The sequence below is a fragment of the Martes martes genome (assembly GCF_963455335.1).
Source record: "Martes martes genome assembly, chromosome: 12".
Classification (NCBI taxonomy): domain Eukaryota; kingdom Metazoa; phylum Chordata; class Mammalia; order Carnivora; family Mustelidae; genus Martes; species Martes martes.
In genome coordinates this window covers 5,853,434-5,996,195 of record NC_137900.1, presented here as the reverse complement: position 1 = coordinate 5,996,195, position 142,762 = coordinate 5,853,434, and the positions used below count along the sequence as shown (strand labels likewise).

General features: G+C 44.1%; 3 protein-coding genes across 11 annotated transcripts in view; 2 read left to right on the top strand and 1 right to left on the bottom strand.

The window, feature by feature from the left end:
* CDC37L1 (cell division cycle 37 like 1, HSP90 cochaperone) overlaps positions 1-24,378 on the top strand; it is a 27,149-nt gene extending 2,771 nt beyond the window's left edge. Inside the window, exons 2-7 of the mRNA XM_080819584.1 lie at positions 1,675-1,956; positions 4,579-4,672; positions 12,432-12,547; positions 12,913-13,035; positions 17,058-17,222; positions 22,011-24,378. Coding sequence (XP_080675710.1) covers positions 1,675-1,956; positions 4,579-4,672; positions 12,432-12,547; positions 12,913-13,035; positions 17,058-17,222; positions 22,011-22,112 — 882 coding nt within the window. The 3' untranslated portion in view covers positions 22,113-24,378. The remainder of the gene's footprint in view (positions 1-1,674; positions 1,957-4,578; positions 4,673-12,431; positions 12,548-12,912; positions 13,036-17,057; positions 17,223-22,010) is intronic.
* A 2,686-nt stretch (positions 24,379-27,064) lies between these two features.
* Positions 27,065-45,101, bottom strand: AK3 (adenylate kinase 3). The gene is made up of 5 exons (XM_080820798.1): positions 44,789-45,101; positions 35,069-35,188; positions 33,925-34,097; positions 33,274-33,392; positions 27,065-28,698 (listed from the first exon to the last, which is right to left on the bottom strand). Exons 1-5 carry the CDS (start codon positions 44,937-44,939, stop codon positions 28,578-28,580), a joined length of 684 nt encoding a protein of 227 aa, XP_080676924.1. The 5' UTR covers positions 44,940-45,101; the 3' UTR covers positions 27,065-28,577.
* A 1,156-nt stretch (positions 45,102-46,257) lies between these two features.
* Positions 46,258-142,427, top strand: RCL1 (RNA terminal phosphate cyclase like 1). Of its 9 annotated transcripts, none has more exons than XM_080819578.1 (10): positions 81,096-81,245; positions 99,809-99,880; positions 103,134-103,309; positions 108,256-108,385; positions 110,149-110,223; positions 111,343-111,467; positions 123,069-123,194; positions 127,167-127,323; positions 131,864-131,967; positions 141,683-142,427. In XM_080819578.1, the coding sequence occupies exons 6-10, from the start codon at positions 111,358-111,360 to the stop codon at positions 141,831-141,833; spliced, it is 648 nt and encodes a 215-aa protein (XP_080675704.1). In that variant the 5' UTR covers positions 81,096-81,245; positions 99,809-99,880; positions 103,134-103,309; positions 108,256-108,385; positions 110,149-110,223; positions 111,343-111,357; the 3' UTR covers positions 141,834-142,427. The 9 variants fall into 9 exon arrangements, 8 of the variants coding, with proteins under 8 accessions (XP_080675701.1, XP_080675699.1, XP_080675700.1 ...); XM_080819580.1 differs by having other exon boundaries at positions 81,110-81,245; positions 111,343-111,817; XM_080819575.1 differs by lacking the exons at positions 81,096-81,245; positions 108,256-108,385 and adding an exon at positions 46,258-46,273.
* The last annotated feature ends 335 nt before the right edge of the window (positions 142,428-142,762 follow it).

Here is a 142,762-nt window from a genome sequence, read left to right as displayed (position 1 = left end):
AAAATAAATATTTTACTTGGTTGGTTAGGGCCTTGTGGTACCTGGGCTCCAGACCTGCTAAACTAATAAGTCACCTGAATAGCAACAATGTCCACATTTGCCACAACATAAATCTAGGATTCCTCTGAAAAGTAGAGGCCTTGCATGCTACTTGCCTCAGAATTCTTTGCCACCACTGGTTTGTTCCAAGAAGTGGAGAATAATTTATGCATCTAAGATTTATGGAATTCTAGCCCCTCGAGAAGCTGCTGGTTGAGTAAACAAATAAGCACAACATTTTGTGAAAACGCCATTAAGAAGTATGTAAACCTGGGGTGGGAAGGAAAGGACTTGGAGGAAACTTAATGGAAGTGATGCCAGAGTCTGGAATGGAGATCGGAGTTAGGGGACGAGGGGTTGTCACATTGAAGAGTAACTAGAACTGACTCTAGAGAAATAATGGAAATGAGATCATAAAGAACCATGCCATGACACAGAATTTGTGCTTTATCCCAAGACACTTAGAGTGTGTAAAATTATCAGATTTGTTTTTTGGAGAAATTACTCAAAGTCTAGTGGAGTGGAGAATGGCTTCAGATGAGAAAGGCTATATTTCCATAGCTGAGGTATGAAATTATAAAGGCTTGAGTAGTGACGCAGAGTAGGGAACAAATCAAAGTAAAATTGTTCCGAATACTTAGTTTGAAATTGATACATTTTGGCTGAGAAGTCATAAAGAATGTGCCTTCAGGGGCGCCTGGGTGGCTCCGTGGGTTAAGCCTCTTCGGGTCATGTCGCCTGGGGTCATGATCTCAGGGTCCTGGGATCGAGTGTCGGGCTCTCTGCTCAGCGGGGAGCCTGCTTCCTCATCTCTCTCTGCCTGCCTCTCTGCCTACTTGTGCTCTCTGTCTGTCAAATAAATAAGTAAAATCTTTAAAAAAAAAATGTGCCCTCAGCTTTTGTTTTATGGAGTTGAAGAATATAAGAAATTAAAGACCCATCACAGTGCTGTCAGCGTAGTGGTTCAGTAAATATTAAAACTAATTACTGTTGCTTCTGAATGGAACAGAGTCAGTCAGGAGAATGGTCCAGTTTTTGGTTTTGTTTTGCTTTTTTAAATAATTTCGCCTATTTTGATTAGGATTAAGTTAAAGAATGTCTGTCTGACAGAGTCAGTTATGAACAGAAACTCCACATATAAGAACTTCTCAGGTCACCAGGGATTGGGATAATAAAGAAAATAGAAACCAAGAAGTAATTACCTCCAAATAAAAGATTCTTTGCAGTGAGGAACTTCCAAAACGAAACTCTAAAGATCTGGTTTTCAGCATGTTCAGTTTTAAGGTGGTGGACTAGATTGAAGCTTTTGTTTTCATTATTCTGCTGTTTCAGGGCTAAGAAGCTATAAATCAAATGTTCCTTGAGCACCAGCTATAGGCAGAACATTGTGCTAATTATCAGGCTTTTTGCTGCTGTTAGTTGTCAGGAGAGCGGCGTAGGTTAACAAAGAAGCTTTTAGAGTCTAGTTGATGAAAGAAGACCTATAATACAAAAGTATAACTGCATACACAGAAGGCAGAACACGTGTGTGCCACGAATACTGTACAGCTGTCCTTGACTAAAAGAAAACTGAGTTGTCCTGCATAAACATACGCATTGCCTTCTTCATTTCTTCCAATATTGTTTTTTATACAGATGTATAGCCATGGAATTGAACTGGCTTGTCAGAAGCAGAAGGAGTTTGTGAAGACCTCTGTGGCATGCAAATGGAATCTCGCCGAAGCTCAGCAAAAACTTGGTAGCTTAGCCCTGCATAACTCCGAGTCCCTGGATCAGGAACATGCCAAAGCACAAACAGCAGTGTCAGAGCTAAGGCAACGTGAGGAAGAATGGCGGCAGAAAGAGGAGGCCCTGGTACAAAGAGAGAGGATGTGTCTGTGGAACATGGATGCCATTAGCAAGGACGTTTTTAACAAGGTACGACTTTTTATGGGATTATAATGAAAGAAGAGAAAACGGAAGTGTTTGTACAAACCAGTTGTGCATATTTGGTAACAAAGCAACAGAACCTGTGAACAGTATTCAGTTTTGACAGTTTTTGAAAAGTGTTTGTTACAGAAACCTGTCTCCCCGGTAGTGCCAATGTGGGTAGTCGTTACTATAAATCTGTGGCTGTAGCATAGCACGCTGAATGTAAGGGTGGACTCTGGACTCACACTCAGCTTTGTCACATGCTGCTGGCTTTGTCACCCTGGGCAAGTCACTTAACATCTCTAAGCCTCAGTTTCTTCAACAACATAGGGTGAGTATAAAGACTGAGCTAACTCCTTAAAAGCCCACAGGATAGGGCCAGGCACGTGGTGAAGCTTAGATGTTACAAGAGCTTTCGGATGTTGCTGCCAGCTTGCTGTCAGTTCCGTGACACTAATGTGTAGGTACTGGATTTATTAGAGTCTTATACCCTTGCTTACCAGTATGTATTTCGTAAACCTCAGGTAATAGTCCAGATTGGGCATTACCAACACTACCAACATTACAGCTCTTTTGCCAACTTAGTAGTTACTAAGAGTAGTTTCCAATTTCTCACTGGATTATGTCAGCTTTATTCTTTGACTGTTGTATCTGAAGAAGAACTGGGCAGTGAAATTCATTTTTACTAATGTTTGAAATAGCACTTCTTTCTATCTGTACTAAATTCTCGAAGCTGCAGGGATAGACTGCTCCTTCCAATCTAAGTCCACATTCATTTTATCTTTAACCATCATTACTCTCTAGACTTCTCGGTCCATAACATTATTTGTTTCTGTCCTAGCATCTGCTGTTAACCCATCCTCTTAAGGGCTTTCAATTTCCTTTCCCTGGACCAGCCCTCGTTCGGCTACAGCAACAAGGAATACACATAGGTTAAATGTACAACAGCACTAGCTCCATCAGTGCTTTATTAAATTGAGAAAAATTATGAGTACAGCATGCTTACCAAAAAAAAAACAAGTATGTAAAATAGAATTGAAAGCCTTCCTTCACTTCCAGTTTCATTCCGAGAGATAACCACTGTTAACAGTTCGTTATATCTTTCTAGACTTTTTAATGTGCCTGTGCCAGTTTGTATTATTTCTGCGCGGCGCACGCACACACACCAAGATCATTCTTTATCTGAATGATTCACTGTATCTATATATATTGTTCCAAGGGGGCGTGTCTTCTTGGCACTTATTTCTGGTTTGTGTTTTTACACCATAACTACTTAAAATAACTTTTTTTTTTCTTCCAGAGGGAATGGTCAAAGTAGCGTTTCTTTGTTTTATAAAGTTAATGTCTCTTAACACAATGGTCACAAAGGAAACATTTTCATTTGTCTGCTTTTAATTATTTTTATGTGTGTTTTTTTTTTTAACTTAGGTTCTAACCTAGCCTACATTTATACCACAAATTAATTAGGATTATCTTTATGTTCCAGTCATTTGCTCAAAATCGTACATTGATTTTGTCTGGGAGCTTGAGACTTGAGAGGACTGGTCTAGATCTGCGCTGTCCAACTCGATAGCCACTAGTCACATGTACTATTGAGCGCTTGAAATGTGGCTAGTCCGAATTGAGATGTGCTGTAAGTGTAAAATACACACCAGATTCTGATAACTTAATACCAAAAAAAGTAAAATATTTCATAATTTTTTTTGTCTTACGCATTGAAATGATCATATGTTGGATATGTTGGGTTAAATAAACGTGTTACCGATTTCATCTGTTTCTTTTTGCTTTTTAATGTGGCTAATACAAAACTTTATATTTGTGACTTGGATTATGTTTCTATTGGACAGTGCTGGTCTAGATAGCAGGATATATAAAGGAAATGTTTCTATTTTGAAATATTTAAACTTGTGTGCTTTTGAGTTGTAAACTGGCAGAGAGCTAGTTTGTGATTTTTGTTTTTGGCAGTGATGATCACAAGGTTTAAATGCAATCACAGAATGTTCTGAGAAACTGTCCTGCCAGTTTTTCTGGCTAGATAAAAACTTCATCTTGGTCTGCTTTATGGCTTCTTTGCTGAAAATAAGCATCTACTTAATAGAAATCTGTACCTGATTTCAGAATCAAACTGACCTCTCCTAAGAAAAGTTTACGATAAAGGTCCATTTTAGTTTTATGTCTTAGCGAAGAAGTTATAATAAATACATTTTACACACTTTTGAATGTCTAAGTTTATTTCCAGAGAGAACTCCAAAGATTAGGCTAGAGTTGAAAATATTTAAAGGAAGTGAATAATGTAAAATATGTATTATGCATGTAAAGGATCTTTCTATATACTTTGGTAGGGAAATCCCATTTAAGAAAAAGGTTAATTAGCACTTGGATTTTTTGGTATGATTTCTAAAATAATTCTATAATTTTCACATGTACCATTTTAAAAAATAATGAAACTAATACAAGAAAGTTTCTATTTTTTTTAAAAGAGTTTAACAGATGAATTTAATGATATAATATCAGTATAATACTATACCACCTTTTTATAGTGTCTATAAGGAAGCATTTCTCAGTATCTGAGAAAGAATATTTGGTGAATATAAAATCTAATTTTAACTTCAAGAATTTTTTTCTTAGAGTTTTATTAATCAAGATAAAAGAAAAGAAATAGAAGATGAAGATAAATCAAAATCATTTATGCAGAAATATGAACAAAAAATCAGACATTTTGGTAAGTCTTCTGCTTAGTTCCCTTCTTTTATAAAGTGTTTGATATCAGGGCGCCTGGGTGGCTCATTCGGTGAGAGTCGTCTAGTGATTTCGCCTCATGTCATGATGTTGGGGTCGTAAGATTGAGCCCTGGGTAGGGCTCCGTGCTCAGCAGGAAATCTGCTTAAGATTCTCTCCTGCTCTCCCTCTGTCCTCCTGCTTGCTTGTGCTCTCACTGTGTCTCTGTCAAATAAATAAATCTTAAAAAAAAATAAAGTGTTTGACATCATAAATATGTGTACAAAAAGTGTATTTATAAAATGGGGGGTCAAAAAGAAGATAAGTGGCAAAACTCCAGTTTTGTGGTACTTCTGGCACAGTTGTGCAGCTCTTGCTGCAGACTGGTTTTGGTCACAAATACATTGACAGTAAACTTAATTGAGAAGAGAAGCAAAATTTAATCTATTATTATATAATGCTGCCGTCTTAAGACACAGTCTTTGCTTACTCCATAGCCTTTTTCCGTTCCCCAACTAGTCTTTGCTTTTGTCATTTTTCACTCTTTGCTTCCATGGTATCTGATTATTTTATGGTTATAAGATTAGCATTCATTATTTTCAGGGTTTGGATGTGTTCCTATATAATTCCTGCAGAGCCTTCAACTGCAACTCAGATAAACGTAGTTAACAGACAGACATATGCAAAGTACTGAGAAATAGTTTTCTCTATGGGGGAAAGATAGTGGGCTGAGGGTTGATGTGGTGAAGACTTTCCATAAGAGAGAACATCTGGGGCGCCTGGGTGGCTCAGTGGGTTAAAGCCTCTGCCTTTGGTTCAGGTCATGATTCCAGGGTCCTGGGATTGAGCCCTGCATCGGGCTCACTGCTCAGCGGGGAACCTGCTTCCCCCTCTCTCTCTGCGTGCTTGTGGTTTCTGTCTGTCAAATAAGTAAATGAAATTTTTAAAAGAGAGAGAGAGAGAGAACATCTTAGCTAGATTATGAAGAACACGTAGGAGTTCAACCTGTAGATAAGGGAATAACAGCATCGTGTGCAAAGGCAGAGTCAGGAAACAACATGCTGTGATGGGTAAGCAGTGTGGTGCCACTGGGGTCAGAAATGGCACTGGAAAATGTTAGGGGTTTAAGGCTCAAGGCATAAGTTTTTTTTAGCCCAAGTAATATGTTAATTTCATAAACATAGTTTTTATTTGTAATATGTTAATAAGCTTCTTAAGTGGCATTTTGAAATACACTTCCAATGGTGTTTTCCCCCCTAAGTATTTAGAATTTTGTTCATCCTTCAGTTTTAGTAAGACAGTGGATAGTACTTCAGATTTTTCCCCCTTTTTATGTAGTTTATCCATAAAGGATTTATTTTTCTCATATTTCTTGTTTTAAAAAAAAAGCAGGCTATGTATTCAGGTTAATTCAAGGATAGAACCTGAAGAAATGAACAAAGTTTACTTTTTTATTTTTAAAAGATTTTATTTATTTATTTATTTGTCAGAGAGTGAGAGAGAGAGAGTGCACGCACGCACAAGCAGGCAGAGGCAGAGAGAGAAGCAGGCTCCCCACCAAGCAAGGAGCCTGATGTGGGATTTGATCCCAGGACCCTGGGACCATGACCTGAGCCGAAGGCAGCAGCCCAACCAACTGAGCCACCCAGGCGTTCCAAAAAAGTTTACTTTTAAAAAGTCTTTAAGGAGTCTTGGTTGTGATAATGTGATTTGCCCCTCCCACCGGTAGCCCTTCCTTCCTAGACGTATGTGTTCCACTGCCTCTAGGGAATAGCATCCTGTAGGTTGTCATCATCAGCCGGCATTCTGTAAGCTCGTTGCTTTGGAGCCATGGGAAACCTAGCAGGTGCAAAACAGTTCCCTCATTTTTGCTGTAAACTGAATGCCTCAGTAAGAAACAATTTTGTGTGGGGAAAAGAACCCAATCTCAACAAGGTGTTGTAACCCACCTGGCAGTGTAACTGTATTTAAGTCTTCAATAAAACATTTAGCCATTCCATAAAATCTGCTTCTGGGTAATGATGTTTATAAGACCATTGAATTTCGTGAACATGTTGTCATGTCTTTTGCTGTAAAATGAATTTCTGGGTCAAGAACTAATGTGGTATGGTACTGAATAATTCATTCAGTAAGACCACGGATGTATTACTTGTAGAAGCATGGCAAGCAGGGAGGGCAATACCAGATCTAGAATGGGTTTGTTCAAGTGAGGAATCACTGCTTTCTACGGGATGAAATGGGACCAAGATAATCAGTCTGTTACTTGATGGCTGACTGGTCCATCCAGCATATAGTGCCATATTTAGTTTTCAGCACTGGTTTTTGCTACTGGCACGTTAGGTATTCAGAGGCTATACTGGAATCTCTTAATGGGGAGATTCCATGCCGTTGAATCTCTACATAATCTCAAGTCTGGCACCATGACCCCTGAGCTTATATTTTGCAAGCAGGGAGATGGCTGAGGAAAAGGCTGACTTGACATCCACAAGTGACTAAGAAACAGTGGTTTTGCCATTGCGTGTTGGGGCCTTCCAGAGTCTCATCTGTAATGCTAACCAGAGCCTACTGTCTTCAAAGCCAACCAGACCTGACAGCTACTCCCAGATTCACGTTGTGCCTATTTCTTAATGGAAATGTACACTGGCTTTGTACTTTGGAGGAGATATCCTACTTGCCACAGCTTCTTGCATCCCCAGAAATTTCACTAAAGTAGGAGGCTCCCAAATTTTCATGTGTATTTTTTCCCCCACTTTCTGGCATGAGTGTATCTTACCAGGACACCTGGATACCTGCTACTTCCTGCTCACCAAGTTCCATCAGTATGAAGTGGGCCCACTGGTAATCACGTGGGATGATGAGATGATAAAAGTCTTTGTGGACTCAATTGTGGCATGGAACTGACAGACCTTAGGCAAGATAGTGGAAGTTCAATGCTGTTCTTGCTGGGTGGAAGCAGATGTTTCTGGTATTATATGCTTATTATGGTAAAGGGGAAAAAGCATTTGTCAGAATTATGACTACAATAATATACTTTGAATTAAACACATCTGGAATAGCAACTGTAATTAAAACTTCCAACTGGAGGCTATCCAAACTTAGATTGCATTCCAGACTCTTGGAAGACAAGGGCCTGATAGATGGGGGGCTGTAAAGGCCTCCAGGGGCTCAATACCGGTACTTCTCTGTGGTTTCAAGTGTACTTAACATTAACATTTCTATTATGGTATTTGTTGACTATTTTATGTTACTTATGCTCTTACAATTAGGTGGACTTTACCACTTAATGATAAATGATATGACCATACTTTGGAGTATTTTGAAGCAGTGATGTCTTGATTTTCCCCCTTATATTTGTATTTATTACTTTATTTAATTCATGTTTTATAAACATACCAATTTAGCAACAAAGTCTGTTTTCTTTTAAATTTCACAAGAGTTTTATTCAATGTCATATATATCTTTGACATCCTTGCTTTGTGATCATGTGAGTGGGTTTTTGATGATCTAGCATAGTTTTTCATGGTACATCATCTGTTCACTTCCAGCCAAAGTTAGCTATGATTTTACATTTTGAGTCTGTAGGGTGCTGTCACTGGAAATTTTATCAAAAGCTGTAAATGTGGGACGCCTGGTGGCTCAGTCGGTTAGGCTGCTGCCTTTGGCTCGGGTCATGATCCCAGAGTCCTCGGATCAGTCCCCCATGGGGCTCCTTGTCCAGCAGGGAGTCTGCTTCTCTCTCTGCCTCTGCCTGCCATTCTGCCAGCTTGTGCTCTCTCTCTCTGACAAATAAGTAAATAAAATCTTAAAAAAAAAAAAAAAAGCTGTAAATGTTTACATAAATACTATGATGGATCTTTCTCATTTGTATGGAAAGTGGATATTTAGTCTCCTCAGTGTAAGCACATACATACTGCGTTTCAAAAACACATTAATGTACTGTTTTTGAAAAACATTTACTATAAAGTACTCCTGAATAGAATGTGGAGTGACATGAATAGAAAATTCATATGTATGATAGGATTCTAGTTTTTAAGTCATTAAAAAATAAACCCAGAAATAAATACAATTCAAGTGTTAACATTAATTTTCTCTTATATGATTGCAGATGATTTTTCTGAATTTTTTCAAATTCTCCACAATGAATATACATTATTTTTATAATAGGAAGAAAATATTTTAAAGGGGTTTATCCTAAGAATTCAAGGATGGCTTAACATTGGAAAATTTACTAATGTGATTTACTTTATTAACAGTTTATGATAGTATAACCACAAGACTTGGTGATCAGTTTGATGTGGGAGGAATGGAAATGTCTAGAGGAATTTCTAGAATTTTTGAGTGGGTGACATGGAGCCTAGGAAGCACCATAGATGGCAGGGAGAGAAAAATGGGCTTAGTTTCAGATAGATGAATTTTTGTGCAAGTCTGTTTAGAAATAGTCGGCTGGTGGTAGGTAATTGAAAATACAGGAGCCCTGGGACTTAGGAAATACAGAAAAAGGCGTCATTTATCTTTCATTAAGAAATTTACAACCTGGGGCGCCTGGGTGGCTCAGTGGGTTAATATGCCTCTGCCTTTGGCCCAGGTCATGATCTCAGGGTCCTGGGATTGAGCCCTTCATTGGGCTCTCTGCTCATCGGGGAGTCTGCTGCTCCCTCTCCCTCTGCCTGCCTCTCTGTCTACTTGTGATCTCTTTCTCTGTGTCAAATAAATAAATAAAATTAAAAAAAAAGAAAAATTTACAACCTTTTGGGGAGATTTTTTGCAGATAGAGACATTAAAGTGAGTAGTATAATTTAAAAGATTCAAATCTATTACTCCGTAATTATAACGCAAAGAAGAAAGGGAAATCAGTAACAATGTGTATTGGAGGACCATTTCAGGAATTAGATGAAGTACTGAGAGTCGATGGATGGATTGGGATTTAGATGTTGAGGAAAATACATAGGTGAAAGCACATAATTGAAATATTTTAATTTGTCAAAGTAAGGTTTTTCAAGCATTCAGAGATTGGTTGGCTAGTTGGAATGGCTAGATTAATCTTAACCAAAGTATTTGCTATTTAATGAAAGAATGAATTGTTCCCTTTTGTGTTGATACTACCTAATGTTTACTCTGCATCAGCCACTGTCCCAAGTGCTTTATATGTATTCACTCATTTAATTCTCACAGAAACCCTGAGTGAGATACATTTTTTGCCTTATTTTATAGAAGAGAGGGAGGCATAGCGATGCCTATCTCTATGGTAAGTGGTAAGGCCTGTTTTCAGACCTAAGCCGTTGATTTCCAGGGTTGACTTGCTTAGTCACCATGCTAGATTGTGCTACCCTCTATTTGTTTATAAGTTTGTTTGCAAATTCCAAAATAACATTAGTAGTTTCAGCTATGTTCTGTTCCACTAAAGCCATTGATTATCTTTAAGTGTTTTGTTCATAAGATTCCACACTCTTTTCACAAAGGAGTGTATGGACTACCTGTTAATCTAACCTCAGTTTCATAATTATCGATACACATTTTTGAAATCAAGTGATGACAGGTATTTCTCAGATAATGAAAAGCTGTGGTCAGCCTCAAGTATTAATTTTGTCTTGGGTATCAAATGGATAGCTTAAAAATTGTAACATTTAATGATGCCCTTCCTCATGATCCCTATAAGTGTCATTAACCATTTCATACTATCCTTCCTATAAAAGAAACCAAAATGGATAGGATTTTGGTGCCTCAGTAAGTGATGATGCTGCCGTGGAGAAGTAAAGAGAAGCAATGCTCTCTCTCTTTGATGGTGGATAGAGTTGAAAATACTGCCTCTTCAGGAGTATAACAAAAGCTAATGCAAAATTGCTTCATGGGATTTATTTTATGGCTTCAGGTATAAGAAAGAAAGAGTATGCCTTCTTTAGATCTTAGCCCCAGAAGTTACTAGACTCTTTTAAGTATACCTTGAGAAGTAGTTTTAAGTAACTTTCAAAATCATTGTTTCTCAGTATTTGAAGTGCCTTAATCGCTGTATCTAAAGTGTTGGGGAAATACTTTATTAAAGCTCGTAAAACTCTTCATGTGAAAATGCTAAAATGATTACTCTCTTGTTTTTTTGAATGAGGAAATCATTTACTTTCAGTTGATGACCATGTGTTGCACTAAATGTGTATATCTCAGTAAGACATTTGTTCTCAGTTTTGTTCTTGTGTTCTAATGTGGAACTTTAATATATAGGAGTTCAGTTTGTGTGTAGAGGAAAGCCAAACTGTTGAGACCACCTTGCGAAATCTCCGTAATGATTCAGTGACATACAGACTTCTTTGGATGACTCTTTTTTTTTTTCTTAATATTTTATTTCTCTATTTGAGAGAGGGAGAGCATAAGCAGGGGCAGAGACAGAGGGAGAAGCGGACTCCTCACTAAGCAGGGAGCCTGATGCAGGGCTTGATCCCAGGACCCCAGGCTCATGACTTGTGCCGGAGGCAGACACTTAACCAGCTGAACCACCCTGGAGTCCCTGGATGAGTCTTAAGAATCTAAAGCTAACATAGTTTAATTGGTTCAAGTGTAAGTCTTACTGAACAAAATTTAAAGCTGAATACTTTGCTGGTTCCATGATGTCATTGAACTTTCCACCAAATTTCTTACTAATTTGGATAAAGATGAAGATACACCTTAAGTAATATTTGGATTAGCCTGATATTTTGAAGCAAAATGGTATCTGCTTTCAAGTGTATGTAACCGATTTCTTTTCTATATGTTATAAATATGACTAAATGATTAACATGACTGAAATGGTTAAAGTATATTTACTATTATAATACCTACTGGATTGGTTTTCCATGCTGTTAGTGTCTGACCATATCACCTTAGACATTTTATTTACTTTGTTTTTTTGAAGATTTTATTTATTTATTTGACAGAGAGAGATCACAAGTAGGCAGAGAGGCAGGCAGAGAGAGGGAAGCAGGCTCCCCGCTGAGCAGAGAGCCCGATGCGGGGCTCGATCCCAGGACCCTGAGATCGTGACCTGAGCCGAAGGCAGTGGCTTAACCCACTGAGCCACCCAGATGCCTCTTTCTTAGACATTTTAAGTAAGTTAGAGATAATACAGTTTTTCTGTTTTAGTGAGTGTTTACTAAATACAGTTTCTTGAGGTTTTGCTTTCTTTGCCATCTTTCTAGTAGAAAAATTTGTATTCTGTGGATAAATAATACTGAGTTTCTTTAAATAGTCTGTACTCAATTTAGCTGAGGATGACTAGTCATCTCAGTTTGCCTGGAACATCAGGCCTTTCCCAGATGGAGGGGTTTTTGGCTTTAAACCCGTCACCCTACTTTAACCTGACTAATTATCTGAAATAAAACTTAATTTGTGAACTTGGGAAGCTCTTTCCAATATATTGGGCATTGCTTTAAAAGAGTTATCACCGCGCCTGGGTGGCTCAGTTGGTTAAGTATCTGCCTTTGGCTCAGGTCATGATCCTACAGCCCCGCATTGGGCTCCCTGCTCAGCAGGGAGTCTGCTTCTACCTCTGCCTCTCACCCTGCTCGTGTGTGGGCACGCTCCCGCTCACTCTCTCTCTCTCTCTCTCAAATAAATAAGTAAAATCTTTAAAAAAATATAAATAAAGGAGTTTTATCCCTCTTATTTGCTCTTTTACCATTAACAAATTGCTGTGGTTATACGAATTGTCTTTAAAGAGAATCATTTAAAATACCAGTTTCTTTGTTTATAAGAGTATTTGACAATTGTGGTTTAATTCTTTTTTTTTTTTCTTTTAGGTATGTTGAATCGATGGGATGATAGTCAGAGATTTTTATCTGACCATCCATATCTTGTATGTGAAGAGACTGCTAAATATCTTATTTTATGGTGTTTTCATCTAGAAGCTGAACAGGTATTGTGTGAATCTTGAGTTTCTGGAACCTTAGTGGAATTCTGATTTGCTCTTTTGGTTTTTTGTTTTGTCTTTTATGTTATTTTAAATGAAAGCAGAAAGGTTATTAAATGGAAATAATAATTTTTTTGTTTTTAGATCTACTGGAGTTTACTGTGGGCATATTTTTAGTTGTTTTAGTTAGCATATGGAAACTTTTTTCCAGTGTACTTTCTTTGCCACCTCATTTCTCTTGTTCCCACATACTATAAACCCTTATCTTTTTTAACCTGTTGGAAAATCATGTTTTAAAATCCAAATAGTAATCACAATATTAAATACATTGTCAGAGGTATTTCTCATAATTTTAATCTCTCTGTTTTCAGAAAGGGGCTCTAATGGAACAAATAGCACATCAGGCTGTTGTAATGCAGTTTATTATGGAAATGGCCAAAAACTGTAATGTGGATCCAAGAGGATGTTTTCGTTTATTTTTCCAGAAAGCCAAAGTAAGTAACTATTTAATATTTTTAAATGGGAAGCTTAAGCCTTAGCTGAGACCTCTTTGGTCCATATATATCAAAGACAGCCATCCAACCAGAATGCCACAGACTAAACTCTACATAGATACTATAGTGGGAAAAATTATATTGCTGGTTTCATGCTAATTTAAAGTTAAGGGAGCTCTGTAAGAGGCTGTACTGTAGCATGAAATTGAGGCTTGTTTAAATGAATGTGTTCAGGAAAGTTAAGAGTGTTGCATCATTTATTCAGCCAATAAGTCTTGACTGTCCACTGTTTTCTGCAAGGACTGTTTTCAAGATGCTGAGGATACAGTATTGAACAAAACAAATAGTGTATCCTCCATGTATAGAACTCACAGTTTAATGAGAAATGACTTTTGTAATGAAATAATAGGAAATAACCTAAAATTTCAACAACCAGAAGAATGGTTAAAAACAACATGTGGTACAAAGAATATTATGACAACCATTAAAATTACATTTAAGAAAAAAAATTTTTTTAAGATTTTATTTATTTATTTGACAGAGAGAGATATCACAAGTAGGCAGAGAGGCAGGCAGAGAGAGAGGGGGAAGCAGGCTCCCTGCTGAGCAGAGAACCCGATGGATGCGGGGCTCGATCCCAGGACCCTGAGATCCTGACCTGAGCCGAAGGCAGAGGCTTAACCCACTGAGCCACTCAGGTACCCCTAAGAAAAATTTTTAATGATCTGAGAAAATGCTTTGCTGAAAGTTGAAAGAAGTGATATATAAATAGGATGATGTTGGCCATATTAAAGAAAAATAGACACATCTGGATTAAATACCATTTCACACTCACTAGATTAGTAATAATTGAAGAGTTATACAAGAAGTAGAGCAGTAAGATTTCACATTCACTGCTTATAGGGATATAAATTGATACAACCACTTTGGGAAATTTCCTAGCGAAGCTGAACAAATGTTTGCACCCAGAAATTCTCCTAGGTATATGTACTAGAGAATAGATTTCTCAGCATGTGGTCCAGGGACACCCAACGGTCTTCAAGACCTGGTTTCAGGAAGCCTTGAGTCAAAACTGTTTTCATAATAACACGAAGATGTTACTTGTTACAGAAAGCAAATGTGTGAATCCAGCTGTCTCCTGTTGAGCCAGACTTGTCACTAAATATTTTTTGTTTCAGAAATAGAGTTTTTTTAAAAATAAAAATGTTATAAATGTTAACATGTAATGAGTTTGTTGTTAGATAATATTTTTCAAATTCCTGGGTTTTAATTTCTAACACAGTAAACATTGACAAATAATAGCCCACATAATCAGGAGCTCTTTAGTTTCCTCAGTAATTTTCAACAGTGTGAAGGGAGTCCTGAGACCACCAAGTTTGAAAAGAACTGCTGCCTTTGAGAAGCTGTTATACACGTGCACCACATACCATAATGTTCATAGTAGAATTATTCATAATTGCAAAAAGGCTGGGAGCAACCCAAGTGTCTGTTGACAGTGGGATGAATGGGATATTCATTTGGGTAAATATTAACCAGCATTACTATGGATGAAAAAACGGAGTGTGGGGGAAAAAACAAGTCACAGAATGATTTATCTAGTATCTTTTAAAAAGTATTCTATATTCTTGGGGCACCTGGGTGGCTCAGTGGGTTAAGCTTCCTTCGGTTCAGGTCATGATCCTGGGATCTAGCCCCACATCAGGCTCTCCGCTCAGCGGGAGCCTGCTTCCCCCTCTTTCTCTGCCTGCCTCTCTGCCTACTTGTGATCTCTCTCTCTCTGTCAAATAAATAAAATCTTTAAAAAAAATTCTATATTCTTTACGAAGTTGCAAAACAAGCAGAACTAAATAATATATAGTTGAAGGGTACATAAGTAAGCAGTAAAACCAAAGAGGCAAAAGAGTAACTTTTTAAGAAGAAAGTAACCTCAGAGAAGGGAGAAGAAATGCTCTTGGGAATTGATTTGTAAGACGCTAGTAATGATCCATTCCCTAATTTTTTATGGGTACATAGTGCGGTTTTGCCTAGTAAAGTACATATGTGTTTTACATTTTTTTGCATATAATACATTTTGGCATACACAATTAGACATTAGAAGGAAATTTACCAAAAGTTTAACTTTGATTATTCTTGGGTGGTAGAATTACATGTGATACTCTATTTTATAAAGAGGAAAAAATGTATGAAGTTAAATGTATTTTAAATTTTTAAAAATGGGAGCGCCTGGGTGGCTCAGTGGGTTAAGCCTCTGCCTTCGGTTCAGGTCATGATCTCAGGGTCCTGGGATCGAGCCTCGCATTGGGCTCTTTGCTCAGCCGGTAGCCTACTTCCCTCTCTCTCTCCGCCTACCTCTCTGCCTACTTGTGATCTCTCTCTCTCTGTCAAATAAATAGTAGCTCTACCTTAAATGTTGTAAATGCTTCTAAAGTGCAGCCTAAATACAAAAGTTTCCCAAAACAGTAAGAGTTTTAATGAGTAAATGATTGACTTGGTATTTTATTAGTTAGGCTTCTAATGACTATTTTAAATGTTCACTTGACACAGGCGTAATAAAAACCATTCTTGGTTCTTCACCTTACATGATTGGATATGTTTGAACTAGTGCTTATTAATAGGATAATAGAACATAGCCAACCTATGTCTAGGATTTGAAATTTACTTTGTCAAAATAGAACTGAGAAGTCTTTAATCTTAGCATTCTGTTCTTAACAATTTTTTAAAATTAAGGAATAATTAACTTTCATGGTACTTATTACTTTGTGCCCGGTACTATTCTAGGCACTTTACATGGATTAAGTCATTAAATCCTCATATGATTTTATGAGGGTTATTATTTCTATTTTACAAGTTAGGAAATTAGCATAGAAAATAGGTTACTTAAAGCAAAAATTAGTCAGGTCTCTCTAGATGTAAATCCCCAGGCCTTCAGCATGCAGTAAAGCCGGCAGCTGTGCCCCTTGGCTCCTTTCATAGTTTGTTGCATAACCATTTGAGAAGGATTACTTGTGGATTTGAAGGCTAATATCCTGTATGTCTATACAAGTACCATATATTGATTAAAGTGAAATGCTATAATATAATTAAGGAAACTATTGCTAAATTCATAAAAGGTAGAATGCAGCACAGAATACTGTCTGTGTGATTTGTATAGATACTGATGTTAATAACCAACTCACAGGTTTTAATTGATTACATAATCTAAACTACATTAAAGAAAAAAATAGCATTCCACACAAATGGGCCCAGTGATATTATGGAATGAGATTTTGGCAAAAATCTCTTCCATCAACTGAACTTAAAGCCTGAAGTCCTATTAGTGTAGAGTAAGTGTTGTATCATTCCTTATCTGCAGAGGAAACTAAGTGGAGGCTACTTCCAATTAGGTGTTTTACATCAAGAATCTTGATTGTGTTATACATCATTGGAGGGAGATCCCTTCCTGCAACATAATACTCATTATACCTTTTTCTCTCCATAATGCTGAAAAGGTATTTGTTTCACTAAAACACTAAGGTTCTTCCAGAATGGAATCAAATGTTAAATTTTATTTGGTTTTCATGGTTTTACAAATAGGGAGTATAGAGCTGGAGATTTATAGAAACAGCTAATAGTGCCCTATCATTATTTGATGGAGAATTAGAAAGTTTTAAGAATATCCTGTGGTTGTTGTTTGACAATGTGAGAGGTTAAATGAGAACTGTTTTGGATCCTCTCAAGAATCAAGAGAAACTCGGAGAATTCCTACTTTTGTTGTATTTGTGTGTATACATATGTATTTGTGTGTGTGTGTATATATATTTGTTTTATCTTACTGGAGCAGAGGGAAGTGGAGCAAACCAATAATTTTCCTATAAAACAGGTAGTATTCACAAATCTAACGGGGATCTTGGTCGTGTCTACGGAGGTGTAAACTATTCATCTTATCTTTACTTTCTCCACTTCAGATCTGATACGTTTGTTAGAATTTACTGTGCGGTCTGGAAGTCTTGAAAAACAGAGTCTTTGTCTTGTGTGTTTTCCAGGCAGAGGAAGAAGGATATTTTGAAGCATTCAAAAATGAACTTGAAGCTTTCAAGTCAAGAGTCCGACTTTATTCTCGATCACCAAGTTTTCAACCTATGACAGTTCAGAATCACGTGCCCCATTCTAATGTGGGATCTATAGGTTTGTTAGAATCCTTACCACAGGTAAGTTGAAAGAGTAAATACTTGTTTTGTTTTGTTTTTAAAGATTTATTTATTTATCTGTCAGAGAAAAAGCTAGCGACATGCACAAGCAGGGGTGCAGCAGGCAGAGGGAGAAGCAGGCTCCCTGCCAATCAAGAGCCTGATGTGGGACTCAATGCCAGGACTCTGGGATCACGACCCGAGCCCTAGGCGGACGCTTAACCAACTGGGCCACCCAGGTGCCCCTATTATTTGTTCATAAATTTATTCACATAATTTTTGTTCTTTTATACTACTCTTTGTTCTTACACGTGATGTATATGGGATCGTTCTAGATATTCTTGCCTCAGAAGAAAACTCTTTCATTTCATGCCCTGTTTTGGCACTAAGTCTCTTGCATCTTTTGGGTATTTAGAGAGGCACCAGATTCCACTCATGTAAATACAGAAGAGATGAGTTGTACCTAAGCACTCTCAAAGGCAGGTGTTACCTCTTGATCATCTCAATCATGAACTTTTTAAGATGGCTCCTGGAGAACATCTCATTCTTAGCAAACTATACTGTTAAGTATTTCCTGGGTTGGGGGTGCCTGGGTGAGGCAGTCAGATGAGTGCCCAACTCTTGGTTTTGGCTTGGGTCATAATCTTGGGGTCATGGGATGGAGCTGGATGTCAGTGTGGAGTCTGCTGAAGTTACTCTCTCTCTCTCTGCCCCACCCCCTAACCCACTATACACTTGCACAGGCTCTCAGTCTTAAATAAAAAATTTTGTGTATAATAATAAAAAATATAAAAAATAAAAAATAAATAAATAAATAATTAAACAAAAAACAAATAAAAAATCCAATTTCGGAATCCAAAAAATTAGAGGGAAAAAAAATTTCTTAGGATGAATTAGCTTCAGAGCATATATCCAAGTGGGAACCAAGGTAATTTGTTCCATGAGTTTATTTAGTATTACCTTATGAAATGTTGGTGTTGCCTGGCAGAGGTAACATTTTTAATACATTAATGCACCTTCTGCTAAGCTGCTCTTGCTAGTAATGTCCACCAACCATTTGAGCCTCTGCTGCGAGATCTAGATAAAATTGTGTTTCTAGCATGACAGGGGTTTTGTCAGAAGATTTAAATTACCACTAGAAAGTTGCTTCCCATGTTGATTTTAGTAGTGTTTTAATTGAGCCCAGTCATCCTTCATTTCCAGACACCAAGATTCTAAGACTAGCTTTAGCCAGTTCAGTCTGTTGCCTACACAGTGAAAAGGGTAGACTCAATCAGGAGACAGTGTGAGGAGAACCCTGTAGTTTTAAACTCATAAAATGGTAGGATTGAGATTTTCAATATCTACAGCTTACGTCTCTATAATTTCACCATTTGCGTTACAAATGTCATAGGCCAAAGCGACAATTAAGAAAGGCAATTGATAATATTCAACTCAGCCAAAAATCCTAATTCTCAAGAATAGAAATAGTCAAGGTCTTGATTTTTACATAATTAGTAGTACTTCCCCTCAGTTACATATATTAGTGGTATTCCCCCTCCATTTATCCTACAGGGTATCTCTTTTTTTTTTTTTTTTTTTTAAGATTTTATTTATTTATTTATTTGACAGAGATCACAAGTAGGCAGAGAGGCAGGCAGAAAGAGGGGGGGAAGCAGGCTCCCTGCTGAGCAGAGAGCCCGATGTGGGGCTAGATCCCAGGACCCTGGGATCATGACCTGAGCCGAAGGCAAAGGCTTTAACCCACTGAGCCACCCAGGCGCCCCTCTACAGGGTATCTCTTAATGCTCTTTAAATATAGTAATGATTTTCTTTTCCATTCTTTGAGAAATAACCCATATATAACTCATCTTTCCAAGGGAATTTTATGACTGTAGGACAGTGTCAAGTCCAATATATAAACCTATAATTAAGATATCACGGAATGAATACAAAGGAAAAAAGAGACTTTGAAGGATGTTACTGGTTCTAAACATAAGAGGGAAAAGATACCCATTAAAATATCCCAAGTGGCCTGTATTATCAACAAATTGCTTCTGGTTTGAGAGAAATAAGTTCTTACTGTACATGTCAGATAGCTGCCAAGTCTGCTGCTTGGTTTCCCTTGGCGAAACAGGGTTGGGGCTATACAGTTTTGATGCTTTAAAGTTGCTGGTATTTTCAAGATTGTTCAGACTTAATTGATTTGGGCTAATTCCTCGTGGTTGGAGAAGTTGAGCATCCTGGTCTAGCCCTTCTGAGGGAGAGAAGGGCTGGATAAAATTGCAGCTAGATGAACAGAAGGACTAGACTGGGTGATGGGAGGCTTTTGGGAGAAAAGCTTTACCATAATTATATCCCATTTTTATTAAATCACTTTATAGATTGTAAAACACTTTCATATGTTGTTTCATTTCATCTTCTCAAAAGCCCTGTGATTCATTTTCATTCATTTTTATGGGTGAATAAACTGCAGCTCAGGGAGGTTAAGTAGTTTGCCTGAATGATGAGGCTAATACTCCAGTCCTGGATTTCTGTCCTCCTTCACTGCTCATTCACCTGCACTAAGATTATTGCTGAATCATGTGCTAGGAACGGGACAGGAGACACAGTCATGTGCTCTTACAGAGAACTAGGGACTGGGATGAGAAATGTGTTGAGAATGCTACTAGATGAAAATATGGGGTAATTAGTGGCATTTAAGTGTAGACTAGGTTAGGCATGTTGATTGCTTTTTGCTTTTTTAGGTCTCCATGTTGAGGTCTTACAGTTCTCAGGGAGATGGATGATAGTTCTGGAGGACTCCAGTCCAGTCTTGGCAGAGTAATTGTGAGCTCTGTTCTGAAGGCCTTTGGAATTGGGCTTTCATTGTCAGAAAAGGTCTTAGCCCTGTTTCTTTGGAGAATGGGATAATGTAATGAGAGCTTAGTAATTTTTTATAAAACTTAAATTGGTGTAACACTTCAGCTTTTTTTTTTTTTTTCAGTTGACAAAAATCTTATGAAATAAGCAAATACCATCATTCTTAGTTTGAGAGAACCAAACCAAGGCCTCTTGGACAGAGGTGTTCTAACAGTTACCTTAGGTTTATCCTATAGACCAGCTTTCAATTTTATTAAATTGTGATGAGGAGGGGCACCTAGGTGGCTCATTTGTTAAGCAGCTGCCTTCAGCTCGGGTCATGACCCTGGAGTCCTGGGATCTAGTCCCTTCCTGCTAAGCCAGAAGCCTGCTTCTCCCTCTCCCTCCCTCCCCCCTCCAGCCTGTGTTCCTGTTCTCTGTGTCTCTGTCAAATAAATGAAATCATTAAAAAAAAATCTTGGGGCGCCTGGGTGGCTCAGTGGGTTAAGCCACTGCCTTCGACTCAGGTCATGGTCTCTGTCCTGGGATGGAGCCCTGCATCGGGCTCTCTGCTCATCGGGGAGCCTGCTTCTCCCTCTCTCTCTGCCTGCTGCTCTGCCTACTTGTGATCTCTCTCTCTCTGTCCAATAAATTTTTTTAAAAAAATCTTTAAAGAAAAAAAATCTTGAGTAGTTTTCTCTGTAGGGACTGCATTACATTGGTGGTAGAGGTAGGGTTAGAACTGAGGTCCAGGGGTGCCTGGGTGGCTCAGTGGGTTAGGCCTCTGCCTTCGCCTCAGGTCATGATCTCAGGGTCCTGGGATCAAGCCCTGCATCACGTTCTCTGCTCAGCAGAGAGCCTGCTTCTCCCTGCCCCTCTGCCTGCTTGTGATCTCTCTCTCTTTCAAATAAATAAATAGAATCTTTAAAAAAGAAAGAGCTGAGGTCCAGCATTGCTGTAGTATTCTGGACCTCAGTCATTGGGACCACTGCCTTCATCAGGACTTGATGGGAAATAATCTGGCTTCTCGTTAGCTTCTGGACTTTTACAAATAATGGAATCACAACGTATTGTACTTGATTAAAAGAGAATCTCTTGAAAACTGTGCCTCCCTTTGGGATGGGAAAGTTTAAGACATCCATCCCGTTTGGACTGCTTTCCTCATTGGTGTTCATTAAATACAATAAACAAATGAAAACAGGTGATAATGGTGGTAAAACTGAGTAGCTAGCAGATATTCGGAACAACTGAATAGATAAAATTGAAGGTCCTGGGTCTTAAGGGTTTATGTCCCTGGTCGTGGTGCTTTAGTAAATAATAGTTTTATTCCTAGCTTTAGAAATATACAGATAAGGTATTTATGAGTTTAAAAAAAAATCCAAATTAAAATGTTCTTTTATTCTCAGTTTTTAAAATATAGATCTAAGTACCTCTCAAAAGATTAATTTCTCACTTGAGTTTGTTTTTAACCTTTGAAAAACCAAAATAGACTCTGAAGGTAGCTGTAATTTTTACTTGGTAAATGCATTTTTTTCCTTATTTTTCAAGTGTTTTGCATTTTTTATATTTACTGTGGTAATTAGATAGTAATTTTCAAAATGCATTGCCACCTTAAAGCCATATTTATCTTTTAAATTGTCAGTTGCTTTGTACATATAATTATGTGGAAGATGTACCCTTATATGATTAAATAATTTAAATTGCAAGCTTTGTTAAAAGGAAGAAAAAGTGTTTATCCCAGTTTCATTTTTTACATATATCTTTCTGTTTTTGTCACATCCTCTTTGATCAAGTGGTCTAGTCTGTTTTCTTTATACTTGGGTTTCAACCCAACTTTGTCTTCGGGGTCCATTTTCTTTCCCTCCTACTTTACTTTTGCCATACTGCCGAGACAGAGACTGTGTGAAACTGAGTATGTAGTTGTGTACAGTGGCATAAAACTATTATCCATTGTTTCTTCCTTAAATACTCTTTTTTTTTTCTTTCCAGAATCCAGATTATCTTCAGTATTCTGTCAATACAGCTCTTTGCAGTTTAAACTCAGTGGTACATAAAGAAGATGATGAATCCAAAATGATGGACACTGTATGATTTGGTTAAGACTGCTGAGGCCAAGTGCTATTTTGTTACAAGAAAGGAAGAACTTGGCTATTTTCTTGACACTTTCATGGGTGCTGCACTTTATTTTTGTTCGGTTTTGATGGGAGGGGAAAAAAGAGTACTGAAAAGTTTTGTAAAATTTTTTTATGTGCTGCTAGGTTTTTTTTTGTTTGTTTGTTTGGGTTTTTTTGGGAGGAGAGGAGTGGTCCCGTATGTTGCAGGAAGTCAAACTGGACTTTTTTTTTTTTTTTTTTTTTGGCTACTAAATTTGCCTTTAATCTTATTGTTCTCAGTTTTGGAATCAAAGTATGAAAATCTGCACAAATGCAATGTTTACAAGAACTGGTTGATTCTAGGAGGCATCTGCTACAGTCTCTTTTTATGTGGATATGTACATGTCCTACTCTACAAAAATGATTAAAGATAAAAATGTACTTGTATCCTACTGCAAATTTCGCTGTCAGGTCTGGTGTTGCATTATAGTAAAAGCAATAAATCAGTAGTTGATAATCTACTTTACTAAATAAGCTGGGTGGTAAAAATTAAAACAAAGTCTTTTCCCTTTAAAATAATACATTTGTATTTTCGACACCATCAGTTAAATCCTTGACTATAATATCATTTTTATATGGATACTGACTTTATCCCGTGTATTCTCAAAACTGTATTACTTAGAAGTTAATTTTACTCTGTTGACTTTTTAATATTAAGGGTTATAGTAATATAAAAAGTGATAAAGCTAATACAGATTTTTTTAAATAAGATCAAGTTCAAGCTCACTCTTAATTTCTTTACTTGACATAGTCTGGGATCTCTCAGGGAACAAGTTTTAAAAAGAATACTAATGGCCTGTAAGAACAAATAGGAAGCATAATCTGATTTTTAAAATCGTGGTGGTTTCATTCTGATGTAGCCCAATGACTTTTTTAAAAGGCAGGAGAAATCTTGAAGACCCAACTGCCTCGAGCTGCCAACTCCTTACTTCTAAGAATTTGGTGATTGTTGTCAGGAATGATGGCTTTTACTACATTTGTCATTTCTGTCATTAGATCAGTTACCATAGAATGCTTCTGAGCTTTACTACTTCCCATAGAATTCATTTCAGATGTGCCAGGGTGTTTGAGGATTCATTTGGAGTTAGATGACAGTGCTAATTATGCTATTATCCTTATTACTGAGGGTTCATCTTCTGACTTAGGGGAACATGGGCTTTGGTATGTATTGAGTATAGTCTTTGGCTCAGTCCCATTGAGAGTAGCAGCACACATTTGGAAGACAGCTCACTGGGATTGGGAGTACATGTCTCAATTTGAGAAACCAAATAATGCTAAGGGACCCATACGGTGATCAGACCTGTGACCGTGGCCTCATTTGCACCTTGTGTTCACTGAGGTGATACGGCACGTGATACCCATAGATTTGGACTGGAATTATTGAATCAGACTTCTGTAACATCACAATCTTCCTGGTTTTCAGAATAAAACTTTTTGTGCTTTTGATAAAAATATATACTCTATAATAAAATGTTTGACTAATTTATATGGTAGTATTCATCAGCCTGTACTTTTTTTTTTAACTAATAACCTAGTTATAAAAGGCTTGTTTTTGCTTTATTTTCCTGTTCTGGAGTAAGCTCTTGTTTTTCCCTTCCTGTCAAATAGAGATTGGACACAGGAGTGAAATCCCTGATTTCACAGAAATGTTACTGGAGACATTACTTTCCATTCCTTAATTTCACCTTTCCCCAGGATCTTCCTGGAAGCACCGAAATTGTTTTGAATCTCTTTTGCCTTCTCTAAGTTAGAGGTATTAATGACTAAGTACTGGGAGGAAAGAAATGACCAACAAATTGAGTAAATTACTCCTGAAGGGTTTTTTGGTTGTGTTCTCTGAAACAGGAATTACTGAAGAGCTGTTTAAGATGTGGTTATGTTTTTTTACTTTCAAAGGGAAGTGTTCTGTGTTGTGTATGTACGTGCAATTGCGTTTACTCTGGGAGCCCCGGACTAATGCCATGATTTGCACTTAGAGACTCTGACGTATTTAGCAGTACTTTAGCACTGAGAACAGTAAATTGACATCCTTTTTATTTGTGTTTATTTTTCTTTAGTACTAAGAACTACCCCTTTTAGAAAAATGTCCTCTTTTCTGTTTTTTTTTTTTTTTAAGATTTTATTTATTTATTTCACAGACAGAGATCACAAGTAGGCAGAGAGGCAGGCAGAGAGAGAGGGGAGGAAATCAGGCTCCCTGCTGAGCAGAGAGCCCGATGTGGGGCTCGATCCCAGGACGCGGGGATCATGACCCAAGCCGAGGCCAGAGGCTTTAACCCACTGAGCCACCCAGGCGCCCTGTCTCTTTTCTGTTTCTTAACAAATAATAAGAATCTTACACTAAGCAAAGGGATAATTCATATTTCAGATTGAATTTTGCTGGGCTGTCCAGACAGATGAAATGTCCCAACAGATGAATGAAACATCTTTGACATCAGAGTAGCCATCAAAGATTCCTATTTCTTTTGATAAAATTAACCTTCTAATAAAAGGTTTTTTAAAAAATTAAGTAGCTACCACTTCATCTATTGCCTGTTAACTCGGTGTCATTTTATCCGTGAGAGTGGAGACAATTCTGATCTAAAAATCGGGGCGTCTGGGTGGCTCAGTCGTTGGGCGTCTGCCTCTGGCTCAGGTCATGATCCCGGGGTCCTGGGAGCGAGCCCCACATCGGGCTCCCTGCTCAGCGGAAAGACTCCTTCTCCCTCTCCCCCTGCTTGTGTTCCCTCTCTCTCTGTGTCTCCCTGTGTCAAATAAATAAAATCTTAAAATACTGATCTAAAATTAGTCTCTAGGAGTTAGATGGGCAACATTCTCATCCAGTTATACCATTAATGGGCTCTTACCAGTTTTGCATAAGCTCATAATGTCCCTAACTTCTCTTCAGGAAAATTGGGTGTTCTTTTAGATTAACATACCTGTTCCCATTTTAAAAGTGAATTAACATGCTGTCCAAAGAACATGAGTCTGGCTTAATAAGTGGATTTACTTACAGGATGAAAAAATTGATTCTGGTTTTAGGCAGAGTGATCCTGTATTTAACCTTGGGCCATTTTCAGAGAAAAAGAAGATGTGAATATACTGTTCTCAAGATCTGTCATGTATTTCAGTTCTTAAATTGATGTGGGACGGAGATGTATTTGTCAGATTTAAGGTCAGACTGTTCGTTTCAGCTTTATCACTGTATCATATGCATTTTAAAAATTCCTAAAATCCTTTGCATCCATTTCCCATCTCTAATTGATACTGTGTACCATTTCACAGGTCTCCAAGAAGCGGACTCATGGAATAAGTATTTGCTTGCTTACTCCGTAAGGTGATGGGGGCATGGTTACAAAAATGAATAAACGTTGATTATGAATTGCTTAGCATCTAATAATGAAGTCAAAACCATTCTCATAAGCCTTGAAGAATTAGACTTGAAGTTTTTTCTGAGTATGAAAATGATAAAAAAATTCTTGCATCTTTCCCCTGGTTTCTTAAAACAGCATGGTTCTTTTCAAACACTTAAGAGTCCTTTGGTAAAATACGAAACATCACCAAATTGATTTACTTTGGTAAATCAATTTGATTCTGCCAAAGTGCAATTTGGCGTTAACAGTTTAACTTTACTCAGTGCTAGATCTATGGAAAAACTGTTGATCATTAGTGAGTTAAAAAACCAAACCAAACCAAACCAAACACCAAACAGAGTGGGGTATGCACTCTACAAAGCATATTGGCTTTTACTGTGTATTAAAATTTTTAAACTAATAACTTCCAAAACCAAAATCTTGAGCCACAAAACTAAGAAAGCTATTTCTTTTGTTGATGAGAAGACACAACTTACATGTTTTGTTTTGTTTTGGAAGATTTTATTTATTTACTTGACAGAGCACAAGTAGAGCGGCAGGCAGATGGAGAGGGAGAAGCAGGCTTTCTGCTGAGCAGAGCGCCTGATGTGGGGCTCAATCCCAGGACTCTAGGATCATGACCTGAGCCAAGGGCAGCCGCTCAACCAACTGAGCCACCCAGGTGCCCTACAACTTAACATGTTTTAAAATACAAATTTATTCTTGCTGTTGGTTGCAGGTATTACAGCAATTTAACCTTCGGTCTATAATTACCATGATTTGTTAACATAGGTAAGTTTTGTCACAAACTATGAGAGTGTCCAAAATAGTTTGCTGGGTGTGCCATTGTTAAGTACCTGGGGGAGAAGTAGCTGTGGGCTGAGGCTCAGAACCTTCAGCATCTTATCTCTCTCAAATTAAGAAAATTTGTGGACGGTACTGCTAGTTTGCATTTCCCACAGCACCTTCTGTTTATGGAAAGTAACTGTGGTGTTCTGGAAGGTAGGAAAGGGTTAAGGAACTGTCCTTAGCCTTCCAGGATGGTGGCTGCACCGAGCCATGGCATTCAGCTCTAGCAGATTTCCAAGTGGCACCTAAATCATCACGATGGCGTTGAGCAGGATGAGCCCCCAGCAATGACAGCCTTCATCAGAATGGTCTGAGAACAGCTCAGTCAAGCATAAAACAAGTTTTCATTTGCTTTAATAAAGGAAAAAATAGTGCAGGCATTACCCAAAGTAATAGGTGTATGTGCATAACTTTGGGTGAAGTGTTTTGGGGGTAGGGAGGGAACGGTCACAGAGAAGAAGTCTTTAATTTTCAAAGCCATGTTCTTCGACCCCTCTTGTTGATTTTCAGATCTGCGTGTGTTAAGGCCAGTGTGCCAGCAATCTTACAGCAGGAGATACAGCTTTGAATGAAACCAGCCTGTGTGCTGCTGGACGACAGTTAGTAGAGAGCAGCCACCAGTTCAGAAGTCAGGGAGACATCAGGGCATTAGAGCAGAGGGTGGGATGGAATGGGCCCTGTGGAATACTAGAGACAGAATAACACCCACAATTCTCAAGGGTAGTTTTATTGTAGTACATTAATATTCATGTATGCCTGGTAACCCAGTGATAATTCATGAGCTTACTAGTTTACAACAGTTTTAGAAAGCACATTAACGTTCAAGTAAGGCATTACAGAAAGTTTTGTAAAGAATTAAATGTGTCCTATAATCCTTTTTTAAAGCCTTGGTCCTTTCTGAAAGATCAACATTAATATTTTTAAAAATCAAAAGAAAAGCTTTTCCCCCCACAAAATACATAACCACTTGCTGGCATTTCATTTTAAGTGCCCGTGATAACGTGGGCCAGACGTTCAAAGGCAGCTATTAACAGCTTGTACGAGGATTTGTTGCGCTGGATTTAGCACCAAGTAAAGGAAGAGTAAATAGGCCAGTGAAGATGTAGTTGCGTTTCTCCTCCACCTCTCCTTGCCCCACTCTTATCAGGCCACAGGACAGAAGCCTGCATCCTGGTTGCCCCACTAAGAGAGCAAATCATCTTCACTTTTAAATGGCTCCTAACGTACCACACAGGCAGAGGTCTCTCCCTGCCGGAAGTTGAGGTGGTGGGGACACGAGCAGGTGTCCACTGCTTTGATCAGCAATGGGATTAGTAAATCCTTTTAACTGCTACTAATTTGATTAGTTTACTAATTCTGATTGTTTACTAATTGGTTGTTACCTGTCAAGGGAATTCTCCCCAGGCGTACCTGATTCTACTTCTGAGGACCAAGAATGCTTACTTTACTTAGGACCATGGGTAATTTCTTTTCTTTTCATACTTTGTTACTCATCACTCATGAGATCTTACACAGTGATCAAAAAGAGAAATGGGCAAGTAGATCCTAAAGCACATATTTCTTAACCTGAGAATTTTCCTATATGCTGATTTAATATAATTTTATAGCAGACTGAAAATTCTGAGTAAACTGAAGGTTTAACAACATAATAAATACAGTATATGGCCAAGCTTACAAGTTTCTTGGTATAAAGGCAGCAGTGAATTTGGATCCTGAAACTAATCTGCATATCTAGTTGCTTGTTTTCTAGAATTTGAAAGACATAGTTCTCACAAAACCATGTACCACAGTGCTAACGATGCTGGGTTTTTTGGCATCAGTCTACACACATTTCTCTAATAAGATGCTTTACCAAGTGACGTGAAGTTTTTTTTAGCTTTTCCAGAAAAATAAAAATTTTATCAACCACTTTTCTGAACAAAAGTTACACTACTACCAATTGCTCTTTTAATTATGCTCTAGAAGATTTTTCCAAAGTTAAGACATCTGATGCTTTTTTAATTGCACGCCGATAGAAGATATCTGGGTAAAACACACTAGACCAAAAGAAGAATCTTAGCATCAGACTCATTTGACACATCCTTAGTTTCCGGAATAAAATCAGTGGAAGTGAAACTAGTATAATTGTCAAAGAATTCATACATGCCAGTCTCAGAACAAGGAGCTTCTAGATGCACAGGCGAGGAATCCCTGCTCGTTTTACTGGTCGTGTGAACTTCTCCTCATGGAGTAACTGATGCTTTCTGGTTCATCTGTGGAACTTTTGTTTGTAGGAAAGCATAGACATAGGGCCAGATCTTGTCAGTTTCTGTTCCAGAGAAGGTTTCCAACACCCCCTTTTTCCTAAAGATGACAAAAAACAAAACAAAAACAAAAACCACAAAAACAAACAAACAAAAAAACCAGGTCTGACTTTGTCTGATGAGCTCTTTCAAAGTGATCCCCCCCCCACCTGCCCGGAGAAACTACTCAAATCTTGGGTCGTATTAGAATACTTCCAAAATCAGAGTATTAGTCAAATGTTTAACTAGACAGACAAGGCAAAAATGTCAGAAACAAAACAAAAAACTTGAAGGTGTTATTGCTAACAAAGCCATGCCCCTAAGCAGCATTGTATTATATACTTGTCATAAACCCATACTTTTCTATTTTAATTTTTTTTAAAGAGTGCTAATTTTTATTTTTTATTTATTTTTTTAAAGATCTTATTTATTTGACAGAGAGCACAAGTAAGCAGAGCATCAGGGAGAAGGAGAGGGAGAAGCAGGCTCTGCTGAGCAGGGAGCCTGATGCAGAGCTCCATCCCAGGACCCTGGGATCACGACCTGAGCCAAAACCGAGAGTCAAATGCTTAACTGACTGAGTCACCCAGACACCCCAACAGTGGGAGTTACTTAAAATTAAGTCTTAATTAATTAATCTCTTAATTAATCTCTCCAGATTTTATAAGGTATCATAGAGGAATGCTTTTGTCCTCAGGGAAGCCTCTGAAAATTAAGTGAAAGGTTGCAGAGCAAAGACTGATTCTGTTTGTGGAAAGAAACCAGAGTTCCTCGGGTGCTCTTGGGCACACTTAAAGACACTGTGTATGAGTTGGGGGAGGATGGCAAGCAGGAGGAGAAATGCCAGAACCTCTGGAGGGAATGTGTGTGTTCTGAAAAGCAGCCCTGGGATTCTGATTCTGTTCACCACTTTACCCCCAGGGGTAGAGACATTGGCAGCTGGTGTGTCAGCAACCCATACCAGTCTGCCTTGGGGAAAAATGGAGAAACACAACAGGAGACACCATAAAAACAGTTTTTATTGCCATTTCCCTCAAAATACAAAAGAGGGAAAAAATAAAGCTAAGTAAAAAGCAGGAAGCATAATCTAGTGTTAGGAAGTGGTCTTGCAAGTGGGTAAGCAGACAAAGCCTAGGGTGTCTGACGGGCTCCGTGTTTGGAAGCCTACTACCAGTTTGGAGATCCGGGCTGTTACTTTACTTTCAAACACACAGTGTTATCAATAAAATAAGGAATCAGCTTTAGAAAGGATTACGTGAGCTATTATATTTAAAACACTGAGCACACACTCAATAAGTGGTCCTATTTTGCAAGTGACCATTTCCGTAAGCCATGGGACACAAGTGAAACTAAAATTTAGGTTTACCATTGCAAGCCAATGCCTTTCTCTACTGATCACAGACTGTGCTTACTAGACCCCTAAATCCACAGCATCATTTTTTTAAAAAACTCTCCTCCCCCACCCGCTGAGTGGGATTTGAACTCAGGACCCTGAGATCAAGAGTGGTGTATGCTCCACCCACTGAGCCAGTGAGGCGCCCCTCACATCATCATCTTCTGTTAAGAATCACTTTGAGGGGGACGCCTGGGTGGCTCAGTTGGTTAAGCCACTGCCTTCGACTCGGGTCATGATCCCAGGGTCCTGGGATCAAGTCCCGCATCGGGTTCCTTGATCGGCAGGGAGCCTGCTTCTCTCACTGCCTCTGCCTGCCTCTCTCACCCAGACTGACAGAGCATTTGAGCAAGTCGAGAGCATGGAATCACAAGAAGCTGTTGTTTTTGAGAACTTCGATATGCACTGAAAACAAAATAGATCTCAGGGAAACTATGCGATGTATTTATAGGGCTGCTGCTGTATATGTGGACCCGGGATCTTTCTTCTCCCTCTAAATGTGTAATGTTCCTTATCAGGAGGATTTATTTTGCTAAACAATTAGCTAACATATTACTCAGATTACAAAAAAAAAAACCCAAACCAAAAAACCCAAATTTTAATTAATTAATTAATTAGAGAACGCGAGAGAGCACAAGCAGACAGAGCAGCAGTGGGAGAGGGAGAAGCAGGCTCCCCATTGAGCAGGGAGCCCGATGCGGGGCTTGATCCCAGGACTCTGGGATCATGACCTGAGCCGAAGGCAGACGCTTAACAACTGAGCCACCCAGGTGCCCCACTGCTGAAAAAGTTTTAAAAAAACAGTACAACTGTCAGTATTTGAAACTAACAATGCTGATTACCACCGAAATTGTTGCAAATACCACTTTTCAGTTTTTGGTTAAGCCCAGCCCTAGTTCTACATGCTGGAGTTTAAAAGGAAAAGTTCAATTCATGGCAAGAGGGAGCAAAAGCTGGAAGGCTGGAAAGACTAGGGTTTCTCCTGGGGCCTGGTTAAGCGTCGGCCTTCAGTTCAGGTCATGATCCCAGAGTCCTGGGATCGAGTCCTGCCGTCAGGCTCCCTGCTCACCAGGGAGTCTGCTTCTCCCTCTGCCCTTCCCTCCCCCTGCTCGTGTTCTTTCTCTCTCAAATAAAATCTTAACAAACAAACAAACAAAAAAACCTAGGGTATCTCCTAAGATAGGGACCTGGATCATAATGCTTCCTCTTGGCAGCCTTCCCAACTCCCCTCCCCACTCCTGAAGAGAAATCACCCCCATTTCTGCTGGTGTGAGCTGGCTACCTCCAAGAATAGCCTTGCACTGTTCAGATCAGCCCAGCAACAATGCACTCTCCCTTCTGATTCCTTTCGAGTGGGTAACAAAACCGTGTTTGAGAAACAACACCTTCACCGAAATCGATCCGTGAGATAGTGTGGAACTCTCCCCAATCCCCAGCTTCCAGGATGGATGTGATCAGAGGGAATGGGTGCCGACTCCAAACTCTTCCTGGCAAACAGGCCCTCTTTTCTGCTCAGCAGCTGAAGTGGTAGGAGACAAGCTGGGATGCTGGGGGGCTCACACAGGGACAGCCCAACCGAGATCGAAGCCAACACGGAAAAGGAGCTGACCGTGACCAAGGCCGGAGGGCACCCTCTGAACACTTGGACCCAGGGTCTATCTTTGGACTTTGTAGTTAGAATTAATTCCCCTTCGCTGAGGTTAGTGTGAATGAGGCTCCTGACTGATAGAAGCACATAGCCCATGGTATGGAAACTACGATTTACCCAGCTCTCTGCCTCACCCTGGGGCGTGAGGTGCAATTTCCTGGGGCCTGGCCTTGACCCGTGTGGACCCGTGTCCGCAGAGTAAATAAGAACAGCAACCACCACTGAGTGATTTATTGGTACCGGGGCTGCGGTAAGCCTTTATGTGGATTCTCTCAATCCCCTTTACAGCCCTATACAGAAGGAACTGTTTAATACTGCTCTGGACTTCACACATGACGAAACTGTGGCCCAAAGGTTGAATGAAGACTGTGCCCAGGGCCACACACACAGCTGGTCACCTGCAGAGCCAAGCTCGTTACAGAAACCACAGACTCATAGTAACAACCACTGGAGAAAGTGAATTGCCAACTCCCTTGTGATTTCACTGTCCAGAAAGTACTACTCTAGAACAGTTTGGAGACGATGGCTTCAGAGGTCACGGCATGTGTACCCATCACACCACCGCCAGTAGCAGCCAACATGACACAGCGTTCACAATGCGTCAGACCCAGTTCCAGGAGTCACTCCCAGGAACACACTCTTCCGACCCTCTATCCTTACCCCCCGTTAAGCAAGAGGTTAAGACCGAGTTAACCAACACTGAACTGGGATTTGAACTTGGGCAGTCAGGATCCAAGACCTGCTCCAGCCACAGCACTAGGCCGTCTTGACACGGAATCACTGTTCAGTTAGTGAATGTTATGAAGGGAAAGGGGGATGCAGTCCCTCCTCCGTGAGCAGAGGTCAAGAGTGAGCAGGCAGACTGCACTGAGCCAAAGAATTATTCACCATCATTTCCATATTTGTTGTGGGAAACAAATTTCCTAACAAGCAGACAAAATTGTGTTCAAATACAAGTTCTAAAGACTATTAGCCAAATAAAGGATCTGAGGCTAGGCTGCCATTTGAGGCTTCTGTGCCTCTAATGGCACAGGTGGCGGGCATAAGCCGACTCGCCTCCCCACCATCCACAGCAGCCCTCCCTCTACCCAACAGCAGACTCTGGGGGGACTCCCCACTCCAGAGGGTGACCAACCAGCCTATTCCCTCCCAACCAGGAGCTGGTTCCAGAACGGGCAGTAACCTAGGCCTACAACAGTCAGTTCAAGGCATTCCCCGCCCATAGGGGCTGGTTTATGTCGGCGCCACCTTTGTGACATGTGGGGCTTTGTTCACTTGGGGGAATGCTGACCCCTCAGCCCCCCCCACCATGAAAAACAGCCCCCGCGTATTCCTGGCAGCTGTGTGCAACCCGGCAGGGAGTCTTAGGACATAGCCAGTGCAAAGCTCAAAGTATGGCAAAACTCTGACCAAACCTAGTGGTGACTGAAGCCCCATCAACCTTCTGGAATTCTCTGTTACATAAGCTAACACGCTTCCCATACTGTTTAAACCAATTTGAATTGGATCTTCTGGTGTTTCGCATTTCAGCTTTAATCGAAACCTAACTTAGTGCTTCATCATGCAAGAGAAGCGCTGAAAAGTGACAAACTCACTGGTAATATTCCAGGACCGGCTGAGTTTGGACTTCATAAGCCTTCAGTCTCTTGACAACTGTCTCTGGCTTGTCATCGTCACGCTGAATGAGAGGCTCCCCAGTCAGGTCATCGATGCCCTAAACAGGAGTTACAAGAGGCTGGAATCAAACATCTCATCTTCCAAGCGTGTTTTTAGACATCCCTCTGCAGGCACCAAGCACACAAGTGTGCTTCTAAGTAAACAGAACCAAATCCGAACACAGACCATCACGACGTAGAGCCCTGAGAGCCTAGGTCTTTGCCGGTATCGGTCCTTAGAGTTAAAAGGTTTCCTAAAAGCAGCCTCTCAATAATCTCAATGTATACAAGATGACTCAGCGAAAGCCTGGGAATCCCAACTGTAACCCCTAAATGAGCCACAGCCGTCACTAATCCTTCTCACCCCAAATCCTAACACACTTCCCGGCATGGAGTAGGAAGTCCGTAAATGCTTCCGAATGAGTAACAAACCCCCCTTGTTCCTGCAGATTCCTGGACCAACAAACCGAGTGCCCCGGACTGGTCCACCGCACCACGTGACCTGAGAACATTCCCCGAGGAGCAGATGTCCTAACACGTCCGCGAGGACAAGAGGAGTCGGAGGCCGTCTGTGCCAACACAGTGACTCACCACAGCTTTGGGAGGGTTGAATTCGATGTTGTAGACGCGGCCGCTGGCTGGATGAATCCAGCGCGCGGTGAGACGCTGTTTAATGACCTCAAAGGGCACGTTCAGATTAATCACTGTGTCTATCTGATAAGCTCTATCCAGGGCTTCTGCCTGTGGAAGTGTCCTTGGAAAACCTTTATAAATTAAAAAAAAAAAAAAAAAAGAAGAAGAAGAAGAAGAAGAAAGGAAGGTTGGGAGGGGGGAGAAGGAAGAGGATTAATGAATGATGAACAATCCGAAAAAAAGCAGGAATACGGGGCAGGCGGATCAGAGCTGTAGGGCAGCTATGATGGTGGTTAATTTTATGCGTCGACTTGACTGGACCCGTGGGATGCCTGGATCCTGGTCAGACATTATTTGGGGTCTGTCCGTGAGGCTGTTTTTAGGTGAGAGTGACATTTAAATCAGGAGACTGAGTAAAGCAGATTGTTCTCCATGATGTGGGTGGGCCTCCCCTAATCCGGGGAAGGCCTGGACAGACCAGAAGGGCTGACCCTGCCCCCATAAGGGAGAGTTCCTCTGCCCAACTGCCCTGAGCTGAGATTCCCAAAAGTCTGAGGCTTTTCCCACCTCAGACTCAAACGGAAGCCAGCTCCGCCTGGGTCTCAAGCCCGCTGGCTTTCAGACTGGAGCCTGACTGACCACCCAGCGGTTTTCTGGGTCTCCGGCTTGTACACTCATCCTGAAGATGTCGGGATCTGTCAGCCTCCATCATCCTGTGAGCCAATTCCTTAAATACCTCTCTCTCCAAAAACTAAAAATCAACCTCTCCTCAAGGATCCCACCACAGCTCTGGCTGGGGAACGTTTACAGCTGACTGCAAATTACTTTCCACCCTTCCTTCTCCGTCCTCATAAAATATTCTCCGAGGAGGGGGAAGGAACGAGTCACAGCTGGAGGGAGTGTAGGAATCATGCGGTCCACGGCTGCCTTTTGCTTCGGAGGAAGAAGCAGGCCCAGAGAAGGCGACTGGCCCGAGGCCTCAGGGTGGTGAATGGTGGCACTCAGGCCCCCCACCCACCAGATGTGTGTCTGTAGCCACGAGATGCCCTTGCTCTGCCCACACGCATCATCCCACCGGCTGAAATGCTCTGACACCACTTACCATCCAACAGCCAGCTGTGCTGAGTGAGTCTCTTCAGCTCATGAAGGGCCAGCCGAGTCATGACATCATCTGGGATGAGCTTCCCTTGGTCAATGAAAGTCTTGGCTAACACACCAATTTCTACAGCAGAAGAGGGAGGGAAACACCTATCAGCAAGCGTACTCGTCTCACCCCATTCCAGTCCCCTAGCAAACCACCAGCCTGGAGAGGACCTCTGGACGGCACCGTCATACAAAAATGTGCACTGCCAACTTTTATGATAAAAACAGAAGTTATGAAACAATCTATACCTATTTCAAATTCCCAATTTGTAAAAATATGTAAATGCAAATGTAAAGACAGAAAAAATAATAGAAAGCTACTGACACCGGGTTAACAGCCATCACCTCTGTGTGACAGAAGTGATTTTTTTAATCTATCTGCACTTTTCTGTATTTTGGTAAATTTTCTAATCAGAAAAAATGTACAGGATACTAGAAATTATTTTCTTTTTAAGTAAGGACCTGAAATAGTCATTATTTATAAGTGGCTCAGTGTAAGTGCTGGTTATCATGTTACTGTAGAGATTCTTCTAATCCTCTAAGACAGACGCAGCTGTCACAATTCAGTTTTTGGCCAGATTAGCACAGTGTTCATAGTACGTTTTACTGAACGCCCTGGAAAAGATTTAATGGACAGTTTAAAAGTATTACCCACAATCTGATGTCAATCTTACCCAACAATATTTTGATTTGTTCATCAGTTTTCACCAAGCTATTTAAACTGTATACATTAGGAATTGTGATACTATTGTAATCTATGTGCATTTAGGGTTGTTGGTTGTTTTTGTTTTTTTTTTTTTTGTTTTTTAAGTAAGCTCCACACCCAATGTGGGGCTTGAACTCACAGGTCAGAAGTCGTACGCTCTACCAACTGAGCCAGCCTGGCGCTCCTGGTGTATGTATAGTTTTATGTCCTTTTTTCACTTAGCATTATTTTGTAAATATTTTTCAGTGACTTTATAGTCATTTTTGGTTAACTATATAACACTCCATCAATATATACCCACGTTTGATATATAAAATACTATCACAGCGGGACTGTTGGACATTTAAATTATCTAAATTGGTCTTGGTTTTGCCCTACTACTGCTACTTTTGAAGATCTTAACACTCTTTCTTCTGTTTTTTGAATTATTTCTGATGGATAACTTCCTAGGAGTCAGAAATGGTCAAAGTATATGACTGTTTTCATAATTCTTGGTATAAACTGCCACACTGACTTCAGAACAAATACTAAATTGTCATATACATGAAACTTTGGGTTTTCACTAAGCAGATTAACTGTCTGGAATTGACAGGCGTGTGGCCAGGGGTCACAGACTGAATCAGGAAGAGGGCCTGGTTCCTGGGACAGCACTCAGGAACCTTTCAATACAATACCCCACTGTAAAGGGGCACATACTTAGTATGGGTGCATGTCTCTGTCGCTTTGACCAGGCTCTGACCACTGCTCTGGGGAAGCAGAGGTCAGCCTCATCACCAGTGTTTGGGGAAAAAAATGTAAAAACTTGCACTGCTTCAGGGCTGAGTCCCTAAAATGGGGATCGGCCCCTTTGCTCACCTCTCACTCTTTAGGCCAAGCCCTCGTGTAAGCCCTCAACTAATGACATCAAAGGGCTTGAGAGGACAGGGCTTATTTAAAAAGTTCTGAATTTCATCAGTATAAGAAGAACATTAAGGGGCACCTGGGTGGCTCAGTGGGTTAAAGCCTCTGCTTTCAGCTCAGGTCATGATCCCAGGGTCCTGGGATCGAGTCCCACATCGGGCTCTCTGCTCAGCGGGGAGCCTGCTTCCCCCCTCTCTCTCTGCCTGCCTCTCTGCCTACTTGTGATCTCTCTCTGTTGGATAAATAAATAAAATCTTTAAAAAAAAAAAAAAGAAGAGCATTAAGAAAAGACCATCTGATCTTGCCACTTCTGCTCAACATTGTATCAGGAGATTCTCATGGGGCACCTGGGTGCTTCAGTAGGTTAAGCCTCTGCCTTCAGCTCAGGTCATGATCCCAAGGTCTTGGGATCGAGCCCCGCATCAGGCTCTCTGCCCAGCAGGGAGCCTGCTTCCCCCACCTCTCTCACTGCCTGCCTCTCTACCTACTTGCAGTCTCTGTCTGTCAGATAAATAAATTAAATCTTTAAAAAAAAAAAAGAGAGAGAGAGAGAGATTCTCGCCAGGGCCCTTAGTCCAGAGAAAGAAATTAAAGGCATCCAGAAACAAAGAAGTGAAACTATCCCTATTTGCAGAAGAGACGATCTTCTGTACAGAAAATCCCAACGCACTGAGAGAACTGCCAGAACTCATGAGTTCCACAAAGTTGTAGGACACAAGATCAATATACAAAAAATTTAGCCTTGAACAATCTGAAAAATAAAATTAAGAAAACAATTCCATTCACAATTACATCGGAATATAAAAATAAAAATCTTAGCAATATATTTTTAAAAAGAAGTGTAAAATGGGCCATCTGAAAACTCCAACATTGTTGAAAGAAATTAAAGGCCTAACTACATGGAGAAATATCTCATATTCATGGATTAGAAAAGTTAATATTAAAATGGAAGTAGTCAGGGTGCCTGGGTGGCTCAGTGGGTTAAATCCTCTGCCTTCAGCTCAGGTCATGATCTCGGGGTCCTAGAATCTCTGCTCATTAGGGAGCCTGCTTCCCCCACTCTCTCTGCCTGCCTCTCTGCTCACTTGTGATCTATGTCAAATAAATCAATCTTTTTTTTTTTTAAAGATTTTTATTTATTCATTTGACAGACAGAGATCACAAGTAGGCAGAGAGGCAGGCAAAGAGAGAGGAGGAAGCAGGCTCCCCCCAGAGCAGAGAGCCCGATGCAGGGCTCGATCCCAGGACCCTGGGATCATGACCTGAGCTGAAGGCAGAGGCTTTAACCCTCTGAGCCACCCAGGCGCCCCCAAATAAATAAATCTTAAAAAAAAAAAAAAAAGAAAGAAAGAAAGATGGAAGTAGTTTCGGGACACCTGGGTGGCTCAGTCATTTAAGCATCTGCGTTCAGCTCAGGTCCTGATCCCAGGGTCCTGGGATCCAGTCCCTGCATGGGGCTCCTTGCTCAGTGGGGAGTGTGCTTCTTCCTCTGCCTCTACCTGCTGCTCCCCCTGCTTGTGCACTCTCCCTCTCTCTCTCTGACAAATAAATAAATAAATAAATAAATAATAAGATGGAAATAGTCTCCAAAAATTACTAACAGATTTAAAGCAATCCTATCAAAATCCCAGCTGGTGTCTTTGCAGAAACTGAGAAACTGATCCTAAAAGTCATATGAAAAAGCAAGGGACCCAGAACAGCTGAAACAATCTTGAAAAAGAACAAAGTTGGAGGACACATGCTTTGGATTTCAAAACATCAATCAAGAACGTGCAGTACTGGGATAACAGTAGAAATACAGATTAATGAACAGAATTGAAACTCCAGAAACAACCCCTTACATTTACCATCAGTTGGTTTTCAACGAGGATACCAAGACAATTCAGTGGGGGAAAGAACACTCTTTTCAAGAAGTAGTGCTGGGACAGCTGGATATCCAGACCAGAGAAAATAAAGCTGGACCTCAACCTCACACTGTATGTAAAAATTAATATCAATCACAGATCTTAGGGTAAGAGCTAAAACTACAAAACTCTTAAAAGAGAACATAGGCATAAATCCTCATGACTATTCATCAGGCAATGGTTTCTTAGACATGAGGCCAAAAGCACAATCAACAAAAGAAAAAAACAGATGAACTGCATTCATTAAAATTAAAAACCACAAAGAACATGTGAAATGGTGAGTGCTGTGAAGTGTGTAAGCCTGACGATTCACAGACCTGTAACCCTGGGGCAAATAATACATTATATGTTAATAAAAATAATTTAAAAAAAAACAACACAAAGAACACCACAAAAGTGAAAAGACAATCCACTGAATGGAAGAAAATGTTTGTAAATTCTTTATCCGATAAGGAACTTTTATTTAGAGTATCTAAAGAATTCTTACAACAATAAAAGACATAACCCTTACACAATAAAAACCCATTTTTAAAAACAGGCAAAGGATCTGAATGCAAAAAGCAGATATACCAAAGGCCAATAAGCCCATGGAAAGATGCTCAACCTGACTAGTCATTAAGGAAATACAAATGGAAACCACAATGAGATACCATTTCACACTCACCAGGATGACTATAATCAAAGAGACAGATAATAACAAGAATAGGCAGGAATGTTAAGAAATGGAAACTCCTCTCTATTGCTGGTAGGGTTTTCAATGCTGGAGCCAAATTGGAAAAATACCGTGGCAGTTTTCAAAAATGTTAAAAAGAGTTACCACCTTACTCAGCAATTGCATGTCATGCCAAGGTGTACGTACACACACACACATGCACATCCAAGACAAATTAAAAGACAGGTACACAAAAACTTGTACATAAGAGCCAAAAAGTGGAAACTCAAATGTCTGCCAAGTGAGGAATGTATAAATAAAATGTGAAGTATCTAGACAAAATTATACCACTCAGCCATACAAAGAAATGAAGTACTGACATGTTACAAAGTGTATGAACTTGAAAACAAGTCCACCAACTCATGAATGGATAAATAAAATCTGCTACATCCATTTGATGAAATACTACTCAGCAATAAAATGGATGGAGAACCAACACACACTACAACATGGGTGAACCTTGAAAACGTCAAGCTAAGTGAAAAGAAGCAGACACAGAAGACCACATACTGCATGAGTCCATTCGTCTGAAATGTTCAGAAGAGGCAAATCAATAGAGGCAGAAAGTAGACTGGGGTTGCCAGGGGCTCAGATTGGGGAGTGGAAGGGAGACAGGAGTGACTACTAATGGGTATGAGGTTTCTTTAAGGGGTAATGAAAATGTTCTAAAATTGACCATGGTAATGGTTCCACAACTCTGGGCATATATTAAAGTCCAATAAATTGTAAACTTCAAATGGGTAAAATAGATGGTATATGAATTAGATCTCAATGAACCTATTAAAAATGAGGCAATCCTTACAAAAAGCACTATTATGACAGGAACAGTACAGTATGATAGTTTGCTGTCATTTATGTAAGAGAAAAACAGGAAAGAAGAGGTAACATTTGGTTGTATACACATGAAATAGCTCTAGAAGGATTTTTCACTAAATGCCCTTTTAAACTTGGAATTCCAAACCATGTAAATACACTGCCTCTTATAAATTAGGCTTTTGGGGTTTTTTGCCTTTACAAAAATTATTGGCCATACTGTCAAAACCATTAGGGGTGCCTATGCTGCACAGGTGTATATAATAAAAGTTTTGTTAGGGAATCCTGGGAGCTGACAGAGACTTAGACTATCATCTACTGAGTTCAACTTCCCCAACGTAAAGATGAGCACAAAGGACATTTGAAAGGATCAGCTATCTAGTGCAGGGTTCCGTCTCTGAGAAGTGCTCAACCACAAGGCAGTTTCTCAAACTTTGGGCAATCCCACAGCAACCTCATGATTTCTGCCACAGCCAGACCATTACCAGACCAAAAGTGACCCAGCTTTTCAAATTCACAAATTCTGATGTTCATGAAATGAAGGTTTGGTGTTTTCACTGCTTTTCAAATAGCCTTTGAAATAAAGAGATTAAATGGTTGTGCCCACCAAAAATGATCTCCTGACTGTCAACATTGCATCAGCGAAGTGTCTAACTGGTGCTGGAGGGGACCCAGGTGTTCTCCGGGTAACTGCTGTTCACAACAGAACGAGTTCTTAAACCCCTCCTGCGCTCAGTTGCTCATCTTAAACCAGCGGGCTGGCCTAACGTCTTAAGAGTCAGGCTCCAGCCTCTTGACTCCGGGTTCATGCCCGTCACCATGACTCCACGTCTGGTCCTGCCAACAGGTGGTCCCGTGTATCCAGTGTCTTTGTCACATCCTCTGGGTTGATTTTAAACTTTAGCTCTAAAATATAGCTCTAGGTTATAAAACACAGCACCGTCATGAAATAGAGGCTGGAGAGTAAGCTAGTGCCCTCCTTCTTCAACCCTATTTGACGGGACCACGTTTACAGAAACGCCACACTCAGGATTTCATATTGGAAGGAATGCTGTCAAGTGTTGATGAATAAAGACGGTCATAACAGTATTTATTATAGCAAAGAATGGTTAACAACATAAATGTCCAATGACAGGAAAAGGTTAAAATTAAGTATCATTTTTGGGGTGCCTGGGTGACTCAGTCGGTGAAGCTTCTGCCTTCGGGTCAGATCACGATCCCGGGGTTCTGGGATCCAGCCCCACATCAGGCTCCCTGCTCAGCGGGAAATCTGCTTCTCCATCTCCCTCTGCCTGTGCCTTCCCCGCCCTTGTGCCAATGCTTGCTCTTTCTGTCAAATAAATAAATAAAATCTTTAAAAAATATATAAACAAAAAAATTAAATATCATTTTTACGACTGCCTCATGGCATGTGGCCATGCTCACAATAAGTGACAAAAAAGGTATATGAGCAATCATTTAGAATGCAGCAGTTTTGCAAATACATACAAATGCAACAGAGAAAAAGGCAAAGAAAAAAGCATCTAAGGCACTAAAGGGTTAATTGTTACTGTCTCCCAGTGGTGGAATTATGAGGATTTTAATTCTCATGACATGTTTTTCTACCTTTATAATAAATATACTTTACTTTTAGTATCAAAAAACATGAGGGGCACCTGGGTGGCTCAATGGTTTGAGCCTCTGCCTTCGGCTCAGGTCATGATCTCAGGGTCCTGGGATGGAGCCCGGCATCGGGCTCTCTGCTCAGCGGGGAGCCTGTTCCCTCCTCTCTCTCTCTCTCTCTCTGCCTGCCTCTCTGCATACTTGTGATCTCTCTCTGTCAAATAAATAAAATATTTTAAAAAACAAAACAAAACATGAAACAGTATTTTTTAATAAAAGACTACAATGCTTTTTCGGCTCTGATCCTGTGGGAAATATCCAATTTTATTAAAAAACAAAACAAAAGAACAAAAACAACAACAACAACAAAAAAAAAAAAACAAGAGAAAAATGTTAGAAGAGAAAAATATTTATTGAGAATATATTCTTAGTCCTGAGATACAGAACATCTGTAATAACAATCTTCTGATATCTCCCTAAACTCTACTTTGTTTTCTTTGTTAAAGAACTGCTGTTTTTAAAGACCTTTTAGAGAAGGAGCAGGCGCCTGAGGCTGAGGCGAGCTGGACTTCTTGCCAAGGGATGCTCCCCTCCCGCCCCCCCCCCCCAGCCTCCCTTTCTCCACGTGGAATCAGAAAGAGAACAGTGGGCCTGTCTGGGGATATTAAGGATGAACAAGGCATTGTTTCTTAATTTTGAAAGAAGTTTACTTCATTGGCTTTCAATTTAATTTCTAAAAACGCTTGGGTGAGCCTGGTGGTGGGTATTAAGGAGGGCAGGTATCGCGTGGAGCACTGGGTGTGGTGCATAAACAATGAATCTTGGAACACTGAAAAAATAAAATTAAGAAAAAAATGCTTTATGTTTTCACAAATCACTTCCTGCTAAAAGTGTTCGTTAGGGGCGCCTGGGTGGCTCAGTGGGTTAAGCCTCTGGCTCCGGCGCAGGTCCTGATCTCAGGGTCCTGGGATCAAGTCCCACATCGGGCTCTCTGCTCAGCAGGGAGCCTGCTTCCCCCCACAACCCCTGCCTGCCTCTCTGCCTACTTGTGATTCCTCTCTGTCAAATAAATAAATAAAACCTAAAAAAAAAATAAAATAAAAGTGTTCTTTAACCACACAGTGATACCTCACTGCTCAGTTATTTTTCAGAGAATCTCTTAGGCATTCTTTAAGCCTTCCCACTTTGGATAAACTTACCCCCACCAGGTGCCGGGTTGGAGGCTGTTTACTGTTACCAAACTACTTAAGAATGTTGCATCAAGAACATTTAGCAAGCAGGCCAAACAATTTAACCTTCTGCAGAAGTGTTAACTGACCACAGAATACCTTATACACTGTATGTTTCTTAAAAGATCAATGTTAGAAGAGAAAAATAAAAGAACTCATTTGCTAGACTCCATGCCCTGCCATGCGGATTGAAAGAACTCCAAGAGACAAACTAAAACCACCGAGGTGGTTCTTTTTCTCGCCTGTATTTTAAAACAGACAAAAACCCCACCTAGAAATGATCTAGATTCAGCAAACAGATGCCTATACAACCATGAACAGGATGCAATGGATTTTTATGTTCTGCTGTGGAAAAATATCCTAGATACAAAGTGAAAATACGCTGGCACAGAATACATACATAGTATGAATGCATATTGCATAAAATAAGGGCGAGATACATGTGTGTTTGTATACAAATATACATTTCTAAAAGGACACGCAAGGTCCTGTTCCCCTGTGAAGAACTGGACTGAGTGAGGCAGGGAATGAGAGAGGGCTTTCGTTTTCATTTCAAGTACTTTTGTCCTTTTTCCAATCCCTTTTTCACCTTGTGCAGGCATTACTTCTAAAATTTTTTAAAAGGAGGTTCAACATGAGTTCTGTTTTGGAAAATAAAGGTCAATACCTTTGAGGAAAAATGCCTCATCTTACTGTTGACTTCTTAAAAACAGCTTTTTGGGGGCCTTGGTTGGCTCAGAGGTTAAGTGTGAGACTCTTGATCTCAGATCTCCCCGTTGTTAGTTCAAGCCCCACGCTGGGTGTAAGAATTACTTTAAAAACATATTTTAAAATCATTATTAGGAAATTTTTAAAAAATAAAAACAGCTTTCTTAACATATAATTTGCTTAACGTAAAATTCATCCATTGTATAGAGTTTGTTGACTGGATTTGGTGCTGAGTTTTAAGAATTTATTTGGCATGAGAAACGAAACAGTCAGGGGCCCAGGTGGCTCAGCTGGTTGAGCGACTGCCTTTAGCTCAGGTCATGATCCTGGAGTCCAAGGATCGAGTCCCGCATCGGGCTCCCTGCTCGTGTCCCCTCTCATGAGTCCAAGGATCGAGTCCCGCATCGGGCTCCCTGCTCGTGTCCCCTCTCATGCTCGCTCTCTCTCAAACAAATAAATAAAATCTTAAAAAAAAAAAAAATTAAAGAAAAGAAACAAAACAGTCTTTCAGATAACTATGCACAAGAATAGTTTTCCTGTCTAAGAAATCTCTGGGGTATCAAAGTTCTAAGCCAATTTTGTGATTGCAGCGAGCACAAATAATAGCCGGCCTTCAGATTATGGCAGAATGGGTGGATCCAGAAAATCCCAGCGTTTAAACAAAGCAAAAGGAAGCGCAAAGCCTTCAGGTCAAACTTCAGCTCTCCAGGTGAAAGGGCACGTGGAGAACAGGCTACAGATCCTCAGGGAGCAGAGCGTCTGGACCGGGACGTGCCTCTCCAACGAAGCCCAGCAGTTTACTCTAAACTCTGAACTTCGAACTCGTCCTAACTCTCTAGTCTTTTTCCCCAACGACCCGCCCAAAGCTGCCCCGGAGCCTGGAGCTTTCGGGGCGCAATTGCTCAGCTGCCCAAGGTCTCTCCCCTGGGCGGCGGGAGGGGGATCCCGCCTCCGCATCCCTGGACCCGGATCCGGGAACCCGCATCCCGGGCCCCGCATCCCCGGACCGCATCCCGGGGCCCCACTTTCCCCCGACCCGCGTCCCCGCCCGCCAATCCAGGCCCGGGCGACGGCGCCCAGCCACCCCTCCGGCGCCAGCTCCCACCTGTGCCCCGAAGCATGTTGTCTCGGAGCAGGTCCCCGCTGGAGAGGTGCTTCAGCGCGAAGTGTTTGGTGATGCGCGACGACACGGTGCCCTTGCCCGAGCCCGGCGCCCCCATGATCACCGCGCGCAGCAGCCGCGCCGACGCCCCCATGGCGGGAGGGAGCGGCCCGGGCCGCGCGCGCTGGGGACTCCGGCCTGGCCGCGCGCTCGCCCGGCTGCGAGGTGCGGCTGCGAGGTGCGGGGCCGGCCGGCAGGCTGCGCAGCGCGCTGGAGGCGGGCGCGGCGCCCAGGCGCTCCCGGAAGTGAGGCGACGGCCACCGCGGCCGCCCCGCCCCCGGCCGGCTCCCGTGCCCCCTGCCCGCGCCCCGCCCGCGCACGCCGCGCCTGCGCCCCTCCGCGCCTCCTACCGCGGGCCGGCGCCCCTCCGCGCCCGCTCGCCCGCCTTCGCCGCGGGCCCCGGAGGCCTCCTCGGCGCCCCCTTCATTCCCTCCCCCTCGCCTCCCTCGGGTCCGTCCGGCCCGGGCGCTCCCTCGCGCCGCTCCCTAGCCCTGCGCCCCCCTCGCCGCCAGTCCCGGGTCCCCAGGCCGTCCCCTCCTCCCCCGTGCTGCTGGGCGACCTCTCCTCTCTTGCTCGCTCGCGGGCTCGTGAGGTACGTTTGAATCCGTGTGGAATCGCAGTGAGTGGCCGTGGTCGTTTCCCCCTCCTGTCACAGGAGGGCACAGCGGCTGCAACTCAGCGAGCTGCTCGGAGTCCCGTCTCCGCAGGGAGCCTCTTCCTCCCGGGGTCACGCTTCCAGATTCCGAAGGAGCGGTTGCTCTCTCTCGGCGGAGTCCACGGGGTTGGCTCCTCCGCCCGCGGCGTTGTTTGCGTTCGGCAAATGCACTGATTCCGCGAGTCTCCTCCTGCCGACGCGCGCCGCGGACTCGGAGGAGCCTCAGGAACGCAGTGTTGAAGCAGACGCAGATGTCTGTTCCTGGAAGCCTGAGGTTCGGACGTGGAGGCAGATCATCGCAAGGAAACAAAATAGATGAACAAGATGGTTTGCGGTAGTGCTATGAACAAAATGAAACAATGTGTGCAAGTGTAGAGGGAGGCCGTTTTAGATCAGGCGGTCAGTGCTTTACTAACCTTTCCTTGGAAGAAATGGCATTTGCTGTGAGTATTGAAATAGGAGATCGAGGAGAGGGGCCCAGGCTGGGGGCTCCCTTAAAACTGAATGTTCAAATGTCCCCGGAATAGTAACACAACACAGACATTTTTAAAAATTAATTAATTATTATCATTATTATTATTTTTTAGTCATCTCTACAGCAGCGTGGGGCTTGAACTCACGACCCTGAGATCAAGAATCACGTGCTCTTTTGACTGAGCCAGCCAGACACAACGAGACAGACATCTGAGTGCATATTTCATCTGTAAAATGGGCATGGAAGATTAGTCGGGGATGTAAAAACAATGCGTGTAGAGTACAGTGCCAGCTACAGGGTAAGTGTATCTGAACTCAGAGACCAGGTGGGGGGGATTTAATGGGTAGAAGGCGCCATACTTAGAAATGTAATGGCTTGGGGGCACCTGGGTGGCTCAGTCAGTTGAGCGTCTGCCTTGGGCTCAGGTCATGATCTCAGAGTCCTGGGATCAAGTCCAGAGTTGGGATCAACAGGGAGTCTGCTCCCTGCCCCCTCATGCTCCCTGGTGTGCTCTCTCTTGCTCTCTCTCAAATAAATAAATATCTACATAAAAAAGAAATGTAATAGCTTGTAACATTCATGATTAAGAAAGAATGCAAACAAATGAATTAAACATTCAGTTCATGTAGTTAGAAAAAGGACATGAAAAATAACCCAAGGAAATCAGAGGAAGGGATTACGTAAAGAAAAAGAACATACATGAAAGGATTGGAAAACTTACAAAACAGAACTAACAAAAGACAGGAGAAGTCTGGGCAGGTACAAATTGTGAAACACTAGGAAACCTGAAAGTGTAGAGAAAGGGCGACTAATCCCCAGAGCTGGAGACCTGTGACTGTTTAGCTGCAAAAGAGCCCTGAATGAAAATCCTGGGAGAATTTGCCTTAGAAAAAAAAGCAGTTAGACAAAAGAGCTGAAGAATCATCCTATCGGGGAGGAAAAGCTGAGTGTTGTGGTCATATCAGCAGGCCCTGCAAAGCTGTCAGCTAACTGCAGCTTTGCTAAAGTTTGCTGATTACGAATGAGTAAGTGCCACAGTGTGGGCAGTCTCCTGGCAGCTGGGCCTCGCACACTCATTTCGCCATACGTAGGCATTCCTGGTGCTCCAGCGATAAAGACACTGAGCTCATATTGGTACATCAGAAGCTGTAAGTCGAGAAGAGATTTAAGACGGGCTTGTATGCCGGGGCTTGCCCTCTAGGAGTCCTGTCGAAGCCAGGGTCTGAAGAAGTCCAAGGTAGCCCCGCATGGAGAGAGACCGGCTGTCCCGGTCATTCCAGCGGTCCCGCTGAGCTGTGGTCACATGAGTGAACCCAGGAGTAGGTAGCTTCGAAAGAGTAGGCCAAGAGGTTTTCCCTCAGTTATGAGAACAGAATTGTCACTAACTTGGGAAGACTATAAGGGAAACAGGTCTGGGGGGGAGAATATCAGAGTTGAGACAGGTTTGAGACATCCAGTGGGAGTTGATAAGGAAGCGGTTAGAGGTGCGAATTTTGAGTACATGGTGCAGGTCCAGGCTGGAGATAGAGAATTTGGGAGTCCTCATTTAAATTCTCAAGAGCATAAACTCATTCAGGGAGGGAGTTTAGATGAGAGGAGACGAGGTCTGAAATCTGAGTTCTGGGGCGCTCCACCATTTGGAGGCCAAGGAGGAAATACTGAAGGAGTGTGAGGAGGAGAGGTGTCCGCCGAACGTGTTTCATGGACGGAGTGCTTGCAAGAGTCCAGCTCTCTGGATACGTACGACTGGGAACGGACTGAAAATGATTTCTAATTGTACAAAACAAAACCCCAATCAAATGGAACGTTTTTTTTTTACTTACAGTGTATAGCTGAAAAAAATCTGGAAATGGTTTTGTTCCAAACCCCATAGCTATTCAGCATCAATTTTCGTAATTTCCAAAAGTGGTAGATAAAGTTTACAAAATGCTTTCTCTGCAAGGAAACGTCTGGGTGTAGAATTCAAATTATTCAGAGTAAGGATATCAGGGGGAAAAGAAAGAGAAGGTCTCCACCAAAGTGGGAGTACAGACCAGAGAAGTGCAAGTCAGAAGGCTGTATTTTTTTTTTTAAGATTTTATCTATCTATTTGACAGAGAGAGATCACAAGTAAGCAGAGAGGCAGGCAGAGAGAGAGGAGGAAGCAGGCTCCCTGCCAAGCAGAGAGCCCGATGCGGGACTCTGATCCCAGGACCCTGAGATCATGACCTGAACCAAAGGCAGAGGCTTAACCCACTGAACCACCCAGGCGCCCAAGGCTGTATTTTTTTAACACTTGGTAAAGCAACAGAAGAAGGAGCCTTGGAGTTAAGACAATTTTATTTTGGAAGATTAAATAAACAAGACTATTTGGGAAAGCCCTGAGAAAGAAGAAAATGAAGAAAGCCTAGCCTTACCAGTTATTCAAACATCATGAGGCTTGGATAGTAAGATTAAGGTGTTGGCACATGAATACATAGATCAATAAAACAAAGTGGAAAAATCCAAAAATAACTGCATCAGGAAATTTAGTATGTGATAAAGATGGCATCTCAAATTGATGGAGGAAAAAGGAATATGGGGATAAGTGGATAGCCAGTCATATCTCTTTCTTACACAAGATGAATTCCAAATGGGTCAAAGATTTTTAAAAAATTTTTTATTAAATAAAGCTACATAAGTATTAGAAGGAAATAAGGGTGGATTCCTCTGTAATGGAGGAATTGGAAAAACTTTCTGAACTCAAAAGTTCAAAGTTCTGAACTCAAAACTCAAAAGGCAATTAAGGAAATGGCTGAAATTTGCATTATCCAAACAACAGCAACAATAAAATTTTTTTGTTGTTGTTTTTTCAAGATTTTATTTATTTATTTGACAGAGAGATCACAAGTAGGCAGAGAGGCAGGCAGAGAGAGAGAGGAGGAAGCAGGCTCCCCGCTGAGCAGAGAGCCCGATGCGGGGCTCGATCCCAGGACCCTGAGATCATGACCTGAGCTGAAGGCAGAGGCTTAACCCACTGAGCCATCCAGGTGCCCCAACAATAAAATTTTTTTGCACAGCAAAACACATCAATCAGCCAAACAAAAAGACAAGTTAAAAACTGGGAGAACAAATTTCCAACTTTCAGAAGATTCCTGTCCTATGGTTGTGTCCTGCAGGGCAAGGAGGACTTCCTGTTCCATGGGATTTGCCAATCACCAGGAGTAAATATTCCCACCATAACAGATTTTAAATTCGCAAGATGCACTCAGCTGTACAGTGTGGCCTCAGCTGGGTCACAGAATTCCTGATGATTTAATAATCAGCTACTAGCCACTTCTAGCCTCTCACTGTAAATATCCCTAATATATGAAGGGCTTAAAAAGATGGAGAGGAAAAGGAAAACCATCCCCTTGTGGGAAATAAGCAAGATATACAAACACACATTTACCAAAAAAAAAAAAAGAAAAGAAAATATAGAACCTTTAAATATATGAAAAGAAGTGCAATCATACTTGTAATAAAAGAAATGCAAATTAAAACTACAGTGAGATACTACTTTTCAACAAGTTTGGCCACAAAATGTGTTGACAAAGTAGTCAGGAAACAAGCACTTTTATTTTTTGCTGGTGGAAATACAAGAAGAAATATCTCTAAATACTAAGACACGATCTCCAGTGAAAAAAAGGAAGGTTGTAAAACTAAAGGTTTTTTGTTTTGTTTTTTTTTAAACTAGAGGGGAAAGAAGAGATGAATATACATTATACTTTTTAAAAAATAGATAAGGGGTTCCTGGCTGGCTCAGTCAGTACAGAATGTGACTCTTGGTCTCAGGGTCATGAGTTCAAGTCCCACCTTGGTCATTGAGATTACTTTTTAAAAAAGGAAATAAAAAGACAAAAACAAAGTTAAAAGGACAAATGAAGGGACAACTGGGTGGCTCAGTCATTTAAGCATCTGCCTTCAGTTCAAGTCATGATCCCAGGGTTCTGGGTTCAAATCCTGCATTGGGCTCCTTGCTTAGCTTCTAAGCCTGCTTCTCCCTCTGCCGGCCGCTCCCCCTGCTTGTGCTCACTCTTGCTCTCTCTCTCTCTCTGACAAATAAGTTAAAAAAAATAAAAAAATAAAAAAACAAAACCCAGGGGTGCCTGGGTGGCTCAGTAAGTTAAACATCTGACTCTTGATCTCACTTCAGGTCTTGATGTCAGTATAGGTCTTTTTTCTCTTTCTTTCTTCCTTCCTTCGTTTCTTTCTTTCTTTCTCTCTAAAAAGATTTATTTATTATTTTAGAGAGAGAGAGAGAGCGAGCGCACATGCCAGAGGGGCAGAGGGAGAGAGAATCTCAAGCCAGCGCTGCCCTGAGCACAGAGCCCCACTCGGGGCTCCAGCCCATGACCATCAGATCACCACCTGTCAGCTCAGGTCCTGATTTCAGGGCTGTGAGTTCAAGTCCATGCCCAGCATGGAGACTACTTAAAACAAAACAAAAAACCCATTACCTCTAGGGGGAGGAGGGAATGGGGCAGAGAGACAGAGAAAGAGATAAGACTTCTCTTTCTCTCTTTCTCTCTCTCTCTCTTTTTTTTTTCTTCAAGATTTTATTTATCTGTGAGAAAGAAAGAACATGAGTGGGGGAGGGGTGGCAGGAGAAGCAGACTCCCAGCCGAGTGTGGAGCCCGATGTAGGGCTCCATCCCGGGACTCTGGGATCATGACCTGATGGACGGCGGAGGCCTCACCGACTGAGCCACCCAGGTGCTTGAGATCAGACTTCACTGATTATGGTTTATAGAGTTGACTTTGTTAATTATGCAACAAGACAAATTTTTTTAAAAATTTATTTATTTGAGACAAAGAGAGCTAGAGCGAGCATGGGGAGGGAGCAAGAGAGAAGCAGACTCCCCGCTGAACTGGCAGCCCATCATAGGGCTCCGTCTTACAACCCCAAGATCACCCCCTTGAGCCAAAACAAAGAGATGCTTAACCGACTGAGCCACCAGGTGCCCCCAGACATAATTTTAAAAAACGTTTTCAGAAGCAAGCCCTAAAAGTCCAAGGCAAAATGAAACAAATGAACTTGGTTGTGTAATGACCTTGTCCTGTCTATTTTTATAAATTGCTACTGCTCTTTGAATAGCTTGCAGAAACATGAGTAGCCTCCTTCAGTACTGAGGTAACCCACGTTCTGAAGTTTTCTCTCGGAATTTTCCATACTATCTCACATATCTAACTTTGGCATTCCTTCCAGATGACAAATACCAAAACCTTGGCCACTTTCCTAGCCTGTGTTCTCCTCGCCTGAGGCATCACCTGTCTTTTGAGATAAAACTTCTCCCATCATACACTGACTCCTTTCAGAAATGAGATACTGTGTTATTCTCCTAATAATACCCCTTCCTTTCCAAAACTGTGGTCCATCCAGGGCATGTCTGTCCCAGGACCAAGGGATAAGGTAATCATACACCCTTGAGGGTAATCCTCCTCCTTGAAATTCAAGAGTTTCTTGGATCCCAGGATTTGGAGTTGCAGGTAGCTAAATTTGACTCTCACAAGCTGAGGGTCCTTGAACAAAATAATTAACTTCTTTTAACTTCAGTAGCCTCATTTATGAAATGAGGGGAAGATAACACCAATCTTATGGGGTCATTGTGAGAATTAAATAAGATATTGTATGTGAGGTGCCAGGCATGTACTTGGTGGTCCTTCTCTTCCCCTCCCTCTGCTTCCCTCCTCTTTTCTTTTTTTTTAAAGATTTTATTTATTTATTTGACAGACAGAGATCACAAGTAGGCAGAGAGGCAGGCAGAGAGAGAAGAGGAAGCAGGCTCCCTGCTGAGCAGAGAGCCCGATGTGGGGCTCGATCCCAGGACCCTGAGACCATGACCTGAGCCGAAGCCAGAGGCTTAACCCACTGAGCCACCCAGGCGCCCCCCTCCTCTTTTCTTATTTCCCACTTTCTTTCCATCCAATCTTCTTTCCACCTCCGTCCTTCATTAAATGAAATGAATTAGGAAGTTAGGAAACTTTTAAGGTTCTTTTCAAATCCCAAGATCCTTAGAAACATTGATGGAGTACAACACATTTAGATGGGGGCTTGGCTGCTAAGGATTAGAAATTCAAAGATGATAGAAATGTGGGTTTAGAGACCAATAGCAATTTTAATGGAAGAGGAGTTTAGGATTAAAGAAAACACAGGGGAAAGGGCTCCTTGATGGAACTATTTTAGGTTCTCAATAATATTAGAAATTCTGAGGATTTGTGTAAGGGAGGGGAGGAAATAGGGAAGTGAATGAAGGAGGTGGGGAAAAAAATTGAAAAGTGAGGAGAAGGTTAAAATAAAGTCAGATTACAACAGGTGTTGGTGAAGATGTAGAGAAATCGGAATTCTCATGTACTGCCGGTGGAAGTATAAAATGGTGCAGTCATTTCAGAAAGTAATCTGGCAATTTCTCAGTTAAACATCGAGTTACCATATAACCCAATTCCACTCCTGGGTATATACCCAAGGGAACCGAAAGCTTATGTCTATACAAAAACGTATACATGAGTGTTTGTAGCAGCATTGTTCGTAATAGCCAGAAGGTGGAAACAACTCAGACCTCCTTCCACAGATGCACGGATAAATAAAATGCCCTATATTCATACAAGGGAATTTCACCTTCCAAAGACCTGCAGATGGCCAACAGGTTAAGTACATGAAAAGAGGCTCAGCAGCATTAATCATTGGGGGAATGCAAATCCAGACCACAACGAGATATCATCTCACACCTGTCCGATGGCTATAAGATGATGGCCAAAGACCAGAAATAACAAACATTGGCAAGGAGGTGAAGCGAGAACTCTTGTGCCCCATCGGTGGGAATGTCATTGCAGCCACTATGAAAAACACTACGCACTACGGAGGTTTCTCAAAATATTGAAACCAGAACTGCCATATGATCTATCAACTCTACATCTTGGGTTTTGTCGGAAGAAAACAAAACACTTATTTGAAAAGTTATACACACCCTCATAGTCATTGCAATATTAGTTACATAGCCAAAATGTGGAAACAGTCTAAGCATCCCCTGATGGAAGAATGGATAAAGAAATTGTGGTATATGCAGTGGAATGTTATTCAGCCCTAAAAAAGAATGAATTCTTGCCATTGGCTACAGCACAGATGGACCTTGAGGGCATTGTGCTAAGTGAAACCAAATACCGGATGATCTCTCTCCTATGGGAATCTCAAACAACGACAGCAGCAGCACAAAGTCAGGCTCATAGATACAGAAACCTGGTGGTGGTTGGCTGAGGCAGGGATGGGGAGTGAGAGAGAAGAGAGAAAGGGGTCAAAAGATTAAAAGAAGAAGAGGAAAGAAAAGAAAAGAGAAGAGAAGAAAAGAAAGAGAAATTTGCCTTCCTGATTAAAAAACACTCTCTCCAAAACTAAAATAAAAACCTTTGAAGTGGGACGCACTGGTCAGCTCAAGTGTGGTCCATCCATAGAATGAAATGCTATGTAATGGCATTCAGGAGGGAGGCCAAAAACAGAAAGAGGAAAAGGCTTTTTTTTTTTTTTTTAAGATTTTATTTATTTGTTTGAGAGAGAGTGAGTGTGGGGGGTTGGGGCAGAGGGAAAGGGAGAAGCGGACTCCCTGCTTAGTGGGTGGCAGGGACCCTAAGATCATGACCTGAGCCACCCAGGTGCTCACATGGCCACTTCCTTACTCTGTCCTCAAATCCAGGGGTGCCTGGGTGGCTCTGTTGGTGAAGGAAGTGTCTGCCTTCGGCTCAGGTCATGATCTCGGGGTCCTGGGATCAAGCCCCGCATTGGGCTCTCTGCTCAGCAGAGCCTGCTTCTCCCTCTGCCACGCCGTCTGCTTGTGCTCACTCTCTGACAAATACATAAAATCTTCAAAAAAAAAAAAAAAAGAATGAAACAAATCCAATTTAACATAATATCACTTAAAAAAAATGACAGTGGATTTTTCTCAGCCTGTCTTTTACCGATTTATTGAGGTATAATTGATAGCATCGCCTTTTTACTCTTCATATTAATTGACTCTTTTGTTTGTTTGTTTGTTTCCGTCAGTGTTTACGGAAGACGAGGCCTGGTTTTAGGAATAGAGCAGTGAACACAGCAAAGCTCTTCCACTCAGGGAGTCTTCCTTCTAGTGAGTGAAAGATGGGGATCTTAAAGATCGCTGCAAAGCAAAGCAAGAAAATAATACTAATCTCATACTAATAAGTCATAAAGCAGAGGAGAATTAAAATCTGTGAACAATTCTTTCAAATACCAACCTCTCTTTTCAGTCAGTCTGTGCGGCCTCTGCCTCGCGGGATATTCCCTGCCGCAGAACGAGGTGCAAAGGCCAAGGGCTGAGTCCTAGGCCTGGTTCTGCAGACCTAGCGGAACCTTCCGGGCCTCCGCAGTAAACCTGGATGGATGGGAAGTCCCAGAGCGGCTGGTGAGGCTCTTCCCCATGTGGGCGCCCTCCATCGTTTTGTAAATGTACATCCACCCACAATGTCTTTGGGCAACCCTTCTTTTTTTTTTTTTTTTTTTTAAAAGATTATTTATTTATTTTTGACACAGAAAAAGAGACAGTGATAGAGGGAACCCAAGCAGGGGAGCAGGAGAGGGAGAAGCAGGCTTCTGGCCAAGTGGGGAGTCCAACGTGGGGGCTCCATCCCAGGGCCCTGGGATCATGACCTGAGCCTAAGTAAAGCAGATGCTCAAGGACTGAGCCACCCAGGCACCCCTGGGCAGATTCTCTTTTGATCACCACCCCCCACCTTTGCCTCAAGATTCCACAGACTGCCTTGAAAAGACCAACATGTTAACACGTTCAGATACTATCATGTCGCAAATAACTTTTTAGAAAGTTAATTACTCAAATTAGTCCTAGTAGATAAAACTGTGATGCCTTGGGGCACTGCGAGGATTTGGGTGTAATGGGAAGGGTGGCGAGAACAACCTGGTCCGAGGCTCTTGGTGCTTAAAACAAAAACAGACCACCCCTCCCCCACCCCCCAAAAAACCCCCTGTACAGAAAGGACCCCAAGACACAGTCTGCAGTTTCGCCCTGGGCTCGTCATTCATTCACTGTCTGAAGAACAACAGAGTATGTGGCTGAGCAGGCGAGGAATACTGATTTCTCAGCAAGCGCTAATTGAGCTAAATAAATATATAAATATGTAAACATTATGTATAAAACATTATAAATATAATAATATCATTTATATATATATTAATTTTATAAAATATATAAATATATGCATATATAACATATATACATATATAACAGATATATACATATACATACATAAATATATATTTATTATCATTTATATAATATGTGTCATATAATATATATTATTTATATAATATATATTATATATTATGCATTATAATACGTATAAATATATACATATATGTAAATATATACAAATATATGTATATATTTATAAATATATAAACATATGTATATAATATATGTAGTTTATAGATTATACATTAATTTTATACAATATGTTAAATATATAAGTATATATTACATATAAGTACACTTATATATGCTATATAAAAATAATATATATTTATATATATATTTATATAAATAATAGAAAAACGGAAAAAGATGAACTCTGCTGACAAGCAGCCTGTGTCCTACAGCTCTCATGAGTTCCCTCCGGGAAAGGCGCCCTGTGCAGAATGGAGCCCCGCAGCAGAAGTGACCGCTGCTCAGGTGGGGGTTTCGGCTGTGCGGGTTACGAGCCCGGACGGAGCGAAGGGACAGGGAGCGGTCCAAGTTGGACCGGGAGGAAAGTCCTACAACCACGGACGGAGGGAACGTCGAGGAGGAGGAAACCAGGCCCGAGCCTCTCTGGGTCTGAGGCTGCTCCTCGGTGCGCTGCAGTTCCTGAGACGCCCAGAAGGAGGCGCTGTTCCTGCATTCTTCCTGCTCCCGCCCAGCCCTCCAGGAAGCTACAGGTGATAGGATTTATCATTTAGATTTCAGTTTACAGATTTTTTTTTAAATGTACATTTTACTTTACTTTTTAAAAGATTTTTAAAATTTATTTGAGACAGAGTGAGCACGAGCAGGGGGGAGGGGCAGAGGGAGAGAGAGAAGCAGACTCCCCAGTGAGTAGGGAGCCCAGTCTGGGGCTTGATCCCAGGACCCCCAGATCATGACCTGAGCTGAAGGCAGATGCTCAACAGAATGAGCCACCCAGACACCCCAGTTTTATTTGATTTTTAAAGTAATCTCCGCCCTCAACATGGGGCTGGAATTCATGACCGCCAGCCCAAGAGTCTCACACTCTACCAACTGAACCAGCCAGGCACCCCTCATTTGACGGTTTTGTGAGCACTTCCCCATTCTAGCCTTACAACAACTAGGGAATGTTGGGGGGCAAGTCCTATCATCCCCGTTTTACAGAAAGAAAACTGAGAGGCAGCCAGTTTAAGTGACTTACTCCACGTCAGCAATTTTTTTTTGACTGCTTACCCAGTGCTCTCTCCGCTCCGCTGCCTAGAATAAAGCAGGCTCATCAGGTACAACTGAGGAATGGACAAAGACCCAAGAACTCCCTGACCATTCCTGTGGGTCCTTTCCACACAGCAAATGGCCTTGGGAATGCTGCTGCTCTTAGGATGTTTGGAGGTCAAGTTGGGTCCACTTGTGTTTCAAGCATATAATTAAATTTAGCTTTGTTGGGTCATTCTGTGGTCAGGCCATGGGTTGAGCTTGGCCAAGGGGAAGGAAGGGTATAAGCAGAAGTGGGTTGGGCACCTGCCACTTTTCCGGCTCAGTACCTCTCTTCTCATGGACATGAAGACACCCAAAGTCACCCCTCAGTGACTATAAGTTGTGAAACCTCTCTGAGGATTGCTCTTAAGAAAGGCTGAGGAGCGCCTGAGTGGCTCAGTCAGTTAAGCAGCTGACTTTGGCTCAGGTCATGATCTCAGGGTCCTGGGATTGAATCCCACGTTAGGGTCACTGCTCAGCACAGACTCTGCTTGTCCTTCTCCCTCTGCCTCTCTCCCCCACTCATGCACTCTCTCTCAAATAAATAAATAAAATCTTAAAACAAAAACAAGCAAAGGCTGAGAAGGCCTGGTATACTGTTAAGAGATCTAGGGTCCTCGGGCAGCTGATGCTGCCTAGTTCAAGGAGCTTAGTGGAGAGACATCAGAGTCTTTGAATAAATGTAAAAAAATTGGCCAGAAAATGTTTTCCTCTATCAGTGTATTTGCAGTTGTTGCAATAATGCTCTATAACAACAACACTCTATAAATTCGCATCTCAGTGACACACAGCAAACATTTATTTTCTTGCTTAGAAGCCTCTGAGTTGTCCGCTCCTCCCACCCCAACTGAGGCTGCAGGTCTAGCCCAGGTCTGCTCTGTGGTCTTCATCATTCCAGGCCCGGTGGCCAACGAGGTCATGCCTGGTGAATTGCATAAGCACAAAACAGCAAGCCTGTTTTGTTAAAGCCTCTGCTTGGATCCCAGTGTCACTCATACTGCACTGACCAGAGCAAAGCATGGATGCCGAACAGGGGAACGCAGTCTGGGCTAGAGGGAAGTGCTGCGAAGTTGCTTAGCAAAGGACATGGATGTATAATTCTAAACTTTTGTTATTATTATTTGAGAGAGAGAGAGAGAGACAGAGGGAGTGCTGGGGATGACGGGCAGAGGAAGAGGGAGAGAATCTTAACCAGGCTCCACACTCAGTGAGGAGCCCCACGCGGGACTCAGTCTCAAGACTCCCAAGATCATGACTTGAGCCAAAATCAAGAGTCAGAGGTTTAACCAACTGAGCCACCCAGGCGCCCCTGGATGTAGAATTCTAAAACAGAAAGCGCAGCATTGGGAGCAGTGGGGTGCACTGGAACCCCAGTCAGTAATCTGGTAATGGATCACTAACATCGGTTGAGTCTTACTACGTGCTAGGCACATCACAACAACTCTATGAGGTAGATACTGTTATGGTCCTTACCTTACAGATGAAACACAGCCGAGGCACAGTGGGTTGAGGGAAGAATGAAGATCACAGTAAGTGGCAGGGGAGGGCGAGGATAAGGAACACTGTTCGTGTGCTCGCTCCCTTTTTTGTCTCTCCTATTCTTCTCCGACCCTCCCCAACACTGTCTCTCGCTCTGTGTGCTTTGTATTTGGAAATGATGCCATCTGGTCTTCCAGGCCAAACCCTTAGCATCATCTTTAGGTCCTCTCACTTGCCCTCCCACCCCCACCCAGTGTATGGGTCCTTAGGTTCTGCCGTTTGGACACCCTTACCTCTTCCTTTGTCTGCCCTCTCCTCTTCGCCCAGTGCCAGTCCCTCCACACAGAGACCCACCACTTCTTTCCCGGTGTGTCCCCTCCTTTCATCCTGCACCCATTGGCATTGCTGCCAGAGGGGTTTTCCTATAATGCACTTCTGGCCTCGTCCTTCTCCTGCATTCCCCAGAGCTTTCAGGATAAAGTCAGATTTCAGTACCGCAGGTCCTTCCTTTCTCTCAGCCACATTTGGCTCCAGCTCCCCACACAACCTGTGTGTGGTCTCATGCCCTCTTGCCTCCGTGGATGCCACACCCTCTGTCTAGATCCTCTGCTCCCGCTTCATCTTGTCAAGTTCTGTTTGTCTAGAGTCTTCCCTTCCGGGAAGCTTTTCCCAGTCTCTTCCCGAGTCTGATTAGTGTCCCTTCTCTGAGTCCCCGGCAGACTTTGCCTGTACTTTGTGGCATTTACAGATTACAGATTACATTGTAAGAGTGGATTGCGCTATCACTTCTCTATCATTAGTTTTTCTCAAAACACGATTCATGGAATCCCTGCTTCAGAATCACCCGGGAGCCTAAAACCTAGGCTCCTGGGACCTTAGACCCACACACTCAGAATTGTTGCAAGGCAAAGGCTAGGAGTCTCCATTTGAAAAATCCCCCAAGGAGTGACTGGGTGGCTTACGTGTTGGTTACGTGTCTGACTTTGGCTCAGGGTCGTGTTCTCGGGGTCCTGGGATTGAGCCCCAAGTGGGGCTCCTGGCTCAGTGGGGAGTCTGTTTGTCTCTCTTCCTCTCCCTCTGCCCCAGCCCCCCGCTTGCTTTCTCTCTCTCTCTTTCTCTCAATTAAAGAAACAATAAACAAACCAACCAAGATGATTCTGACTTGTACCAAGTTTAACCACCACACTGGGCAGGAGAGTGGCCGTGCTTTCATGGACATCAACCAGGGTTCTGAGTGAGTGAAATGAGCTGCACTGGTCCTGGATGCCAGTAGGTGGCGCTGTGTCAACGCAAATGCTTTCGTGCGAGCGGGGAGGAGGAAGACGGGCAGTTCTGTTTTACTGGAATTCAAGCCTCAAAGGCTGCGTAATTGAATTTATTATTATTACTTTCCTGTTCAATTTGCCTACCACTGTCCCACTTGCACGAATAAATTGATTTCTGATGGGATGAGAAGTTGGACAAGCAGAGCAGAGAGAGGCTGGTCACGGAGATCTGAGCTGAGGGGAAGGATATTCCTTAATCCCCTTATTTCCATCCTCAGTGATGGAAAGCTGATCCTAGCAAGCTCTGCATGTTGTGAAATCACCCAAAGCATTCAAAAGAATATGCCATTTCAGCAAGAGGGTGGAGCCATCCTGCAATTTCTGGTTGTCCTCCCCTGTTTTCTTTATGGACTGTCACAGACCTGTATGTCCTAAGTAGGTTCCACACCCAGTACGGAGCCCAATGGGGCCTTGAACTCAGACCCTGAGATCAAGATCTGAGCTGAGATCAAAAGTCAGATGTTTAACCAGCTAAGCCACGCAGACACCCCCGTGGTTAACCTTTTTAAAATTGCTTCCCTCCCTATCAAAAGTCTGAAAGCCTGAGTCTTCCTCCTGGGCTGAGTACTTGATTCTCCTAAGGGACAGGGGCCCCACAGACAGCCCTTCCTCCCTCTTCCAGCCTCCCTCTTGCCCCCCACGAGCATCCATGTGCAAATAACTGATAGGGCTGTCTCAGGGCCAGAGAAGACTATCAGGCAAGGCCAGAGCTAGGGGCTGAGCTGTTTTCCTCTGCAGGGAACCAGGGGTGGGGTTTGCTGCATTTTCAGCTCCAGGCAGAGGGGAGGAGAGAGTGGGGAATGCAAAGGAGCATAGTCTTAATCTTATTGGGAAGGTACAATTGATTTATTTTTAATATTAATTTTGTTTTAAGTAGTCTCCACACCCAATGTGGGGCTTGAACTCATGATCCCGAGATGAAGAGTCGCATGCTATACCAAGTGAGCCAGTCAGGCGCCCAGGGAAGGCATAATTTAAAGGTATCACACAAATTAAGGACAATAGCAACCAAATAGGAATGACTACTGAATTACAAGCTCTGAATGACCCAGTATAAATTAGATGGCAGTGCTTCAAAAGAATGTGGGGAAATACAACTCTCCTTTTTCTTTCTTTTCATTCTTTGAACCGTCAAGTTCAAAAGTCATTAAGTGGGAGGCCAAGCAAGGCTAGGACTTCATGGCCCGTTCCTGGTCATAGCTGCAGGCAAGGGCATCCTCCCAGGCCCCCAGCATGGGTTCGATGGCCCTCATGATGAGAGGTTGGCCCACAGCTTCCTCTAGATGGAGTCAGACGCCTGGAGCCTGGGGAGCCCCAAGCAGGCGTGTCAGGTGACCTGTGTGAATGTTCCTGTCTTTGTCTGATGTCCTCTCCTCAGCCTGGGGAGAAGGGCTGTTCTGGGCATGAAGGAGCTGTCCTCTGGACAGGGAACCGAGCCTGCCCCACCTATAGGCAGCACCCGTGATCTCTGAGCAGACTGAACACTGGGCATCAGAGAACAGTCTGCGCATTCTGGGCAGCCTAAATGCTAAGGCCAGCAGCCCTAGCAGGAATGTCACCCTCCAGGAAGTTAAGGGAGAGAGCAGCCAGCCAGGAGCAGGTTCTACAGGCCACACAACACGTGTTCCTGCTAGGGAGGCCGATCTGGTTCAGCCTGTCCAAGGAGGACTGCCCGGAGTGGGGCAGGGAGCTCTCCAGCTGGAAGCTCTGCACCCATGGGATAGGCTCTGGCCCCCAAGGCTGGGCTGGACAGGATGCCAGGGCTCAGGCCCAGGAGGGCCATGACCAGCCTTTGCCTTTCTCTGCTAGTGGCAGGTAGAGCACCCCCTACAGATCAGAGAGAGGCAGATCTATGTTCTCCTGATTGACAGGATATTGTGAGGGGCCGATGCTTCCTCTCGGAAGGGGTCTCAGCCTTGGAAAGATGGGAGGGAGGAGTTCCCCTTCTTTCTGTTCCACAGATAGTCTAAGAAAGGTGCCACTGCTGGCTGGGGGAGTCTTCGGAAAAAATCCTCTTCTCTCCGTGTGTGGTGGGGGGGTTGGTTAGGAGCAGGTGCTGCTGGGGAAGAATTGTGGCTAGACTGTTCCACCCCAGAAGCTGTAGACGATGACTCAACAGACCAAGGTCAAAGCTATTCTGGGCTGGATCCCCAGCTGGGATGATGGTTGTTTGACCACTGGCTGCCCAAACCATGGTGTGTCCCAGAGAGATCTGGGACAGCTGGGTTTAAGGGGAGGGTCATGGGAGCCTGCTTCCCAGTGGCTGTTACTATTGATGATTCCAGGGCTGGTTCCTCTTCCTTCTTAGATGGTCGGTTAGGCCCCCCATGGGACTCTAGCTTTCGGGTCCCAGATCTACTTTTGTCTCATACTCCTCATCTCAGGACTGGCGCTTACTGTCTACCCAATTGTTCGAACCAGAAAGCTGGATGGGATCTTTGCTTCAGGCTTCCTTCCCTCTTCCCCTTTGGGTCCCCTCTCTTCTGCCACTGCGATAATCCAAACTACCATCATTGGCTGCCCAACAGCAGGAGACTCTTTACTGAGCTCTCTACTTCCTCTTTCCCTGCCTCCAGCCCCACCCATCTGCATATCTCCCAGCAGCCAGCACCCAACATCTTGGGCACAGCACCATGGTTATTTCCTTCAGCCACTTGGCACAAGTCATACGTTTATTTTGTTGTTCACTTTGTCATCTGTCTCCCCCACTAGATTGTGCACCATGGGACAGGGGAGCTGGTCTGCTCAGTGTGTCATTGTATCCTTCCAGCCAGCACGGGGCCTGGCACAGAGTAGATAATAGTTTTTAGATGAATGTCATTAGGCCAAAGAGTTTAGATTTGCAAGGAGGAGTTTCACGCATTTTGGAAAAAGGACTGATAAAAAGCATAAAGACATGTTAGAGCATTAGAGGGAATGATGGAGGCAGCTGGAGGGATGTTAGTGGCTCTTCCTTACTAACAGTCTCCCAGTCGATGGGGCCTAAGACAATGGTATAAAATGCAAGAGGAAAGGATGGAATCCTAGAGAAAGTTTAAAGGAGGAATTCCCATCTTCCCAAATATGTTGGGAAGGAGAGAGTCACTGACATTCTAAGCCTGGTGAGCCAGAAAAGTAGTGTTACTCCACCTCTTTGGGAAAGCAATAGCCTGACTAGGGAAAACCTCAGTTTTTAGACACTTTGAGTTTGAAATGACTAAATATTTCCGGCGGGCCACGGAGAATAGCCAAACTCCTTCGACTTCTTTGGGAAACCTGTTTACCAATGTGGTCAGCCGTGAAACGGTCATCAGGTTTATGATTCTTGATTTCCTTACATGGGAAGTCAAGGAATTGAAACAAATTCTATAATTCTAGCAGAAAGGAGAGAGTTAAATCAAAATTCTAAACACTGTTTCATTTTAAGACACAGCCAAATAATTTTGAGCCATAATTTTGTTATATCAGACAGGAGTACTAATGGCTTTACCATTATCTATTGAATATGCAATGATTTTATTTATGCATAACTGCCATAACTAATTAACTGCCACTTAGGTGTATTTTTCCGTGTTTTCCAAATTTTCTATGACAACATTTGGTATTTTTACAAATTGGGAGAAATAAGGGATACTTTTTTCAAACAAAAATATGAAGACTCACTGTCTCAACTTCTGAATGAATAGCTTTGGGGTAAGCACTTGCCTTTACACACCAAACATATGTAAGCATAGAAGTTACTAAATGTTCCCAGAAGTCACTGGAAATTTCCCTCCAAGAAGTATCACACATGTTGATATTTCTTGGAATTCTCTGCAGCTGGTTCCTCTTCCCTAGTTTCAGACTGCTTGGTCCCAACAATCACTGAGCTGGAATTATACAGTAAGCCCATTGTTGCAATAATTCTCCCTGAAGGGATTTGTCCCTTTTTTGTTATTATAGTCCCAGACCTAACTATTAGCTATTCTTCTTGATGTGGTTTTGATCTCTTGGAGGATTTTCACATCAGAAGTGTCTTTTAGGGGTTTGTTTTACTGTGGTAGGACTTCCATTAGGGGAACAAATCAGCGTGGGGAAGTAGCAGGGGTGGGTGGGAAGGGGAGTACAGAATATTACTCACAAAATCCATAGTCATCTTGGTTGTTAGACTGAAGAATGGCCCAGAGGTAAGTGACTGGGAAAGAATCATCTGGAAATAATGACATTGAAGACTACTGCAAAAAAAATGGTCATATTTCACCATGAGAAGAAGGTAGGACGTTGGGCTTTGTAGCAAGAAGGATTAAGCTCTACTCACAGAAGCAGTGGATCACAATAATAAGAGGAAGAATGAAGTCAATCTCATCTATGAAGAACAATTCAAGTTGTCAGGAAATGGAGCACACTGCTTCATGGGACCTAAGCTGTCTACCTATGGAAGTTTTTGAGAAGATTCTAGAAGACTGTTCTCTAGGAATGGTCCAGGAAGGCTGTGTGTTGGACAGAGCCCTGGACTTTATTTCTCACTTAGGCACCATGTCCATGGTGGACTGACTCCTGCATCCTGTTTGTCCTCACTCCAGGCCCCGGGCTAATGGAGCATCGAGTAACTGGAAAAATGGCAGTCGCCATGGAAAAGGGAAAGAGGAGCTTTGGTGTGAAAGCGGCATGGGTCATTTCTGCTCACATTTCGCTGGCCAAAGCAAAATGCATGGTAACCCCTAAAATCAGGTGGGCAACTCAAGATGCATATGCCTTATTTTAGTGGGCAAATAGAAATGGTTTGTAATATGAGTGGCATAGAGCTTATAATTTGTTGTTGTTGTTGCTTTTAAAGATTTTATTAATTTATTTATTTGACAGAGATCACAAGTAGGCAGAGAGGCAGACAGAGAGAGAGGAGGGGAAGCAGGCTCCCTGCTGATGTGGGGCTCCATCCCAGAACCCTGGGGTCATGACCAGAGCCCAAGGCAGAGGCTTTAACCCACTGAGCCACCCAGGCGCCCCGAGCTTATAATTTTTTAAAACTCATATGTGAATAGAACTTTTGAAATGCTTCATGGGGCTTGGGAACGGTTTGTTCTTTGTGCTCTTAAGTAGTTCCAGCATTACTCCAGCCAGAGGACAAGTTCCAGGACCCAGAGGATGGTGCGGTCCTGATGGGATTTTGGAATATAGGTGAGGTTTGGTGGGGTGAGGCCCAGAGCTGACGAACAAGAAAAAATTCTTTTTTTTTTTTTTTTAAGATTTTATTTATTTATTTGTTGGAGAGAGAGAGCGAGCAGACTCCCTGCCGAGCAAGGAACCCAGTGTGGGACTCGATCCAAGGACGCTGGGATCATGACCTGAGCCAAAGGCAGCGGCTTAACCAACTGAGCCACCCCGGTGTCCCCCAAGAAAGAATTCTTGAGACGTCTTTGGTGCAAAATGGTGGTTTCATTAAAGCTCAGGGACAGGGACAGGACATGAAAGAGCTGCTGCCCCTGGGTTGTGGGGGGTGTCTGATTATATACTTGGGTGGTGGGGGAGGTGAGGAAAAGGGAGGTTTCAAAAGGATTTTCATGTCTTAAAGAAGACCCGTAGGATCCCGGAGGCCTTGCCGTTGCCAAGATCAGATTGTTTTCCCTCTATCGAGGCATTAACATTAAGACTGTTGGAGACTTCCTGGAGGAATGTCACCTATATTCCACCCAGGAGTGTGGGGGTGGGGGGAGGTTGCAGGGTATCAGCTCGTGCTCTGTGCTTAGATAGCCTTCTGCTCCCTCATCAGGCCTAACTCCGTGGTTGTCTAAGAAGTGGCAGACTTCTGCAGCGGAAACTAACAGGAATCCATGAGTCAGGGATGGGGTTCATGTTCTGATGCAGAGCTTTGCAATGGTAGTGTTAGCATTGTTGTTCCGAGACGATTTTTTTATGTCTTGTGGGAGAAAACAATGGAGTAATTATGTTGGAGATGCCGGAAAGCAAGATTTTTGCTACGGAATCAAAGAGGTACACACGTAGGAACAACAAGGTGAATTTCATTTCACTCAAATCCTGATTTTGAATTGCAGGTACTGCTATGAGCTCAGTATATTTTTTCTTAAAAAGGAAAAGAAGAATTTTCCAGCTCTGTCTACTGAGAAAGCCTAGAAATAAAAACAAAGTTGCTAAGGAGTGCCCAGGTTATGGCCTCTAATTACCACTACCACTTCCCACTAAAAGAAATCAAGCTTCTTGGAAAAATGGCCAATTCCAGATTAGGCACAGGAAACATACAGGTTGAGCCTGGAACATCATGTGACCCAAGACCACAAGAGCTTTATCAGGGAATACCTGAGTCATGCAAAAAGGCTCAGCAACCAGGCTGAACGGTCTCTTCCTGGACAGAGGGGATGCTCTGAACATTTTTAAGACTACAAATGCCATGGATTGAAACACATCAAATGTGCTTGAATTCACCCGCTCATATACCTGCAAATCCCCAACGGAGACGGTTACAGAACTTACTATTTTGAAAAACTGGGAGATAAAAGAAGAGATCTTACCTTTCCTCTATGAACCTCACCTTATAGTTGATGAGAGGGAGCTTCTCTTTTTGGAAGTATTCCAGTTAAGAAATAAGAAATCTTCGGATTAGAATATGACGGTTTTGCATCCCCTAATGAATTAACGGAGGTAGGCAATAATCATCGGCAGCAGTCAGCACACAGAACAGACCTCTAGACATGTATGTCTATTGACAGAAGTGCATAGCCTACCTATAAAATAGACCTTCTGGGGACGCCTGGGTGGCTCAGTAGGTTAAAGCCTCTGCCTTCGGCTCAGGTCATGATCCCAGGGTCCTGGGATTGAGCCCTGCATCGGGCTCTCTGCTCAGCAGGGAGCCTGCTTGCTCCTCTCTCTCTCTGCCTACTTGTGACCTCGGTCTGTCAAATAAATAAATAAAATTTTTAAAAACAATACAATTAAAAAATAAATAAATAAAATAGACCTTCTGCAAAGCCAGCGCATGACTTTTGGCACTTTTGCCTTGCAAGCAGTATTTGGCATTGTCTGGCGATATTTTTGATTGTCCCAAGTGGGAGAGAGAGTGCTACTAGCATCTAATGGTTAGAGGCTAGGGTCACTGCTCAAATTCCAACACGGCATAGGACAGTTCCCCACCATGAAGATTTGGCCCCAAATGTCAATAGTGCTGGACTTGAGAAATCTCACTTTAGATCAAATAATCAAGTCACATATAGTTATGTATATAGTGACAGGGGAACAGGTCAAGTGACATTGCAGGGATGCAGTTAACAAAATCAGATCGTGGGAACCTCTGTAAGATGATTGAAGTCGTTTCTTTAGCAAATAAAAGGGTACTTATCTTTTACAGATAGATACCGAAATATTTACAGATGAAATGTTTTTGATGTCCGGGTTTCCTTCAAAATAATTTACAATGGATATGGGTCGATGGGTGGGGGTCTGCATAAATAAGACTGGCCATGAGTTAATAGTCGTTGAACTGGGTAGATAAGTATATGAAGTCTTGCTCTCTGGTGTGTTAAAATTGTGCCTCTCTGTAGTGTTGCTGAGTGTCTTAATGGCGTGGCAGCTAGTGCCTCTCACAGCAGGCAATCCAAGAGAAAGACCAGGCAGGGGCCTGCAGCTCCTCTTGTGACCAAGTCTTAGAAGTCTTACTGTCACTTCTGCCATATTTTATTCATTAGAAGTGAGTCACTAAGCCCAGCCCATACTCAAGGGAAGGAAAATTAGGATCCACCCATTGAAGGGAGGTACGAAGAATTGGAGGGCACATTCTAAACCATCACAACTGGCCGTTTTAAAATTTTTTTAAAATTTTATTGGCCTGCAACATCCTAAAGTGATAGAAACTCTAGTCTCAGTAAACCTATGCTGGTATAAAAAAAGACTACAGGTACACTGAGAGATTGTACCCACACCTAACCAGGCTAAGGTATCTCCTTGCTTAATACTAAAAGAGTCAATCTAAACGGAACCCTGATAGTATTTAACAGTGAATTGTTTTTAAAGGTGAAGGGATCTATTGAAACAATTTGAAAGAAACAAAAATAAAGATTTTCAGTTAAGGAAGTACTGAAAGGTAAGGTGAGGTTTTTTTTTTAAAGGTTTATTTATTTATTTATTTGAGAGAGAGAAAGGGAGGATGCGTGTACATGTGTGTGCATGCCAACAGTGGAGAGGGCATGGGGAGAGAGAGTCCCAAGCACAGAGCCTACCACGGGGCTTGATCTCACAACCCTGAGATAATGACCTGAGCTGAAACCAAGAACCAGTCTCTTAACTGAGTGAGCCATCCAGGTGCCTGGGTGATTCTGAAGGGTGCCTGGTAGATTCTGAAGGGGAAATTCGTTTGCACTATCCCTGAGAATTCTCACTGGAATTAAAGGAGAGCAAAGATACAGGGTTGTTACAAGCCAATGAACAAAAGCCAACACTTAGCTTCTCATCTTCCAAATATCCACAGGCTCATCATAATCAGAAGCATTCACAGTAGGCTGGATGTAATCCCGTAGTTTCCTTTATGGGAAACCCTAACTTGTGCAAAATGCATGGTATAAGCTAAACAAGGACACTGCTTCCTCCATCTCTCAGGCACTCACCCTAGTCTTGAGGCAGCTCCCTGATGTGCTGTCCCCTCCTTTTTGCATGTCTTTCTTCCTCGTATCAGAGAATCTCATGAAGAGTAGCTCCTAGACCCCGTGCAGCATAATCACCTGAGGTGTGTATTTAAAGACATTTCTAGAGCCAACCCCACTCTTACTAAACCAGAAAATCTCAGACTGTGGCCCAGAAATATGCATCTTTAATAAGATCCCCGAGGTGAAATTGTTTTGTACAATAAAGCTGAAGGACCCCTGTATCAGGCTGTGAGCATGAGAAGACAGTCTGTGTCTGACTTGTCTCTGCACGCTTAGTCTCTCGCCTGTATCTTGTACCTTTCCTGGCATAGGCACCCCAGCATGCTGGTTGGTGTTAGAAAAATGGTCAGGGACTCCTGGGTGGCTGTCAGTTGGGCATCTGCCTTCGGCTCGGGTCATGATCCCAGGGTCCTCGGATGGAGTCCCACGTCGGGCTCCTTGCTCGGTGGTGTGCCTGCTTCTCCCTCTGCCTGCGGCTACCCCTGCTAGTACACACTCTCTCTCTAATAAATAAATAAAATCCTTAAAAAATATTAAAAAAAAAGAAAAATGTTCATGGAATTGAACTGACTTGGAAAGATTTCCACATCTTAACGAAGTTTTTTTTTTAAATATTTTATTTATTTGACAGAGAGAGGTCGCAAGTAGGCAGAGAGGCAGGCAGAGAGAAAGGGGGACGCAGGCTCCCTGCCTAGCAGAGAGCCTGATGCGGGGCTCGATCCCAGGACCCTGAGATCATGACCTGAGCTGAAGGCAGAGGCTTAACCCACTGAGCCACCCAGGCACCCCTCTTAACGAAGTTTTAACTCCACTAATTCACGAAGAGATTTTAGGTTGAGGTGATCGTGCACTGTTTTTGCCCGTCTAGCATCTGTTATCTCCTGTGATAACAGCGCCATTCCTCTCTTGTGCTCCGTTCCTGTAGTCTGAGAGGCACTGGCAAGACTTTTGCTACAAAGGAAGTGAGCCTGTGTTCCAGGTTTGGCCAATCAGAGCATATATCCCCCCAGACTACTGTGACTAGTTCAGAAACGGGTCTGTGATGTAGTGAGAGCTCCACTCCAGATTTCCTGGTGTGGAAAGTGGTGGCTTCTTTGTGCCAGGTTCGCTAAGCTAGTGAACGTGAGTCTGGACTTTCCAGTGACTATCTTTTTTTCCTTTTTTTATTCAATGAATTAACATAGAGTGTATTATTAGTGTCAGAGGTAGAGTTCAGGGATTCATCAGCTGCAGGGAATACCCAGTGTTCATTACGTCAAGTGACCTTGGTAATGCCCATCACCCAGTTATCCCCTCCCTCCACGCACCTCCAGTGACCATCCTTGTCTCTACCTAATCTAAGTGGTCTCTACAGATTTGCCTGTTTGGGACATTCCATATATATGGAACCATATAACAGGTAGTTTTTTTTCTTTTTTGGCTAGATGGCTTCTTCCACGTAGCATGATGTTTTCAAGCCTCATCCATGTTATACCATGTAAAGAGCGTCATTCCTTTCTATTGCCAATGAATACTCCACTGTACGGATATAGTCTATTTTGTTTATCCATTCATCAATCAGTGGACATTTGGGTACCCTTTGACTTCTCATGGATCAAATAAATTCCTTTTTGTGGTTAAGTATTCTTCTAACAGTGAAAAAGTTGTAGTGTTGATGGTTCTGAATCAAATGTCGGCACATGTGATTTGATGAGTGATGAGTGTGATTTGAAGAGAGGGTGAATAAAATATGATAGTGAATGAAATATGAGAACTTTCAACAATCCTAGAAAATCAGGGCTCTATTGTTTACGTAACAATGTTACTTTATGTATTAGGCTTCAATTCACATCTGCTGCTTCATAATTATAAATCATAACGTTTCATAATTATGATATGGCTTCAAGATTGGCAACTGGTGCCTTGAAAATCCTGCTCCGAGCATTTATCACCTGCTGATCATCCACTCTCTGTCACTTTCACACTCAGTGAACATGGTTTAAGGTTATCTGTAAGCCAAAACTCAAGTTCCTCACCTCGCCCCCTCTCAAAGCCTCTAAAACAAGCACATAGATGTTTTCAAATTTTACCAGTGTTTTTCCTGCTAACAATTACAGGAAAACAGAGATTAAATATTACAGTGAATGGGCCTCCAAGAATCATAAAAAATCTTTAAAAGCACTACTTGCAGTTATCCCTGGTCATCATCTCAATGTTAGTGGGACTCAGGCCATTGTCTTCTAGCTCAGTATCCCAACCTTCTTAGATGTTCCCTCAAGAGAGCGGGGATCTCCTTGTCGTAGGGGGGCTGGACTAATGACCTGTGAGCTTCTTGGAGCTCCGTAAGTCTGTAATCTCTACCGACTCCCCAGTTAGCATCTTTCACAGTATGTTTAATCAAGAAAGGGACAAGAAGCACAGACTGCGGGAGCCAGACTGACTTGGGTTTGAAACCCAGAGTATTAATTTTCTGTAGCTGGGTAACAAGTAACCACACACACAGTGCCTTGAACACATGGTTATTATCTCACTGTTTCTGTGGGGCGGGAGTCCAGGCATGGCTTAGCTGGGTTCTGTGTTTCAGGGTCACACCAGCTTGTCATCAAGGTATCAGCCAGAATGGGTTCTTGTCCATAGGCTCAACTTCTATGTACTGACTTTAACAACTTGGATGTGCAGATTTATGTATTTCATTAAATTTGGAAAGATTTGCTCACTATTTTTTTCAAATATTCTTTCTGCCCTTTCCCTTTCTTCTCTTCTTTTGCAACTCCCATTATGTGTATGTTGGTATACTGGAAGACACCCCAAAAATCTTTTGTTTGTTTTTTAAGCTTCTCGAAGTGTGATTCTTTTAAAGATTTTTTTTTTTAATTTGACAGAGAGAGATCACAAGTAGGCAGAGAGGCAGGCAGAGAAAGAGGGGGAAGCAGGCTCCCCACTGAGCAGAGAGCCCGATGCAGGGCTCGATCCCAGGACCCTGGGATCATGACCTGAGCCGAAGGCAGAGGCTTTAACCCACTGAGCTACCCAGGTGCCCCTCAAAGTGTGATTCTTAAGGCAGAAGCATAAACACGACCTCAGGAGTTGGCAGAAATGTCAATTCTTAGGTCTTACTCCAAACGTATTGAAGAAACTCTAGGGTGAGACCCAACAATCTGTGTGTGTGTGTGTGTTTTAATTGACGTTGACACACAATATTACAGTAGTTTAGGTGTGCCACAGTGATTTGACAAGTCTACACATTAAGCTATGCTTACCACACGTGTAGCTGTCGTCTGTCACTATACAACCCAATTATAATATCATTGATTATATTCCCTACATTGTACATTTCATACCTGTGACTTATTCATTCCATAATGGGTAGTTTGTACCTCTTACTCCCTTTCATCCATTTTCCCCATCCCCTCCAAACTCCCTCCCCTCTGGCAACCACAAATTTGTTTTCTGTATCCATGAGTCTATTTCTGTTTTTCCTTTGTTTTGTTTTTTAGATTCCCCATGTAACTGAAATCATACAGCATTTGTCTTTCTTTGTCTGACTTGTTTCATTCAGCATAATATCCTCTAGGTCCATCCATGGTATTGCAAATGGCAAGATCTCATTCTTTTTTTTTTTTTTTTTTTTTTTTTTTTTTAAATTTTTTATTTATTTGTTAGAGAGAGAGCGAGCGAGCACAGGCAGACAGAGTGGTAGGCAGAGGCAGAGGGAGAAGCAGGCTCCCCGCGGAGCAAGGAGCCTGATGTGGGACTCGATCCCAGGACGCTGGGATCATGACCTGAGCCGAAGGCAGCTGCTTAACCAACTGAGCCACCCAGGCGTCCCGATCTCATTCTTTTTTATGGATAAGAGTCCATTGTGTGCATATACCATATCTTCTTTATCTGTTCATCTACCAATGGACGTTTATGTTGCTTCCGTATCTTGGCTATTATAGAGCTGCAACAATAATAAATAATGCTGCAATAAACATAGGGGTGCATGTATCTTTTTTAATTAGTGCTTTTTGGGGGGAGGTTAGCTATCTAGCAGTGGCATTACTGGATCATATGGCATTTCTGTTTTACGGTTTTTGAGGAACCTCCATACTATTTTCCAAAGTGTTTACACCCATTTACATTCCTACCACCAGTGCTTGAAGATTCCTTTTTCTCCACATCCTCACCCACACTTCTTATTTCTTGTCTTTGTGAGTTTAGCTATTCCGACAGGTGTAAGGTGGTATTTCATTGTGGTTTTGATTTGCATTTCCTTGGTGATTAGTAATTTTGAGCATCTTTCCTTGTGTCTGTTGGCTGTCTGTATGTCTTCTTTGGAAAATGTCTATTTAGATCTCTTGGCCATTTTTTAATTGGATTGTTTGTTTTTTTGGTATTGAGTTGCGTACATTCTTTATATATTTTGAATATTAACCCCTTATTGGATGTATCATTTGCAAATATCTTCTCCCATTCAATAGGCTGCCTTTTTGTTTTATTGATAGTTTCCTTTGATGTGCAAAATCCTTTTATTTTGTCATACTCCTAATAGTTTATTTTTGCTTTTGTTTCCCTTATTTAAGGAGACATAACAAAAAAAATGTTGCTAAGGCCAAATGTCCGAGAGGTTACAACCTATGTTTTCCTCTAGGAGTTTTATGGTTTCAGGTTTCACATTTAGGTCTTTAATTTTTTTTTTCAGTTTATTTTTGTATGGTAAGAAAGTGGTCCAGTTTCATTCTTTTGCATGTAGCTGTCCAGTTTTCCTAACGCCATTTGTTGAAGGGACCATCTTTTCCTTTGTGTATTTTTGTATTTTTGCTTCCTTTGTTGTAGATTAATTGACAATGTAAGAATAAGTTTACTTCGGAGCTCTCTATTCTGTTTCATTGATCTATATGTCTCTTTTTGTGCCAGTACCATACTGTTTTGATTATTTTAGCTTTGTAGTGTATCTTGAAATCTGGGATTGTGATTCCTCCGTCTTTGTTCTTTTTCATGGTTGTTGACTATGAGGTCTTTTGTGGTTCTATATAAATTTTAGGATTCTTTGTTCTAGTGCTGTGAAAAATGCTGTTGGTATTTTGAATTTTTGGGGGGTGAGGGTGTAATTGTAAATGGGACTATTTTTAAGATTTCTTTTTCTACAGCTTTGTTATTAGTGCACTTAGAGAGAGACCCTTGAGAATTAATTTAATACTTCTAAGAGTTTTTTGGTGGAGTCTTTAGGATTTTATATATATAGTGTCATGTCATCCATAAATAGTAACAGTTTCATTTCTTCCTTACCAATTCAATTGCCTTTTATTTCTCTTTCTTGTCTGATTGTTGTGGCTAGCAGTTCTAGTACACTGTCTTGAATAAAGGTTTTTTTTTTTTTTAAGATTTTATTTATTTATTTGACAGTCAGAAATCACAAGTAGGCAGAGAAGCAGGCAGAGAGAGAGAGAGAGGAGGAAGCAGGCTCCCCTCTGAGCAGAGAGCCCGACATGGGGCTTGATCCCAAGACCCTGGGATCATGACCTGAGCCGAAGGCAGAGGCTTTAACCCGCTGAGCCACCCAGGCGCCCCTTGAATAAAGGTTTTGAGAGTGGACATCCTTGTTTTGTTCTTAAGCTTAGAGAAAAAGCTCTCCATTTTTCACCTTAGCAGTCTATGTTTTAACAAGCCCTCTAGGCAGTTCTGATGCATGCTAAGGTTTGAGAACCACTGCTTTAGACATTTTTGAATTTATTGATTTAGGCTATCCATGTATCTTTCAATTAATTGATTAAGTAATTGATTCTAGTCACATTATTAAATTCCTGGGTGGAGGGAGAGGGAGAGATTCTCCAGCAGACTCCCCGCTGAGTGTGGAGCTGGATGTAGGGCCTGATCTCACCACCCTGACATCATCACCAGAGCCGAAATCAAGAGTTGGACCCCCAACTGACTGAACCATCCAGGTGCCCCACTATTAAAGCCCTAAATGATAGAATGTGGTTTCTGCACTCTCTGGGTCACTTTTAGAGAGATTACACATAAACAGGTTATAAAAGGGTATATACACAAAAATGTAGTTGTGAATGGTTATTGTGCGGGCCCAGAGGCAGGGCACTGAATGCAGAAATTAATCCTAAAACTGGAGCAGTGTAAACATTCGTTCCAGGCTGAGGTGGGGAAAAGCCTGTAGGTCTATTATGGTTTGAATAAAGGAGATGATGAGATAGCAGAATGGGTGAAATGTGGTGTTGAGCAACTTTATGGATTGGGAAGAATCCATTTCTACTCCAGTCTCTAAATCCAATGTCCATTGCTGAGCCAAGCACACTTTTATCTTTATCTTATTTTATCCTTATCTTTATTTGTGGAAGCGACTACAAGGCAAGATATATGTTATTTACTGTTTAGTGTGAGAGAAAAATCTATGAACAGATTAAAACGTTTGTAATGGACAATTTCAAATATAAATGTAAGTCGAGAGAATTGTATCATAAACTCCTATATACGTATAATCCAACTTTTGAGCGAGTTGGTGTGAGGCTCAAATAAGATTATGTATGTAAAACCTTTAGCAGAGAACCTTCCTCTCAGTAGGCTTTCAATAATGGCTTGTTGTACCAGTCAGGGTTCAACCAGAAAAGCAGAACCACTCACTAGAGATTTGCTATAGGGATTCGATCTTACGCAGTTGTGGGGGCTGGTTTCACAGTCTGTGAGGCTGTTGTCTCTGTGCCTGTTGATAAAACCCAAAGTCAGTAGGATGTGCTGGAACTCGCATCAGCCCTCACTGCCTGCAAGTCTCCAACCTCAAAGATGTGAGTGACCAGCAGAAGATGGTGTCCTTCATCATGGAGGTAAATGTACTTTGGCTCAGTGGTTGGGAGTTGCTAAAGCAGGGTCAGGTGAGAACTGGAACAGCTATGGGCCCAACTGTTGCTCTCGACCACTAGGCAAGATCAGCATCAGATAAGTATTCCCACTGCAAGAAAACCTGGAACCTTTCAAACACAAACAATGTGGCTTTGACTTTACATCTTTCAAATCTCATGCAAGATGTTTCTTCTCCTAGTTTGCTAACCTAGAGTTATGCAAGGAAGGGAATTCAGGGATATGTAGTTTCAGTTATTTGTTACTGTGTAACAAACTACCCCCAAACCCATAGCTTAAAACAGTAACAAACATTTATTTAGCTCGGGAACATGCAGTTTGGGGGGCTCTGAGGACAGTTTATCTGTGCTCCAAATGGTGTTACCCAGAGTGGCATCAGAGGCTGGCTGGGGACTGGAATTACCTGAAGGCTCCACCACCCCCATGTCTATGATTGATGCTAGCTGTCAGCTAGAATAGTCCACTCTCTGTGTGGTCTCTCTGGCCTGGCAGCTTAATAACAGCCAGGCCTTTAATTGGAGATTCAGGGTTCCAAAGATTTAGGACTTAAGAGAGAGGGAGAGGGAGACAAGTGGGAGAGTGAGAGAGACAGACAGGCAGATGGAATTTGTATTTTGGTTGTCATTTATTAGCTATGCCACTTTAAGCAGGTCATTTATTTTCTCTGAACCTCAGTTCTCAATTTTTTAAAAAAGATTTTGTTTATTTATTTGATAGACAGAGATCACAAGTAGGCAGAAAGGCAGGCGGTGGGGGGCGGGGGAGAAGCAGACTCCCTGACAAGCAGAGAGCCCAAGGCGGGGCTTGATCCCAGGACTCCAAGATCATGACCTGAGCTGAAGGCAGAGGCTTAACCCGCTGAGCCACCCAGGCACCCCTCAAATTTTAAAAATCAGGACTTATTTGGGGGTTGCCCAGAAAAAGACTCTGAGGCAATAATTTGAGTGAAAGTAGTTTATTTGGGAGTTAATCGCAGGAAATATCAGAAGGGAGCTGAGATGTGTACAGGGAAGGAAGGAAGCTGGTAAAAGTTAATCAAGCATGTTACCACTGTGGGCAGCTGGAGCTAAAAACCTCTAGGGAAACCTGGGGAAGTATTGTAGAATCCATGTCACAGAGCTGTCTCATCCAAGGGTTGAGGAGCTGGGATATTGATACATCAACTCCCATCAGTCATTGGTTGAAGACTCTGGGGAACATTAATTCCTCAGCACCTCTAATCTGCTGAGATCTTTGCAAGAGGGAAAAACCCTCAGACAAAGATACAGATGCTACTGGAGGAAAATTAACAGGTTTGCTTTGAAAATGATAAGAGCTTAAGGGATATGAACAGGGCACCCACGAGGTTTGCTACAGAGTATAGGTTGCTGAGTAATTAAAATGAGATGATACACAAATCCACTCCTGGCATGATGGTTCCCGTTCTTTTTATTTATTTTTTTAAAGATTTCATTTATTTGCCAGAGAGAGAGTACACACAAGCAGGCAGAGGCAGTGAGAGAAGCAGGCTCCCCGCCGAGCAAGGAGCTAGATGCGGGGACTCGATCCTAGGACCCTGGGATCATGACCTGAGCGGAAGGCAGCGGCTTAACCAACCGTGCCACCCAGGCGTCCCGATGGTTCCCATTCTTGCTTTGGAACATGCTACTGCAGGATTGAATGGATGCACTGAGGTCCAGGAGTTTTCAATACTCACATCAAGAGACACTGCCAACTTCCTGAAAGGCAGTCTTAAGAAATGGAAAAGGCAATAATATCAGTGGATTACCCACCACTCTCAATAGACTTCAGGGCTAATAACATGTCACTCTATGGGAGTGCAGACCTCCCCAGTGTTTCCCTATAACTGAGTCGTATCTACACAAGGGTCGCTACCTTGGCTAGTCTTTTTTTTTTTTTTTCCTTTCTTTCTTTTTTTTTAAAGATTGTTATTTGCTTATTTGTCAGGGAGAAAGAGAGAGAGCACAAGCAGGGGGAGCTGCAGGTAGAGGGAGAAGCAGGCTCCCTGCAGAGCAAGGAGCACCATGTGGGACTGGATCCCAGTACCCTGGGGTCATGACCTGAGCTGAAGGCAGACGCTCAACCAGTTGAGCCAACCAGGTGCCCCCCCACACCTTGGCTAATCTTACTCAAGCTCCAACCCTTGCAGATCACTGCCCCTTACCCTGCAAATGTTCTGGAACTCACGATCTGGTGACATTATCCAAGAACGGTTGCAAACCCAGGTTGTTACGATATTGGATTCATAAGTTTGCAGTCATTTGATAGATGTCAGTGCATCTCTGAAGGATTTTATTTATTTATTTGACAGAGAGAGAGAGACAGAGAGAAGGAACACAAGCAGGGGAAGTGGCAGAGGGAGAGCAGGCTTCCCGCTGAGCAGGGAGCCTGATATGGGTCTCGATCCCAGGACTCTGGGATCATGACCTGAGAAGAAGGCAGATGCTTATGGCCTGAACCACCCAGGCGCCCCTCTCTGAAGGTTTTGAGCAGAGGAGTGACATAATCCAATCTTTGGTAAGATTCTGGTATGCAGGATTAAAAGACAGAAAGAGGCAAAAGCAGAATCTGTGTGTGTGTGTGTGTGTGGGTTGTTATTACAACTATCCGTTTTGAGGCATGCGGGATGGGAGACACTGATTTGGCGGAAGCGCTGTGCATGTAAAGGGACCGATGTGAAAGGGGCACATCTTGGTGTCTCATAATAAAGTAAGCAATGGCCTGGTATCGCAAGACTCCAGTCCCCATGCATAGGGCCACGCCACCTCTGCAATGTTCCTCGCGTCTTTCCTCCCGTGTAAGGCGGGAATGGGTGCACCTCACGGGATTGCAGCTGGGAGCGAGGGGACTGCGCCGGCTGCGCGCTCAGCACAGAGTCCGCAACAGGATAACGCGCTAATCCCATCTTCTCCAGCAGGAAAAAGGCGGGGGGAGCTAATACCAGGTACATCCAGGGTTTGCCGTAAGTACTGAGGCTAAGTACCGCGCATGTAGTAGGCACCAACCCCAGCCCGTCGCCCCCCGGGCCCCACGCGTGGAGGGAACGCACAGACACTATCCGGGAAGGGGAGCTCCCGCGCTTGGCTCCCGAGCTGCCCCCCGCACGCGCTTCCTCCCGCCGCGCGCTGTTGCCGGGGCCCAAGCACCGCCCCACTCCAGCGCGGGCCAATGGCAGCGCGGCCCGGGCACCGCCCAGCTCCAGCGCGAGCCAATGACGACATCTCGCGGGCACCGCCCTGATCCTGCGCGGACCAATAGCGGCGAGATCTGGCGCGGGAGCCGTCCCCGGTCGGGTGGGGAGGCGGGGAGACGGCTGCCGGCTCCGCCCCTCTCCCCTCTGACCCGGTGTCTCGTCTCTCCGTCTTCCTGTTCCAAACCACGTGGACGCGCCGGGGGCTGCGGGGTTTACGGTAGAGAGCCCGGGTCACCACCGCCGCTGTCGCCGCCGCCGCCGGGGTCGCGACTCCCGCGCCCGTCCGAAGTCGCCGCGCCCCGGCCGCCCGCGCCTTTGCGGAGGGCGCGCACATGGCGACCCAGGCGCACTGCCTCAGCTACGCGGGCTGCAACTTCTTGCGCCAGCGACTGGTCCTGTCCACCCTGAGTGGGCGCCCCGTCAAAATCCGAAAGATTCGGGCCAGAGACGACAACCCGGGCCTCCGAGGTAACTCAGGGCGGGCAGTGCGCGGGGTGGGCGCGGGGGCCGCGGGAGTGCGGCGCCGATGCCCTGGGGGCCGTGCGCGGGGAGCCTGCGCGTCCCGCGGGCGCGTCGGGGAGGCCGAGCGCTGCGTCGCCCCCACGCCCGAGCGCGCCCGGGGCTGAGGGGGGAGGCGGGGTCGGGCCCGAGGGGTGTGCTCTGCTGCGCGCTGCGCTGGCGTCGCCGGGGCGCCGCTAGTAAACAGCTACACGTTTTCCAGCGCTACGTGTTGCAACAAATCCCGGGCATCTCCCCCTCGCCTGCCTTCAGTCCCTCTTGCTCACGCCGCGAGCCTCTCAAAGCATAAAGGCACTTTGCTGGACCGAAATGTGGCGATTGGGCAGATAGAAGATGGAGAGAGAACTGGAGAGAAAAGTACCACTGGTTGGTTCCGTGCCCTGTCCCAAAACACGTCTCAGAAGCCGCTGCCCCCTGGGACATCAGCTGTCTCTGTCCCCATGATTTCTCAGCCGCCCGCACACCTCTCCCTGGGTGTGGATTAAAGAAAAAAAAAATCAAAATTCTGTTTGTTTTTAGCCGTAATTGGGATGTGCGCGGGACAGAAGCTTTGTGATGATTTTTTTTTTTTCTTTAAATCATAGGTCTTAATTGCCTTGACTTTAGTCACATTTGGTGACAAGCGTTAAACTACAGTTTTCCAAGCTTTGCCCGACAAAGGCGGATTGATGGAAAAATAGGCCCTGTTTAAACTCACATCGAGTTAAGTGGTGCCGGTTTTAAACTGGCCCTCTGAAATAAGACGCATGCATTCGAAAGCTTCTGTCTGGTTATTCCAAATTGGGAGATTCACTCGAATCAAATAAGGAAATACCTACCTGCAAATGGAAGGAGAGGGTTTGTGCTTGGGCTTGGAAGCTTTGTCGGTCCTGTTGAAGTGTTTACTTTGGCCCGGAGTTCTGTGCTAGGTGGCCGGCCCGTTTCGTCATCTGTCTGAATGCATGTTCTGGAGGGTTACATCTCAGCCTCTCTTGAATGGTGATTGGTTGCCCATGAAGGGAAAATGCTATGTCATTGATGGAGATAGCCGGTTGGGAAAGAAAGACCCTCCCTACCTGGTGACCGTGGGAAGGGCTTGTGTTGGTGCATGATTCTTCTCCCTACCTCTCAGAAACACTGAGGAAGGTAAGGAGGGACGCCTAGCACGGTGTCTGCCGGGTGCTCTCCACATTGTCCCTATTCTGAACTGGCTTGGGCAAAGCAGTTGCTTGATTGCTCTGCTCTGTGGCATTCTCATCCAGCTCTCCCCTTCACCTCCAGTTTACTGTAGAGAATTTGCCATTAGCTAGATATGGTTAAGACAGGCTTCTACCTCTGTGAACGGTGGGCATAGGTTTTTGGTTTTTGGTTTTGTTTTTTTAAATATTTATTTATTTATTTATTTGACAGCTATCAAAAGCAGGCAGAGGGGGTGGGGAAGCAGGCCCCCTGCTGAGCAGAGAGCCAGATGTGGGGCTCCATCCCAGGACCCTGAGATCATGACCTGAGCTGAAGGCAGAGGCTTTAACCCACTGAGCCACCCAGGTGTCCCTGGGCATAGGTTTTTTTGGTTGGTTGTTTGTTTTTTAAAACAATATAAGTACTTTGGCCTGGAAACCTGGGATTTCTGTGGGAAATTTAGTGCCTGTAAGATACAATTTAGTGTTTCTCTTTTGACGGGTGGTCTCCAGACTAATATTTAATGTTCCGAAGGATGCTTCACCACCCCCCGCCTCCCCGCCGCCGTCCACTGTTTGTGAACATCTCTTCACTGCCACACACGCAAACTCTCATTTCTTCCAAGAGGGTTTGGCTGCTTGGCACTTCCCTGAAAGGATGCCAGGCTCCACTGCTTGGGGGAGGTTGTGCTCATTGGCAGATTGTGTTGGTATTTTATGGGGAGCCCTACATGAAGCATTATTTCCCTTACCTTATTAATACATCAAGGGGTAAAAAACAGGCTCCTGATTTAGATCTTCTTGTGCTGGTTTCAAGTCCTTAGAAATCTTGTAGGTGTTCACTTAATTTCTTCTAAAGGGTGGCGTGGGTGGCTCAGATGGTTAAGCGTCTCCCTTTGGCTTGGGTCATGATCCCAGGGTCCTGGGATCGAGTCCTGCAGTAGGCTCCCTGCTCAGCAGGGAACTTGCTTCTCCCTCTGCCTGCACCTCCTCCCCCTGCTTGTGTGCTCTCTCTCTCTCTGACAAATAAAATCTTAGAAAAAATTTCTTCAAGAGCAAACAGAGATATTTGTATGCATATATATGCATTCATAATTATACATACATGTATGTGTATGTACACATATACATAAACACACATACATGTTTATGTGTATAAATCCATGTAGCCCCTGCTACATGGTATGTGGTCATAGTCAAGTGAGTTGAAGATGTAGCCGGGGGGTGTGCTCCCAGTCATCTCTCCCTTTCTGACTCAGATTCTGAGAATTGGAAAAAGCTCGGAGCATATCCAATAAAATCTTCAGCTTAAGTATAAAAATTGCATCTCTCCAAGGTCCTTGCTTAATCATTCCTCCTGGTGTGGGCTCTGGAGGGCGGGGGGTGTGGGGCCCTTTTGCTTCAGGGGCAGTGGTTCAGAAAAGGTTACTGAGCCCCAGTTTGTGCAAGCCTTTGTGGGACTGTAAACATGAGAAGCGGTTGCCCCACTTCTGGAGGAGCTTTCTGAGTAGGAAGTGCTTGAGAGAGTAGCTTGAGTAACGTCAAATAGGAAGAGCTGAATGTTACAGAGGGACTCCACGGACCTAGGGCAGAGGCTTCCCGGGGGTTAGAAAGGAAGACTTTCTGGGTCTGCTTGTGGTCCGGATGGATACCGTGGTGGACTGTTGCTGAAAGGAACAGCTTGTGAGTCAAAGAGTTCTTTATTTATTACGTTGAGGTAAAATCCTTAATTTGTTGTGGTTGTAGTAGCTTGGTGGTTACGAGCTTGATCTCAGAGTTAGACCTTGGTTTGAGTCTTGGTTCTGCTTTTGCTATTAGCTCTTGGACCTTGGGCAAATTCTTTAACATTTCTGAGCCTCAGCTTTTTTTTTTTTTTCGTCTATTAAGTGAGGACAACCTTACCAACTTCACTGGGTTATTGTAAAGATTAAATGAAATAATACTTAAAGTACACAGAACATTGGCGGGCTTGCGGGAAATCCAAATGTTAGCTGGTTTGGGAGTGCCTGGGTGAACCATTTGGTTAAATGTTTGACTCTTGCTGGGGCGCCTGAGTGGCTCAGTGGGTTAAGCCTCCGCCTTTGGCTCAGGTCATGATCTCGGAGTCCTGGGATCGAGCCCCACATCAGGCTCTCTGCTCAGCAGGGAGCCTGCTTCCTCCTCTCTGTCTCTGCCTGCCTCTCTGCATACTTGTGATCTCTGTCTGTCAAATAAATAAATAAAATCTTAAAAAAATGTGTTGAATTAATAATTGAATAAGCATTAAAACAGACAACAGGCTTTTAAATGTTCGACTCTTGCTTTCAGCTCAGGTCATGATCTCAGGGTTCTGAGATTGAGTGCTCGGCAGGCTCTGCGCTCAGCAGGGAGTTTTCTCCCTCCCCTGCCCTCCTTGTGCACGGTCTCTCTCTCATATAAAAAATAAATAAATCTTTTAAAAATAATGTTATTAACTGGTTGTATTATTATTTTAACTTTTTTTAAAGATTTTATTTATTTCTCAGAGAGAGAGAGAGCACAGCAGGGAAAGCAGCAGGCAGAGCAGGCAGAAGGAGAAGCAGGCTCCCCGCTGAACAAGGAGCCTGATGCAGGACTCGATCCCAGGACTCTGGGATCATGACCTGAGCTGAAGGCAGATGCTTAACTGACTGAGCCACACAGGTGCCCTGGTTCCTGCTTTTATATGGAAACCTCACATATTTAAAGAGAATTATGCCTTCTTTTTGTCCTCTCTTTTCAGTCTAAAGTTTTCCTTTTGGGTGATGTCTTCCAAATATTTGTGTGTATTATGTATAATGTAGTGGTTTTCAACCAGGGCAGTTCTGCTCCCCACAGGGACATTTGGCAGTTTTTGGAGATATTTTTGGTTGTTACAACTGGAAGGCTGCTCCTGGCATCTTGTGGGTAAGAGCCCAGGGTTACCATTAAACATCCTGTAGTGCAAAAAAAAAAAAAAAAAAAAAAAAAAATCCTGTAGTGCACCAGACAACTCCCTCGCACAAAGACTACTGCCCAGAATGTCAACAGCATGGATGTTGAAACCCCCGGCATATGAGACTTAATTATTATGCGTTTTCTTTTCTTTCCCCGTATCTCTAGTAGTTGGGAATAGTGTATGGACCAAGAAAGCTGTACAGGGATTCAGAAGGGGATGGGACACAAGTCACACTCTGTGACTTCAGGCAAACAAGCCGATCTCTCTCTCTTTTTTTTAAAGATTTTATTTATTTATTTGACAGAGATCACAAGTAGGCAGAGAGGCAGGCAGAGAGAGGAAGGGAAGCAGGCTCCCCGTGGAGCAGAGAGCCCTATGTGGGGCTCGATCCCAGGTCCCTGGGATCATGACCTGAGCCAAAGGCAGAGGCTTTAACCCACTGAGCCACCCAGGTGCCCCAACAAGCCGATCTCTTAAGTAAAACTGCCTCCTTCCAGTGCAGAGCAATTGTATGCAATGAGAAGATTTTGAATCCCTAAGAAAGATGATCCTAGAATGGTTTTTACTAATTACACAACCACATGTATAGTTTCTGCTTCATTCTGAGAAACACAAACAATTATGTTTCATTCTACTCTTGCTGTTTGTGAGGAGGAAGTAAATATTTTGTTTTGCTTCTGTGTTCCTGCAGGTAGAAAGCCAAGGCATAGTTAGGTGAGGTAGCTGGGGGTGTTGAAGTCCATGGGTTGACGGAGCTGGAAGGAGGCTGCAGCCGGCTCCCGCCCGGAGGGCTTGTTCTCCCGTTTAACTGCGCAATGGACTTGGCTGTTCCTCGTCATACCCGAAAGCAGCTGTCTGCAGCGCCCCTGTCTCTGGATTTCCTGCGGACTGTGTCTTGCAGGGTTAGTTTGAGTTCACAGTTTATGGGTAAGGTGAGGTCCACATGGAAAGAATTCCATGAGGGTAATTGTTTAAAGTGGGACTAGGGAGAGATGGACTTGGGCAGGAGCGCTGGTTCAGCGGTTGGAACGCTCTTGCCTGTCCCTGAGCCAGTCTGGTGACCAAGCCTCACTGTCTTCGCCTGTGAAATTGGAGAGAGGGGTTACGTGGGCCCATGGGAGTGCCACACATGGCTTCAGCGGATGAGATTCTGAAAAGGGTGGGGTAAGTGGAGTTTTAATCGAAAGAATTCCTTAAAATGTGTGGCGGAAATGCTACGTAGAGTCCTTTGAAAGGAAAATATCTTTTCGTGAACTGGTGTGCTGTTTTGGGGCTTAATCTTGCTGTTCATAAATTGTATCTTCTAGAAGGAGAATTGTAAGGGAAAACTTTCTCCTCTACTCTCAATACCTCTGACCCCAGATGTGTGGGATTTTTCCCCCTACAGAGCAGTTCTTCATTTCTCAGTGAGATCCGGCTGGGTATACTGCAGACTGAACTCCATTCTGACGCTGTCTGCATGGAGAGACTGTAGATCCCACTGGGTAAGGGCTCAGTCCCACAGGACTGCTGCCCACTTTGGACAAATCCCAGTTGCAAATTCAGGCCACTTGTACTTCTGACCCACTGGTTATATAAATTGGGGGTTCCCACCATCTCCTCCCCAGGTCTGCTAATTTGCTAGAATGACTTACAAAGCTCAGGGAAACACCTGTATTCACCAGTTTATTGTAAAGGATATTATAGAAGGTACAGTTGAACACACTCAGAGGTATATAGGGCCAGGTCCTGCAGGGTCCTGAAGTAGAAGCTTCTGCCCTCTGGAACCAGGGTGTGCACCACCCTTCTCACATGTATGTTCATTCACCGGCCTGGAAGTTCTCTCCTTGTGCAAGAGTTTTAATAGGGTTTAATCTCCAGGCAGCCTCCTTCCCTTAAGGTCAGCAGGTAGGGCTTAAAGTTCCAGCCCGCTGATGACTCGGTGTTTCTCGTGACCAGCCCCATCCTGACGTTGTGTAGGGACCCCATCCGATGTCACCTCATCGGCATAAATTCCAGTGTAATCGAAAGGGGCTTCTTAGGAATAAGTTTTAGGAGACCCTCCTATTATTTTGGAACTTCCAAGGATTTTAGGAGCTCTCTGCCAGAAATCGGGGACAAGGGCCAAATACATTTCTTACTATACTGCATGGATGCACCTGTATTTTGTTTCAATCCGGCTGAGACTCAGAGTTACTGATCAGTAACTAGAGTTGGGGAAGCCTGATGGCCCTATCAAGGATAGTTGATTGAATATTGTCTCGTGGATTGGGAACCTGCCCTCTTGTGCCTCTGTTGACCGTTAGTTTGCTATCATATGTTGATTATTGGGTACCCAAAATGAGATACTCCTTTTTGAAAGACAGATGCCAGGAATCCTAATTGTTTGCCTTCAGATCTGCTGTTGCTTGGAAGCTATAAAATACTATTCCAGATGGAACCGTGCACCGTCTTTTTTTTTTTTTAAGTAAGCTTTTAATTTTGAGATAGTTGTGGATTCACATGAAGTTGTAATAAATAATACTGAGAAAGCCTGTCTACACTTCACACAATCCCCTCCTCCCCATGGAACATCTGGAAAAACTGTAGTAGAATGTCACAGCCAGGAAACGGACAGGGATGAGAGTGAAGGTATGAGCCTCCGTTACCACGGGTCTTCCTCAGTTTGCCCTTTCTCAGCCACACCATCGTCTTCCTCACACCACCAGCTCCTTAACCCTCGGCAATCACTAATCTGTCCTCCATTCCTATAATTTTGTCATTCGAAGAATATAAGTGGAATCATATAGTAAGTAACTTTTTGCAGTGGACGTTTTTCATTCAGCATGATCTTCTGAAGATCTCAGTTTTTCTCAGGTTTTTTCTTTTTTATTGCTGAACAGTATCCTATGGTATGAAAGTATTAGTTTTTTTTAACCATTCACCTGTTGAAAGACACCTGGATTGTTTCCTTTTTTTTTTTGCCATTATGAATAAAGCTCCCGTAAACATTTGTGTACAGGTTTTTATGTGAACATAAGTCTTTCCTTTGGATAAATGCCCAGGAGTATAGGCGCTGGGCTGTATGGAGTTTGAATACTTAGGAAACTGCCGAAGTGTTTTCCAGTGTGGTCTTACCATTTTATATTCCCACCAGCAATGTGTAAGTGATTCAGGTTCTCTACACCCTTGCCAACATTTGGTGGTGTCACTTTTTTTTTCCCTATGGGCTTTAAAATGTGTTACTTTTTCTAAAATCAACATTTTAATAACTTGGCTAAGCCCGTGCAGCGGGTGGCACTGAGGCACCCTCCTGGCCTCTGGCCCTGTCTCTGGCCCTGCAGAGTCTGCTGGGCTGTTTCTGGATTAGTCCCAAGGTTATTGGCTAACAGGCAGCAGCTCAAGGTTACTGTCCCACCCCTGTCCCCACCAGATGTCACATTTTGGAAAAGCCCCATCTTGATAACACTTTCTTGTAGAACGTGATATTCTCCGATTTGGGGGGACGGGCTAAAATTTCCTTGGTTGTTGCCAGGGGTGGGTGATGCTAACAATGTGAAGGCCACTGATGGCCTTCAGAAAGAAGAGGGAGGCGGTGAACTACCACCAGAACACCGGTTGAGTATGGCCTGGGCTCAGAGGAGGAACAGGAAACTCAGGAGTGCCCTCCCGTCCCCCCAGGAGAGGGTGGAGCCCACGGCCCACTGTGCTCTGAGTGGCATTCCTCACACACCTGGGGTGCCGCAAGGAGCTGCAGGCCAGACAAGGCAGTTGCCGCGTGGGCACCTGCACCGCTGGGGGCGGGGACCATGCCGGGACGGTGCCCACCGCAGCCTGGGCCTGACCCAGGCCTCCATGCGGGGTGGCCGGGGGCACAGGAAGCGTAGGCAAGCCACAACTAGGGGATGCAGGCCTCAGGCTGCAGCAGGTGGCTGTCACCAGAGGAGTCACTGCAGGAGCCCGAGGAGTCCGAGTAGGATGTTCACGTTGAGAGGCAGGAGGAAGAACTCCACGGAGGACCGGTCCCAGGCTGGGGGGTGCTTCCTCTGGGCTTGCAGCCTCTGTGCTTTGTGCTGCGCCTGGGCTGCTCCTCGTGCCCTCCGACCGCCGTGCGCAGCGTTTCTAGTTTTAGCTGTCCTGATTGTACTGTCTTGTTTAATTTGCATATTCCTAATGCCTGATGAAGGCCAACATCCTTCCCTCTGCCTGTTTGCCATCAGCACCACCTCCTCTGACATCTTTTGTTCACTGCCTACTAGGATTGTTTTTAAGCTTAAGTTTTGAGAGTTCTTTATGTGTTCTGGTCCTTTCGTGTCAGACATGTGGATGGCTGATACTGGATCACACACTAAAGCTTGTCTTTTCATGTTCTCTCTCTCTCTTTTTTAAGTAAGCTCCATGCCCAGCATGGGGCTTGAACTCATGACTCTGAAATCAAGAGTCACCTGTTCTACCAGCTGAGCCAGCCAGGCGCCCCCAGTCTTGTCGTTCCCTTAACATGGTCTTTTTGCAGAGCAAAAGATTATACTTTTAATGAAATATAATTTATCAAATTTGTCTTTTATGGCTTGTGCTTTTGGTGTTGAGTCTAAGATCTCTTTGCCTAGTTTCAGATTTTGAAGATTTTCAGTGTTGTTTTCTGAAGGTGTTATAGTTTCACATTTGACTTTGTATGACTGCTCCAGCACCATTTCTTGAAAGGCCATTTCTTCCATCAAATTGCTTTTGTACCTTTGTAAAAAATCAGTTGGGCACATTTGTGTGGGTCTCTTTCTGGGACTTTTCTTTGGTTCCCCTGATCCATATGTCTGTCCCCTTGCCAGTACCACAGACTTGATTATTGTACCTATAATTGTGTAGATTGATACCTTCAGCTTTATTCTTACTTTTTGTGATTGTTTTAGCTGTCCTGATTACTTTGCCTTTCTGCATAAATTTTAGAATAATTTTGTCTTTATCGACACAAAAATTCCTAAGATTTTGACAGAAACTGTGTTAAACATATATGTCAATTTGGGGAGAATTGTCATCTTTACTGAGTCCTCTAAGCCATAAACATAGTATATATCTCCATTTATTTGGATCTTCTTTACTTTCTTTCACCAGCATTGTGTAGTTTCTAGCATACAAGTCCTGTAAACACTTTGTTAGGTTTACACATAAATATTTTACTTTTTCTAGCAATTGTCAGTGGTATAGTATTTTTAATGTCGGTCTCCAATGCTAGTATATAGAAGTACAGTTCATTTTTGGGAACATGTTTATCCTCTACCTATGCTGAATATACTTATTAGCTCTAGGTGTCTTTTTGTACATTCTTTGGGATTCTCTATGTAGATAATAACATCATCTGTAAAAAGGAATAGTATTATTTCTCCTTTCCAAACTTTTTGTCTTGTATTCCCTTCTCCTTGCCGCATTGGCTAGAACTTTTAGTACCATGCTAAGTATGCGACGAGAGCAAACTGCCTTGCCTCGTTCCTTCTCTTAGGGAGAAAGTGTCCAGTGTTTTGGTGCTAAGTGTAATGTTAGCTGTACGTTGTTTTTGGTTTTTTTCATCATGTTTTCATCATCAGATGTTTTCATCAATGAGTAAGTTCCCTTCTATTCCTATTTGTCTTATTTCTTAGGTACTTCTGTAAAGAAATTAAAATCACATTGTGTATATTTTAAATTTTTTCCTTAATATGAGCATTTCTCATGTAATTAAATAACTATTTAAATTTTTAAAAAAGGTTTTTTTTATTTGACAGACACAGCAAGAGAGGGAATACAAGCAGGGGGAGAGGGAAAGGGAGGAGCAGGGAGCCCTATGCAGGGCTCCATCCCAGGACCCTGGGATCATGACCTGAGCCAAAGGCAGATGCTTAACACCCAGGTGCCCCTATTTTAAAATATTTTTAATGTCTTTAGAGTATCATAAGGATCTTTCACAGGCTATTTAATGAGAGCAGTTTTCTTTGCTATTTAAATTGTGTTATAGTGCCTTTATTTATATTTTTTCTAATATAAATTTCATGTATTTTAAAAAAACACACATGGTGTGAAAATCAGAAGGAACAAAAAGGGTTTATGAATTGTGTCTCTTTCTCTTTTCCATCCTCCCTTTCCCATGAAGCAGTCAGTATTACTAGTCTGTTGAGTTTCTTCTCAGGGCCCTTTTTTCCACAAACAAGCAAATACAGGGGCGCCTGGGTGGCTAAGTTGGTTAGCTGGTTAAGCGTCTGCCTTTGGCTCAGGTCATGATCCCCTAGTCCCGGGATCAAGCCCCACATTGTGCACCCCACTCAGCAGGGAGTCTGCTTCTCCCTCTACCCCTCCCGCCACTTTTGCTTACTCTCTTACTCTCAAATAAATAAAATCCTTAAAAAAAAGAAAATACATATGCACATTTTTCTTTTTAATTTCACTCAACATATCATGGAGGTGACTTATATCAGTACATAAGAATTCTCCTCATTAATTTTAAGGCTACAAATTGTTCTGATGTATATCTAATATCTGTACATCTAACATTTATATGTGACATGTATATAGTATTAGAAATTTATTTTAACACACTTATTGTTTCTAGATACTGAAATTGTTATGATACTTTGAAGCTAAAAATGTGTTGATTGAGATTTGTTCCTTATTTAAAGGTGTAGGTCTTGGGTGCCTGGGTGGCTCATTCATTAAGTGTCTGCCGTTGGCTGAGGTCATGATCCCAGGGTCCTGGGATGGAGCCCCACATCGGGCTCCCTGCCCAGCAGGAAGCCTGCTTCTCCCTCTCCCACTCCCCCTGCTTGTGTTTCCTTCTCTTGCTGTGTCTCTGTCAAATAAATAAATAAATAAAATCTTTAAAAATAAAAAAAAAAGTGTAGGTCTTTAGCTTGTATTCTTTCCTTCACTGCCCTTGTTTGAGACATAGTTTGCCTTTCTTAGTGAGGAATGGGTCAGGTGTTGTGTTACAGAGTTACGGAAGGGATGAGCTCACTTCTTGGGGGGCTGTGGAGGAAAGTGCATTAGACATTTAAGGAGGCAGTCTTTAAGGAAAGCTCAGATTGAAGGGTCTAATAGTGTAAACTGCTAAAACATGATAAATACAGTAACATAAAAAATGCATGAAACATAAAAGTCGTGCTTAAAAGATTGTAAAATGAGCACCTGTGTGACCCCACCTGAGTCAGGAAGTAGAACACTCTTGTACCTACGGGGCCTACTCTGGCTACGACTCCCTCCTCTGCCCCTGCTGGTAGCCACTTTCCTGACTAATATAGTATTTGTGTTGATTGTCTTTAGAGCTTTATGACCCAATTATGTATTCCTCAACAGTGCAGTAAAATTGTGCCTGGTTTTGGATGTTTTCCCCTGGTGTTTTTAGATAATCTGACCTTCTGTACCCCAGGGGTGGTCTTGAGGAGGAAGAGTCCAAGAGGATGTGTGGGAAGTGAATGGGTAAGGAATCCACACATCTTGTCTTAATGAAGTTTGGGGACATCAGTCTTACTATATTATTAGGTGAATTTGAAATCTTTTTCATGCCACGTGATGGAGCTGTGTCTTCACTGTTGCCAGGATTCTGGAACTAACTCTGGTTGGTTCTTTGAAGTACTGATTCTGAATCACCCATTTGCTGTGACCAGGGGATGGTCCAGCCTGGAGTTCTCTTTATGTGTCTATTCCGTTCCTGCTGTGTTCCTCTGCTAGGCATTTTTAACTAACTGTGTTCATGCTTAAGTGCCCCTGTGGATTGCAGAAGAAAAAAAATTCTAAGATTCTTTATTTTTGTTTTGTTTTTTTCTTTCCTAAACTGTTTTAGTTATGGAGTTTAATCATGGACTTTATTCATAAATGTCTGTTCCTCTCTCCCTTTAGCCACTTCAAAAGCTTGAGCAAATCGAGAGTTTTCCTTTTTTTGTGCAGAGCCCATGACATTTGCTAGAAAGATAGGTGGAAAGTGGCACTGTGGTCTGGATCATGCCTGATTTTTAAAAAAATTTTTATTTTTTTATTAACATATAATGTATTATTAGCCCCAGGAATACAGGACTGTGAATCGTCAGGTTTGCACACTTCACAGCACTCACCATAGCACATACCCTCCCCTATGTCCGTAACCCCACCACCCTCTCCCTCACCCCCTCCCCCCAGCAACCTTCAGTTTGTATCCTGAGATTAAGAGTCTCTTATGGTTTGTCTCCCTCCCGATCGCATCTTGTTTCATTTCTTTCTTCCCTACCGCCCAAACCCCCCATGTTGTCTCTCAAATTCCTCATATCAGGAAGATCATATGATAATTGTCTCTCTGATGGACTTATTTTGCTCAGCGTAATACCTTCTAGTTCCATCCACGTCACTGCAAATGGCAAAATTTCATTTCTTTTGATGGCTGCATAGTATTCCACTGTATATATATACACAACACATCTTCTTTATCCATTCATCTGTTGATGGACATCTAGGTTCTTTCCATAGTTTGCCTATTGTGGACATTGCTGCTATAAACATTCAGGTGCATGTGCCCCTTTGGATCACTACATTTGTATCTTTAGGGTAAATAACCCAGTAGTGTGATTGCTGGGTCGTACGTAGGGTAGCTGTATTTTCAACTTTTTGAGGCACCTCCATACTGTTTTCCAGAGTGGCTGCACCAGCTTGTATTCCCACCAACAGTGTAGGAGGATTCCCCTTTCTCCACATCCTCGCCAGCATCTGTCGTTTCCTGACTTGTTAATTTTAGTCATTCTGACTGGTGTGAGGTGGTATCTCATTGTGGTTTTGATTTGTATTTCCCTGATGCTGAGTGATGTGGAGCACTTTTTCCTTTGTCCATAGCCATCTGGATGTCTTCTTTGCAGAAATGTCTGTTCATGTCTTCTGCCCATTTCTTGATTGTATTATTTGTTCTTTGGATGTTGAGTATGATAAGTTCGTTATAGATTTTGGATACTAGCTCTTTATCTGGTATCTCATTTGCAAATATCTTCTCCCATTCTGTCAGTTGTCTTTTGGTTTTGTTGACTGTTTCCTTTGCTGTGCAAAAGCTTTTGATCTTGATGAATCCCAGTAGTTCATTTTTGCCCTTGCTTCTGTTGCCTTTGGCGATGTTTCTAGGAAGAAGTTGTTGTGGCTGAAGTCGAAAAGATTGCTGCCTGTGTTTTTCTCAAGGATTTTGATGGATTCCTTTCTCACGTTGAGGTCTTTCATCCATTTTGAGTCCATTTTTGTGTGTGGTGTAAGGAAATGGTCCAGTTTCATTTTTCTGCATGTGGCTGTCCAATTTTCCCAACACCGTTTGTTGAAGAGACTGTCTTTTTTTCCATCGGACATTCTTTCCTGCTTTGTCAAAGATTAGTTGACCATAGAGTTGAGGGTCCATTTCTGGGCTCTGATCTATGTGTTCCATTGATCTATATGTCTGTTTTTGTGCCAGTACCATACTATCTTGATGATGACACAGCTTTGTAATAGAGCTTGAAGTCTGGAATTGTGATGCCACCGACTTTGGCTTTCTTTTTCAACATTCCTCTGGCTATTCGAGGTCGTCTTTTCTGGTTCCATATAAATTTTAGGATTATTTGTTCCATTTCTTTGAAAAAAAATGATGATATTTTGATAGGGATTGCATTACACGTGTAGATTGCTTTAGGTAGCGTAGACATTTTCACAATATTTGTTCCTCCAATCCATGAGCACAGAACATTTTTCCATTTCTTTGTGTCTTCCTCAATTTCTTTCATGAGTACTTTATAGTTTTTTGAGTACAGATTCTTTGCCTCTTTGGCTAGGTTTATTTCTAGGTATCTTATGATTTTGAGTGCAATTGTAAATGGGATCGACTCCTTAATTTTTCTTTCTTCTGTCTTGTTGTTGGTTTATAGAAATGCAACTGATTTCTGTACATTGATTTTATATCCTGACACTTTACTGAGTTCCTGTATGAGTTCTAGCAGATTTGGAGTGCAGTCTTTTGGGTCTTCCACATAAAGTATCATATCATCTGCAAAGAGTGAGAGTTTGACTTCTTATCTACTGATTCGGATGCCTTTTATTTTGTTTTGTTGCCTGATTGCTGAGGTTAGGACTTCTAGTACTGTGTTGAATAGCAGTGATGATAGTGGACATCCTTTCCGTGTTCCTGGCCTTAGGGGAAAAGCTCTCAGTTTTTCCCCATTGAGATTGATATTCGCTGTGGGTTTTTCAGAGATGGCTTTGATGATACTGAGATATGTGCCCTCTATCCCTACACTTTGAAGAGTTTTGATCAGGAAAGGATGGGGTACTTTGTCAAATGCTTTCTCAGCATCTGTTGACAGTATCATATGGTTCTTGTTCTTTCTTTTATTAATGTATTGTATCACATTGATTTTTTTTTTTTTTTCAGATGTTGAACCAGCCTTGCAGCCCTGGAATAAATCCCACTTGGTTGTGGTGAATAATCCTTTTTTTTTTTTTTTAAAGATTTTATTTATTTATTTGACAGACAGAGATCACAAGTAGGCAGAGAGGCAGGAAGAGAGAGAGGGGAGGAAGCAGGTTCCCTGCTGAGCAGAGAGCCCGATGCAGGGCTCGATCCCAGGACCCTGGGATCATGACTGGAGCTGAAGGCAGAGGCTTTAACCCACTGAGCCATCCAGGCGCCCTGTGAATAATCCTTTTAATGTACTGTTGGATCCTATTGGCTAGTATTTTGGTGAGAATTTTTGTATCCGTGTTCATCAAGGATATTGGTCTGTAATTCTCTTTTTTGATGGGATCCTTGTCTGGTTTTGGGATCAAGGTGATGCTGGCCTCATAAAATGAGTTTGGAAGTTTTTCTTCCATTTCTATTTTTTGGAACAGTTCCAGAAGAATAGGAATTAATTCTTCTTTAAATGCTTGGTAGAATTCCCCTGGGAAGCCATCTGGCCCTGGGCTCTTGTTTGTTGGGAGATTTTTGATGACTGCTTTAATCTCCTTACTGGTTACGGGTCTGTTCAGGTTTTCTGTTTCTTCCTGGTTCAGTTTTGGTAGTTTATATGTCTCTAGGAATGCATCCATTTCTTCCAAATTGTCAAATTTGCTGGCATATAGTTGCTCATAATATGTTCTTATAATTGTTTGTATTTCTTTGGTGTTGGTTGTGATCTCTCCTCTTTCATTCATGATTTTATTAATGTGGGTCCTTTCTTTTTTCTTTTTGATAAGTCTGGCCAGGGGTTTATCAATCTTATTAATTCTTCCAAAGAACCAGCTCCTAGTTTTGTTGATTTTTTCTGTTGGTTTTTTGTTTGTTTGTTTGTTTCTATTTCATTGATTTCTGCTCTGATCTTTATTATAATTTCTCTTCTCCTGCTGGGTTTAGGCTTTCTTTGTTCTTTCTCCAGCTCCTTTCGGTATAAGTTTAGACTGTGTACTTGAGACCTTTCTTGTTTCTTGAGAAAGGCTTGTATTGCTATATACTTTCCTCTAAGGACCACCTTTGCTGTGTCCCACAGATTTTGAACAGTTTGTGTTTTCATTATCATTTGTTTCCATGAATTTTTTCAATTCTTTAATTTCCTGGTTGACCCATTCATTCTTTAGTAGGATGCTGTTTAGTTTCCATGTATTTGGGTTCTTTCCAACTTTCCGCTTGTGATTGAGTTCTAGCTTCAGAGCATTGTGGTCTGAAAATATGCAGGGAATGATCCCAGTCTTTTGGTACTGGATGAGACCTGATTTGTGACCCAGGGTGTGATCTATTCTGGAGAATGTTCCATGTGCACTAGAGAAGAATGTGTATTCTGTTGCTTTGGGATGGAATGTTCTGAATATATCTGTGATGTTCATCTGGTCCAGTGTGTCATTTAAGGCCTTTATTTCCTTGTTGATCTTTTGCTTGGATGATCTGTCCATTTCAGTGAGGTGGGTGTTAAAATTCCTACTATTATTGTATTATTGTCTATTTGTTTCTTTGATTTTGTTATTAATTGGTTTATATAGTTGGCTGTGCCCATGTTAGGGGCATAGATATTTAAAAGTGTTAGATCTTCTTGTTGGACAGACCCTTTGAGTATGATATAGTGTCCTTCCTCATCTCTTAGTATAGTCTTTGGCTTAAAATCTAATTGCTCTGATATAAGGATTGCCACCCCAGCTTTCTTCTGATGTCCATTAGCATGGTAAATTGTTTTCCACCCCCTCACTTTGAATCTGGAGGTGTCTTTGGGTCTAAAATGAGTTTCTTGTAGGCAGCATATTGATGGGTTTTGTTTTTTTATCCATTCTCATACCCCGTGTCTTTTGATTGGGGCATTTAGCCCATTTACATTCAGGGTAACTATTGAGAGATATGAATTTATTGCCATTGTATTGCCTGTAAGGTGACTGTTACTGTATATTGTCTCTGTTTCTTTCTGATCTACTACTTTTAGGGTCTCTCTTTGCCTAGAGGACCCCTTTCAATATTTCCTGTAGAGCTGGTTTGTCCTGGAAGCTTTTTATCTCTCCTTCTATTTTCAATGGTAGCCTAGCTGGATATAGTATTCTTGGCTGCTTGTTTTTTCATTTAGAGCTCTGAATATATCATGCTAGTTCTTTCTGGCCTGCCAGGTCTCTGTGGATGTCTGCTGCCAATTTAATATTTTTACCAATGTATGTTACAGACTTCTTGTCCCTGGCTGCTTTCAGGATTTTCTCTTTGTCACTAAGACTTGTAAGTTTTACTATTAGATGACAGGATGTGCACCTATTTTTTTTGATTTTTGTTTGTTTGTTTAAAGATTTTATTTATTTATTTGACAGACAGAGATCACAAGTAGGCAGAGAGGCAGGCAGAGAGAGAGGAGGAAGCAGGCTCCCTGCTGAGCAGAGAGCCCGATGCAGGACTCGATCCCAGGACCCTGGGATCACGACCCGAGCCGTGAAGCAGAGGCTTCAACCCACTGAGCCACCCAGGTTCCCTATTTTTATTGATTTTGAGGGGGATTCTCTGCACCTCCTGGATTTTGATGCTTGTTCCCTTTGCCGTATTAGGGTAATTCTCTACAATAATTCGCTCCAATATACCTTCTTCCTCCTCTTCTTCTGATTCTAATATTGTTTCATTTTATGGTATCACTTATCTCTCGAGTTCTCCCCCCGTAGTCCAGTAGTTGTTTCTCTTTTGCTCATCTTCTTTATTCTCTGTCATTTGGTCTTCTATATCACTAATTCTCTCTTCTGCTTCATTTATCCTAGCAGTAAGAGCCTCCATTTTTTATTGCACCTCATTAATAATTTTGATTTCAGCTTTGTTAGATTTTAGTTCTTTTATTCTCCAGAAAGGGCTTTTATTTCTCCAGACAGGGTTTCTCTAATATCTTCCATGCCTTTTTGGAGCCCAGCTAGCACCGTGAGAATCGTCATTCTGAACTCTAGATCTGACATATTATCAATGTCCATATTGATTAGGTCCCTAGCCTTTGGTACTGCCTCTTGTTCTTTCTTTTGTGGTGAGTTTTTCTGCCTTGTCGTTTTATCCAGATAAGAATATATGAGCGAGAGAATAAAATACTAAAAGGATGGCAAGGACCCCAGAAAAATGTGCGTTAACCAAATCAGAAGAAACCCCAAATTGTTGGGAAAAAATAGGTGTAAAAAGAAGTTCCAAAAAACAATTTTAAAAAAAAATTTAAAGAAAACATATAAATTAGACTGGTGAATAGAACAGAGCCACCCACTTGATTTTGGGTGTATTTTGGTCTCTTAGAAGAAACTACCTCCCAAAATTTTAAGGAAATAAAAAGTTACATATATATACAAAAATAAGGGTAAACATGATTAAGGGATGCAATATGACTATAAAGATGAAAATTTTTAAAAATTCTAAAAAAGGAGTTGATAAGTTGGTTGGGAAAAGAATAAAAAAGATAGTGGAGAGAATTTGCTCAGGCTGGAGACTAGAACAAAGCCTTGTGCTAGATTTAGGGTATATTTTGATCTATTAGAGGAAGTTGTATCCCAAAAGTTAAAAAAAAAAAACCACTTTTTTTTTCTAGATTTTATTTATTTATTTGAGAGAGAGAGCATGAGAGGGGAGAAGGTCAGAGGGAGAAGCAGACTCCCTATGGAACTGGGAGCCCGATGTGGGACTTGATCCCGGGACTCACGGATCATGACCTGAGCTGAAGGCAGTTGCTCAACCAACTGAGCCACCCAGGTGCCCTCCCAAAAGTTTTTAGAAGAAAAAACCTTATATGTATACAAAAAATTAAGTTAGATACAATGAAAGATAAAATATGACTATAATAATAAAGGTTCAAAAATTTTTTTTTTAAGAAAGGTATTGTTGAGATAAACTAGTTAAAAAACGTTAAAAGAGGAAAGAGTAAAAGTTAAAAAAAAATTAGTATAAGGGGCGCCTGGGTGTCTCAGTGGGTTAAAGCCTCTGCCTTCGGCTCAGGTCATGATCCCAGGGTCCTGGGATCAAGCCCTGCATCGGGCTCTCTGCTCCGTGGAGAGCCTGCTTTCTCCTGTCTCTCTGCCTGCCTCTCTGCCTACTTGTGATCTCTGTCTGTCAAATAAATAAATAAAATCTTTAAAAAATCTTAAAAAAATCAGTATAAGAAAAAAATAAAATTAAAAAGATTTAATTAACTTTGCAAGACTAAAGAATCATGGGGAGAATTTGATGCTTTGCTTTCTCCTCCTCTGGAATTGTAATGTTCTCCTTGATCAGTGAGCTTGGTCTTGGCTGGATGTTCTTGCTGATCTTCGGGGGGAAGGGCTGGTTGTAGCGATTCTCAAGTGTCTTTGCCCAAGGCAGAATTGTACCACCCTTGCCGAGACCAGGCTAAGTAATCTGCTGGGTTCTCAGGAGCTTTTGTCACTTTCTGTCCAGTTCTGGAGGACCGGAGTGAAAATGGTGGCCTCCCAATCTCCGGCCTGTAGGAGCCAAGAGCTCGGGGGCCCCACTGCTCAGTGCGCCCTCGGAGAAAACCTGTCTCCCTGGTCTCCAGCAGCACTCCGACTCACCCCACCTGTGACCCAGTGTTTCTGTCTCTGGCATACAGCCCTGTTTGGAGTCTCCAAACCCAGCAGATTCCTGCTGCTCTGCACTTCCGGGGGGGCGGGTCTCCCCCCGATCTGCCACTTGTGGGGTCCCTGCTCAAAGAGCAGTGGCCCGACTGTGCCAGGGATCACCTGAGCTGACACTCCTTGGCTCTGTCTCTGTAGTTGGCTTCCCCGCTCTAAACCTGCGAGCTCTGCGACACTCAGACACCCCTGATCCTTCTGTGACCCCGCGGGACCTGAGACCATGCTGTCCCCGAGAGGGCTCCACCCCCACTTAGCCCCTGGAGTGATGACCCTCAGTGGAGCAGACTTTTAAATGTTTGAATTTTGTGCTCCGTTGCTCTGAACTTGCCAGGAACCGGCCCCTCCACCCTGCGGCCTATTTTCCTGACACTTCAGATTCACTTCTCCGCAAGTCCTACCTTTCAGAAAGTGGTCGATTTTTCCGTTTCTAGAATTGCTGCTCCTCTTCTCTTTGATATCCTGTTGGATTTGTTGGTGTTTGCAATGGTTTGATAACTATCTAGCTGAACTCCTGCGACCTGATATCATCTCAGCCTGCTACTCCTCTGCCATCTTGACTCCTCCCCCTGCCTAATTTTTTTTTTTTTAACAGAATATTCTGTATCCAGAGGCCATGGAAACAATTGTGTAGTTGAGTTACTTTCAAACTTTTGTGATGCTACTTAACACCACAACCAAGTTCACATGCAGGGGATTATAAAACCCAGTGAGGTTTCAGGAACAGTGCCCTATGTATGGTTAACTCTGACATGGTTTATTCTGTTCTAATTTCATTAAAAATAGTATACTTTTAAATGGTCTGCAGGATTCTGCAGTAGATCACTGCCTGCACTTAAAAGGTTCCGTGATCTTCTAGAGGAGGTGGTTGAGGCTGGAAGATTAAATGGAGTTCGGCAAACTGGTGTCGGGGTATGGTTAGGAGCACGGACTCTGCAGAAGCATGGGCTTGGCCTCAGCCCCCAGCTCTGTCGTGGTGCCAGTGTCATGCTCGGGCCTCAGCCTTCTATAAAATGGTAACGGCACTCCCTGCCCTGGGGCTTTGAGGATTAGGAGAGAGAATGGCTGCACGGGAAGCCTGACGGCCCCCCTGGTGAAAGCAGCCGCTCTTCGCTCTTCGCTCTTCCTTGTTTCAGGACTTCCTGGATTTTCTCTGACTGCTAGTCCAGTGTGGTCTGCACAGAGGGCAGCATCGACCGTGACAGCTGTGGGGCAGCGCTCAGTAAGGGAACAGGGGGATGAGCGTTGCTTAGTCAATGTGCTCACCCTGTGGGATCAGTTCAGGTGACTGCTGCGGTCTGCGCGGGAAACATCCTGCTGGTTTATTACAGGCTTGGAAAACTGCCTAAACCGCCAGGTGGTCACACCGCCTTCAGTGCAGAAGAGCTGGTCTTCCTCCCCTTGTTCCCGGGCAAGAGGTTGATGCTAGACAGGGAGGGAGTGAGCGTGAGTGTCTGTGTGTGAGTGTGTGTGTGAGGTCCGCTCAGGGGAAGGCCACAGGACATATTCTCCTGCCTGAGTCTTCTCTCTTTCTCCTCTCATAGTTCACATTTAAAATCCTTTTCCTCCCTTTCTATCCACCCCCCTTCTAAATAGTGACCAGCTTTTATGTTTGGGATAACAATCTGTCTATAAAAGCAATTGAAGCAAATTTGTACATGAGAATTTAAACAAGAAAATTAAATTCACATAAAGTCCTGCCATGAAGAGAAATCTGTTCATTAACACGCGGTGTTTTTTCTTCCAGTCTGTTTTCAGGCATTAAAAAGAAGGTGGTAATAATACTGTACATTCAAGGACCTTTGGAACAAAATTAAAAGCTGTACTGGTCAGATAGCTCTAGATGAGTGAGGTGGCAGAAGGGAGAAGGGACAGAGTTGAGTGGGGGAGACAGTGACCTCTTACTGCTTCTGAGACTGAGGAGTGACCTCCAATTTCATCTGCCCTCTCAGGTATTCTAGAACAAATAAGAAATTGACTTTAAAATGCTGCTATTTCTCCCTTGTTTGGCACACACCCCTGAGGTCAGAAGAGCCGGTCTTTATGGGTGTTAGGCTGCTGAAATTAATACCCCATCAGATTGGTGGTAGAGTTGCTGTTTGTTGTGGAATATGACAGCTGAATTGTTCCTAATGGTTCTGCCAGACATATGTGTGCCAGCCAGTGCTTTCCAGCTGCTTTGGTTACCTCGACCAGTGGTCCCACCCCGGTCCCGACAAGAACCTGGGCGTGAGGCAGGGAGTCACGTATCTTCCACCGCAGCTCCTGGATCACACGTGTGATCTGGAAATGGTGACCTGCCCTGAAGCCGGTCTGTTTTCTCTTTTCCCTACAGACTTTGAAGCCAGCTTCATAAGGCTGTTGGACAAAATAACTAATGGTTCTCGGATTGAAATAAACCAAACAGGTAAGCTCTCTTTTTTCCAGTTCCTGAAAGGACCCGCAGGTACTTCTTACATATTCCTCTACTTCTCATGCCTTTTAACTGGTGCGAAGAACCAGTTTTCTGTCTGTGATACAGTTGTGCGGAGATGTATGTGAAATCTCCAAATGTAAGGGGTGTGCACTTGAAGTCAGAAGGCTGGAAATTCAGATCAACAAATAAGCACCTCCTCTTTTCAGCAACAGAAATACTTTACACCTAAAATTTATGCACAACTTTTCAGAGTCTGTTTGTTTATTTTGTCCTAATAAAATTTTATAGCATACTCTGTGAGGTAGTCGTATGTGCTGAATTCTTTTTTCTTTCTTTTTTTTTTTTTTAATTTGTCTTTTTTTTTTTTTTTTTTTTAAAGATTTTATTTATTTATTTGACAGACAGATCACAAGTAGGCAGAGAGGCAGGCAGAGAGAGAAGGGAGGAAGCAGGCTCCCTGCCGAGCAGAGAGCCCGATGCGGGGCTCGATCCCAGGACGCTGGGATCATGACCTGAGCCGAAGGCAGCGGCTTTAACCACTGAGCCACCCAGGCGCCCCTAATTTGTCTTTTAAAATAAATATGCACAGGGCGCCTGGGTGCCTCAAGTCAGTTGAGCATCTGGCTTTGGTTTCTGCTGAGGTCATGATCTCGGGGTCATGAGATCGAGCCCTGTGGTCGGGCTCCACGCTCAGCACACAGTCTGCTTGGCATTCTTTCCCTCTACGTCTCCTTCCCCCTGCCTAGCCCCCACATGCACATTGTCTCTCTCTCAAATGAAAAAAAAAATCTTGAAAAAAAAAGCACAATTATATGTAAAAGATGTGCAAATCCCTTCCCCTGTTCCTCTTCCTGTTCTTCGTTCCCTCTGAGGGACAGCCGCGGTCCCAGCCTGGGGTGTGTGCTCTGGTCTCCGTCACAGGCCTTTGCTTGCGTGGGCGCTTCTGGAGCTCCAGCTCTTCCTGGTGCGCCGCAGCCAGCTTCTTCGCCGCTGTGCATGTCACAGAACTTCCCCTGCCAGGCACACGCAGGCCCGGCTCATATTCCAGTGGGCCTAGTAGACGATTCTGTTTTATGGAGGCATGATAATTTATTTGACTGCTCCCTACTGATAAATGTTTAGGTTGTTTGTAGCTGTTTGTTAGCTCTTAGAAACTCTTTTCTCAGCCTTGTGTGGGAAACCATGCAGACACTGTTGGGCTGGCCCCGTGACTACTCTTCCGCTTCGCACAGGTAGTCCACAAAGGAAACTGTGCACTTTCTCATCCATTGGCTCTATACAGGGCCCCTCCATCACGTGAGACTTATGGATCCATAGCTGCATTTGGCCTTACCCTATGGAGAGCAAGTTTCAGGCACGAGACTTCAGGTGCCCTTTGTGACCTCTGATTCCTTGAGTGTTCCTTGATTGACTGACTTTGAAATTGCTGGAGATTTTTATTTTTTTTTATTTTTTTTATTTTTTTTAAAGATTTTATTTATTTATTTGACAGATAGAGATTGCAAGTAGGCAGAGAGGCAGGCAGAGAGAGAGGAGGAAGCAGGCTCCCCGCTGAGCAGAGAGCCCGACGTGGGGCTCCATCCCAGAACCCTGGGATCATGACCTGAGCCGAAGGCAGAGGCCCCAACCCACTGAGCCACCCAGGTGCCCCTGCTGGAGAGTTTTAAAAAATTTTAAATTAAAAAGAATTTTTTTAAGCAATTTTTATCAGTGATTCAGAGGGTTCATAATTTTTTTTTTTTAAGATTTTATTTATTTGTTTGACAGAGAGACAACGAGAGAGGGAACATAAGCAGGGGGAGTGGGAGAGGGAGAAGCAGGCTTCCATTGAGCAGGGAGCCTGGCTCAGGGGTCCATCCCAGGACCCTGGGATCATGACCTGAGCCAAAGGCAGATGGTTAATGACTGAGCCACCCAGGCGCCTCCCCATAATTTTTATTTTTAAAGATTTTATTTATTTATTTGACAGAGACAGCGAGAGAGGGAACACAAGAAGGGGGAACCTGGAGAGGGAAAAGCAGGCTCTCTGCTGAGCAGGGACCTCCCCCCTCCCAACACCCCATCTCCATGTGAGGCTGGATCCCAGGACCCTGGGTCTGTGACCTGAGCCAAAGGCAGATGCTTAACGACTGAGCCACCCAGGTGCCCCAATTCAGAGGGTTGGTTCATAATTCTTTTCTGGTCTTATCTGCAGTTTAAATTGGGAAGTAAGACATTTTACATGATCCTGCTTCTACCTCATTACCCCCTGCCCCACCAGAGTAGAAGCCTTCATTCTGATGATCTGACCAGTTTCTCACTTGGTTAATTTGTAGGCACAGATTTACAGACTTTTATGATAATACAGTCTTCTTCTTCTTTTTTTAATGAAACTCCAAATTTTAAAATTTTATGTAACTCCAAAGAACTGCTTTCCTTTTGAGTGACCAAACCCAGATCTCTTTCCTCTAATGTTAAGTTTATTGGTAAATTATGCCAGTAGACAGTGGCAAAAGATTTTGAGCAGCAACAATCCCTTGTCCACCCGTTTATGAACCCCCCAATAATCGAGAATATTTTACTTTGCTTTTCCCCCTAATACGTACACCCAGTAAGAAAATTTTTGGATGTTACAAGTATGAGAAAGAGTGAATAAGAATAACAGAATTTCCACTAAAGCTATTCAGTAATTTTAAGATCTTTCCATTTGTTGCTATTAACTTAAAATAGCTACTTTTTTCTTTTCTTTTTTTTAAAAATAGCTCCTATTAACAGAATTTAAGTGCCATCAAGTACTTGCCTTCTCTAGGAATCCTGCTGGTGGAGTACGCTTTATGGGAAATCTCATTTCAAGGGCCTGGAAGAAGCCGGTTGCTGGTGTGATGGTTTCAGCGTGTCATTTGTAAAGCCCCCTCCTGCAGGCAGGGTGTGCTGTTGGAAGACCAGGGCGCCTGTTAGGATCTGTCCTCTGCACCCTGCTATGACTTTGGCAACCCGGATGCTTAGGGAGGGGTTTAATTTATCACCGTTTATTAAATTACACTCACAGTTTATTATTGTTACAGGGGCTTGACAGTAATGAGTCAGCTTTTGGAGTGAGGTATGGGCTCTTAGGAATGGCATTTTGAACTTCCTGGATGCCCTTGTCAGACTTTCCCCTTGGGATTTACTGCCTTCGTTGCCTTTGTGACGCCTAAGTGTTTTTTTGTTTTTCTGTTTTTTTGTTTTTTTTTTCTGTTGAATGTGGCTCTTCTTCCGGTGCAAGGAACGACCTTGTATTACCAGCCTGGCCTCCTGTATGGTGGGTCTGTGGAACATGACTGTAATGTCCTTCGCAGCATCGGCTACTACCTGGAGAGTCTTCTTTGCCTGGCTCCGTTTATGAAGCACCCGTTAAGAATTGTTCTGCGAGGAGTAACCAATGACCAGGTTGACCCTTCGGTGAGTAGTGAGTAGTCTTGTCTCTCGCAGCAACCCAGCGTTAGAGAAACAAGTTCCCAATAAAGCACAGGTTTATTGCTGAGTGTCTTTGTTTTGTTCTTTACCTGGAGATTTAAACACTAATCACTCTAGGAAGCAGATGAGCCAAGACTTGAAATCATCAGATTCAGTGACGACTGCTTGCATTCATTAAGGTGCCTTTCGTTGTCACATCTAAGAGCCGTTAGAGCAGAAGCGTGCAGTCTCATCACAGTTGACATGAAATAGGCTCTGTTGGCACAGGTGCTCGAGAGTGGAATCTTCTTAAGGTCATGTGTTGGCTGTGGCTGGAAGGCAGCAGACCAGAATTTTAGACAGAAAATAATAATATCTCCTTGGCATTTCTGTAGCATAATCTTGACTTACTCGGGTTTTAATCATAAATTTTCGGACTTCTTCCAAGAAGAGTTTGCAGATTTAGAAAATGGGCAAGGGCAGGGAAGGTATATGTGAACTTGGATAGTTTGTGGGCAAGCTGCTGCTGCTGCTTTTTTTAAAGATTTTATTTACTTATCTGAGAGAGAGAGAGTGAGAGAGCATAAGCAGTGGGGAGAAACAGATGACGAGGGAGAAGCCAACTCCCAGCTGAGCAAGGAGACCGAAGCGGGGCTCCATCCCAGGACCTTGGGATCACAACCTGAGCTGAAGGCAGATGCTTAACTGACTGAGCCACCCAGGCGCCCCAGCAAGCTTCTTATTCAGCATCCTAACTTTCCTGCGTGTGTGGGGAGGATAGTTTGTTATTCACATGGGATCCATAGCTGTCTTAGTGCCCTTCTAGGGTGGGTTTTGTCATGTGTGCGTGTGTGTGTGTGTCTGTGTGTGTGAGAGAGAGAGAGACAGAGACAGAAACAGAGATGAGAGCAGTTTTGTCCAGGCCTGCCTCGTACTTCTCTTGTGTGGAAGGAAGGATCCCCACGTTTCAATTCTTTGCTGGCCACAGAAGATATCGTAAAGCTGAGGGACATGAGGTGAAATCCTGACCAAGGACACTTGCCTTCATCTCTACTGATACTGGACTGGGACCACTGAGGGCGTGGCCCTGAGGCAGAGTGTGAAGTGTGCAGCTTTCCTAACCAGAAAAGACCAGTTAGATGGTGCAGTGGGGCCACTGGTATTCACTAAGACATCTGCTAAGGTACAGACCTGGTTAATGTGTTGCTAGGCACTAAAAGACTCAATTCTCAGTTCTTGGGAATTCAGACACATAAACCCTTTTCTTAGGATCCTGAAGATCTGAAATTCTCAGTTGTAAAGGAATGTTGCATAAACTGTTTAGAGTTTAAAGATTGGTTTATTTACTTTAGAAAAGAAATGGGTGGGAGCAGAGGGAGAGGAAGAGATAGAATCCCAAGCAGACTCCTTGCTCAGTGCAGAGCCTGACATGGGGGCCCCATCTCACCCCCCTGCAATCATGACCTAAGCTGAAACCAAGAGTTGGGATGCTCAACTGACTGTGCCACCCAGGTGCTTCTCCCCACTTTTTAAAAAAGATTTATTTATTTAAACTGGTTAGAATTTTAAACTAATTTCAGATGATTGCTTTTTTCCCTCCATTTTCTGAAGATTCTAGGAAACCACCTTTCAGTTAAAAGTGTGAGAGGAGGCCTCTGTACTTACAGAATGGAGTAGGGGAGGAGGAGGAGCCTTGCATGTTGGGAAAAGCTCTGAAGCATGCAGTAAACTTGGACACTATATGTCTTAGTTTTCTACTTTTTTTTTTCTTTTTCCTATAATTGCTAATAATCTTAAAAGCTGTTTCTATTGGCATTAAAAAAGTTTTTGGGTTTTTTAAAAAAAGATTTTATTTATTTATTTGACACAGAGAGAAAGATCACAAGTAGGCAGAGAGGCAGGCAGAGAGAGAGGGGAAGCAGGCTCCCTGCTGAGCAGAGAGCCCGATGTGGGTCTCGATCCCAGGACCCTGAGACCATGACCTGAGCCGAAGCCAGAGGCTTAACCCACTGAGCCACCCACGCACCCCCAAAGAAGTTTTATGCATTAACAATGACAAAGCTTAAATGACAGATTCCCCAGAAATAATACTTAATTCTTTTTTTTTAAAGATTTTATTTATTTGACAGAGACAGAGTGAGCACAAGAAGGGGAAGAGGCAGGCAGAGAAAAGGGAGAAGCAGGCCCCCCACGTGGCAGGGAGCCCAGTACAGGGCTTGATCCCAGGAACCTGGGATCATGACCTGGGCTGAAGGCTGATGTTTAACCAACTGAGCCACCCAGGCGCCCCAATAATACTTAATTCTTGCATGCACTATTTTTTTAAAAAGATTTTTTATTTATTTATTTGACACAGAGAGAGAGAGATCGCAGGTAGGCAGAGAGACAGGCAGAGAGAGAGGAGGGAAGCAGGCTCCCTGCTGAGCAGAGAGCCCGATGCGGGGCTCAATCCCAGGATCCTGAGATCATGACCTAAGCCGAAGGCAGAGGCTTAACCCACTGAGCCACCCAAGCGCCCCCAGTATTTTTTTTTAAGATTTTATTTATTTGACACAGAGAGCACACGCGCAAGCAGGGGAAGGGGCAGAGGGGGAGGAAGAAGCAGATTCCCCGCTGAGCATGAGCCCAACACAAGGCTCGATCTCAGGATCCTGGGATCATGACCTGAGACAAAGGTAGACACCTAACCGAATGAGCCCCCAGGCACCCCTTGCATGCAGAGTATTTAAAAGAAAATCTATTTTTGTATGTTGCAGAGCTCTCTGCTTTTCCTAGCTGCATTGCTGAAATGACCTTGGTTAGTTCCTGGCTCCAGACCAGGAAAAAATAAGTACACCTAATCCTGGATGAGAGTAACTTCTAAAGCCCGTGGCTTCGTCATTTCAAGCTTTCTCTTGAATGTATGGCTCCCCTGATTCATGTCCACTCTGCACATGCAAGGACAAATTCGAAGAGTTCCCTTCTGGAACTCAATCTCGTGAGGTGGACAGTTAGGGAGACTACAGGGTCACTTCTGTCAGAGGTACAAGCGAAGTGCTGAGGGCCGGGGAGGGTTTTCTAGGGAAAGGAAGCCAGGGTCAGTCTCAGATTTTAGGAAGATAAGGATGAATTGAGAGGTTTCAACTAGATTGAGCATTATGGGCATGGATGTGAAAAGGAGGGGACAGATCTGATGGACATTGTGGAGTGAGACACTTCTTGATTGACAGCTGATTGGAGGTGGGATAGGAGGAAGTAGTTATAAATTACACCAGGATTTCTATTCTTCACTGAAAGGATAGTGTGGAAGGATAGAGATCAGATAGCTTTTGACACAGGGAAGAGGAAAATTGTGGTAGGATGATGGATGATGTGTTTAATTTTGATCCTCTTCCTGGGATATTGGCAGGAAATTGACATGGACATGTTCAGCTGGCAGTTAGAAATTACTGTCTGAAGCCTCAGAGGTAGGTCATAGGATCTTACCTATTGATAGTTAAGTCCCCTGGAGAATGACATTGACCGGTGCTAAGGTTGAACAGTGGTGGCTGTTTGAATTAATCCTACAGGTGTTCTTCCTCCGACTTGGACAGTGTGGTAGTGGTGTGTGTATCCGAATCAGTGGTTTATGTTTGAGACCCCAGATTTTATGTTATAGTAAGTTGATGTGGCAGCGCTGAGTGGCCATCAGCAGGCCCTGTGTGGTGCTGCCCTCTTTGGATAAATCGTGAGCTCTCTGGTTGGATACAGATCTTAGTGAACCTCATGATTCATTACAATTCCCTTTTTGGCCTCTGTGGGCCACATGGTTCCTGAGACTGAGAACAGAGGAAGAAGAGGAAATGAATGTTTAAGGTGTGAGTGGGAGAAGAAGGCCGGAGACTGACCGTGGAGATTGGGGTTGAGTTCTAAGAAGTGGGGGATGACTCTCAGGCCCAGTCTTGGCTGGAGCTCCCTTCGAGCTGGGCGAGGAGATTCATTGGGCAGCGAGAAGTTGTGTTGACCTTTGAGAGAGCGCTGTCATTGGACTATAAGGACAGGCATGGGTTGAGGAATGAGTAGCAAATAGAACTGTGGAAACCTGGGAGATTCTTCTAGAAGGTTAGATAGGATGATTCTTTAAGAACTGAGTTTTTGTTTTGGTTTGGTGTGGTTTTGTTTTCTGAACGAAGGGAAGCTTGATTGTGTTTGTGGACAGAGGTGATGCTATAGTGGAGAAAGGAACAATTAAAATAAAAGGAGTGGGGGTGTTTGTAAGGCTGACTCCAGCAGCTGGAGGGGTGAGGGTCAACAGTGGAAGTGATGGGGTGAGCCTTGTGCGAGAAGAGGGACATTTTCCCCTGGGGACAAAAGGAAGGGAAGTGGGGACAAATTCTGAGGAGAACCAAAGTTCAGGAGGTCTCCTCTGATTCTCAGTAATTCTGCATCAGGCCGAGGGTCAATAGGCAAGTGAAGATTCCAGTCTTTGTTGTTCCCTCCTGGGAGGGGAAACGAAGTACAGGTCCGCGTGCTGTGTGCTGGGCACTCTTATGGGTGAACCTGTGTTCGTGTGTGTACATCCCTATTTATTTAATTCTTACACCAGCCCTGTGAGGTGAATGTTCTTACCACCACTTCAGACAAGGTAGCTGGGAGCGAGTTTCTGCCCTTTTTCTTTTTGGCTTGGATCTGGTCACGTTTCTGTCTGTTGACTGATTGACTGGGCTGAAGGATAATTAAGGCCTTTGCTCTCAGGAGCCACCTGGGTTGGACTTTTGCCTGTAATCACAGAGTTACAGCTCCGTTTTCCTTAAGCAGAACTTGCAGACTGTCCTCTGTCTGCTAAAGTTAGTGTGGAACCAGGGGAGCATGTCCCGTCTAGCCCTTCACTATGCAGGAGGCACCCAAGGCCCTGGGGATATGGGGGAGTGTCCAGGTGTCACAGCGGGTTTAAGAGGCAGAGAGGGACTCAAGCCCACGTCTGCTTTTCCTAGTCCCAGGCACCACGATGCCAGTCCTGCGTGTCAAACAGAGAGTGAGTCAGGAGACCAGACTACACCTCGGGTCTGCTTCTGGCTGAACTTCAGAGTCCATTTGACCTCGTCCTTTTGACTCCAAGCACAAGTAGGCTGAGCCTGGCAGTGATGCACCATTTTTCTCGCCTGTCTTTCCCCGAGGAGGGCTGGTGGGCGCCTGGGTCCTGGGAGTCGTGCCATCAGAGCAGCCTGGATCTGTGCATCCCCCACTTTCCCAGAGTCTGGTTTGGCCTTCTCCCCAGGTCCCCTTCATTCTAGTCTACACCGACTTCTCTGTTCTGGGAACCCCAAATGCATATTTTAAGTTTTTAATGTGTGTTTAGCTGCAATATTTAATGAAATTAGCTAATCTTTAGTGAGTTTTCCTCGTAGCTGCTTCTGCCCCACCTGAGCCATTGTGAACATGTTCCTAGGCTTCATAGTCATTTCTGCCTCTGGTTAGTTTTGTGGTATCAGAATACGTAGTTGGGACCTATTCTGTGCTATGGAGCCTTCCGGGAATATCATTCTGCTGAATCTTACCTTGTTAGAGTCGGTAGCAGCTTGCAGACAGGCTGAGGCCACACAGCTAACTGGAGGCAGAGCCTGGACCACGACTGGACCGTTCCCTCTGTGCCGTGCTCACGCTGCCTGTCCTCGCCGCCGGCGGATAGGGTCAGCCCCTGCAAACCGAGGAGCAGCTCTGTTGCGTTGGGAGCAAATCAGGGAGTGACTTTCCTTCCCAAGTTGCTGTTGAGACAACGTTCACCGATTGGTTAGCTGACCTGATTTGAATGTCATCCTACTCCCTCTGCAGATAAGTTAGCAGAGGACCTGAGGCCTCCCAGTAGCCCCAAAGGAGGAGGCATAACAGCAACATTTGGCATAGCCTTGCCATTAACTGTGGGTATTGTCTTCAGAGTCCGGGTCTGTGCTGCTCCTGGAGTTTGTGGCAGCCCGTCCCTGTCTGCCCCCACCCCCTCGTGGGCTCACCACCTCCCCTTTACCTGCCTGCGTGGTGGGCGTCAGCGGGATCCCAGGTAGCCCCAGCTCAGGTTCATTTGGTTTGCTTTGGCTTGGCTTGCCAACAGCTTTAAATGTTAAACAACCATGTCTGAAAAAGAAAAGGCTGATATTTTTTCTATAGCATTTATACCTACAAGGATGGGCAGAAGTTGGGGCCCCTGGATGGTTTAGTCGATTAAGTGTCTGACTCTTGCTTTTGGCTTGGGTCACGATCTCAGGGTCCTGGGATCGAGCTACACGTTGGGCTCTGAGCTCAGCAGGGAGTCTTGTTTGAGGATTCCCCGTCCTGCCTTGCAGCCACCCACAACGAATAAATAAATTAAAAAAAAAAAAAAAAAGGAACAGAATGAGCAGAATTCCCAGTTTGTTTTCTAGATGAACTCAGCAGTTTCTTGATGCTTTTTGCATGATGCATATGAGCCTCGTGATGACACATAGGATAGGTGTATAATGTATAAAGTGAGGGAAGAGGGGCTCAGGGAAGCCCAAGGTTTGTAGGATTGCAGTCTTAACTTGGGAGCAGAGCGGCAGGACCGCATCATCTCCCCGGTTGCTAAACCTCATCCTGCTTCATGGGCCCTTTATTCTTTCCACCTCTTAAGGTCTATTTTTTATTTTTTTTAAAGATTTTATTTATTTATTTGAGAGAGAGGGAGAGCACAAGCAGGGGGAGCAACAGAGGGAGTGAAAGAAGCAGATTTCTTGCTGAGCAGGGAGCCTGATGTGGGGCGATCCCAGGACCCTGGGATCATGAACTGAGCCGAAGGCAGACGCTTAACAACTGAGCCACCCAGGCACCCCTGAAAGTTTGATTAAACTTTTTTTTTTCCTAAAATAATTCTACAGGTTGATGTTCTTAAGGCAACAGCCCTTCCTCTGTTGAAGCAGTTTGGAATTGACGGTGAATTGTTTGAGTTAAAGGTAAGAATGTGCATGCGGTTGGCTGTGCACGTGTGTAAACTATTCTCCGACGAGCTAATCGGAAGACGCAGTGTGTCTGTGTGTGTCACATTGAAGTCATCCCTGAGGAGATCCCCAGGAGCCACGAACAGACATTGCAGACTGTTCTGAGAGGGGACTCGAGCTGTGACCACGGTCGCACCAGTTCCCTTGCGCGTACTTTGTGGTGGGCGAAGTTGTGCTCGCTGCCCCCTCCACCCCCCCACCGGGCTTCTTTATTCCTCACAGCAGCTCTGCAGGGAAGCAGCCGAGCTGGGCTTCTGGCCACACACCCTTTCTGAGCGAGATCATCCAGATGTCATTCGGGTCTCGGGCCTCCCAACCTGGATGCCCCGGAGAATTTTCAGTGTTTTCAAAACCTAGAAGTAATTTAAGCATCTGTTTGTTTGCTGTCGAAAGGAATTATTACATCAGTAAGTTAACTGGCTATCTTAAGCTGTTTAGCATCTCTACTTTTTTTTAAAAAAGATTTTATTTATTTATTTGACAGAGATCACAAGTAGGCAGAGAGGCAGACCGAGAGAGAGAGAGAGAGAGAGAGAGAGAGAAGCAGGCTCCCCGCTGAGCAGAAGAGCCCGATGCGGGACTTGATCCCAGGACCCTGAGATCATGACCTGAGCCGAAGGCAGCGGCTTAACCCACTGAGCCACCCAGGCGCCCCACATCTCTACTTCTTAAGCTAATAAACAAGGGAAATGACTGCATTTTTATTTAATAAAATGAGTTTTGGTAGATTAGTTAATTGCATAGGGAGGAGAAATGGTTCCTGATGGGTAAGAAAGGGGCTGAGCCGCTCACTGTGAGCGCAAGGGTGCAGGCGCTGGTGGTGAAGCGACACGCTGGCCTGGGCCTGGGCTGGGCTGGCCCTGTGTCTGCTGCTCTTCCTGCCACGCCGTTTGGGTCCCTGCTCCTCACGCACCCTCTCGGTGCTGGTGCTGATGATCTCGAAGGAATTGACGTGTTGGCTGTAAAGAGCTCACTGTTCTAAGGAGGAGCTCCTTGGCCTGAACTAGCCACGCTGGGTGTCAGTGTCCCCCACTCTGCCGCACCCTCACCTCCGCTTTCTCGCCGCCTGTGCAGGTGGTGCGACGGGGAATGCCTCCTGGAGGAGGAGGGGAAGTGCTCTTCTCGTGTCCTGTCAGGAAGGTCCTGAAGCCAGTCCAGCTCACAGACCCGGGGAAGATCAAGCGGATCAGAGGGATTGCGTATCCTTTGCATTTGATTTAGATTTCTTATCTTTTACGTGCCTCGTGAAGACAAGAATGACTCATAACGGTTTACCTCTTTCCAGTCATTTACTTTGTAGACAAGTCTTGGAGAAGTCTTAACGGTGAAATTGTAATTGTTGGCTGAGATACGTTGTTTTATTTTTTGTCTCACCATGACTAGACTAACCCATTCCTTGTTTTTGTTTTGTTTTTTTGGTGAATGCTGAAGCAGGCAGCTCCCGGGTGTGGGCTGCTCTCCTGAGGGCTTTGGTTTAGGGACCACCAGTGCACCGCAGTTCCTCCCTGAGAAGAGCTCGTTGTCTGATGAGGGAAGCGTGTGCAAACGTGTAAGATGGTGTAGATGGATGCATAGGGGGTTGGGGGAACTGAGATGGGGCTGGCACATTTTGTCTGGAAGATGTAGGAGAGCAGAAATGGTATCTACTCATTACGTGGTTACTCTGCATGCACTGTGATAGCAAAACTATATACTTATTTCCTTTCCAAAAAACTGCTTTACTGATAAACGATTTACGTGCAGAAAGCTGTACATATTTAGTGTATACAGCTTGATGAGTTTGCAGATGAGTGCCTACCTGTGAAACCAGCAGCGTAGTAGTACCATAAACATACCTCTTACACACAAAAGTTTCTTTCTGCCCTCTGTTTTATCTTTACACTTTTAATTTTTTGTGATAATACTTGACCTAGATCTACTCTCTTAGCAAATTTCAAAAGAATTTCTTGAGATGCCTCGGTGGCTCGGTCAGTTGAGCATCTGGCTTTTTTTTTTAAGATTTTTTTTTTTTTTTTAATTTTACTGATTTGAAAGAGAGAGAGAGCACACAAGCGGAGAGGCAGAGGGAGAAGCAGACTGCCTACTGATGCGGGAGCCCGATGCGGGGTTCCACCTCAGGACCCGGAGATCATGCCCCGAGCTGAAGGCAGGCACTTAGCCATCTGAATCACCCAGGATCCCCAAGCATCTGACTCTTGATTTTGGCTCAGGTCCTGATCTCAGGGTCGTGCGTTTGAGCCCTGCATGGGGCTCAGTACTTCATGCTTGGCGCGGAGTCGGCCTGGGATATTCTCTCTCCGGACCCTCTCCCTGCTCGCTCACATGCTCGCTCTCTCTCTCTCTCTCAATAAATAAATATGATCATGGGGGACCGGAGTGGCTCTGTGGGTAAAGCCTCTGCCTTCGGCTCAGTTCATGATCTCAGGGTCCTGGGATCAAGCCCCGCATCTCTCTGCTCAGCAAGGAGCCTGTTTCCCCCCCGCCCCATCCCCCTCCTGCTTCTCTGCCTACTTGTGATCTCTGTCTGTCAAATAAATAAATAAATAAATAAAATCTTAAAAAAGATCTTTAAACCCCAGTATAATTATCTTAGTGAATTTTTAAGTATATAATACAGGCATTGTGGTACAGAGTAGATCTGTGGGACTTAGTCATCTTGCATAAGTGAAACTTTGTACCCTTTGACTGATGTCTTCCCATTCCCAGCTCCCCGCTCCAGCCCCTGGCAGCCACCATTCTACTCTCTGTTTCTGTGAGTGTGACTGTTTTAGATTCCTTATGTAAGTGGAATTATGCGTATTTGTTCTTCTGTGTCTGGCTTATTTCACTTAGCACGTTGTTTTCCTTGTTCACCCATGTCACAGATGACAGCATTTACTTTGTTCTCAAGGGTGAATGATATTCCATTGTATGTAAATATTACATTTTCTTTATTCATCTTTCATCGGACATTTAGCTAGCTGTCATGTCTTGGCTCTAGTGAATAAAGCTGAAATGAATGTGGGAGTGTGTCAGTTTCTGTGACTGTGTACCCAGAAGTGGGACCGTGGGATCACATGGTAGCTCTCCTTTTAATTTCTTGAGGAAACTCCCTGCTGCTTTCTATGGTGGCTGTTCCTGTTTGCGTTCCCATCATTAGTGTATAAGGATTCCCTTTTCTTCAGAGTGTCAGCAATACTTATCTTTTTTTTTTTTTTTGATTGCCACTACTGTAACAGGCATGAGGTGATAGCTCACTATGGTTTTGATTTGTTTTTCTCTGATGATGAGTGATGTTGAGTACTTTTCCACGTGAATGTTTGAACATCTCTGGGTCTTCTGTGGAGAAATAATCTATCTAGGTCTTTGCCATTTTTTAATTGGGTGGTTTTATTTTATTTTATTATTATTTTTTTAAGATTTTATTTATTCATTTGACAGAGAGAGAAAGATCACAAGTAGGCAGAGAGGCAGGCAGAGAGAGAGGGAGAAGCAGGCTTCCCGCTGAGCAGAGAGCCCAACTCGAGGCTCCATCCCAGGAACCTGAGATCGTGACCTGAGCCGAAAGTAAAGGCTTAACCCACTGAGCCACCCAGGTGCCCCAATTTTATTTTATTTTTTTTTTAAGATTTTATTTATTTGCTTGAGAGAGAGAGAGAGAGAGAGAGAGCATGAGAGGGGAGAGGGTCAGAGGGAGAAGCAGACTCTCTGCTGAGCAGGGAGCCTGATGTGGGACTCGATCCCGGGACTCCAGGATCATGACTTGAGCTGAAGGCAGTCGCCCAACCAACTGAGCCACTCAGGCACCCTCCAATTTTATTTTTAAGATTTAATTTTTAAGTAATCACTACACCCAGTGTGGGGCTTGAACTTCCAACCCTGAGATCAAGAGTTGCACACTCCACCCGCTGAGCCAGCCAGGCGCCCCTGGGTTATTCTGTTTTTATTTTCTTTTTGCTTTTGAATTGTATGAGTTTCTTACGTATTTTTTTCTTATGTATTTTTGATATTAATCAGAGGTATAAATTTCAGACATTTTCTCTCATTCTCTGGGTTGCCTTTTCACTTTGTTGTTTCTTTTGCCCTTGTTTTGGTATTCCATCCAAGAAAGCGTTGCCGGTGCTCAAAAGCTCTTCCTCTGTGTTTTCTTCTTGGAGTTTTACAGGTTTAGGTCTTAAGTTTATCTTTAATCCATTTTGAGTTGATTTTTCTGTGTGTTGTTTGTCTGTTGAACACATATGTGCAAATATATTTCTAGGCTCTCTGTTCTGTTGCTTTGCATGTTTTTATGTTGGTACCGTGTTCTTTTGATTATTGTAGCTTAGTAATATATTTTGAAATCTGGAACTCTGATGCTTCCAGCTTTGTTCTTTTTGCTCACAATTGCTTTAGCTACCTGTAGTCTTTTGTAGTTCCATATAAGTTTTAGGATTGTTTTTTCTGTATGTTATTTTCTGTATCTATTATTCTATTAAAAATTAGAATTTTGATAAGAATTGCATTGAATCTGTACATCACCTGGGATAGTATGGACATTTCAAGAATATTAATTCTCTCAGTTCATGAATATGGGCTTTCCATTTATGTGTGATTTTTAAAATGTCTTTTATAAGTGTTTTATACTTTTTTTTTTTAAAGACCTTACCCGTTCATTTGACAAGAGAGAGACCACAAGTAGGCAGAGAAGCAGGCAGAGAGAGAGGGGGAAGCAGGCTCCCCACCGAGCAGAGAACCCGACACGGGGCTCGATCCCAGGACCCCGGGACCATGACCCAAGCCGAAGGCAGAGGCCCCAACCCACTAAGCCACTCAGTCGCCCCAAGTGTTTTATACTTTTTAGTATATAAGTCTTTCACTTTCTTGGTTAAGTTTATTCCTAAGTATTTAAATTTTGGGGGATGCTCTTGTAAATAGGATTATTTTCTTGATTCTTATTCAGATAGTTTATTGTTAGTGTACAGAAGCGCAAGTTGATTTTGTAGTCTGCAATTTTTAAAAATTCATTTATTCCAATAGTTTTTTTTTTTTTTTTTTTTTGGGTGGGTTTATCTTTGTTGTTTCTACATATAAGATCATGTCATCTGCAGATAGATGATTTTACTTCTTCCTTTCCAGTTTGGATTCCTTTCATTTCTTTTTCTTGGTTCATTGCTCTGGCTAGGATTTACGGTACCAGGTAATAGTACTGTACATGTATGTACAGTACCATGACTAGCAGTGGCAAGAGTGGTCATCCGGGCTTTGTTCCAAATTGTGGAGGAAAAGCTTTGAGTTTTCTACCATTGAAGATGTTAGTTGTGGGCTTTTCATGTATGGTCCTCATTGTGTTGAGGTAAGTTTCTTCTATAATTAATTTGTTGAGAATTTTTAATTATGAAAGTGTTGAATTTTGTCAGATGCTCTTTCTGCATCTCTTGAGACAATCATGTGATTTATGGCCTTCATTAATATGTTAATATGGTATATCACGTTAATTGATTTGCATATAACCATCCTTGCATCCCAGGGATAAATCCCACTTGGTTATGTCATATGATCCTTTTAATGTATCAATGAATTTAGTTTGCAAAATTTGTTGATAATTTTTGCATCCGTGTTCATCAGGGATATTGGCCTATAGTTTTCTTTTCTTGTAGTGTCTTTCAGGTCTGGCTTTGTTATCAGGGTGATGTTGGCTTCATAAAATGAATTTGGAAGTGTTCCCTCTTCAGTGTTTTTGGAAGTTTGAGGATTGGTAGTAATCATTCTTTACATGTTTGGTGGAATCCACCAGTGAATCGATTAATCTGCTGAAGTCATCTGGTCTTGGGCTTTTTTTGTGTGTGAGGTTTTTGGGTTACTGATTCAGTTTCCTTACTTGTTACTGTTCTGTTCAAGCTCTAGTCCTGATGCAGACTTGGTAGAATTCATCCATTTCTTCTAGGTTTTCCACTTTGTTGGGATGTAATTGTTCATAATTTTTAAAAAAAATTTCTGTGGCTTTAGTTGTAATGTCTCCTCTTTCATTTCTGATTTTATTTGAGTCTTTTCTCTTTTTTCTTTGTCTAGCTGAGGGTTGGTAAATTTTTTTTATCTTTTCAAAAAACTGACTCATAGTTTTGTTGATTTTTTTTCCTGTTGGTTTTCACTTTGCTGTTTCATTTATGTTTTCTCTATTATTTCTTTCCTTCTGCTAACTTTGAATTTTAGGTTATTCTTTTTCTGGTTCCTTGAAGTGTAAAGTTAGGCTGTTTATTTGAGATCTTTTCTTCTACCGTAGAAAGAATGTAGGTGCTTATCACTATAAAATTCCTTCTTAATACTTGTTTTCTTTGTCCCGTAAGTTTTGGTGTGTTGTGTTTTCATTTTTGGTGTCTCTAGGTATTTTCCTTTTCCCTTTTGATTTCTTCTTTGGCCCCATGTTTTTTTAAGAATACATTCATTTTCATCTGATTGTGAATTTTCCCATTTTCTTGCTGTTATTGATACTTAGTTTCATTCCATTGTGGTTGGAAAGGGTACCTGAGGTGATTTCAGCCTTCTTAAACTTGTTACGACCTGTTTTGTGACCTACTGTGTGATCCCAAAGAATGTTCGTGTGCACATGGGAAGAATGTGTACCCTGCTGCTGTTGGGTAGAGTGTCCTGTGGAAGTCTGTTAGTTCCTCCCGGTTTATGATGTTGTTCAAGTCACCTGTTGCCTTACTATTTCTTCCTGGGTGTTCTATCCATTACTGGAAGTGGGGCAAGGGCGCACCTGGGTGGCTCAGTTGGTTAAGTGACTGCCTTCGGCTCAGGTCATGATCCTGGAGTCCCAGGATTGAGTTCTACTTCGGGGGGTTGGGAGGGGCTCTGCTCAGCAGGGAGTCTGCTTCTCCCTCTGATCCTCCCCTTGTCATGCCCTCTCCCTCTCAATCTCTCTCTCTCAAATAAATAAATAATATCTTAAAAAAAAAAAAAAGGAAGGGCGCCTGGATGGCTCAGTGGGTTAAGCCTCTGCCTTCGGCTCAGGTCATGATCTCAGGGTCCTGGGATCAAGCCCCGCATCAGGCTCTTGGCTCTGCGGGGAGCCTGCTTCCCCCTCCCCCTCTGCCTGCCTCTCTGCCTACTTGTGATGTTTCTCTCTGTGTCAAATTAAAAAAAAAAAAACAAAACAGTGGGGCAGGAAGTCTCCTATTACTGTTGTATTGCTGTCTCTCGATTCAGATCTGCTGTTGTTTGCTTTATATATTGAGGTGATCTGATGTTGAGTGCATATATGTTTATAGCTGTTATATCTTTCTGTTGAATTGACCCTTTTATCATTGTAATTAACTTCTTTATCTCCTGTGACTCTAAAGACCTTTTGGACTTTGTCTGTTTTGTGTGATGGAATTATAGGCAGTCCTACTCTCTTTTGGTTCCCATTTGCATGGAACATACTCACTTTCAGCTTATATATGTCCTTATATCTAAAGTGAGTCTTTTATAGACAGCATATAGTTGGATCTTGTTTTACCCATTCAGCCACTTTAGTTTCTTTTGATTGTGGAGTTTAATCCATTTATGTTTTATATACTTTATTTTTAAGCCTCCAAGTGACTCTGAGTTTACCTGCATTCCGTTTTGCTGTTGGGAAAAACCGAGGCTTCACAGGCTGAAGGAATTTGCATCCACATCACACTGTTCATAATGGCAGGACTGGGATTTGAGTTTCTGATCCCAGTTTTTGAACCTCTGCTTTTTCTCAGAGGAGGGGAGGGCGTTTGGATTGAGCCTAGAGGAGTAGAGGCCTGTGAAGTGGAGCATGGAAGGGTGCTTCAGGCAGGAGCGTGGGCCTGTGCAGACGCAGGGGTGCACACTGGTGCTGGGAGTGGCAGGCCGTGGGTGTGGCCTGAGTGCAGGTCTGGCAGTGGTGTTCGGCAGTGGAAGATGGTATGTGACTGATACGGCTGGGGCCAGTGATGACTGAAGGCCATGCTGACCAGTTGGCTTTCATTCCAAAGTCTGTAATTTTCTAGAGAGAGAATTTCCATGTTAAGAGGATAACTTCAGTGGGGCTGAAAGAACTTTTGGCTCCTTTTGAGTCATTGTAGAAATTTGGGAAGGTACAAATTAAAAAAAAAAAAAAAGATTACCACCTAACGGTGATCACTTAGAGTCAAAGATCTCAGGGAGTTGTTTTGCCTTGAAGAGGATGGTGAGGGTCGTGGCTGGAGCATAGGTGAGGGCTGCTAGTTTACAGAGGTCCTGGGGGCAGCATGCGTGGAAAGCCGTCCCCACCTGGCTCTGTGACAGAGGGATAGGGTGTCCCCTGGCACCTGGATAGAGATGTAGGTTCTGATAGTAGCTGCATGTTTGAGGCAGTGTAAGGCGGGGTGGACATTGGTGATAAGTTCTGTTTTATTCCTGCTGGGTTTGAGGGCCCTTCACAATGGTTGTAGGGAAATGGGTCTAGAAAGGAAATTAGAAATGTACATCTGTAACTTGGGGGCGAGGTGAGAGCCAGAAGTGGGTGATTTCGAGTTGGCGACCGAACAGGAGAGAGGCAGGTGGATCCCTGAGACAACGCTGAGACTTGAAAGCAAAAGCAAAGTGCTCCCAGGAAGTGGGACCAGGGAGAGTCAGGTCGCTGAGAAGAGAGTAAAGAAAACTTGGCTACTGAGAAGCCCTGGCAGCCCCAGTCAGTAGCCGGTGGGGCCCCGAGGAGTCAGGACGGAGGACGCTCTGGACAGCACGTAGCCGTGGGGAGCTCCTTTCAGAGAGGAGGAATCAGCCCTGACATCCATTTCTGGGGAAATGGTGCACTGTGGGGGTTGCTCTGTCAAGAATCTTGACAGGAAAGAGAAGCAGGAGGAAGGATGAGGTGGGAATTTGCTACAGGGAGAGAGTTGAGAAGATCCTCTCCCTTTTTTATTTTACAGGTCTTTTTCTTTTTTAAAGACTTCTATTTATTTATTTTTGAGAGAGAGAGAGAGAGACAGAGTGAGAGAGAGCATGAGAGGGGAGGTCAGAGGGAGAAGCAGACTTCCCAATGGAGCTGGGAGCCTGATGTGGGACTTGATCCCAGGACTCTGGGACCATGACCTGGTTGTCCAGGGGCATATCTCAGGGCCATGCCCAGTAAAAATGAGAGAGTGGGCGGCTGGGAGCCCCGAGATTGATGTATATAGTTAAACTGACTTTTGAAAGTGATGTTCTCCATAGAGAAATGGAAATGCAAGTAGGTAGGTTTTTTTTTTTTTTTTTTTTCTTTTTAACCAAATATGCCTTTTCTGCGTGACCCCCGGCACTTGCTAACTCAGCCTCCTTCCGGCTAACAGGCGCACTGTATTTTATCATATCAAGAGGCCAGAATGAAACCTGCTGGTGGCCGTTGAGTTGCTTTCCGTTTTCCTCTCTTGCTGAGAATGCTGTAGTCGACGGCTTTGCACATGAAATCCTACGCACGCTCTGGACAGTTCCAATTTGTTTTTACTCATTTGAGATTTGTTTCCTTAAATGCTCTATCTTGACGGCGAACTCTGCTTGGATTCCATTCTCTGTAGTCTGGAAATGTGATTTCCAGAGTGTGCTTTTGTTTTGACACAGTCTTGTGGTAACTACGTGGGTTCTACAGAGATTGTCCCGCTGGGGTCCCACGGTACTCGTAGTACTGGGTGTGCAAACGGCTCATGGGTCAGCCTTTGATGAGGACGCCGAGAAATGGGGAAGCCTTGGGGGTGATACGGGGGAGAACGTGAAAACTGGAAGAGCCCTGAGCCCTGGAGTGTAACTTTCTTCCTCCCTGGCTTCTCCCTCTGGTGTTTTCCAGCCTTCCCTGTAGAGACTGGGTGCCAGGAAGACACTGGAGAGCCCCTTGCTTGGGGCTGGGGCTCGGACACCTGAATCTTCCCGGCACATCAGACCTGTGGAGTCTTCCTCCCAACTCCCCAGGAAGGTAGATGCAAGTGGCCATGCTCAGATTCTTGTCTGCAAACCAGATTTTCCAGCCACTGGTCTCCAGCGCTGCCCCTTCACAAACACCTCAGTGGAATGCTGGTTGGAATTGAGATGACCTTCTTGGCCAGTTTTGGAGCCTGGGAAAAAAAGAGCCGCCTTTGGAAAAAAAAGCTTTTGTTGGTTTTGTGGGGTTTTTTTTTACTTGCAAGTCTGGTTGACTGTTGGTCTGAGCTTGGAGGTTGCATCCCCCGGAGGAGGGCTTGGGTGGGGAGAACTGGCCCTGTTCTTGTGGATGGCTGTGGCTTTAACTGAGTTACCCCCCAGAGTGCATCTTTTCCCTCTTGGACTGGCTGTCCAGGGCCTGGGAGGGAGCCGGTGTTGGCTCCTGCCAGCGGCAGTGACTGGACAGTGTGGTTACCTTTTATTTAATGCCACCCACTCTCATTGTCCCCCTGCCTGAGGAGGGGTGGTGGGGAGAAGGGAGCATGCGCTTTTCAGTTTGTGGCACTATCCCCAAAGCTCATGATCTAGGACATAAGTGTCAATTGAAGAAGCTGGGGTAGAAGCAGAAGATGGGAGTGAGTTGGAATTTGTAGGACAAACTGGTTTCCTTTCTCTGATTGTAGGGCAGGTACTTAGAGAATCAGCCTCTTTGTCTCTTTACACACACACACACTCTTTTGCTCACTTGCATGTGCTTTCTCTGACCTGGACCACCAGGGAGGGACAAGAGTAGGAGTTCTATTTGGCCTATAGCTGTGAAATTGTCTCTCTTGGGTATGAGTTCTCAATATGATATTCATATAAGGGCTTCGGGAGATTCACAGTCCCCTGAAATGGTCTGCAGAATGACGTGTGTGTGTTTCTTGAGGGAGTGTCCATAGCTTTCATCAGATTCCCAGAGGGATCTCTGATTTCTGAAAAGAATAGGAACCTCTCCTTTGGAACTTGAATCTTGGACTAACCGCAAGAAAAACAGTAGGGGGCGTTCATTGGGCTCCTACCCCACAGCAGGCACCACTAAGCCCTTTACATGCATTGTTTCATTTGAGCCTCCAAACCTCGGGAGGAGAATGTTATGACTGTCCTTCTCTTACTGATGAGGAGGTGGACACACACCAGACCCAGAATGATGCAGTTTGTTGGAGCTGGCCCTTGAGTACAGATGGTCTGATTCTAGAACTTTTAGCCGTTCCTCAGGAGGGCCTCCACACCGAGCCAGGCGATTCCACGGTGACTCTGGCATGTAGCCACCTTATCTGTCTCCACTGCCAGCATTCTGGCGTAGGGCTCCACTGGCCCTGAGTTGGTACAGTTACCCACCTGGTTTCCACATGTCTGTGGGGGTTGGAGGGAGGAGGTTGTCTTTGTGAAGTCAGATCTGTTTAATTTTGTATCTCACTTCTGTGACCTGGTTATCCTCAGTGTAAGCCCTGGAAGTAGAAATCCATGGTCCTGGCCCACAGGGTCACTCTGAGCATAAAATCAGTTGCTAATGTACTTGAAAGAATTTTGGGAGCCGTGGTTGCTGTGGGATTATATGTCAGATTAGTGACATCTGTGCTCTCCTCAGGACATTGGGCAGCATCAGGCTCAGAAGGACAGCACCCACCCGGTCCAAAGGGTATGAGACCCAGGACTGTTTGTTGAAGCTGCGTGGTCAGAAGTACATTCTGGACAGAGAGGCGGTGATGTAACAGGGCCTTGTGTGTGTATTGAAAAATCCCTCTTTGCTCTTTCCTCATTTCAGGTTTGTCCTTTGAGTCAAGTCAAATATTTATTGAGTATTGCTGAGAATAAAAATAGGGTATGAGAGTCATCAGAGAGTTCTGCTCCATATGGAAGCAGAGCCCCTCTTCTTACGGGTCTTGTTGCGTGGTCTTGTTGGTGGGCAAGGACAACGTGTGTAGGTGAAGGGAGTCGAACGGTAAGGTCAGGTGGAGACCACAGTCTGGTGCTGGCTGGAGGGTGTTGGGGAGAATGAAGGAAGGATGAAGGAGGGCAGTTCAGGTTGAAGAATTTGGACAGTCTGGGTGAGTGGAGGGGGTGACGGTCCGGGCGGGGGTGAATGCTGACCAGACTGACCGTGGGGTCTGGGGGGTTCTGGACTAACGGAACTGCAGATTCTCACGAGCATGAAGAAAAAAACCCACCAGCCTTTTCATATGAGTTGTTTATATCATCCTTCTTTTCTTTCTAGGGGGGCCCGCCCTGGTGTAAAAGTGCTAATTATCAATATTTTGATTATAAGGGAGCAGTTGTCAGGAGCCTCTATTATCCACAGATGGAGTAATTGACACTTAAATAATTGAAAATAAGCTCTGTGAGTTGCAGCAAACCTATTTAGATCTTTATAAATCAGTTACTGTATTCTCTTTCACTATCTTTTTCTGCTTTTCCTGTCGGCAGACTAGGGGTGGATTGGGATTGGCCCAGGTGAGCTCCAGTGTGATGTCTCTTCCGGCCTTAGGTTCGCAAGGGAAAGACCCATTGTTTCCAGCAGTGAGGAGGGTCAGAGAACTTCAAAGGGAGCCTGGCTCATGCCAGACAGGCAGGCCCATGTTTCCTCTTGTTCCGAAATTGAGTTGAAGCATTTCTAGGAGAGGGGAGGGGCCTTGATTGGGTAGGAACTCTAGAGCAGGGTTTGGAACTCATATTTTATACTTTACGAGTCCCTACACCTGTATTTTTGTTGTGATTATTTATAACAATAATATAAAAAACTGTATCATAATACAATAATAAAAATAATGACCTGAAAATCGAGTTAAGGTATTACAAAGTTAAACAATTAAACACAGTTGGAAAATAGAATGGCATTAGAATGGCATTTTATTACAGTTCCACAAATAGCCACTAGCGCCAGAATGGACCTTTCTCTGGCGTCCGAGCAGAACGGCCCCCTTAACTGTGGACTACAGGTACTCCGTGCGTGTGTCACCGCAGATGGCCAACCGGGTCGTGGATTCTGCAAGGAGCATCCTCAACAAGTTTATCCCCGATATCTATATTTACACAGACCACATGAAAGGAGTCAACTCTGGGAAGTAAGTGTCTGTGCGTTTCTAGAGCTTATTTCTGCAGCTGACCAAGCCTTTTCACACTTCTGTCCTGATTGCAGTGAAAGCTGCCAGCTCTGTGTCGGCAGCCGGAGGAAAAGCGATTTCAGAGTTAATTTCCTCCCGACTTAGTACTGTAGTCACCAGTGGGCATCTCTTGAGCACCTCTCACATGGAAAGCATCCCAGTGCCCAGTGCTGGAGAGAAGGGGTCCAGACCCTGGCCTGGGGGCGTTCAAACCCAGCTATTAATAAACGGTGCTTCCAGCTTTAAATTCCATCTGTTTCCACAAAAAATTAAAGCAAACAAGGTTTTCCACACTGAGTAAATAACAGTTTAGGGGAAAATATCCTTTGTTGGTCTGTGCCAGCTGGCTTCTCTCTCCATCATGGGAACAACACCCCTAGAGCCAAAGAAAGTTGTTATTGCACTTTTGACTTGGGATTAGTTAAAGCCTTTGTGGAAAACCTCACTTTAGAAAATAAAAAGTTAATGATGATCTGTGTAATGAAAATACTTGCTTTAGGCTTCGCTTATATATTTAGCAACCAGTAAGTTGGGAAACAATTAAAAACTAATTTTTTTATTATGAAGATGTTAAATATACAGAAAGTTGAAAGGCTAGCACAGAGAACACCTGTGTGTTCCTACTACTTGTAGTCAACAGTGACTCTTTTGCCAAATTTACTTGTGTGTGGGTTTTCTGTGTTTGTTTTTGTTTTTGCTGAATCATTTCGGTGCGAATGATAGTATCATTGCACTTACAGTCTGAAGCTTGCAGGTCGTGTCTTCTAAAAATGAGAACGTCAGAGATTGACTGGTATGGGTTCAGAAATCAGTTTTTTGCTAGGTAGTAGCACAGCCCATCCTTTCTCACAGCCCTTCTGTCTGCGCTTTCCTTCGACTTCAGCCAAAGAAGGAGAGAGGCACAGGAGGGCTGAGCGTGTTAAAGCATTTCTGACCTTGACGAGGTCCATGGGGACACATGAAGGTGATTTCAGCAGCGTGGTGGTGGCTCATAGTTCAGAGCAGTAAGGGTGTCAGTGGGGGCAGCATGGCCACATGGAAAGGACGTGTGTGCCGAGCTGGCCCTCTCTCTGGGTTTGGAAAGGTCGGTGATGGTCCCAAACCTTCGGTGCACGGCTCAGATCTCGCCAGCGCTTTCCTTGCTCACGTGGTGGGAGCCGTAATGCTGGCGTTGTTAGGTGACCGCTCTCACACAGCAGCTGGCACACAGTAGGTACTGCCGAGATGCTAATGCTCCTCCTCACGCTTCCCTTTCTCTCCCCTCTCCTCTGGGGAGCGGCGATTACAGAGCCATGGTGGGTGTAGGCAGTCGCAGTGGCAACTGAGTGGCCTGGTCTCCATCAGGCCTTCCCTGTCTCACCTCTGGCTCTGTGGGGGTGTCCAGGCATGAAGCAGAGCTGGCCTAAAGGCCATGCAGCCCCCTCTGTGGTGCAGCTTTTTACAAGGCCATCGAGTCCGGTGACCCCGGTGTGTAGTCCACCCCCATCCTTGCTGGCGTGAGTAGGAAGCTCATACGTGGATCAGGACATGGGCATGATGGAGAGTTGTGGGTCATCAGCTCCAAGCCCCACTTAAAAAAAATGGCACATGAAGGCAATGTGTGATCATAGGCTTGTATTTTCTCATCTGCAAGTTACAGAGGACAAATGGTGCTTGCTCTTCTCTGTTAGGAAATGATGAAGTCACAGTGGGCATTTTCCTCTTCTCATTCAGTGGGGATCCATGTAATGAGGTGTCGTGAACTCCTAGACTGAGAGTGTGTGTTGTGGCCACAGCCTAGAACGTTGGGGAGCAGCAGTTCTGGGTGGTCTGTGTCCACTCTGACCCATATGCACAGCTGCCTGTTGTCCCATTTTGAGTCTCACAGTCAAGACTTCCAAAAACATTTAGTCCTTTATCAATTGGGAAGTTTTTGTTCTTGTTTTTAAAGATTTTATTTATCTGTTTGACAAAGATAGCAAGAGAGGGAACATAAGCAGGGGGAGGGACAGAGGGAGAGGAAGAAGTAGGCTCCCTGCTGAACAGGGAGCCCGACGAGGGGCTCAATCCCAGGACCCTGGGATCACGACCTGAGCCAAAGGCAGATGCTTAATGACTAAGCAACCCAGGTACCCACCGATTGGGAAGTTTTAGGGGCTGTCACTTGCAAACTGCTAAGGCATATCTTCAGTGAGGTCCCTGGTGACCAGTTGCTTTGTCATCATAACTTGAAACAGGCGGGATAACACACATACCCCAGGCTGGAGGGAGAAAATGGGCATAACGCACACAGGGCTTCGTGTGTTCTTGCACTGTGTGTTCTCGTATTCTTTGTTTTTTTCCTAAAACAAATACAGTGTTAAATGGAAGAGTCTTGATTAAATACAGAATTTATTGTAATAACAACTACACACACCTCAAAAATTTCACATGGATGGAAAAATTCGGAAGTTCTTGGGAACTATAAGTGAGCGGGTGAAAGCAGTGATGGCAGCCTATCTCCCGGTCCGGCCTCCCTTTGTTTTCCATTCTCCATGTTTGCGTGGCACTACCTGGACCACCGAGCTGGAGGCCCTCCTTCCTCCTTGTCAGCTGACTCGAAGGCAACTGGAGATTGTCCCGTGGTGTGTTGGCTGGGCGGCAGGGCATTAGGTGGGAAAGCATGACTCCAAGTGCCCCAGAACCTTTATTCTCACTCACCCCCTTCTCTTGGCAGTGTCTGTAACCCTCGGTTGCATAAAAAACTTTTTTTTTTTTTTTTTAAAGAAATTAAGGACTGACTAATGTAGCTCATACAGTACATTTTGAAACATTATGGATTTTGTACATAGTTTTTCTGAAACCGGTGTTTTGGCTAGTTTTGTCCTGGACACGTAGTGCTTTACGAACCTGGGTGTTGAATTGTGTTAAAGGGGGCACGTGTGTGTAGTGATCGCATATGGAGTTTGCTGCCGGAAAGTACATATTTTTTTAAAAGGCACTAGGCAAAGTAGATGTCTGCGATGTCAAACTTGGAAATGTTACAGAGAGGAGATTTTTATTGTTGTGTACTGATTTTATTTTGTGCCAGTCAGGTTGTCACTCAGCTCTGTGAGAGCAGGAACTCCCATGTTAACTGGCCATGGAAACTTTTTCCCCCAAATGTTTGTTGGATGCATGAGTGAATGAGTCGGCTGTGATCGTGGACAAGAAGGGTGTTAGCTTCTGGCTGGTTGGTGGTAGGAAACATGACGGGAGAGAACTTGGTGCCGGCTCACTGGTTAGAGGAATGAATTCTGAATGAAGGACATTCTTTAGACAAAAGTCTATAGGCCCTTTCTGGCTTGTGTGGTACCTTTCATGCCAGGGGGAACAGCCTGGTATTTCGGAAGAAGAGTTGTCATTGGTGGTCTCCAGCTGCTCATGCCTTCTGGACTGGTTGATGGCTGAGTACTGTGGTGGAGTACTGGAAACTCTGGAAGACCTGTGTTTGAAATGCATCCCAGTCACTTTCTAGATGTGTGGGCTTTGTGCTGGTTGCTTAATTTCTCATTTGTAAAATGAGGGTGGTAATATTTACTCTGCAGAGTTGTGGTGTCAAAGCCCCTAGCTCAGAAACTGGCGATGAGTAGGTGCTCAGTATCCGGTAACCGTGTTAATGTTACTTTATATGTTGATCATTCCAAACTTGCACAGTAGGACCTTTCGCAGTGTAGGAGTTGGGGGAAGGAAGGCAGGGCCGAAGGGAAAAGCCGTGCAGACTTGCTCAGTCTTTGGTTCTGCCCTGTATGCTCTCAGTCATTTCTATTTTCTAGTATAAGCTAGTAGGAACTCTAGGAAGACTTGGTGTGGCCAAACAGAATGCCATCCAAAAGATACTTGTCTTCTCTTCCTTTTGCTGGTGAATGTGAACACCCCCCACCCCCCGACCCCACTTTATGAACCCTGCTCATGTGTGTGCCTTTGAATCCCCAGGTCTCCAGGCTTTGGGTTGTCACTGGTTGCCGAGACCACCAATGGCACCTTCCTCAGTGCTGAACTGGCCTCCAACCCCCAGGGCCAGGGCGCAGCAGTGCTTCCGGAGGACCTCGGCAGGAACTGTGCCAAGCTGCTGCTTGAGGAGATCTATAGGGTATGTCCTCAGCCTTTGCAGGTCTGGGAGTGAAGCCATCAGGAAGTGGTTCATTGTCTCTCACTTTTATTCCTTAGCAACTTTCTTCCCTTCCAAGGGCTTAAGCCAAGGCGTTAATTTGTTCCCACCCATTTGGCCGTTTAGCATTAACTACTTGAGTGGATTAGGTAAGCTAGTCCGGGAGCAGAGAGATCCAGCCACACTGGTTTGGGAAACAGAGCGGGTAAGTTTAATGGGGAGAGGAAGGAACTAGACAGTCATACGAGAGAGAGGGTAAAAAAATGAAGCCATTTTGGTGGTGATTGGCCTGTTGAAGAGCACACACTGCCCTGACCAGCAGAGGCACCATCTCTCAGCTCCCTAAGTCTCTGCTGTAGGGGAGTGGAGTCTCACTGTTTCCAGATTTTTCAAGAGAAGCCAGAAATCTGGATTTGTATGTGACAGTTCCGGTAGAAAAGCGTATCGCTAGGCTAGGTTTTGCAGTGTGCTCTGGAGCAGCGAACAACATCTGGGGAAGGCAGTCCTGCATTGGCACACGGTAGAGAGGCTTGGAAAGATTAGAAAGCAGCAAGAGACAGGGCTTCACCACTTGCCATTTTGCTTCTGCAGCTCTGCTGTGGGAAACGGCTCAGACCTGCCTAGACCAGCCTGTCCTTCCAGTTGCCAGGGTCTTCTCTCTGTCGGTCCGTGCAAGCAGCGTACATGTGTGCACGCGCACACTTACTGTGTCCTAAAGGCAGTTGAGCTGGCCTAAAAGAAGCAAGGAAGAAATTGGAAGGGAAGTAAGAATGATGGCTGGAGAAAAGAAGAGGAAGCTTCCTGAAAATACTCTTTAAGGTCCACAGCTTTGGGGAGATGAGCGTCACGGATGCAGCTCCCCGGTTTCTGTTATTCTGCACTGTCTTTTACTTTGGTTCCACATCTGGAAGCTGAAACTTTGCCCTTGGCATGCAGAATCCAGTTTAGGCTTTGTGGGATGTTCACTTCTCTGCCGTGTAGACGAGGCCCCCGTTCTCGAACTGAGAACCGGTGAGAGCTGTCCTCTGGGTGGTTTGCTACTGGATGGTGTACGGTATTTGTCTTTTCTGTCTAGCTCAAGAGCCTTTCATCTCCACATTTGTCTGTGTGTGTATTCTGGGTTACTAGACCGTTCTGTGGGTCCTTCCTGGAGTCCCCCAGGGAAGTTTTGCCCTGGTGAAAGCAACAAAAATCACATGGGAGCCCAGTGAAATAAACCAGTAAGGTGGGTACAGTGGTGATTTTTTTTTCATTCACTTCCTTTTGCCACTGTCATTGATCACTGTGGTAGGGTGATGGCAGGGTCATGGGATCCCTGTACGGGCCTTACTGGGGAAGACAGCTTATAAACAGTCTACTCACCTGATCCAAGTCGGCATTCTTGAAAATATGTGATTGGTCACAAGGTGGAACAAGTAAGAATGAACTGTTTTCAAGTTACTTAGGATTTGCAGGTCCTAAGTGGCTTTATTTCACGTTCCTCTCATTAAGATGAAGACAGAGAACCTGTAGGTGTGTCTTCCTTGGAGTGCCTCGGCCCCTGTACTCCCTGTTCAACTGGGAAGTAGCGAGGAAGGAAACACCGTGTCAGAGCCGTGCACTCACGTCTGGCCTCAGCTCTTTGGGTGCTCAGTCAGCCCGATGGTGCTAAACTCGGTGATTTTTGAAAGACGGGCGGTAACCGGAAGCTGGGAGTAAATGATCAAGAGCTCATGCTGCCCGTTACTCAGTTCAGGAAGTTAGTCATCGAGCTTTGTATGAGGAAAGACTGCGTGTTTTACGCACACCCCTCAGTCCCTGTTGACGTGTGCAGGTGTCCCTTCCTAGGTCCTGTGGTGGCTGGCAGGCCCTCTCCCTGACTGTGGGGGGGGTGCTTCTATCTCTTTCCAGCGGACCGGGGGGCATTGAGAGCATCGCGTCACAGAACAGCCCCGTGGGAGCCCACGGGCACAGCTGGAGTGTGCAAGTTTTGTCTCCCCGTAAAGAGGGATTAAAAGCCTCCGGGTGAAAGCGCAGCCACAGCCCATCAGTCCCCAAGAGAGAAAACATGCAGTCTGGATTAGGTTATTTTATTTTTGTTTACACTCCAGTTAAGTTCTGTTTTATACCATTTTCTTGTGCCTGGACCAGCTTTTCTGCCTTTGTTTTTAATCACTAGGAAAACATCCTTTGTATGTCTATGATCTTTAAGTTTTAAAAGGATGAGAATGCTTTATGCTTTTATGAGTAATTATTTTTAAGATTTTATTTATTAGGGAGTGACTGCATGTGCAAGCAGGGGGTGGGAGAGGGAGGGGAGGGACAAGCAGACTCCCTGCTGAGCATGGAGCCCAGATATGGGGCTGGATCTCATGACCCTGAGATCACGACCTGAGCTGAAATCAAGAGTCAGATGCTCAACCGACTGAGCCCCCCAGACAACCCTGTGAATCATTTTTCCTAGGTGTGCGATATGGCATGGTTTAAGTGAGTAATAAAAATCCATCCCTTTGAGGGTACTGCTTATTTTTTATCAAAGTGTTCATCCTCTTCTCTGATCCCTCTTTCTATCGGCGTCTCCTCGGTTACCGAGCCCCCTTGATCCTGCGGCAGGCTCTCTGGAGCTGCCTTTCTCACCCGTCTTCCGTTGCCCCGTCTGCTGCTCCTTCCTTCCACCCTCCTCTCTAACATCTCTTCTGTTCAGATCTCCCCGAGACACTGATCTCCTCTTTTCACTGATCTCTGTTCAGAGACCTCCGGCTTCTCAATTCCCTAAGATAAAGGCAAAACCCGTGGCACGGTTAGAAAATGCCTGCCTCAGTCTGTCCTTCCTTTCTCCCGACATTTTCTCTTCCAGCTCCTCCACAGACAGCACGCGGCCAGTTTTCGACGAGCCCTGGCTGCTCCTTGTTGGCCCTGGGTCCTGTGCCCCCGTCCTCCTGCCCTTCCCTCTGGGGCCCCCTCAGGCCACCATCCCCAGAGTCTCCCTCTGCTGCCACCTGAATGACCGCCTGCTCCTGCCGCCTTGGCAGCCCCAGCACGACTGTGTAGTGCTGGTTCTTCCCGAATTGTCTCTGTGCCTGCTCCTGCCTCATCTTTGCAGTAAGAGCCAAGCCACTTAAAACAGGGACTGCACCCTGTGCCTTGGCGGTGCCTCCGCTGCTCCCCCTGTGGCAGCCTGAACACAGACCCCAACAAATCGATGGCACTAAAATACTGGCCCAGCACAAATGAGAAAGCAGCGAGGTCGCTAGAAAAGCAGCACAGCGATAAGAAGGAGAGATGGAGGAGAACAGTTTGATTTTAGGCGGTTAGGAGAGGAAGGAAGCAAGTTGTGTAAGGCAGGCTTAGTGTTGTTGGGCCTCCTTTTCTCCATGGGTCATGGTGTCCTTTTTAGATGGACATATATAAGCTGTAACTCTTCTCAAGAGTTGCTGAATGAGATACATATTGTCCTGCAATATCTCCGGGAGTTTGGGAGGAGCAGTGGGTTTTCATAAAGGCTGGCAGTAGCATAAACCCCCTCATTTTCTGACTCCATTGTCACAAATGAAGTCCAACAGCAGAGAAGGGGCGTCTGCGCCTGAGCACTGACTTATTCTCCACCTCGCACGCACCTCAGAGGACCGAGGCATGGCCACAGAAGCAGCAGTGGGGGGCTACCCGTTCCGTTCCCAGTCCGGGAGAGCCGCGCCCGGAAGCAGGGTGTCTCACCGTGATGCTTACAGAATACCTGGAGACCCGGGGTCCTCCTGCTTTCGCTGTGCACGATGTTTGAATTGTTTTCCTTCCAAGTTCTCCCGGGAAGGCTGATGAGAAATAAAGACACCTTGAAGGGCACAAACGTCACCAGCCGTAACGCATGCATCGGCAGAAGCAAAATGGCAGAAACGGTGGAGAAATTCAGGAACGAAAGAAGAAAGGCAATCAAAGCAGTCGTGTTCTGATGTGAAGGAAAAGGAAGAGGAGGTGGGGGGCAGTGATGCATAAGCAAACAGTACGAACGGAGGGACTGATCGTGGCAGTTCTCCAGTGTTAAAGCACATGGGGAGAGAGATGAGAAGCTCCTGAAACAGGCCTGCAGTTTCTGAGTGTGACAGAATGTGTGCGTCGGTGATGGTCCGTTCACGCCAGATCAGCTCCAGGACCGGTCACATAAAGAGAGGCAGCATTCACGTAGCCCTGGGTAGCGAACTGGACATTGCCTAGAGCTGATTACGTGTTTCTGCTTGTATGTCCTGCCACTGCTTTCCTTACAAAGACAAGGTCCCATTTTTCACTGGATACAGCTCAGTAAACGCATGGGCTCCGTGATTACCGGTGTTTTTATTAAGCTGTTCCCTTCATGCCCTAACGTTAGTTGGTATAAGGGTTACTTTTAAAGGACTGGCCCTCTGTTTTATTACCACTTGAACTTTGTAGTCTGCGTTTCTGTGGTTCTGATGCTCTGGGCATCTGCGGTTATTTTCTTCCCTCTGTTTTGTTGGATTTTCCATTTTCTGGTTGGTAGAATGATTAATCTTTAAAGCGTTTGTGTTTACAGGGTGGATGTGTGGACTCGACCAATCAGAGCCTAGCTCTGTTGCTCATGACCCTTGGACAGCAGGATGTTTCCAAAGTCCTCCTCGGACCGCTGTCTCCCTACACGTGAGTGGTTCCCCTCAGCCTCACCGTGCTGTCCGGTTTAAACTTCCAGGTGCTCAGAACGACCCAGGTGTTGGGCCTCACGCAGCTTGTCTCTGTGAACATCTGCTTGTACTGATGGTTAGAGAGCCGGAGGCTGTCACCCTAAACCTGGTATTTAGCAAGGATTTTGCTTCCATTCTTTCTTGTTGCTTCACCATTCCCGTCTGTCATTGTCATTCTCATGTCATCAGTTACGTGACAAATACTGGGCAGTTCTCCTGTGTGTGCTTTAGATTTTGTTTCCATTTTGGAGGTAAGCTCCTGGTTCTGTTATAGGTTGAATTTTATTGTTAGTTTTTTTAATCCCCCTTTTCCTTCACTGTGACAAAGAGGACTGTCTTTTTGTCCAAGATGATAGAGTGTGAGCTGGCTGGAAAGATGAAGGAGGAGGCAAAGTTCATAGTCCTGATGCTGGACTAGCGGGGAAATTAGAGAGGTGAGTTTGAGGCCAGGGTGTTGTCCGAAGTTGACCGCTGAAGCATGAAAGCAACCATTCTCCAAAGAGAGCAGCTCAGACCTAGTGATAAACAAGACTTAAATGATACAGAGCCGAGTAGAAGCAGCATTTCCCATTGATAGCAACAGCCTCTGAGCACTGACCTCCGCGTGTATGTGCATGCGTGCGTATCTACCTAACACCCTTATGTGGTCATCTGTGGGTGGGAGTGGGCTGGGTGGGCCTTGTGTGGGCGGAGATCTTCAGGTAGATCTGAGACTGAACTGTCCTTTTTCGGTTATCATGGTACCGATGCTGTCTATCTGAAAGGTACAGTACTGTGATAACTGAAGAATGGTGGTGCCATCACCTTGGGAGAGGGGTGCACCCCGCCACGGCTATGGAGACCAGGGGACTGGAGGAGAGTCTGATGAAGGCTTTTTTTTTTTGGATTGGTGGTGGGAGATTGTTTTGGAACAAGGAGCTGAAAGAGAGTACATTCTGTTAACAGAGGGGGAGGGCTGATAAGCAGGAGAGTGGTGAGGACCACACTGTCTCCTGATAGCTCGTGTAAAGTATTTCACAGCACAGGAGACTGGAAATTGAGTAAATGGCACTCTGACACCAGGAGTCAACACTGCTAAGATAGACTTTGTAACTCGGGCAGTTAAGGGCGGGGGGGGGGGGGGGTCAGGGTTGGGAGCACAGCACCCTGAGTGCAGAGACTGGGTTCCTGTGGAGAGGTTGCGGGCTGTGGCCGATAGTCTGGGCCCACCGCGGCCCCTTTAGCTGGTTAGTGGCTCTCGTGGCGGCGGCTTCCCAGCCTCTGCTCTGGGGCCTCCGAGGGCCTGACTGCTCGCACAGCATGAGGCTGTGTCTAGAAACATGTGTGGTCGTGGGGCATGGGGTTTGGCAGAAGATTATGTGAAAAATGGAATGTATATTTTTATTTTTCCTTGATATTTTTTTTCTTTTTTGCTTTTGGAGATATTTTTTTTTCCCGGTTTGGCTCCAAGGCCTTTATAACCTTTCCAAGGCAGCCGCCCCTGTGGAGATGGTCAAGATGTAACTGAACATTTTTAAAAGTTTGTGTCTTCGCCTCCCTCCGCACCAAACATTAATCACAGTGTCCTGTCTTCCAGAGACCTTGCCTAAATTATAACATCTCTTGGGAAAACAAAGTGGTCTGCTCTGACTGGAGCTTTAGAAGAGTAGGACACGTTGCAAAATTATGTGTTTTGAGGCTTGGGGCTGGCTGGGCTTTACAGGACATTTATCCTCTGGATTACCTGCCTCCCAGGCTTCGTGTAAGGGAGGGGACAGCCTACCTTCTTTTTGGTAAACTAGCACAAGGGTGGGGGTAAGGGAGTTTATTTTTGAAGCTGGATCTGATTGAGACCCTCTTTGCTTTGTTATCATGGAAGGCTCCAGTGGCCCAAAGTGATGAAGAGGCAAAGGCGGGAAGAAGTATATGTCATTGAGGGACCTGGTAAGCGAAGTTGACATAGGATTTGTGAACAGTTAAGGGTGAAAAGGGACAGAATCCATAATCAGGACGATCATACTTGGGGGGAGCAGTTTATCGTAATCAGATTCAGGAGCTTTTGAGATCAAACTGTCACGCTTACTTTAATGAGCCGTTAAAGTCATAAAAATTTGTTTTCTGAAACCTGATTTCTGACAAAAACCAGAACCTTGGTCTAAAGAAGTGTGTTCTGGCACTTGGCACATTTTGAGTTTTATAAATAGCTTTTCCATTATCTGTCTACAGAGCACTGGGATTAAGGCTTTTTTTTTTCCCCGTGCAGTATTGCTTTCAAATCCTTCTGGAAAGTAAGGGTCTCTATGTTCTTCCCTTCTTTTCCTCCTCTCTCTGTTTTATTTCAGGAGATTGCTGTTGGTGGTTTTCTGTGTTACTTGAGAAAGTAAGTCTGTCTGTGTGAAGTTCTTCAGGAAGGCCGGAGATATTTTTTTTTCAGTAGAATAAAATAGTATTAAATGGCATGCTAGTATGTTTATAATCTATTTTTGTTGAATTTATTGAGTTTTAGATTGTTGTAGTTCATGAAAGTGGCTCTGCCTTCCCCTCAAAAAGCTTAACTTCAGAGTTCAGGGAAGGATTTACGCTTTATTTAAAGGCAGGTGAACAGGAAGAATATTAATGAGCATCTTAATTAGCACTTGGGGAAATTGTTCACGGCTAGAGGCTGCGGTCCCAGAGCATGCTACATTCTGCTTGCGTGTAGGCATCGAGTCCTCCTGGATTTTAGGTGCAGCTCTGCCCCAGAGCTCGGGACACAGTGTGGACCAGGCACCAGGCACCCTGAGCTTCTGTCTCTTTAGTAGAGACGGTGATGGTCCTGAAGTCATGGGTCTATGGAGATAAAGGGAGGCTCGAAAGAGGTTGAGCACTCAGCCCTCCCAGCCGTGCAGTGGACTTCACGGAGCTCAGTTGATGCCAGGAGCCGAGGTTTGTGCCTGGGCATCCCCTTGGCCTGGGAAGTTCAGCCTCCTGGTAAAGTCACTGTGGACGCCAGGAGGCCTAGGAAACTTGTTTCGGGTGTTCTCGGACCTGAAGTCACTGTAAAATGTCTGCTCAGCTCTCTAAATCTGAACTCATTGTGACAAGCCTCCTGCAGTTATGTTACTAAACACGCTGCACTTTTTTTTTTTCCCTCAGTGATTCCCAAGAATTCTGCAGGCTCGGTTTATTTAATGAACACTTACACTGTGTACTGTTGTCCAGATGTTTAGGTGCTTTAAAAATACGAACTCATGTAGTTTTCATGATGACCCTGTGGGGCCGATAAAGGCAGGAAGGAACTCATGCTCCCATTTTCCAGGTTAGGGGGTTGAGGCCGGAGAGGTCAAGTCCTGTGCCCAGGGGACACACAGATCAGCCAGTGGGGTTCTGACCCAGACAGGCTCGTCCAGAGTCCCTGCTTCCCTGACGCACCGTGCTCTTGTGTAAGAGTGGGATTCCGTCCACATCGCTGGGCCCCAGGCACCTCCCTGCTGCATCTTGTCAGAGCCCTCGCTTCAAATTCTGCTGTAAAATGATCTCCTTCTATCTTTAGTTAGAAGTCTAAAATAAACCATGCCACTTTGTTTTTTCCCCCCTCACTTTAATAAATGACCTCTTTCCTCTGCTTGTGAAGTGCTGGGGAGAGAGAGCCCAGTGTCCTCGTTCACACCGGCTGATTGGGGCCGTCGGCTCCCCCAGTCTGCAGCACAGCTGCGGGAGACCAAATGAGGGAGCCCCTGGCGGTTTGGGCTCATTTGCTTAGCTGCTCTCTGCAGGCTAGTGCGGCCTGCTCTGCCTTACCTCTGGGGAGTGCAGGAAGTCCTGCAAAGCCCCGTCCCTTCTCTTATGCTCTTTGTACCCCAGAATGTATTTGGCACGGGGGAAAAGCCAGGGATATCCTTACTTTTCAGATGAAAAGAGTGAAGTCGTTAAATTCAGTTGTAAAGGTGGCAGGAAGCAGAGAGTCGGGCTGGGGGAGACGTGAGGTAGCCGGGTTTGGTGGAGAACTCGCTGTGAACATTCGTTCTTGGAATAGAGGTCAACAGGTTTCGGGAAAGCCGCTATTGGGCAGAAAAAGCACCACCTGTGTATATTTTTAAAAGCTGGTCTGTCATGACTGTGGGGTCCCATTGAACAGATTCTCTTCCTACCCCTGAAATTTTCCCCTCAACTTCCAGAGCAACACCTTAGGCCTGAGAAGCAGGTAACCCTAATTTCTAAGTGACTTGGTGACGCAGGAGGCAGGACTCTCTGTCAGGTTTTGTGTCTGTGGAGCTACCACACAGAGGCCTCTCTCATGATCCTGGCACCCCCGCTGTGTCAGACTTCAGAAGGGTGACCTGGTGAGGGGGGGCTGGTGTTTAAGGGGTGAGGTGGGCCGCGTGGCAAGTCGCAGGCAGTTGGGGTTCAACGGGCAGGTGCCCATGAGCCCAGTGGACTTCACCCGTTGACCAACAGTGGTGGTGGGAAACCACCCTTTGAAAATACACAGGAAAAATGATCTCTGTGCACCAGTAGTCTCTGAAACGTATTTGTCAGATGGACTAAAGGCTTTCATAGGAAAGTATTTTTCTACAAAAGTATTATTGTTTTTGGTTTTGTTTTTTCCTGAAAATAAATCCTCACTTTTTCCTGAGCAATAGCCAAAAAGCTCACTGTACAGTTGTCTAAGTCAGGAGTTCAGATCCTTCACACAGGAGTCGTGTAGAGAGAATTCCAGTTGTCTAAAAGGGTGGGTCTGCAGAGCCCCCCCGGTGGTCCCTGCAGGTGGTCCCAGTGCCCCACCGAGCGGCGGAGCTGCTGTCAGCGGGCCACAGCCCCTCTTCTGTGCGGCCCTATGCTTGTGTCCAAGAGGTGTGAGTCTGTGGGGTGGTGCTGGGGGGAGAGGGAAGGGGGTGCGTCCTGCCCTGGGAGGCACAGCCGCAGCCGCACAGAGCTAAGCGTGGTGAAGGGCGCAGGTCGGCGAGGACGTGACTTGCTGAATTCCCGCAGGAGATGGTTAGGATTTAACACCATCTGGTTATTTCTCGGCTTCTGGAGAAGCAGCTTCTGGGGAAGCCGTTCTGAAGCCTCCCCGCGGCCCCTTCATGCAGGCCTCCTCAGACAGGCAGCGGGGCTGGCGGAACATCTTGTAGGACGTGGACCCGACTTTGCTTTTGCTACAAACACCCGAGGCTGCGAATATGTGGGCCTGTGTTTCCCCTCCTGCGCCAGGAGCTCAGGCGCGCGGAGGCCCCTCGGGGGTTCTGCCAGCTGCCGAGGGCGTCTGGGTTTTCCAGCACAGTCCAGCGATTCACCGCGCCGCAGGCTGGGGAGGCGGCGGGAGCAGAGCGCGCCCTGGGCGGTGCGGGGGCTCAGGCGGCCACCGAACAGGCCGTCGCTCCTCGGAGCACAGACAAGTGGTGAGGTGGCTGCCGCCGCCGGCCTTGCTGCCCGCAGATGTCGAGTGTTTATCCGGGGGTTCGATGTGTTTGTTTTCTCTCCTGGGACAGGGTGGGGGACGTGGTGGGGCTGGGACAGAGAGCAAGAAACTGGCCATTTCCGTTGGTGAGGAGGACGGGGACGCCCGCAGGGGAGAAACGGGCTTCCCTTCCAGCTGAGAGCGAGGACGCCACTTGTCAAAGGCAGCCTTGGCTCCCGAGCCCCCTTCCGGGCCGCACGCGGCTGGTAGGGCGCGGGCGGGGGGAATGTGCTTCCGCCGCAGACGAGGGCTGTGTCCTGGGGGCGCTTTACCAGAGGCTCCGCGGGCAGTGGCGACACGGCTCTGCAGAAGCATTAATTAGACATCACGAGCCGAGCCAGGCAGACCGTGGAAACCAGAGAGCCTGCCGGCCGAGGAGGCTTTCGTAGGAGAGTTGCCAAACGGGAGGTTACTTTAAAGATGGGGGTGAAGAGAGAGCAGAGAAGCAAGGGCCTTCTGTGCCAGCGGGCCGCGCGCACCAGAGCTGCTTCCCAGCGCGGTTAACTGTTTCTTCTCTTTGTCCCTGAGGTGCCGGTCATGTCGGCCACACTGGCTGAGGAGTTGGCCCACCCCCTTTCCCTCGTTTGTAGACTGAAGGACAGACAGACAGGAGGAGTACGAAATTCACCACAGTAGGCTTTGTGCTCACTTGGATATATACTATGTGAGGCTGTTAGCTGGGCCTAGTACTGGGCTCGTACTTTTGAATTTCACGAATATTGTATTTTTTTTTTTGAACAGCTGTATTTTTTTAAATGCTTCTTTTTTTTTTTCTTAAAGATTTTATTTATTTATTTGAGATAAAGAATGAGTGAGAGAGATAGAGCATGGGGGTGAGGGTCAGAGGGAGAAGCAGACTCCCTGCTGAGCAGGGAGCCCGATGAGGGACAGGATCCTGGGATTCCAGGATCATCACCTGAGCCAAAGGCAGTCGCTTAACCAACTGAGCCACCCAGGTGCCCCTTGAACAGCTATATTGAGATATAATTCACCTACCACACAGTTTACCCATTTAAAGTATACAGTTCAGGGGCACCTAGATGGCTCATTTAAGTGTCTGACTCATGGTTTTACCTCAGGTCATGATCTCAGGGTCATGAGATTGAGCCCCACATCGGGCTCCCTGCTTAGCGGGGAGTCTGCTCAAGATTGTCTTCCTCTGCCCCTGCCCCGCAGGTGTGTGCACATGTCCGTGTGTGCTCTCTCTCTAAAACAAATAAGTAAATCCTAAAAAAAATAAAGTGTACAATTCAGTGGTTTTCTGTATACTCCCAAAGTTGTGTAACCATAACCACAGTTTCAGAACAGCCCTAATTTTAGAACATGTTTACCACCGCAGAAAGAAACCCTTTGCCCATTCACGGTTGTTCCCCATCCTTCCTGCTCCCTCCCAGCCCTGGGCAACCACTAATCTGCTTTCTGCCTCTATTGTTTGCCTGTTCTGGCCATTTCATACAATATGTGGTCTTTCATGACTGGCTTCTTTGAGCATGATGTTTTCAGAGTTCATCCATGCTGTGGCATGTGTCCATACTGTGCTCCTTTTCAAGGCCAAATAATACTCCATTGTAGAGACACCCCGCCTCTTCATCCATTCATCAGTTGACGGGCATTTGGGTTGTTCCTACTTTTTTGGCTGTTACGAATAATGCTATCGCCGACATTTGTGTTAAGCTCTTCTGTCGGTGTGTTCCACTTCTCTGTGGCTGTACCTGCAGGGGAATCACTGGGTCATGTGGGAAGTCCTTACCTAAGACTGAACTGCCGGACGGTTGTCCACAGGGCCACGCCGGATTAACATTCCAGCCAGCAGTGCGGAGGCGACTGACTGCTTCACATCCTCACCCAGACACGGGAGGGCTCTCTGTTTGATTGTGGCCATCCTGTGGGGTGTGAAATGGGATCTTCTAGTCGTTTTGATTTTCATTTCCCTAAAATGACTAACGATGTTGAGCGTCTTTTCATGTGTTTATTAGCTATTTGTATGTCTTTGGAGAAATATCTATTCAGATCCTTCGCCCATCTTGGAATATTTGGGTTTCTTTATTACTGAGTTGTAAGATTTCTTTATATTCTCAATACGAGACCCTTATCAGATACATGATTTGCAAATATTATTTTTTTCCATCCTGGGAATTGTCTTTTTACTTTCTTGATAATGTCCTTGGATGCACAAAAGATTTTAATTTTGAAAGGGACGCCTGGGTGGCTCAGTCATTAAGCATTTGCCTTCAGCTCAGGTCATGGTCCCAGGGTGCTGGGATGGTGCCCCGCATTGGGCTCCCTGCTCTGCTGGAAGCCTGCTTCTCCCTCTCCCACTCCCCCAGCTTGCATTCCCTCTCTCACTGTGTCTCTCTCTGTCAAATAAATAAATAAAATCTTAAAAAAAAAAAAAAGATTGTAATTTTGATGAAGTGCAATTTATGTTTTTACTTTTATCACTCTGCTTTTGATATTGTATGTAAGAAACCAGTATCTAGCCCAAGATCATGAGGATTTTCTCCTGTGTTTTCTTCTGTGAGTTTCATGTGTTAGCTGTTAAATTGAGGCCCTTAATCCATCTTGAGTTAATTTTTGTGTATGATGTGAGGAAGGGGCCCGGCTTCATCTTTCTGCACACGGGGCTGTCCCAGCAGCAATTGTTGAAAAGACTATTATTTCCCCTTTGAATTACCAATTCACCATAAATTTTGAAAATCAATTCACCATAAATGTGTGGCTTTATTTCTTGACTCTCAACTCTTTCCCGTTGGTCTTTATGTCTAGAATCGGTATTTTGAAAGCTTCTCAGGTAATTCCATGTGCAGGCAGGGTTAGAACCACCTGGCTAGGGTCAGGAGTTTGGATGGTTCAGTTGGGAGGCCGTAGGACACGTGGTTGCTGGATACTTCATCACTGAGATGCAGACCATATCTTCTTAACTAAACCGGTGTCCCCAAACTTGCCTGATTAAGAATCACCAGGGAGGGGCACCTGGGTGGCTCGGGCAGTGAAGCGTCTGCCTTCAGCTCAGGTCATGATCCTGGGATCCTGGGATGGAGCCCCGCATCAGGCTACCTGCTCAGTGGGGAGCCTACTTCTCCCTCTGTCACTCTCTCTGCTTTTGTTCACTTTCTCTTTGTCTGTCAAATAAATAAAATCTTAAAAAAAAAAAATCACCAGGATCCTTGTTAAGAATAGATTTCTGGCCCCTGTGCATTAGGGAGACAGGGCCTGTAAGGGGTGGGGAAGGGCTGACTTTGTGTTGGCGTGTGCTTCCAGGCTCTATTATGTAGGCCCTTGCTCCCTACCAGTTGTTAGTTGAATAGAACCTTCGTGAACTTGTGTGTTTAATGAACTCTCCAGGTGAGTCTTATGGTCAAGGCCAGCTGGGAAGATGCTGCATCTGCTAGGGCAGACCAGTAGAAGCCTGCTTACCTGTCCCATGGCCTTTCCATGGAATTGCTGTTCCCAAGGTACTGTTGAGATGAAGCCATCATTCTGTCTTAAAGGAGATGACGAGAAATAGCCCTATTGAAACTCTGCGTCGCATTTACCATGAGCTCCTCCCTGGCCACCTAGTTTAATGTGGCCAGCCGTATACACACAAACATGTTGTACCCACATTTCTTCCCACCCCCTTGCCTTGTTTCCATTCTTTAAATTTCACAGTTAAAGAGTATTTAACTTGTCTACCCCACTACATTGACAACTCCCTGGGAGAAGGGATTTTTTTGTTGACTGCAACATCCCTAGCACCAAGCACTGTTCTTGGTACAACGTACACACTCAGTAAATGTGTGTGGAGTAAATGGAAGGGTTATATTGAAGTTGAGGAGTGAAGAGAGACACTGTCAGTTTTGGCCTCTGCTTGGTTGTCCATCGTGATGCTTTGAGTCATGGGAGTGCATGTGTATCTCTCTGCATGTTAGTCTCAAAGACTAACGCTGTATTTATGTCCACTCAAATGGCATGGGGCCAGATGACTTACGTGTCGTGTACTAACCTCGGACCTTTAAAAATCTAGTTTATCTTGTATTGTGTGCATCTCCATAGGCTGCCCAAATCCACTTTGGAAAATGGCGGGCTGTGAATAAATACTATTTAATGAGCTTTGATTGAGACGTTCTTAATTTTAGATATTCTTGATCTGTGAAAAGTAAAGGCTTGGGTTCTAGATGGGGGAAGGAGAACTTTTTTTGAAAATGGAATTCCTTTTTCACCCCCCCCTCGTTTTTTGTTTTTGTTTTTTGTTTGTTTGTTTTTTCCTTTTTAGGATAGAATTTTTACGGCATTTGAAGAGCTTTTTCCAGATTATGTTTAAAATTGAAACCAAGCCATGTGGTGAAGAACTCAAGGGTGGGGATAAAGTGCTGATGACCTGTGTTGGCATCGGTTTCTCCAACCTTAGCAAGACCCTCAAGTGATACTCTCACCAGATAAGGCCCCAATGCCTACAAGCAAAGCAGAAACTGCCACGGACACCCAACAGGACCATGTCCAAATTCATCCAGGACAGGTTATGCTCTTACATTAAGGATTTCTTAACTTTCCATTAAAAAAAAAATCAGAATATTCGAAGAAAAGACATCTCCATATCCTGTGGCTTCTAGCTGTTTTTGCGGTGGCGCTGACATTCCTCAGGAGGCCCACTCACGCCGAGTGCACCCTTGGCTCACCTAATGACAAGTACGCCTTCGGACACAGTTGTGCCGCTAGAACAACCTCCCAGCTGCATCCCTGGGCTTCTGGCACGTGGAGCCTGTCATCGTTCTTCCTGCGAGGGCTGATGCTCTGAGCCTCGGTTTCTGTGTAGGGATTACTGAGATAACACAGGGCGACGTGCACTGCTCGCACGTGTCAGGATCCGTCTGTGAAGCTCACTGGTGCCTCGTCTTCTGAATGGACTGACATCTTGGAGGCAGGTGTCGCCCCCCTGTCTGGCTCATCGTATGTGTGTGTAGGGCGAGGAGTGCCTGGGGAGGGCAGGGGTCCATTAAAGTTATTGGATATTTTCTCTATCTAAGGTGTGCGGTACATTTTCTTATTTTATCCTCATGGTAGCTCTGCAATATGGATTTTATTAAATTCTTAAGAAAATCCACGGAGGGTATTTTATCCCTCTGAAGTTTATAATGTAAAGACAGTAGATGTACTGATTTAAAGTGCTGCATGTAATAGTGTCAGAGTCTGGAATTGGATCTGACTTGCAAGCTCCTAAGTCGGATGGTTACTGCCCCATGGATGTTAGCGGAAGACCTGCGGATCTTGGGTCCGAGATAGAGAACTTTGTAATTGGAGCACAGCAAGCAGCATGAACCTCATGTTTGGATCGGTTTCCCCTGTCCCTCAAGTC

What these genes read in the sequence shown, in the direction of transcription:
- RCL1 (XM_080819573.1), top strand. Translation starts at nt 78,219, where the DNA reads ATGGCGACCCAGGCGCACTGCCTCAGCTACGCGGGCTGCAACTTCTTG. An exon ending in CGACAACCCGGGCCTCCGAG is followed by an intron (nt 78,355 to 99,808) that starts GTAACTCAGGGC and finishes TTTTCCCTACAG; the next exon opens with ACTTTGAAGCCAGCTTCATA. An exon ending in GATTGAAATAAACCAAACAG is followed by an intron (nt 99,881 to 103,133) that starts GTAAGCTCTCTT and finishes TTCCGGTGCAAG; the next exon opens with GAACGACCTTGTATTACCAG.
- AK3 (XM_080820798.1), bottom strand. Translation starts at nt 44,939, where the DNA reads ATGGGGGCGTCGGCGCGGCTGCTGCGCGCGGTGATCATGGGGGCGCCG. An exon ending in GCACAGCTGGCTGTTGGATG is followed by an intron (nt 34,098 to 35,068) that starts GTAAGTGGTGTC and finishes TAATTTATAAAG; the next exon opens with GTTTTCCAAGGACACTTCCA. An exon ending in CCGGTCCTGGAATATTACCA is followed by an intron (nt 28,699 to 33,273) that starts GTGAGTTTGTCA and finishes TGTCATCTTTAG; the next exon opens with GAAAAAGGGGGTGTTGGAAA.